At 41.0% G+C, this 144,179-nt stretch overlaps 1 protein-coding gene across 1 annotated transcript; it reads left to right on the top strand.

The window, feature by feature from the left end:
* The first annotated feature begins 46,272 nt into the window (after positions 1-46,272).
* On the top strand, positions 46,273-118,827 carry LOC128695434 (pseudouridylate synthase TRUB1). Its single transcript, XM_070088271.1, has 7 exons — positions 46,273-46,467; positions 51,417-51,533; positions 84,400-84,480; positions 87,321-87,383; positions 108,090-108,210; positions 114,492-114,637; positions 118,132-118,827. Exons 2-7 carry the CDS (start codon positions 51,422-51,424, stop codon positions 118,317-118,319), a joined length of 711 nt encoding a protein of 236 aa, XP_069944372.1. The 5' UTR covers positions 46,273-46,467; positions 51,417-51,421; the 3' UTR covers positions 118,320-118,827.
* Positions 118,828-144,179: the final 25,352 nt, after the last annotated feature.

Below are 144,179 nucleotides of genomic sequence, written 5' to 3'. Positions count from 1 at the left end.
GCGAGGTTGTTGTGGTGTGAGGTTGTTGTGGTGTGAGGTTGTTGTGGTGTGAGGTTGTTGTGGTGTGAGGCTGTTGTGGTGTGAGGTTGTTGTGGTGCGAGGTTGTTGTGGTGTGAGGTTGTTGTGGTGTGAGGTTGTTGTGGTGTGAGGTTGTTGTGGTATGAGGTTGTTGTGGTGTGAGGTTGTTGTGGTGTGAGGTTGTTGTGGTGTGAGGTTGTTTTGGTGCGAGATTGTTGTGGTGTGAGGTTGTTGTGGTGTGAGGTTGTTGTGGTATGAGGTTTTTGTGGTGTGAGGTTGTTGTGGTGTGAGGTTGTTTTGGTGCGAGATTGTTGTGGTGTGAGGTTGTTGTGGTATGAGGTTGTTGTGGTGTGAAGTTGTTGTGGTGTGAGGTTGTTGTGGTATGAGGCTGTTGTGGTGTGAGGTTGTTGTGGTGTGAGGTTGTTGTGGTGTGAGATTGTTGTGGTGTGAGGTTGTTGTGGTGTGAGGTTGTTGTGGTGTGAGGTTGTTGTGGTGTGAGGTTGTTGTGGTGTGAGGTTGTTGTGGTGTGAGGTTGTTGTGGTGTGAGGTTGTTGTGGTGTGAGATTGTTGTGGTGTGAGGTTGTTGTGGTGTGAGGTTGTTGTGGTGTGAGGTTGTGGTGTGAGGTTGTTGTGGTGTGAGGTTTTTGTGGTGTGAGGTTGTTGTGGTGTGAGGTTGTTGTGGTGTTGTTGTGGTGTGATGTTGTTGTGGTGTGAGGCAACTTGTGGTGTGAGGTTGTTGTGGTGTGAGGTTGTTGTGGTGTGAGGTTGTTGTGGTGTGAGGTTGTTGTGGTGTGAGGTTGTTGTGGTGTGAGGTTGTTGTGGTGTGAGGTTGTTGTGGTGTGAGGTTGTTGTGGTGTGAGGTTGTTGTGGTGTGAGAGGTGGTTGTTGTGGTGTGAGGTTGTTGTGGTGTGAGGCAACTTGTGATGTGAGGTTGTTGTGGTGTGAGGTTGTTGTGGTGTGAGGTGGTTGTGGTGTGAGATTGTTGATGTGTGAGGCAAGTTGTGGTGTGAGGTTGTTGTGGTGTGAGATTGTTGTGGTGTGAGGCAAGTTGTGGTGTGAGGTTGTGGTGTGATGCAAGTTGTGGTGTGAGGTTGAGTTTGTTTTGGTGTGAGGTTGTTGTGGTGTGAGGTTGTTGTGGTGTGAGGTTGTTGTGGTGTGAGGTTGTTGTGGTGTGAGGTTGTTGTGGTGTGAGGTTGTTGTGGTGTGAGGTGAGACTGTTGTGGTGTGAGGCAAGTTGTGGTGTGAGGTTGGTGTGGTGTGAGGTTGTTGTGGTGTGATGCAAGTTGTGGTGTGAGGCTGAGGTTGTTGTGGTGTGAGATTGCTGTGGTGTGAGGTTGTTGTGGTGTGAGATTGTTGTGGTGTGAGGTTGTTGTGGTGTGAGGTTGTTGTGGTGTGAGGTTGTTGTGGTGTGAGGTTGTTGTGGTGTGAGGTTGTTGTGGTGTGAGAGGTTGTTGTGGTGTGAGGTTGTTGTGGTGTGAGAGGTTGTTGTGGTGTGAGGTTGTTGAGGTTGTTGTGGTGATGTTGTTGTTGTGTGTGGTTGTTGTTGTGGTGTGAGGTTGTTGTGGTGTGAGGTTGTTGTGGTGTGAGGTTGTTGTGGTGTGAGGTTGTTGTGGTGTGAGGTTGTTGTGGTGTGAGGTTGTTGTGGTGTGAGATTGTTGTGGTGTGAGGTTGTTGTGGTGTGAGGTTGTTGTGGTTGTGCTGTGAGAGTGTTGTGGTGTGAGGTTGTTGTGGTGTGAGGTTGTTGTGGTGTGAGGTTGTTGTGGTGTGAGGTTGTTGTGGTGTGAGGTTGTTGTGGTGTGAGGTTGTTGTGGTGTGAGGTTGTTGTGGTGTGAGGTTGTTGTGGTGTGAGGTTGTTGTGGTGTGAGGTTGTTGTGGTGTGAGGTTGTTGTGGTGTGAGATTGTTGTGGTGTGAGGTTGTTGTGGTGTGAGGTTGTTGTGGTGTGAGGTTGTTGTGGTGTGAGGTTTTTGTGGTGTGAGGTTGTTGTGGTGTGAGGTTGTTGTGGTGTGAGGTTGTTGTGGTGTGAGGTTGTTGTGGTGTGAGGTTTTTGTGGTTGGTTGTTGTGGTGTGAGGTTGTTGTGGTGTGAGGTTGTTGTGGTGTGAGGTTGTTGTGGTGTGAGGTTTTTGTGGTGTGAGGTTGTTGTGGTGTGAGGTTGTTGTGGTGTGAGGTTGTTGTGGTGTGAGGTTGTTGTGGTGTGAGGTTGTTGTGGTGTGAGGTTGAGGTTGTTGTAGTGTGAGATTGTTGTGGTGTGAGGTTGTTGTGGTGTGAGGCAACTTGTGGTGTGAGGTTGTTGTGGTGTGAGGTTGTTGTGGTGTGAGGTTGTGGTGTGAGGTGGTTGCGGTGTGAAGCAAGTTGTGATGTGAGGTTGTTGTGGTGTGAGGCAAGTTGTGGTGTGAGGTTGTTGTGGTGTGAGGTTGTTGTGGTGTGAGGTGGTTGTGGTGTGAGATTGTTGTTGTGTGAGGCAAGTTGTGGTGTGAGGTTGTTGTGGTGTGAGATTGTTGTGGTGTGAGGCAAGTTGTGGTGTGAGGTTGTGGTGTGATGCAAGTTGTGGTGTGAGGTTGAGGTTGTTGTGGTGTGAGATTGTTGTGGTGTGAGGTTGTTGTGGTGTGAGGCAACTTGTGGTGTGAGGTTGTTGTGGTGTGAGGTTGTTGTGGTGTGAGGCAAGTTGTGGTGTGAGGCTGAGGTTGTTGTGGTGTGAAGTGGTTGTGGTGTGAGATTGTTGTTGTGTGAGGCAAGTTGTAGTGTGAGGTTGTTGTGGTGTGAGACTGTTGTGGTGTGAGGCAAGTTGTGGTGTGAGGTTGGTGTGGTGTGAGGTTGTTGTGGTGTGATGCAAGTTGTGGTGTGAGGTTGAGGCTGTTGTGGTGTGAGATTGTTGTGGTGTGAGGTTGTTGTGGTGTGAAGTTGTTGTGGTGTGAGGTTGTGGTGTGAGGTTGTTGTGGTGTGAGGTTGTTGTGGTGTGAGGTTGTTGTGGTGTGAGGTTGTGGTGTGAGGTTGTTGTGGTGTGAGGTTGTTGTGGTGTGAGGTTGTTGTGGTGTGAGGTTGTTGTGGTGTGAGGTTGTTGTGGTGTGAGGTTGTTGTGGTGTGAGGTTGTTGTGGTGTGAGGTTGTTGTGGTGTGAGGTTGTTGTGGTGTGAGGTTGTTGTGGTGTGAGGTTGTTGTGGTGTGAGGTTGTTGTGGTGTGAGGTTGTTGTGGTGTGAGGTTGTGGTGTGAGGTTGTTGTGGTGTGAGATTGTTGTGGTGTGAGGTTGTTGTGGTGTGAGGTTGTTGTGGTGTGAGGTTGTTGTGGTGTGAGGTTGTTGTGGTGTGAGGTTGTTGTGGTGTGAGGTTGTTGTGGTGTGAGGTTGTTGTGGTGTGAGGTTGTTGTGGAGTGAGATTGTTGTGGTGTGAGGTTGTTTTGGTATGAGAGGTTGTTGTGGTGTGAGTTTGTTGTGGTGTGAGGTTGTTGTGGTGTGAGTTTGTTGTGGTGTGAGGTTGTTATGGTGTGAGGTTGTTGTGGTGTGGTTGTTGTGGTGTGAGGTTGCAAGTTGTGGTGTGAGGTTGTTGTGGTGTGAGGTTGTTGTGGTGTGAGGTGGTTGTGGTGTTAGATTGTTGTTGTGTGAGGCAAGTTGTGGTGTGAGGTTGTTGTGGTGTGAGATTGTTGTGGTGTGAGGCAAGTTGTGGTGTGAGGTTGTGGTGTGATGCAAGTTGTGGTGTGAGGTTGAGGTTGTTGTGGTGTGAGATTGTTGTGGTGTTGTGGTGTGACTTGTGGTGTGAGGTTGTTGTGGTTGAGGTTGTTGTGGTGTGAGGCAAGGTTGTTGTGGTGTGAAGTGGTTGTGGTGTGAGATTGTTGTTGTGTGAGGCAAGTTGTAGTGTGAGGTTGTTGTGGTGTGAGACTGTTGTGGTGTGAGGCAAGTTGTGGTGTGAGGTTGGTGTGGTGTGAGGTTGTTGTGGTGTGATGCAAGTTGTGGTGTGAGGTTGAGGTTGTTGTGGTGTGAGATTGTTGTGGTGTGAGGTTGTTATGGTGTGAGGTTGTTGTGGTGTGAGGTTGTTGTGGTGTGAGGTTGTTGTGGTGTGTTGTGGTGTGAGGTTGTTGTGGTGTGAGGTTGTTGTGGTGTGAGGTTGTTGTGGTGTGAGGTTGTTGTGGTGTGAGGTTGTTGTGGTGTGAGGTTGTTGTGGTGTGAGGTTGTTGTGGTGTGAGGTTGTTGTGGTGTGAGGTTGTTGTGGTGTGAGGTTGTTGTGGTGTGAGGTTGTTGTGGTGTGAGGTTGTTGTGGTGTGAGGTTGTTGTGGTGTGAGGTTGTTGTGGTGTGAGGTTGTTGTGGTGTGAGGTTGTTGTGGTGTGAGGTTGTTGTGGTGTGAGGTTGTTGTGGTGTGAGGTTGTTGTGGTGTGAGGTTGTTGTGGTGTGAGGTTGTTGTGGTGTGAGGTTGTTGTGGTGTGAGGTTGTTGTGGTGTGAGGCAACTTGTGGTGTGAGGTTGTTGTGGTGTGAGGTTGTTGTGGTGTGAGGTTGTTGTGGTGTGAGGTTGTTGTGGTGTGAGGTTGTTGTGGTGTGAGGTTGTTGTGGTGTGAGGTTGTTGTGGTGTGAGGTTGTTGTGGTGTGAGGTTGTTGTGGTGTGAGGTTGTTGTGGTGTGAGGTTGTTGTGGTGTGAGGTTGTTGTGGTGTGAGGTTGTTGTGGTGTGAGGTTGTTGTGGTGTGAGGTTGTTGTGGTGTGAGGTTGTTGTGGTGTGAGATTGTTGTGGTGTGAGGTTGTTGTGGTGTGAGGTTGTTGTGGTGTGAGGTTGTTGTGATGTGAGATTGTTGTGGTGTGAGGTTGTTGTGGTGTGAGGTTGTTGTGGTGTGAGGTTGTTGTGGTGTGAGGTTGTTGTGGTGTGAGGTTGTTGTGGTGTGAGGTTGGGGTTGTTGTAGTGTGAGATTGTTGTGGTGTGAGGTTGTTGTGGTGTGAGATTGTTGTGGTGTGAGGTTGTTGTGGTGTGAGGTTGTTGTGGTGTGAGGGTGTTGTGGAGTGAGGTTGTTGTGGTGTGAGGTTGTGGTGTGAGGTGGTTGCGGTGTGAAGCAAGTTGTGATGTGGGGTTGTTGTGGTGTGAGGCAAGTTGTGGTGTGAGGTTGTTGTGGTGTGAGGTTGTTGTGGTGTGAGGTGGTTGTGGTGTGAGATTGTTGTTGTGTGAGGCAAGTTGTGGTGTGAGGTTGTGGTGTGAGGTTGTTGTGGTGTGAGGCAAGTTGTGGTGTGAGGTTGTGGTGTGATGCAAGTTGTGGTGTGAGGTTGAGGATGTTGTGGTGTGAGATTGTTGTGGTGTGAGGTTGTTGTGGTGTGAGGCAACTTGTGGTGTGAGGTTGTTGCGGTGTGAGGCAAGTTGTGGTGTGAGGCTGAGGTTGTTGTGGTGTGAGGTGGTTGTGGTGTGAGGCAAGTTGTGGTGTGAGGCTGAGGTTGTTGTGGTGTTAGGTGGTTGTGGTGTGAGATTGTTGTTGTGTGAGGCAAGTTGTATTGTGAGGTTGTTGTAGTGTGAGGTGGTTGTGGTGTGAGGCAAGTTGTGGTGTGAGGTTGTTGTGGTGTGAGGTTGTTGTGGTGTGAGGTTGTTGTGGTGTGAGGTTGTTGTGGTGTGAGATTGCTGTGGTGTGAGGTTGTTGTGGTGTGAGATTGTTGTGGTGTGAGGTTGTTGTGGTGTGAGATTGTTGTGGTGTGAGGTTGTTGTGGTGTGAGGTTGTTGTGGTGTGAGATTGTTGTGGTGTGAGGTTGTTGTGGTGTGAGGTTGTTGTGGTGTGAGGTTGTTGTGGTGTGAGATTGTTGTGGTGTGAGGTTGTTGTGGTGTGAGATTGTTGTGGTGTGAGGTGGTTGTATTTAGCTTACTTTTTCTGTATTATAATTAGGTGGGTTTGGATTATACGTTGTCGTTAACTAGACTCACATTTTGTGAGAAGTATAGTGATAACCTTCTCACTGAGGAAGGTGTATTGAATTACTTTTTTTATATATTAATGTGAAAGCGTTAAATTCGTGAAAGTCATACAACGCCTTGGGAATTAGGGAAGAAATTAGGTGTGATTAGAGTAAGAGAGGGATAGCTTCAATTCCTTTGATGAAGATCACTTCACTGAAGACCCAATCTATTAGTATATTATTCAATGTCAAATGATTGTACCACAGTACACTCCTGAAAACATGAAGATGGTTAATAAATATCTGATGTTTCGCTGAGTACCAGGTGGTGCAACAAGATGAGGAATACCCAGCTGGAGAACTTAATAAAGAATTCCAGTTCTGTGGAGGACGAGAGGAAGGAATCGTAACCTATGAGATAAACACAGAAGTTATTTACAGAGATGAAGATAACAAGATACAAGTGATGGTCATCGGACATAAGAATGAGAAACCCATCAGGTCAGTCATCCTTCAGGGGCAGACAGGTGCTGGAAAAACCAGTGTCATAAACGCTATGATTAACTATCTGTTCGGCGTCAGCCTTGAAGATAATTTTAGGATCCAACTGAAAGATCAAGTTATACGTGAAAACCTTCTTCAAGTAGAGAGTCAAACAGAATACATCCCTGCCTACATAGTGGCTCATCATCCTGCAGTACCTTATGACTATAATTATATGTTGATAGATACGCCTGGATTTGGCGACACTAGAAAAGACTGTGAGAGAGTTCCCATAGAGAGACTGAATGTTTTTCTGACTAACAACTACGGAATAGATGACCTTAGGTGGCCAAAGCAAATCAAAACAGGTTATCGAAATATCAGATACAAATGTTAGAAGAGTTTACCTCTGTACTAGGGAACAATATTGTTGATATAACACAACTTCTGGCTACATTTGCTTCTGATGACACTTCAGCAGTTGTAGATGTTGTGAAACATGCCCGAATTCAGTTTGTCAACTCATATCAACTAGATAACTGGCATTTGTATGCCATGCATAATGATAATGCCTCTCAGGAAGATAGGCTCACATTCCTTAAATATAGATGGAACAGAATGCAAGCAGAGTATGCAAACATTTTTGAAGATTTACAGAAATCTATTCCTGTAAACCCCCAAAAAACAAGGGATCTTCTAGAGGAAAAACAATCTTTTGAAGAAACTAAAGCTTCTCTTATCAACAATATAAAGAACACTGTTGAACTAAGAGACCCAATTCGTGATCAGCAAGAAGAATTAAGCAAAATTAAAAAACAGACAAATGAACTCGAAAAAAATTCAAGGGTAGAATGTGCAGTGATTATTGGGTACCATGTCCATAACTGTGATAGCTGTCAAAAAACTTGTAAGAAAATGTGTAAAGTTCCAAGCAATCTTACTGCTGCAGTGACTGGGACTGGGACTGGCACTGCCCTCATTGCAGGAATTGGAAGTGCTTTAGGTGCCGGAGCACTGATGGGGACGCAGGTAGGCAACTTTGGTGGCCCAGTGGGAGCGGCAATTGGATTAGGCATTGGATCTCGTCGGCTTAAGTACTGGACTAGTTACCGGACTTCTGACCAGAAAAGCTAATGAGGACTGTCTCGCTTATTTAAATGAACCATGCAATAGTGACGGATGTAACCATGAATCGAAGAATCATAGAACTGAGACACAATATGTCTGGAAGAAAGTTGTTGATCCTCTTGACAAGGCCAAATATGAAAAATATATGAGTACAATGAAAGAGCTCAGAATACAAATTAAAGATAATAATAAGACCCTTGGAGAGCTTCATGAAGGAATTATTGTTATTGCTAAAGCTTTTGTGATTCACATCAATAAAATAAATAAACTGAGCTTAAAACAAATAAATCTATATTCGATAATTGATGAAATGATCTTGAACGAAAAAGAAAATTATTTGCATGTTGACCTCCTAAACAAGTTTAGGAGTATAGTGATGCAGTTGTCAAGTGCCTGTACTTCTGAAGAACACAGCAAAAATAATAGTAGTCACAGGTGTTGAAGTTACTGATACAAACGAGCACTAATGTCTGCCTAAAAGTAGCTGGTCTTAGCGGTGACCACCGCCTCTGTAAGCATTTGCAAAATACATTATATTTTCTCAAACAAAAATATATAATTCTGTGATTTTTTTTTTTGCCACCGCCCATAGGATGTGTATGAGGTGTAAAAAACTGTCAAACTAACAATATTAACTTTTGTGAGGCTTGATGGTTACATGTTGATCACGTCAATGTATAGGCTTCATATTTTGTAGGCTTAAATCCTACAAAATAGTTACTGTGCAAATAAAGATTCTATTGACACTATTCCCCTTGAAAGTGATGAAAAATATAAGATAAAAATACCTTTTGTAAATAGGGATGTAAGGAGAGCAACGATGGGAATATGTACTTTTTGGCAACGGTATCCTGTCGTCGCCTGAGCTTGCTACCATCTGCAGCTCATAAGACTGCCATCCCCACGAGCCCCTTTGAGGCGGGGTAGATGGCAGACCAGAGGCCTAGCTTCTCCCTACGAGCCCCGTGAGGGCGGGGAATGTGGCTAGGCCTGGGGACACTTGGTCCCAAAGATGAGGGGGGACTTGTACCTCCTCCCATGGGAGACTTAAGTCTCGAGACACTCCCCAGATAGGGAGCCAAGGCCGGGTCACCACTACTTGGAAAAGACCCGGGCCGGGAGAATACCGGCGAATAAAAAAAAAAAAAAAAAAAAAAAAAACGGAATCCTTGTGGAGCACTAGGCTTTAAGCAATGAAAATGTAGGAGGCATGAGCAGTCTACTGGTTTCTGTGAATTGTTTGCAATACTAAGTCCCGCCCCTCCTCTTGAGAGCCTTTATTGTTTCTCTAGCTTTCTCAATTAAATGAAAATTTGATACATCAGTATTAGGCTGCTACCCTATTCTTTAATATCATAGCTGTACAATGGAAGCAAAGCCGTTTTCCTGTCGCATTACATCACGCAGGATGAGGCTCATACAAGGTGTTGAAATCTGTCAGCCCGAGCTTGAAGACTTAAGTAGGGCAGTGAGGATATCGTTAAGTATTCTAGCAAGGGATCATCAGCTACGAAACCTTAAAGGTCGTGCTAAGTAGTATACAAAACTCTACGCATATAGCCAAAATAGTTTCACCTGATAGTCCTCGTTCATTGAGTGTTGGACTGAGTTAAGTTTCAATTCCTGAGCCCTTTTGGTTGCTCATCTCGTCTCGAACATGTAACGCCCAAGACACATGTAGTTACATGATGATGTTTGATTATTTAAAATTTCGATTATTTGTAACTTCTCCAAACATTACAGCAATATACTAGATTTGCTGTTGTCAATATGCGATCCGAGAAAGAGTCATTACATAACCTCAGCTCCCTGCACACCAATGCAGGGAGAACCTCAAAACTATAAAGAAGCACTGCAGCTGCGACTGAACTCTGAAGAAATGTCGGAGCTATAACTCAGCCCTGCAAAGAAGTTCAGGAGCTGGAAATCAACACTTTTAAGAGTCCTAGAATTTTTAACTCATTCCAAGAAGAAATTGCTTCATTACCTTGGCTGACACATTACACAAATAACTCACACTTAGGACACAAACTGATGACGACTTTTAAGGTTCGTCTTGGACTATTAACAAGTCAAACTGAAGAGAGAAAGCTGAATGATTGATTGACTCGTCAGGAACTGCGTCCTGATGAGGGTCTTAATCCTAAGATGACTAGTCCGAGTTTCTCGAAGAATAGTTTTTTTTTTTTTGTGTGAATTTGCTGTTAACAGAAACAGCACCTCCACCTGTGGAATAAATCTTGGTCTAATTCAGAAGCTGTGCTGTGGTCGTAATCAATGTCTTTCTGTTCCTATGCGTTCCACTGAGGAAGTTTTATGGACTGCAGAGTTGAGGCTACCGGCCCCTCCATGATTGTCTCCGGGCTCTGCAGATGAGTAAGACACTTAACAGCTTAGATATGTAGTACTCTCCACCAACTCGATTGCCAAACACATCTCCAACACCGAATTCCAGGTAACTATCTCTGCATCCACCACAATCGTCAGTAAGGGACACTAGTCACAAGATCAACCCTTCGCAGGTGTATACACAATCTTTAGCAACGATTGCAACCAAATATACGAGGACGAAACAAAATGCAGTCACTTTTACCTAAAATGACAGACGTAAGGATTCTAGCATATAAAACTAAGGCTGCAGTAACTGCTGTTTTTGAATCCTTGTTAGAAGACACAGCGACTGAAGACGAAGTCAGAATGAAAGGCTGCAGCATAAAATGCCTGGATAGAAATAGACAAAGTGGTGTAATATGTGCTTATGTAAGAATTTTTTTAACTTACAACCCAAGACCCGACTTGTATGAAAATAATCTGGAGGCTCTGAGGTTTGAAGTGTTGCTACTCAAGACGAAACTCATACAGATAGGAACTGTTTAATAACCTCACACTGATGGTCAGTTTTTAGAATACTTTGCAAGAGTATTGCCCAGAAATGAACACAGTTGTGAACAGTCATACGAGGTATTTCAATATATGTTTTCATCAACAAAACAACTGGTTATATAATAGATGCAAGCACGTTTTAGGATTAAGTAATTACACTAAATTAATTAATGAACCAACCTGGATAACACAGTCTTCAGGCACCACACTTAATTAAATATTATGTAAATGATCTGGAAACATTAGTCAATCAGGCATCTTTCCCACTGGTCTAGTTACCATCATATCACTTACTGCATCAGAAAAAGAAATCAATAGAGAATGGATCAGCCTGCGCAGGACAATAAGAATGAGATCAACTAGAAAGTACAGTAAAGACACCCTGATAAATAATGTACAGAACTGTGGCTGAACTGTAATAATAAGTTGCACAGATATAAATTATGTCTGAGAAAAATTTGGAACCACATTCATCGTCATCGTTGATGGTGAGGACAACAGGAACTGAACTCTGAATAACCGGTAAAATTTTAACCAATATCAAATTCGAAAAACAGTTGTTGAAAATATTTATGGGAAATAAGTAGGACGTTGCAATGCTAAATTAATTTCTCAAGATAAAGAACAAAATGTAGAGGCTTATAAAAGAAGCAAAGGCAATGCACTGCTACTCAAAAATCTATGCATATTGGAGCAATCCTAGAAAGTAATGACAACAATAATCTGTAGCTGGACTAACATAGGGCTAAATATTGGTAATGAGAAATGCTATGAAGCATTCACAGTGACAAAGTGATTCAATTCATTCTACGTAATTGTCGCATCATCATTAATCGATAAATTTTCAGGTACATCAAGTAACTTTAACACAGAGTTCAATAATTTTAATACTACAGTGCTAAAGGCGCCGCACCAAACAGTTCCCAACAATTAGGAATTTGTGCGGAAAGAGGTAAATTTGCCGAGAACCAGCACTTAGAAGAAGACTTTAAGGTTAACATTTCGGTCCATCCTGGACCATTGTCAAATCACAGCTCAATAAGAGGAGGGCAGAGAAGGCCAGTGGACAGAACAGAGGGAGGCGACGGCGGCGGCGGCGGCGGCAGCAGCAGCGGCTGCAGCGGCAGCAGCGGCAGCAGCGGCAGCAGCGGCAGCAGCAGCGGCAGCAGCAGCAGCAGCAGCGGCAGCGGCAGCGGCAGCAGCAGCAGCAGCAGCAGCAGCAGCAGCAGCAGCAGCAGTAGTACAGCAGCAGCAGTAACAGTACAGCTGCAACAACGTTAGTATTAGTAGTAGTAGTAGTAGTAGTAGTAGTGGCAATAGAATAGAGTTCTTGTTTTTTCTCTCCTTCGCTCTCTTCGTATCTGTGGCCCACAGTTTCCTGGATCTGAAATTTCCACTTTTCGTTGCTCATTCTCTCGCCTTGGCAATCCTTCCGATTTCATAAACTCTACCTACTCTCAAGTTAAACGGACTTTCTTCTTCACCAAACACACTTCTGTGGAATCTCCCGTTCCTTGCCGTCCCTTCGTTTTCAGTCTTCAAAATCTTAACATCGTCCGTCCTCTAGATATCAAACTTCCTTTTCATCATATTAATGCTCTTTGCACTAACCTTCTTTATACTTCTCTTGTGAATACTTCTCAGTTGCATACTCCATTTCCTGCTCTTCCCGTTCACTCCAATACTTTGCTGGAACTGGCCGATCTCTTTCTGACAGACTTAAAGAACACAAAAGATATTTTCGCATTAGAAACACTGACAATGCTTTTTTGTCATGTCATCCTATTAACTGGTCCTCTGCTAAAACTATCAACCCTTTTCTTAGCCTTCAAAGCCGCCGTCGAGTTGAATCAGCTTTTATACACAACCTTATTAAATATAATAATGATCTATAGAACCGACAAGTTGATAATCAAGACACATGTACAACAGTTAGGAATCTATATACCAGAACGTTTCACCTACACAGTAAGGCTTCTTCAGTCGAATACAGAGAAGGCAGCAGATGCAGTGGATAAATTCAAAACTACGTCTTCGAGGGTGATGAACTAATTGAATCGTCTTTATCCACTGCTTCTGCTGCCTCTTCTGTATTCGATTAAAGAAGCCTACCGTGTGCGTGACACTATTAATTGGCAGACAAATACTGTACTCTACTCCCTCCTTGAAGGCATATCTCTGATTCCACTGTCTACAATCTTACCATACCTGTGTATGGCTTTGACACAAGAACTGCACAACTGATACTCATGGAGTTAAGAGAATTTATGGATGATATAGTGACAGAGAATCAGTTACAGTTGTCGACTTTAGATACATGGACACATTTGAGTACAAGAAGTATAGAACTGAGTTCAGTAAGAAGGGAAGAGGTCCAGTTGTTAATGCGTGCTCCATTTTTGATACAAGAGCCATTACTCTGTATGACAACACCAGCACTACTAGCTGTACCAGTGGATTGATGAACAGATCCATCAGCATACATAATTTGTGGCAGAGAGTGCTGTGTGACTGAGGCATAAATACAGTTTAAGGCATCCTGCTTGGCTTCAAGGTAAAGTTTTGGTTGTGGTTGAAGATTTTTTGGTAAAAAGTGAGAGTAATGGTTTGGAATGGGGTAATATTCCATGGATCAGGGAAGTGTCGCTGTTGCCTTACTTGACATAGATCATGTATCTGGTTCATGCGGAGGTCAGTTCCAGTTTTCATAATCCATCCCTCCGTTTTCTTAATTACAAGACATTGATAGAGAAACGACTTTTTAACTTAAAGAATACAGAGTTAGTGGATTTGAGGTTATATGTGGCAAATGAAGGCGATTTATTAGATCAGGATCTTTCCGGGGCTCTGCACTTTTGTAGGCACAACAATAATGGGTTCAGAGCTGCTTTATGGTATAGGTCAGGAAATCTTTTCCTAAGTAGTGCAATATTCCAGCTGAGGATAAAAAGTTTATACGAGATTTGTTCCATTATAGAAGTTCTGGAACAAAACTTAAGAATAAAACTTAGTTTCTCAGCATAATGAAAGAATCTGCCAAACAGAATGTAAACATTATTTACTTTATCTGAATTTCCCTTCTCCAAGAATCTTGTAAGTGCACATCCAGTACCGAGGCCGCGTGAGAACCTGAATTTATAGAGCATTGCGTTCTTCGTTTGTGAATGTATGGTAGGTGGTATCACCACTTGTATCCTCCCCACTATCATCATTACACTCATCATTATTAATGCCATCATCATCGACCACCACCACGCTCATCAATATGACAGCTATTATCGACATCACCATTACTCATCAACATTGTCATTACTATTGACACCATCACTATGTTCTTCAACTGTCACCATCCCCACTCTTAATACCGTCACTTTTACCGCCTCCGCCACTACATTCATCATTTCCATTATCGCTGACAACCTTACTATTGATGTGCCCACCGGCACACTCCTCACACTTCTGCTCATGCTGCTCAGGTTTTTGTTTCAGCCACAATTATTGCTCCTCAAGTACAGTACCTGCATGCGGAGCTGGATTAAAATTTTGTAAGCCCCTGGACTACAGGTAATGTGAGGCCTCCCAGTAATATTTTCAAAAGGAAAAAAGTTAATAAAATGATAAATTTATTGTTATAAGGCTAACCACAATTAAAATTCAAACATTTGTTTTGCGTAATTTCTTGGAAACAAATTTCTTCATAATATCAGTAAATTGGCAGAGACCCCTGGGCTGCAGCCCCTGAAGTCCTTGCTTTAACGGCACTGCTTGGATGTGCAACAACTGAGACAGTAATGCTGAGAGACTTCAATACCTGTTATCAATAACAAAATAACGGGCTATATAATAGATACAAGCAAAATTTGGGCTGAAATAGTCACACTCAAATATAATTAACGCACCAACCCGGATAACGCTGTACTCATTCACAATACTGTAACAGCAGTGAAAACATTAGTCAGTCAAGCGTCATTACCACAGGTCCTAGTGATCATTTCATCATTTATTGCACCCAGAAAGTTATTAGGGAGCGGATAGGCCTACACAAGACTCTGATCGCGGGTTCTATCCCCGTCCGTGGTATGGTTTGTTTGTAATCGTGTCATTACGATTTCGTGAGTCAAGTTGAGTCATAAAAATGAGGTCAACTATGTACTACAGCAAAGAAGTACTGGTAGGTAGACAACACAATTGTGAGTGGACAGTGATAACAAGTTGCACGGACGTAAATGATGCCTGGGAAAAATTCAAAACCATGTTCACTGTCATCGTTGATAATATTGCACAAGTTAAAGAGGCTAGAGTTAAGCGAGGAACTGAACTCTGGATGACTGCCGAGATATTGGATAATATCGAATTCAGGGATCAGTCGCTAAAAGGATTTAAGGTAAACAGACAGGATATTGCAGCGCTGAATGAATTCCAAAGGGTAAGGATCAGAGTACAGAGGCTTATAAAAGGAGCAAAGGCAAGACCTTGCCTTTGCTTCTTTTATAAGCCTCTGCACTCTGTTCCTCCATCATTAATCCCCTCGGATTCATGTATTTCTCCATTTACTCCCTTACTTCCATAATAATAATAATAATAATAATAATAATAATAATAATAATAATAATAATAATAATAATAATAATAATAATAATAATAATAATAATAATAAAAATAATAATATCTTTATTTACTACAAGTACATGTACATGGTATACAGTCCTAGCTGACATCAATGACATATACTATATAGGAAGTCACTTGTTATGCTCAGCATTTCGGGTAAATTAGGTCAGTGTAGTCAGTGTAGTCAGAAACTGTAAGGCTGGAGGTGATGTCCTAGTAGTCAGTAATTGCGAAGCTGGAGATTTTGTCCAGGTAGTCGGGAATTATACGCAGGAAGGAATGCATATAAATAAAGAAAAGAAAAGATTTTTAGCCCGGAGGGTTAGCCACCCAGGATAACCCAAGAAAGTCAGTGCGTCATCGAGGACTGTCTAACTTATTTCCATTGGGGTCCTTAATCTTGTCCCCCAGGATGCGACCCACACCAGTCGACTAACACCCAGGTACCTATTTGCTGCTAGGTGAACAGGACAACAGGTGTAAGGAAATGTGTCGAAATGTTTCCACCCGCCGGGAATCGAACCCGGGCCCTACGTGTGTGAAGCGGGAGCTTTAACCACCAGGCCACCGGGCCACATGACATCTTGGGAGACAGGAGCCGTAGTGGGAAAACAAGTGTAGTCAAAAATAAGATAAAACCAATATTGCAAACTAGAAATACCACAGGAAATAGCAAACAAGAGGACTCCACTAGCACTAGTGAGGATATATTACCAAAAACAACTGGTGGGAGCTCCATTGTTGGTGCTAGTGAGGATAGGAATAAGACAGGTAAACATGCACCAACAAGGAATACAGTCACAGAAACCCAAGGCAAACGGAAACCAAGCCTGTGCACATACTATGCACTTGGCATCTGCAGGCATGGGAAATCTGGAAAAACAGATGGGACGTGCAACTATGACCACCCTAGAAAATGCCGCGCCCATATGACAACAGGAAAATGCAAACTCCTTTCCTGTAAGCTTTTTCACCCTGAAATGTGTACCTCTTCAGTACAGGAAAGACTGTGCTATAACTTAAATTGCCAGGCACACCATCTAAAGGGGACAAAAAGATACAAAACATCCAGGCCATGGAAAAACCTGGGTAGCCACAGCCACCCAAGAGGGAGAGGTTTTTTAGTGCCAGGAAGGAAAAAAAAAACTGGCAGGAAATGGCAGAAATCGTACACCAAATCCAGTCATTCATGGAGTGGAACCACAGTCGATGGCCTCCACGCCAAACCAACAGATACAGATACTAATGCCGGAAAAAAATCCTCCCCCCCAGTACCAACAATACCACCAGTCCGATGACATTCTTCTTTGCAAATATACAGGGTCTAAAGCCAGCAACAAACAACAAAATACCTTTCATCCGTGGACTGCTTGCAGAGGCAAATGCAATGTTCGCGGCTTTCACTGAGACCCACATAAAGGATCACTTGGACAACGAAATATGGATCCCAGGTTACAACCTATACAGATGCGACAGAGTGAACAGGCAAAAGGGGGGGGGGTTGGCCTGTACATTGCAGAGTCACTTGTTTGCACAGAACTGCTTAATGCCTCAAATGATGTAGTGGAAGTTTTAGCAGTAAAGATCGAGAACCAAAACCTAGTCATCGTGGTAGTCTACAAGCCTCCGGATGCAACATCCCAGCAATTCCAGCTGTTAAAAATTGACCACTGTCTGGAAAATCTGCCAGCTCCTGCACTCAACATCTTGCTCCTGGGGGATTTCAACTTAAGGCACCTAAAATGGAGGAATATAGCAAATAATATTGTTCCAGCAATAACACCAGGAGGCAGCTCTGATGAAAACTCACACTCACACGAGCTTCTAAATCTCTGCACAAAATTCAATTTAAACCAGCAAATAATAGAGCCTACTAGACTGGGGAATGCACTAGACCTCATCTTCACTGACAATGATGATCTGATACGAAATGTCACCATATCAAAAACAATATACTCAGATCACAACATAATTGAGGTTCAGACATGTATGCGTGGAGCCCCAGACCGACATAATGAGATTAGTCACGAGGGAGCATTCACCAAATTCAACTTCAAAAACAAAAACATAAAGTGGGACCAAGTAAACCAAGTCCTAACCGATATAAGCTGGGAAGATATACTAAACAACACAGACCCCAACTTATGCCTAGAACAGATTAACTCGGTGGCGCTCGATGTATGCACAAGGCTTATTCCTCTAAGGAAAAGGAGGAGTAGATGTAAATTAGAAAGAGACAGGAGCTCCCTTTACAGGCAACGGAAAAGAATAACAGAGCGGCTAAAAGAGGTCAATATATCTGAAATGCGTAGGGAGACACTGGTCAGAGAAATAGCAAGCATCGAACTTAAGCTAAAGGAATCTTATAGGAGTCAGGAATCGCGGGAAGAACTAAAAGCCATAAATGAAATCGAAAGAAACCCAAAGTATTTCTTCTCCTATGCCAAATCAAAGTCGAGAACAACGTCCTGTATTGGGCCCCTACTTAAACAAGATGGGTCCTACACAGATGACAGCAAGGAAATGAGTGAGCTACTTAAGTCCCAATATGACTCAATTTTTAGCAAGCCGCTAACCAGACTGAGAGTCGAAGATCAAAATGAATTTTTTATGAGAGAGCCACAGAATTTGGTTAACACAAGCCTATCTGATGTTATCCTGACGCCAAATGACTTCGAACAGGCGATAAATGACATGCCCATGCACTCTGCCCCAGGGCCAGACTCATGGAACTCCGTGTTCATCAAGAACTGCAAGAAGCCCCTATCTCGAGCTTTTACCATCCTATGGAGAGGGAGCATGGACACGGGGGTCGTCCCACAGGTACTAAAAACAACAGACATAGCCCCACTCCACAAAGGGGGCAGTAAAGCAACAGCAAAGAACTACAGACCAATAGCACTAACATCCCATATCATAAAAATCTTTGAAAGGGTCCTAAGAAGCAAGATCACCACCCACCTAGAAACCCATCAATTACACAACCCAGGGCAACATGGGTTTAGAACAGGTCGCCCCTGTCTATCTCAGCTATTGGATCACTACGACAAGGTCCTAGATGCACTAGAAGACAAAAAGAATGCAGATGTAATATATACAGACTTTACAAAAGCCTTCGACAAGTGTGACCATGGCATAATAGCGCACAAAATGCGTGCTAAAGGAATAACAGGAAAAGTCGGTCGATGGATCTATAATTTCCTCACTAACAGAACACTGAGAGTAGTCGTCAACAGAGTAAAGTCCGAGGCAGCTACGGTGAAAAGCTCTGTTCCACAAGGCACAGTACTCGCTCCCATCTTGTTCCTCATCCTCATATCCGACATAGACAAGGATGTCAGCCACAGCACCGTGTCTTCCTTTGCAGATGACACCCGAATCTGCATGACAGTGTCCTCCATTGCAGACACTGCAAGGCTCCAGGCGGACATCAACCAAATCTTTCAGTGGGCTGCAGAAAACAATATGAAGTTCAACGATGAGAAATTTCAATTACTCAGATATGGTAAACACGAGGAAATTAAATCTTCATCAGAGTACAAAACAAATTCTGGCCACAAAATAGAGCGAAACACCAACGTCAAAGACCTGGGAGTGATCATGTCGGAGGATCTCACCTTCAAGGACCATAACATTGTATCAATCGCATCTGCTAGAAAAATGACAGGATGGATAATGAGAACCTTCAAAACTAGGGAGGCCAAGCCCATGATGACACTCTTCAGGTCACTTGTTTTATCTAGGCTGGAATATTGCTGCACACTAACAGCACCTTTCAAGGCAGGTGAAATTGCTGACCTAGAAAATGTACAGAGAACCTTCACGGCACGCATAACGGAGATAAAGCACCTAAATTACTGGGAGCACTTGAGGTTCCTGAACCTGTATTCCCTGGAATGCAGGCGGGAGAGATACATGATTATATACACCTGGAAAATCCTAGAGGGACTAGTACCGAACTTGCACACGAAAATCACTCACTACGAAAGCAAAAGACATGGCAGACGATGCAACATCCCCCCAATGAAAAGCAGGGGTGTCACTAGCACGTTAAGAGACCATACAATAAGTGTCAGGGGCCCGAGACTGTTCAACTGCCTCCCAGCATACATAAGGGGGATTACCAACAGACCCCTGGCAGTCTTCAAGCTGGCACTGGACAAGCACCTAAAGTCGGTTCCTGACCAGCCGGGCTATGACTCGTACGTTGGTTTGCGTGCAGCCAGCAGTAACAGCCTGGTTGATCAGGCTCTGATCCACCAGGAGGCCTGGTCACAGGCCGGGCCGCGGGGGCGTTGACCCTCGGAACTCTCTCCAGGTAAACTCCAGTGTCCCAGGATGCGACGCACACCAGTCGACTAACACCCAGGTACCCATTTTACTGATGGGGAACATAGACAACAGGTGTAAAGAAACACGCCTAATGTTTCTACTCTGGCTGGGAATCGAACCCAGGCCCTCGCCATGTGAAGCGAGAGCTTTAGCCATCAGCCCACCAGAGCCGTCATAAAGGGAGAGAAAAAAAGGTCAGAATTTTTTTATTAAATTATTATTCAGTTATCAGGTACATGAAATATTTACCCATTGCCATGTAATTTTTTTACCAACAAGGGATAAATTTACCCCTGGTTGAGAATCACTGTCGTAGATAGATCTAACAGAGTGCTAAATATCGATAACGAGGTTTGCCACGAAACAACTAAAGTGGTTAATTGTTTTAATTCGTACTACACAACTCTCGCCTCAACACTAGTAAGTAAACTGCCAGTTGCATCGAATACCTTTAGGACAGACTCCAATAAGTTTAAAACATACTACACCAATAAAGGCGTCACCCCAAATAGTTGCCAACTAGTAGGTTATCTTACGACTTCGCGCACAAGGAACTATGCAAGTTAAACCCAACTAAGAGCACCGGTTCAGATAACATCCCGGTTAAGTTCCTAAAAGAGAGTGACTCTGTATTGCCAGTCCCCATTGCACACATAATAAATTTCTCCATCTCCACTAATACCCTTCTGGAAGGGTTCGAGGAGGCCAGAGTTACTCCTATTTTTAAGAAAAATAGTAGGTCTGATGTCAACAACTATAGGCCTGTTTTTTTTTTTCAATTCAGTTCAAGTTTATTCTCTATAAGGGTTACAATGTGGGGTTTACAGGTTTTTGGGTATTGTGTGGTTTACATATTATAAAATACTAATTACAGAGGGGGCCACTAGGACACCTAGCATGGCTAGGCATTTCGGGCAGACTTAGATTAATTCTTAAAATTAAATTCTTACAGATTATGGTATTAAGGCTAAGTGACTACATCATAATTTGTGAGTTTAGCAATGTGAATGCTTTTGTTTTGGCACAATACAAAGTGTCTATATTGGAGTATCATAGGCAAACTTATGACTAGTTAGGATTTATTATTTTAAGATTAAGATTAGTATTTCTGGGTTTACAGTCAGTGGGTGAGTGAGTGTAATTTTGAGCCACCAGGTGGTTATCATGTAGTTAGTTGTCGGGGTATATCAGGGAGATAGATGTTTTCTAACTGTAGTTTTGAAAGTGATGAATGTGTCTGCAGTTCTAGAGTTTTCAGGTAGGGTGTTCCAGATTTTAGGTCCTTTGAAATACATTGAATTTTTGTAAAGGTTTAGTCGAACACGGGGAATGTCATAGAGATGTTTGTGTCTGGTGTTATGCCTGTGGATCCTGTCACAACTATCAAGAAAACGTTTTAGTTCAAGGTTAATATTGGAATTTATGGTCCTGTAGATATAGATTGCGCAGTAGTAAGTGTGGATGTTTTGAACAGGGAGTAAGTTTAGATCTATGAATAGTGAGGGGGGGGGGTGTTGCCAGGGATGGGATTTAGAGATTATTCTTACTGCGGCTTTTTGTTGGGTTATTATTGGCTTTAGGCGTGTTGCTGCAGTTGAACCCCAAGCACAGATAGCATAGATGAGGTATGGATATATAAGTGAATGGTATAGTGTGATAAGGGCAGTTTGCAGCACATAGTATCGTATCTTGGAGAGGATCCCCACCGTTTTGGATACTTTTTTTGTTATGTGTTGGATATAGGTGCTGAAATTTAGGTTGTTGTCGAGGTATAGGCCAAGGAATTTGCCCTCATTATGTCTGGCAATTAGAGTGTTGTCGATCTTAATGTTAAGTTGCGCAACACCTGCTCTGCTACCAAACATAATATAGTAGGTGTTAAGTGTTAAGTGTAAGTTTATTGGCTGTCATCCAAGTCGATATTTTGAGCAGCTCCTCGTTAACAATGGTGTTGAGGGTGGCAAGATGAGGGTGAGAGATGACATAAGTCGTGTCGTCAGCAAAGAGAATGGGTTTCAGGTATTGGGATACGTTTGGAAGATCATTGATGTATATGAGGAAGAGCAGGGGTCCAAGGACACTTCCCTGCGGAACTCCAGTATCAAGTGGCTGTATTGATGAGGCTGTGTCTTTAATGGTGACATACTGATACCTATTAGAAAGGTAGGATTTAAAATATGTAAGCGCATGGCCCCTTATACCAAAGTGGTCAAGTTTGTGGAGTAGAATGCCGTGGTCTACTGTGTCAAACGCTTTTCTTAGGTCAATAAAAATTCCTAGCAGATATTCCTTATTTTCCAATCCTGTGTAAAGCAGGTCTAGCATTTTTATAATTGCATCATTAGTGCTTTTATTTTTCCTGAATCCAAACTGGCAGGGGTTGAGTATGTTTTGTGACGTTATAAATGAATATAGTCTCCTGTGCATGAGTTTCTCGAAGATTTTGGATAGCAATAGTAAGTTTGATATTGGTCTATAGTTGTTTACGTCTGTAGGGTCACCACCTTTATGTATTGGTGTAACCCTTGCTGTCTTGAGTAGTATCGGGAAAGTGCTAGTTTCTAGTGACTTGTTAAAAAGTAATGTAATAGCATGCAAAAGGACATGGGCTGCTCGCATATACAACAATGGTGGGACGTGAGACAGATTCCCTGAGTTATTTTTAAGTGACTTTATGATCGTGGTGACTTCCGTGGGCTCAGTTGGTACAAGATAGAAGGAATTTAGGAAATTCCCATCTAGGTAGTCCCCGGCACGGGCATTGGTACGTGGGATTTTACTGGCGAGATTAGATCCTATGTTTGAGAAGAAGTCGTTTATCTTGTTAGCTGTATCAGTGGGATGCAGTGGTATTTCATGAGGTTTAGTTAGAACAATATTCTTGATTTTTTTTCAGTTTGTGGGTCCCTAGAATCTGGGAAAGAGTTTTCTAGGTCTTTTTTATATCTCCTCTTGTGTCAGTGAATCTGCTGGAGTAGTACAGTTGTTTGGCTCTCTTTATTAATTTGGTGAGAACTGTTGAATATTGTTTAAGAATATCTTTGTGTATTAAGCCCTGTCTATATTGCTTTTCATATTAGTGTTTCTTATCAATGGATTTCAGAATGCTGCTGGTTAGCCATGGGCAACCAAGCCGTTTATTCGTGATCTGTTTTGTTTTTATAGGACAATGTTTGTTGTATAGAGTAAGTATTTTGTTAAGAAAAATATCTGTCCAATCGTCAATACCATTGACATTGGAGAATTCTGTAGGCCAGTCAACAGTCTGTAGGTCTGCTGTGAAATTCCTTATTGAGGCCTCGTCATGGAGTCTAAATAAAACTTTGTTGTATTCGAGAGGTGGCTTACTAACGTTTGTTAAGAGGAAGGTTGGGTAGTGGTCAGTAGTGCTGTCTGTGATTATCCCTGATTTAAGGGGGGCTAGTATATTGGCCCATATGTGGTCTATTATGGTTGCACTTGTCTCAGTCAGCCTGGTTGGTTTAGTTATTGTTGGTATGAGAAGTGTGTTGTTCATATTGTTGATGAAATCAGTTACAGTCTGATCATCTGGTAGGCCAAGGTTGATATTGAAGTCTCCAGCTAAGAGAAGGTGGTGCTTGTTCATTTGTCTGTTTGTTATTAGTGACTTTAGATTCTCACTGAAGTTTTGGATGTTTGTGTGGGGGTATCCGGTATATGGCACCGATTGTTACAGGCGTCTTGAGGTTTTTACAGTAAAATTAGCAAAAATGTATTCCCCATATTCATCACTAAAGCAATTAGTGCTAATACAAGATAGCTGGTTAGAGTATTAGATTGCAGTACCACCCCCAACTTGGTATGGTCTGCAGTTGTGGATTGCTGTGTATCCTGGTAGTGGGTAGATATCAATTGTGTCCTGCTTAAGCCAGGTCTCAGTAAGAATAATACAGGAAAAGGGTGTCTTTAGTGACTCAAGGAGTGCCAGGAGGTCATCATAGTGTTTGCTTAAGGACCTGATGTTGTAGTTAAAAACTGATAGACTTTGAAGAGTGTTCAGGATAGTGATGCTGTGTAATAAAGGCAGTTACTTTCCAATAAGTTTTGATTGTGTGTTAGATTATGGAGGTTTAGATCAGGGTCAACGTGATCATTCATCTTTTAGGTTTAAATAGTGGTTGTTTATATCCTGTATTATGTGGTGAGTTCTAATACTGATTTCTGTAGTGGTGGGAGGTTTGTTAGTATAAATGTCCAAAATTCTAGAGAAGGCAGAGTACTGTCAAGTAGTTAAGTATCTTAATGACAACAACATTCTCCATAGTTACCAACGAGGTTTTAGGAGATATTGCTCGACTGACACCTCCCTAATTAATCTGATTGACTACCTTAGAACTGAAATGTTGCTAGGGAATCTCATAGGTATGGTAACCATGGAACTGCAAAAGGCCTTTGATACTGTCAACAACAATATATTATGTAAGAAACTACAAACTATCGGCATAGGTTCTGTAGACTGGTTTAAATCCTACCTGAGCAACAGGAAACAAGATGTCAAAATAAACAACACAGAATCAGAACCCCTGCCGATAGCATGTGGGGTTCCCCAAGGTAATATTCTGGGTGTCTTAAAAGATTCTTGGAGAAGGGAAATTCAGATAAAGTAAATAATGTTTACTTTCTGTTTGGCAGATTCTTTCATTATGCTGAGAAGCTAAGTTTTATTCTTAAGTTTTGTTCCAGAACTTCTATAATGGAACAAATCTCGTATAAACTTTTTTATCCTCAGTGGAAATATAAACACAAATGCAGTATAATGTGATCCTTTATTGACAACGTTTCACCCACATAGTGGGCTTTTTCAAGTCACACACGGATCTACCTGGGGTTGGAAGGTACGAGAGTATTTATAGTCATGTCCAGAATGTTGAGGTCAGGTGGAGAATGCTGCATCTGATGATCTACCGGGTGGGGTTATAGAGTCTTGGGTAGCTTGGCAGGGGTATTGGACAAGTTGTGAATATTGCACTACTTGGGAAAAGATTTCCTGACCTACACCATAAAGCAGCTCTGAACCCAATATTGTTGTGGCTACAAAAGTGCAGAGCCCCGGAAAGATCCTGATCTAATAAATCGCCTTCATTTGCCACATATAACCTCAAATTCACTAACTCTTGTATTCTTTAAGTTAAAAAGTCGTTTCTCCATACACAAATAACCGGCACATAAAAGAGAGAAGCTTACGACGACGTTTCGGTCCGACTTGGACCATTTACAAAGTCACTTTGTAAATGGTCCAAGTCAGACCGAAACGTCGTCGTAAGCTTCTCTCTTTTAAGAACATAAGAACATAAGAACTAAGGAACACTGCAGAAGGCCTACTGGCCCATGCGAGGCAGGTCCAAGTCTCCTACCGGCTTAAGCCAATGCACCCAACCCAGTCAGGTGAGGTCACATTGACTTAGGGAGGAACACGGCAACCGACCTGGTAGCAAAAGCTATCAGGTCCAACTCACACCCACCCACATCCACTCATGTATTTATTCAACCTATTTTTAAAACTACACAACGTTCTGGCCTCTATCACTGTACTTGGGAGTTTGTTCCACTCATCCACAACTCTATTACCAAACCAGTACTTTCATATATCCTTCCTGAATCTGAATTTTTCCAACGTAAAACCATTGCTGCGAGCCCTGTCTAGGCTAGATATTTTCAGCACACTATTTACATCCCCTTTATTTATTCCTGTCTTCCATTTATACACCTCAGTCATATCCCCCCTAATTCTACGTGCGGGTTATTTGTGTATCGTTCCAGTCACGGAATTGTGCCTTTTTTTGTTATCGTTTCTTCATCAACGTCTTGTAATTAAGAAAACGGAGGGATGGATTATGAAAACTGGAACTGACCTCCGCATGAACCAGATACATGATCTATGTCAAGTAAGGCAACAGCGACACTTCCCTGATCCATGGAATATTACCCCATTCCAAACCATTACTCTCACTTTTCACCAAAAAATCTTCAATCACAACCAAAACTTTACCTTGAAGCCAAGCAGGATGCCTTAAACTGTATTGATGCCTCAGTCACACAGCACTCTCTGCCACAAATTATGTATGTTGATGGATCTGTTCATCAATCCACTGGTACAGCTAGTAGTGCTGGTGTTGTCATACAGAGTAATGGCTCTTGTATCAAAAATGGAGCACGCATTAACAACTGGACCTCTTCCCTTCAAACTGAACTGCGTGCTATACTTCTTGTACTCAAATGTGTCCATGTATCTAAGGTCGACAACTGTAACTGATTCTCTGTCTCTATATCATCCTTAAATTCTCTTAACTCCCTGAGTATCAGTTGTGCAGTTCTTGTGTCAAAGCCATACACAGGTATGGTTATTATTATTATTATAATCAAGGGGGAAGCGCTAAACCCGGAGGATTATACAGCGCCTGGGGGGGGGGATGTGGAAGGCATTCAGGCTTAATTCGGGGAACTGGAGCTCAGATCCAATTCCCTAAATCAAGAGCCCCTCACCAACATCAAGGAACCTTCCTTGAGGGGTCAGGTATGGTAAGATTGTAGACAGTGGAATCAGAGCACACCTTCTGTGAATTCCATCTCACATTGGTCTGCAGATGCATGATAGAACTGATGAACTGGTAAAGGCATATGCCTTCAAGGAGGGAGTAGAGTACAGTATTTGTCTGCCAATTAATAGTGTCACCCACACGGTAGACTTCTTTAATCGAATACAGAAGAGACAGCAGAAGCAGTGGATAAAGACGATTCAATTAGTTCATCACCCTCGAAGACGTAGTTTTGAATTTATCCACTGCTTCTGCTGCCTTCTCTGTATTCGACTGAAGAAGCCTTACTGTGTAGGTGAAACGTTCTGGAATATAGATTCCTAACTGTTGTACATGTGTCTTGATTATCAACTTGTCGGTTCTATAGATCATTATTATATTTAATAAGGTTGTGTATAAAAGCTGATTCAACTCGACGGCGTCTTTGAAGGCTAAGAAAAGGGTTGATAGTTTTAGAAGAGGACCAGTTAATAGGATGACATGACAAAAAAGCATTGTCAGTGTTTCTAATGTGAAAATATCTTTTGTGTTCTTTAAGTCTGTCAGAAAGAGATCGGCCAGTTTCAGCAAAGTATTGGAGTGAACGGGAAGAGCAGGAAATGGAGTATGCACATGAGAAGTATTCACAAGAGAAGTATAAACAAGGTTAGTGCAAAGAGCATTAATATGATGAAAAGGAAGTTTGATATCTAGAGGACGGACGATGTTAAGATTTTGAAGACTGTAAACGTAGAGACGGCAAGGAACGGGAGATTCCACAGAAGTGTGTTTGGTGAAGAAGAAAGTCCGTTTAACTTGAGAATAGGTAGAGTTTATGAAATCAGAAGGATTGCCAAGGCGAGAGAATGAGCAACGAAAAGTGGAAATTTCAGATCCAGGAAACTGTGGGTCACAGATGCGAAGAGAGCGAAGGAGAGAGAAAACAAGAACTCTTTTCTATTGCCACTACTACTACTACTACTACTACTACTACTACTACTACTACTACTACTACTACTACTACTACTACTACTACTACTACTACTACTACTACTACTACTACTAAGACTAACGTTGTTGCAGCTGTACTGTTGCTGCTGGTGCTGTACTGCTGCTGCTGTACTGTTGCTGCTGCTGCTGTACTACTGCTGCTGTTGCTGCTGCCGCTGCCGCTGCCGCTGCTGCTGCTGCTGCTGCTGCTGCTGCTGCTGCTGCTGCTGCTGCTGCTGCTGCTGCTGCTGCTGCTGCTGCTGCTGCTGCTGCTGCCGCTGCTGCTGCTGCTGCTGCTGCCGCTGCTGCTGCCGCTGCTGTCGCTGCTGCCGCTGCTGCCGCCGCTGCCGCCATCGCCTCCCTCTGTTCTGTCCACTGGCCTTCTCTGCCCTCCTCTTATTGAGCTGTGATTTGACAATGGTCCAGGATGGACCGAAATGTTAACCTTAAAGTCTTCTTCTAAGTGCTGGTTCTCGGCAAATTTACCTCTTTCCGCACAAATTCCTAATTGTTGGGAACTGTTTGGTGTGGCGCCTTTAGCACTGTAGTATTAAAATTATTGAACTCTGTGTTAAAGTTACTTGATGCACCTGAAAATTTATCGATTAATGATGATGCGACAATTACGTAGAATGAATTGAATCACTTTGTCACTGTGAATGCTTCATAGCATTTCTCATTACCAATATTTAGCCCTATGTTATGTTCAGCTACAGATTTATTGTTGTCATTACTCCAATATGCTTAGATTTTTGAGTAGCAGTGCATTGCCTTTGCTTCTTTTATAAGCCTCTACATTTTGTTCTTTATCTTGGGAAATTAATTTAGCATTGCAACGTCCTACCTATTTCCCATAAGTATTTTCAACAACTGGGAGATAAGATAAGGTTTCGTTCGGATTTTTAACCCCGGAGGGTTAGCCACCCAGGATAACCCAAGAAAGTCAGTGCGTCATCGAGGACTGTCTAACTTATTTCCATTGGGGTCCTTAATCTTGTCCCCCAGGATGCGACCCACACCAGTCGACTAACACCCAGGTACCTATTTGCTGCTAGGTGAACAGGACAACAGGTGTAAGGAAACGTGTCGAAATGTTTCCACCCGCCGGGAATCGAACCCGGGCCCTCCGTGTGTGAAGCGGGAGCTTTAGGGTGCTGTAGGGGAAATGAGGGGGCCGTCGGGCAAAATTTATAACTCTTTTGTTTACCGTCCGATTTTCTCCAGTTTTGGTGCACAAGACAAAGTGTTTTCACTCTTTCTTGAAAATGTTTATCAAAAATATACCTCAAACAACAACTGAGAAAAGACTGATTTACTGAAAATGCCCTTGTGCCCGAAGTCATTCATATATGGGACTACGTAAGGTTGTTTGGACACTTGGTGCCGAGAGAACAATGCTAATACTTATTTTGATCGTGAGATTTCCTCTGAATAACTTATCCTTATTTCACAAAAAAATAAAGTTTGTTAGTTCCTGGAATATTGCAAAAAAATCTGCCCTTTACTCCCACATAACTCCCGAAGTATTTGGAATATTTCCAAAAATTTCTCGGTGAAAATTAGAAAAATCATTATTCTACAATTTCTGTGAATATTATTCCATTTAATTAAGTAACAAAGGAAGCATTTTGTACTTTAGGTGAATAAGTTACTTGCGAGATATAGGCCGGGAACGCCGGCCTATATCTCGCAAAAAAAAAAAAAAAAGAAATCGCGAAAATCGCGTTTGTTTGGGTTTATTTCTTAGTAAACTGATGTTCTAGTGTAATTATCCTCTTCAAAACCGTTTTCTTTTACTCAGAGACCAAAGAATACGACATGGAGAGGAGTAACTCATATTTATCGAAATATTCCCGATAATCTCTCGTCAAATTATGGCCTATTTTATTCAGTCTAGAGTATATAACATGTTTGTATGTTATTTATAGTGTTTATTATATCATATTAGATCAATTCTGATAGACAAATAAGCCGTAGAGTTGATATATAAGCATAATGAAGTGATTTCTCCTGTCACTCTCGGGAGCGGGAACACTGCCGAGCGTTCCCGTCTGGTTCCTGGTTGTCTCTAAGTCTGCGGATAAGCTCCGCCTACTGTTTTATGATGCCAAATAGTCAGTTATTATATTATTTATTTATTTATTTATTTATAATTTGAGCACACTTACAGTGGTACAAAAAAATACAGAAGAGCAGCATGCCAAAGCCACTTATACTATGCATAGCATTACGGGCTGGCTTAAAATTAACTTAAGATTAACTAAGCAATGTCAGTGAAAAACATTAATGTAAACTGATTACTATAAAGCTCAAGTGAGTATTACAAAGACAGGTCATATGGTTGCATGCATTGTTGTACATTCAGTCGTATGGAGTATTCTGTTAGGTAGTGTATTTAAAAAATATTAAAGTTAGATTGGGTTTTAAACATTTATGTGATATAATTGTGAGAAACATTTAAGATATACAAAAAAACTCCAAAAAATATACGGGCCGTGAGCAGACTCGCTACCAATATCACCGTCACCATACCTGATATAAATGACTATAATTTCTTGTAGAAACGTCGTAGAACATTCATTCTGATACCATTGTTTTGCCAGAGAGTTAAGCTATTTTTCGGTATATATAACTCAATTTCCATAATTTTTCGATTTTTGGGTGAGCGCGCGCGGCAATTTGCCCAATAGCCCCCTTTAGCCACCAGGCCACCGGGCCACAACGATGAATGTGATTCCAAATTTTTCTCAGACATAATTTATATCTGTGCAACTTATTATTACAGTTCAGCCACAGTTCTGTACATTATTTATCAGGGTGTCTTTACTGTACTTTCTAGTTGATCTCATTCTTATTGTCCTGCGCAGGCTGATCCATTCTCTATTGATTTCTTTTTCTGATGCACTAAGTGATATGATGGTAACGACCAGTGGGAAAGATGCCTGATTGACTAATGTTTCCAGATCATTTACATAATATTTAATTAAGTGTGGTACCTGAAGACTGTGTTATCCAGGTTGGTTCATTAATTAATTTAGTGTAATTACTTAATCCTAAAACGTGCTTGCATCTATTATATAACCCGTTGTTTTGTTGATGAAAACATATATTGAAATACCTCGTATCACTGTTCACAACTGTGTTCATTTCTGGACAATACTCTTGCAAAGTATTCTAAAAACTGACCATCAGTGTGAGGTTATTAAACAGTTCCTATCTGTATGAGTTTCGTCTTGAGTAGCAACACTTCAAACCTCAGAGTCTCCAGATTATTTTCATACAAGTCGGGTCTTGGGTTGTAAGTTAAAAAAATTCTTACATAAGCACATATTACACCACTTTGTCTATTTCTATCCAGGTATTTTATGCTGCAGCCTTTCATTCTGACTTCGTCTTCAGTCGCTGTGTCTTCTAACAAGGATTCAAAAATAGCAGTTACTGCAGCCTTAGTTTTATATGCTAGAATCCTTACGTCTGTCATTTTAGGTAAAAGTGACTGCATTTTGTTTCGTCCTCGTATATTTGGTTGCAATCGTTGCTAAAGATTGTGTATACACCTGCGAAGGGTTGATCTTGTGACTAGTGTCCCTTACTGACGATTGTGGTGGATGCAGAGATAGTTACCTGGAATTCGGTGTTGGAGATGTGTTTGGCAATCGAGTTGGTGGAGAGTACTACATATCTAAGCTGTTAAGTGTCTTACTCATCTGCAGAGCCCGGAGACAATCATGGAGGGGCCGGTAGCCTCAACTCTGCAGTCCATAAAACTTCCTCAGTGGAACGCATAGGAACAGAAAGACATTGATTACGACCACAGCACAGCTTCTGAATTAGACCAAGATTTATTCCACAGGTGAAGGTGCTGTTTCTGTTAACAGCAAATTCAAAATAAAAAATATTCTTCGAGAAACTCGGACTAGTCATCTTAGGATTAAGACCCGCATCAGGACGCAGTTCCTGACGAGTCAATCAATCATTCAGCTTTCTCTCTTCAGTTTGACTTGTTAATAGTCCAAGACGAACCTTAAAAGTCGTCATCAGTTTGTGTCCTAAGTGTGAGTTATTTGTGTAATGTGTCAGCCAAGGTAATGAAGCAATTTCTTCTTGGAATGAGCTAAAAATTCTAGGCCTCTTAAAGGTGTTGATTTCCAGCTCCTGAACTTCTTCGCAGGGCTGAGTTATAGCTCCGACATTTCTTCAGAGTTCAGTCGCAGCTGCAGTGCTTCTTTATAGTTTTAAGGTTCTCCCTGCATTGGTGTGCAGGGAGCTGAGGTTATGTAATGACTCTCTTTCTCCGATCGCATATTGACAACAGCAAATCTAGTATATTGCTGTAATGTATGGAGAAGTTATAAATAATCGAAATTTTACATAATCGAACATCATCATGTAACTACATGTGTCTTGGGCGTTACATGTTCGAGACGAGATGAGCAACCTAAAGGGCTCAGGAGTTGAAACTTAACTCAGTCCAACACTTAATGAACGAGGACTATCAGGTGAAACTATTTTGGCTATATGCGTAGAGTTTTGTATACTACTTAGCACGACCTTAAGGTTTCGTAGCTGATGATCCCTTGCTAGAATACTTAACGATATCCTCACTGCCCTACTTAAGTCTTCAAGCTCGGGCTGACAGATTTCAACACCTTGTATGAGCCTCATCCTGCGTGATGTAATGCGACAGGAAAACGGCTTTGCTTCCATTGTATTCCCATATGTTGCATAAGTGTCTCAATTCTTCAGCTATGATATTAAAGAATAGGGTAGCAGCCTAATACTGATGTATCAAATTTTCATTTAACTGAGAAAGCTAGAGAAACAATAAAGGCTCTCAAGAGGAGGGGCGGGACTTAGTCTTGCAAACACTTCACAGAAACCAGTAGACTGCTCATGCCTCCTACATTTTCATTGCTTAAAGCCTAGTGCTCTACAAGGATTCCGTTGCCAAAAAGTACATATTCCCATCGTTGCTCTCCTTACATCCCTATTTACAAAATGTATTTTTATCTTTTATTTTTCATCACTTCCAAGGGGAATAGTGCCAGTAGAATCTTTATTTGCACAGTAACTATTTTGTAGGATTTAAGCCTACAAAATATGAAGCCTATACATTGATGTGATCAACAAGTAACCATCAAGCCTCACAAAAGTTAATGTTTTCTTCTCCAACACAGGAAAAAATCTAGCAAAAAAAATACCAAGCACGAACACCCGTCCATCAGACTACCTCATAGGCACCTATCCAAATACGCAATTCTTAGCTCCAGCCAACCCCATTGAAGTTACGCTCACCATAAACACCCTTAAAAACAAGGCAGGAAACATAAACAACTTGCCTGCTTTTATGTACATAAAAGCTTCTCAAGTATTGTCACCAATTATTGCAACGCTCTTTAACAAATCCATTGAATCATCTACCTTACCAACAATCCTCAAAATAGCGAGGGTCACTCCGATCCATAAAGGAGGTGACCAAGCTGACTTGAATAACTATAGACCAATAGCTAACTTACCACTGCTCTCTAAACTTTTTGAAAAATTAATTCATAGACGGATCTATTCCTACCTCGTTTCACACAACATTAAACCCTTGTCAGTTTGGATTCAGGAATAATAAAAGCACAAATGATGCTATCATACACATACTAGCACTGATATATACCGCACTCAAAAAGAAAGAAGTCCCGCTGGGCATTTTCATTGATTTACGTAAAGCTTTCGATACAGTCGACCATGAACTGCTGTACTCCAAATTAATGCACTATGGTATCATAGGCCACTCCCTCAACTACCTAAAGTCATACCTTAGTAACAGAACTCAATATGTGTATGCAAATGATGCAAACTCTTCCACCCAACCAATCACAGTAGGAGTCCCACAAGGAAGCGTCCTTGGACCACTCCTCTTTCTCATCTACCGAATGCATCACAGCTACTCAAACCCATATTATTTGCAGATGACACTACATATATATATCTTTTCCCACCCAAACACAGTCATACTAGCAAACACAGTCAATGCTGAATTACAGAAAATATCTGCCTGGATGATGACTAACAAACTTACCCTGAACACTGATAAAACCTATTTCATACAGTTTGGAAACAAAGCTGCAAATGATCCAATTAACATAACGCTAAATGTATCATCAGTCACAAATTCCTAGGTATCCACAGAATCTCCAAGACTGTAGTCATACTATCAAAGATAAGGTACTACGTTCCACAATCGGCTCTCCTGGCACTGTACCATTCACTCATATACCCTTATCTTACATATGGAATTTGTGCATGGGGATCAACAACATCCAATCACCTAAAACACCTAATAACCCAGCAAAAGGCAGCAGTAAGAATGATAACAAATTCCCACTCCCGCCAGCATATTCCACCAATTTTCAAAAGTCTGAATCTGCTCACCATTAAGAACATCCATACTTATTCATGTGCCTACTACATACACAGAACAATACACGCAAATATAAACCCCCCACTCAAACTTCTCACCAACCTAAACAGGACACATTACCACAACACAAGACAGATCTCTTTTTGATATACCTCGTGTCCATATCACACTGTGTAAAAACTCAATGCACATAAAGGGCCCCAAAATATGGAATTCATTACCAGAAGATATTAAAGTAACCCAGTCTGAAAATCAATTTAAGACTCTTCTCAAAAGCCACTTAATCACCCTAGAATAAATGCTAAATACTCAGTACACATTTACTCACCTATGTACTCCCACATCAAAACTGAAACAATCACATTGAACCTTTTATCCATTGTTGACAGGAATATAATTGAATCATTGTTTTCACAAAAGCATTTTAGAATATAAATATATCTTTGTATTATACAAATTTTGATTCATTTATAATTAATATTCTATTGTACAACTATGAAATAATTACTATCCTACTGTACAACTATGATATACTCCTTAGTAAACCATACCCCCGGCCGGGATTGAACCCGCGGTCATAGAGTCTCAAAACTCCAGCCCGTCGCGCTAGCCACTAGACCAGCTAGCCACAATAAGATTCATCCAACTAGGTATATTTCTACACCATAGGAAAGTTAGCACAGGCACCTCTGTGACCACAAATGCAAGTTTTTACAGACGAATCTCCAGCTAGCGTGGCCGTGACGAACTCTAGCTCAAGTCCCTTCACTGCCGTCAACATGACTTAAGAAATCGTAATGACACGTGGCTAGCGCGACGGGCTGGAGTTTTGAGACTCTATGACCGCGGGTTCAATCCCGGCCGGGGGTATGGTTTATTTGCAATCGTGTCATTACGATTTCTTAAGTCATGTTGACGGCAGTGAAGGGACTTGAGCTAGAGTTCGTCACGGCCACGCTAGCTGGAGATTCGTCTGTAAAAACTTGCATTTGTGGTCACAGAGGTGCCTGTGCTAACTTTCCTATGGTGTAGAAATATACCTAGTTGGATGAATCTTATTGTGGCTAGCTGGTCTAGTGGCTAGCGCGACGGGCTGGAGTTTTGAGACTCTATGACCGCGGGTTCAATCCCGGCCGGGGGTATGGTTTATTTGCAATCGTGTCATTACGATTTCTTAAGTCATACTCCTTAGTGTTAAGTAGACTGTAAGCCAATAATGATAAGTTGGCTAATAATGCCTAGGCATAATAGAGGCTCTCTTTGCATTGCAACCCACTGTTGCAAATACAAAATCTCAATGTACTGTTTGCAAAGACATAAAATAAATAAATAAATAAATAAATAAATAAATAAATAGATTACTTGAGAACTGAAATGTCAATTGGAAACCTCGTAGGTATGGTAATCTTAGACCTGCAAAAGGCCTTCAATACTGTCAACCACAATATATTATGTAAGTACTTCAAGATATCGGTATAGGTTCTGTAGACTGGTTTAAGTCCTACCTTTGCAACAGGAGACAAATTGTCAAAATCAACAAAACGGAATCAGGACCCCTGCCGATATCATGTGGAGTTCCCCAAGGTAGTATTCTGGGTCTCTTAATGTTCCTATGCTATGTTAACGACATGCCTATCAGTGTCAAGTGCAAACTCCTGCTGTATGCAGATGACAGTGCTCTGTTAGTGTCAGGTAAAGACCCACAAGATATAGCTAATGTATTAACACTGGAACTGGAGTCCTGCAGCAAATGGTTAGTAGACAACAAACTTGTGGAAAATTGCATTTATCTGAATGCAACTAATTATGTACATAACAGTAAATGATAACAAAGATAATTATTATTTATCAATGTTACATAGACAAGTAGGAATTTCGGACACCTAGGTCGCAAAAAATGTCCCCCTTCGATACCTACCACTGTCATAACCACAAGTTGCTCTGGACCTATTAATTAAATGAAATATACATACACCAGGAATACTGATAAATATATAAATTTGTGGACTGTATATTAAAAATAATAAATGGTTATATATATACACAATTACATAACAGAAGGAAAATATATCTTAATATCACTCACCAATTTGACTGGAGATTAATGTGTATCATACTCAGAAAACCTCACTCTAACTAAATCTATGAAAATAATGCTGGCCAGAATTATACACAAATCTAGAGAGCTTATCTGAGGTTCCTGGAGCTGTCTTGTCCAGTCGTCTGATATCTCAAGTTATGCAGGAATGCATATCCACCAATTTCACCTCCTATTTGAGAGGTGTCAGCACAATTTTAACCTCTAGAGCACGAAAAATTCTTCCCATTACCTGGAGTTTACCTGGAGTTTACCTGGAGAGAGTTCCGGGGGTCAACGCCCTCGCGGCCCGGTCTGTGACCAGGCCTCCTGGTGGATCAGAGCCTGATCAACCAGGCTGTTACTGCTGGCTGCACGCAAACCAACGTACGAGCCACAGCCCGGCTGGCCAGGAACCGACTTTAGGTGCTTGTCCAGTGCCAGCTTGAAGACTGCCAGGGGTCTGTTGGTAATCCCCCTTATGTATGCTGGGAGGCAGTTGAACAGTTTCGGGCCCCTGACACTTATTGTATGGTCTCTTAACGTGCTAGTGACATCCCTGCTTTTCATTGGAGGGATGTTGCATCGTTTGCCAAGTCTTTTGCTTTCATAGTGAGTGATTTTCGTGTACAAGTTCGGTACTAGTCCCTCTAGGATTTTCCAGGTGTATATAATCATGTATCTCTCCCGCCTGCGTTCCAGCGAATACAGGTTTAGGAACCTCAAGCGCTCCCAGTAATTGAGGTGTTTTATCTCCGTTATGCGCGCCATGAAGGTTCTCTGTACATTTTCTAGGTCGGCAATTTCACCTGCCTTGAAAGGTGCTGTTAGTGTGCAGCAATATTCCAGCCTAGATAGAACAAGTGACCTGAAGAGTGTCATCATGGGCTTGGCCTCCCTAGTTTTGAAGGTTCTCATTATCCATCCTGTCATTTTTCTAGCAGATGCGATTGAAACAATGTTATGGTCCTTGAAGGTGAGATCCTCCGACATGATCACTCCCAGGTCTTTGACGTTGGTGTTTCGCTCTATTTTGTGGCCAGAATTTGTTTTGTACTCTGATGAAGATTTAATTTCCTCGTGTTTACCATATCTGAGTAATTGAAATTTCTCATCGTTGAACTTCATATTGTTTTCTGCAGCCCACTGAAAGATTTGGTTGATGTCCGCCTGGAGCCTTGCAGTGTCTGCAATGGAGGACACTGTCATGAAGATTCGGGTGTCATCTGCAAAGGAAGACACGGTGCTGTGGCTGACATCCTTGTCTATGTCGGATATGAGGATGAGGAGCAAGATGGGAGCGAGTACTGTGCCTTGTGGAACAGAGCTTTTCACCGTAGCTGCCTCGGACTTTACTCTGTTGACGACTACTCTCTGTGTTCTGTTAGTGAGGAAATTATAGATCCATCGACCGACTTTTCCTGTTATTCCTTTAGCACACATTTTGTGCGCTATTACACCATGGTCACACTTGTCGAAGGCTTTTGCAAAGTCTGTATATATTACATCTGCATTCTTTTTGTCTTCTAGTGCATCTAGGACCTTGTCATAGTGATCCAAAAGTTGAGACAGACAGGAGCGACCTGTTCGAAACCCATGTTGCCCTGGGTTGTGTAACTGATGGGTTTCTAGATGGGTGGTGATCTTGCTTCTTAGGACCTTTTCAAAGATTTTTATGATATGGGATGTTAGTGCTATCGGTCTGTAGTTCTTTGCTGTTGCTTTACTGCCCCCTTTGTGGAGTGGGGCTATGTCTGTTGTTTTTAGTACCTGTGGGACGACCCCCGTGTCCATGCTCCCTCTCCATAGGATGGAAAACACGGAGTCCCATGAGTCTGGCCCTGGGGCAGAGTGCATGGGCATGTCATTTATCGCCTGTTCGAAGTCATTTGGCGTCAGGATAACATCGGATAGGCTTGTGTTAACCAAATTCTGTGGCTCTCTCATAAAAAAATCATTTTGATCTTCGACTCTCAGTCTGGTTAGCGGCTTGCTAAAAACTGAGTCATATTGGGACTTGAGTAGCTCACTCATTTCCTTGCTGTCATCTGTGTAGGACCCATCTTGTTTAAGTAGGGGCCCAATACTGGACGTTGTTCTCGACTTTGATTTGGCATAGGAGAAGAAATACTTTGGGTTTCTTTCGATTTCATTTATGGCGTTTAGTTCTTCCCGCGATTCCTGACTCCTATAAGATTCCTTTAGCTTAAGTTCGATGCTTGCTATTTCTCTGACCAGTGTCTCCCTACGCATTTCAGATATATTGACCTCTTTTAGCCGCTCTGTTATTCTTTTCCGTCGCCTGTAAAGGGAGCGCCTGTCTCTTTCTATTTTACATCTACTCCTCCTTTTTCTTAGAGGAATAAGCCTTGTGCATACATCGAGTGCCATTGAGTTAATCTGTTCTAGGCATAAGTTGGGGTCTGTGTTGCTTAGTATATCTTCCCAGCTTATATCGGTTAGGACTTGGTTTACTTGGTCCCACTTTATGTTTTTGTTATTGAAGTTGAATTTGGTGAATGCTCCCTCGTGACTAATCTCATTATGTCGGTCTGGGGCTCCACGCATACATGTCTGAACCTCAATTATGTTGTGATCTGAGTATATTGTTTTTGATATGGTGACATTTCTTATCAGATCATCATTGTTAGTGAAGATGAGGTCTAGTGTATTCTCCAGTCTAGTAGGCTCTATTATTTGCTGGTTTAAATTGAATTTTGTGCAGAGATTAAAAGCTCGTGTGAGTGTGAGTTTTCATCAGAGCTACCTCCTGGTGTTATTACTGCAACAATATTATTTGCTATATTCCTTCATTTTAGATGCCTTAAGTTGAAATCCCCCAGGAGCAAGATGTTGGGTGCAGGAGCTGGAAGATTTTCCAGACAGTGGTCAATTTTTAACAGCTGTTCCTGGAATTGCTGGGATGTTGCATCTGGAGGCTTGTAGACTACCACAATGACTAGGTTTTGGTTCTCGACCTTTACTGCTAAAACTTCCACTACATCATTTGAGGCATTAAGCAGTTCTGTGCAAACAAGTGACTCTGCAATGTACAGGCCAACCCCCCCCCCCTTTTGCCTGTTCACTCTGTCACATCTGTATAGGTTGTAACCTGGGATCCATATTTCGTTGTCCAAGTGATCCTTTATGTGGGTCTCAGTGAAAGCCGCGAACATTGCCTTTACCTCTGCAAGCAGTCCACGGATGAAAGGTATTCTGTTGTTTGTTGCTGGCTTTAGACCCTGTATATTTGCAAAGAAGAATGTCAACGGACTGGTGGTATTGTTGGTACTGGGGGGGGATTTTTTTTCCGGCATTAGTATCTGTATCTGTTGGTTTGGAGTGGAGGCCATCGACTGTGGTTCCACTCCGGGAATGACTGGATTTGGTGTACGATTTCTGCCATTTCCTGCCAGTTTTTTTTCCTTCCTGGCACTAAAAAACCTCTCCCTCTTGAGTGGCTGTGGCTACCCAGGTTTTCCCATGGCCTGGATGTTTTGTATCTTTTTGTCCCCTTTAGATGGTGTGCCTGGCAATTTAAGTTATAGCACAGTCTTTCCTGTACTGAAGAGGTACACATTTCAGGGTGAAAAAGCTTACAGGAAGGGAGTTTGCATTTTCCTGTTGTCATATGGGCGCGGCATTTTCTAGGGTGGTCATAGTTGCACGTCCCATCTGTTTTTCCAGATTTCCCATGCCTGCAGATACCAAGTGCATAGTATGTGCACAGGCTTGGTTTCCGTTTGCCTTGGGTTTCTGTGACTGTATTCCCTGTTGGCGCATGTTTCCCTGTCTTATTCCTATCCTCCCTAGCACCGACAATGGAGCTCCCACCAGTTGTTTTTGGTAATATATCCACACTATTGCTAGTGGAGTCCTCTTGTTTGCTATTTCCTGTGGTATTTCTAGTTTGCAATATTGGTTTTATCTTATCTTTGACTACACTTGTTTCCCCACTATGGCTCCTGTCCCCTATGAGGTCATTTACATGTATTCCTTCCTGCGTAAAATTCCCGACTACCTGGACAAAATCTCCAGCTTCACCATTACTGTCTCCCAGGACAGCACCTCCTGCTTCACCATTACTGTCTCCCAGGACAGCACCTCCAGCTTCACCATTACTGTCTCCCAGGACAGCACCTCCAGCTTCACCATTACTGTCTCCCAGGACAGCACCTCCAGCTTCCCCATTACTGTCTCCCAGGACAGAACCTCCAGCTTCACCATTACTGTCTCCCAGGACAGCACCTCCAGCTTCACCATTACTGTCTCCCAGGACAGCACCTCCAGCTTCACCATTACTGTCTCCCAGGACAGCACCTCCAGCTTCCCCATTACTGTCTCCCAGGACAGCACCTCCAGCTTCACCATTACTGTCTCCCAGGACAGCACTATCAGCCCCACATTTACTGACTACCAGGACATCACCTCCAGCCTCACAGTTTCTGACTACATGACCAGTATCAAGGGCAGTACCATTCAGCCCAGACTTTTTATGTTCCCATCTGTTGTAGAAAGCTTCCAGGTTGTCTATGAAAGCAGCTTTGATGTCATCCTCTTTTAATACCCTTGTGATTTTAGCCCACAGATTTATCTCATTTGGGCATACCCAAAAACACTTCCCTGTTTTAATACTGCTTGTAGCTAGTTCTTGGATATCTGCACAAGGGGCGTGACACTAATTTCCACAAAAATGACAATTTATCCATGTGGAAGCCCGTTTGTTCGATTGACTGCAGACTACACAGAGCTTCATAATGATTTGAATGGTTGATTTACTGTAATTCTACTAGCAACTTCTTGAATACTCTATTAATAACCTCCTTAAATGAAGCTCTAGCTATTTGTATTTCTATTTCTAACTGTACTTGTATATTGGACAGCTTTCCGTGTACGTTCCTGATTTATATTTATTGTTTGTGTTTGATAAGGGTGCCTACAACCCCATCCGTTTACAGTCTGCTTTATTGTCCAACGAATCCGTTTGAAACCAGTCAAGGGTTCGGACCAGTCAAGGATTCAGACCAGTCTGATCTGATCAGTGGGTCACTTATTTAAAACATATTGGTCGGTGATTTGGGCTAACATATGAAGGATCTACTTGAAATTATCTACCCGAGTAATATGTGATTTGATTGATACAAAAGTATAACTTGCGTGTTGAAGAACCGGTGATTTCTGGCAGCTCCTACAATGACGAATGGTCGAGCCTCAACCCTTGTTTATCAATCACTGTATCTAGCTTTTCTAGGTTTTTTCCGTCTCCACCACAATAAATGCTATATTATCACTATAGTTGACTGGTGGAAATTTTGGAGGAAGGACGCTTTTTCTGTAGTAATAATTGCTTCTCGTTGTGTATATTGCAACCGCTGGTAACTACAGGTTATATGAAATTCACAGTATACGTCTGGTATTTCAAGAAAAAAGAAACTAATGAAAGTCACTCCACTCCACTAAGTACCATTATAATACTGGTTAGTTGCTACTACAACACTGTATTCTGCTATTCACTGGTATCACTAGATTATATGCGTGTACACTAGCAGGCCAGGAAGATTATTAGAACAGCTGACCTCTGTGGTAAGTTTCTGGCGACTTCTAGCACCTGCCTCTATAGGCTTATCATTACACCAACGTTTGTACAAAATTCAAAACCAAGATGGCGAGTCTCCTCTGCCCAGACGCAGGCTTTCTGTTTTCTATGACATAAATATTATTAAATACAGTAAGATAAGATAAGATAAGATTTCGTTCGGATTTTTAACCCCGGAGGGTTAGCCACCCAGGATAACCCAAAAAAGTCAGTGCGTCATCGAGGACTGTCTAACTTATTTCCATTGGGGTCCTTAATCTTGTCCCCCAGGATGCGACCCACACCAGTCGACTAACACCCAGGTACCTATTTGCTGCTAGGTGAACAGGACAACAGGTGTAAGGAAACGTGTCGAAATGTTTCCACCCGCCGGGAATCGAACCCGGGCCCTCCGTGTGTGAAGCGGGAGCTTTAGCCACCAGACCACCGGGCCATCTATGGCCATCTATTTACATATAAATACGGAATTTCTGGAAAATATATACAGTATTTTCCACAAAACTATCATTACACCTCGGGAAAACTGAAGCCATTCTCTATGGCAGGAAACATAAACTGAGAAGTGTAAATAATTTTAATGTCCAGTGTAATGGGGAGCTCATCACTTCAGTTTCCTCAGTAAAATATCTAGGAATCCCCTTTGACCCATGCATGTCAGGAGAATTGATAGGGAACAGAGTAGTAAAGAAAGCGAGTGCCAGACTGAAATTCCTCTATAGACAAACACAGTGTCTACTTGCTGAGGCTCGCAGGACCCTATGTCAAGCTCTTATACAGTGTCATATGGATTATGCTTGCTCTTCATGGTTTACCTGGAGTTTACCTGGAGAGAGTTCCGGGGGTCAACGCCCCCGCGGCCCGGTCTGTGACCGGGCCTCCTGGTGGATCAGAGCCTGGTACTTTGCCTTGACAAAAAAAAAAAACACTGAAAGATAGACTGCAAATCACCCAGAACAAAATTGTAAGATTCATCCTGGACCTGGGTCCAAGAGAGCATGTAGGCCAGGATGAATTACAGCAGTTGGATATGCTGAATGTTGAAGACAGAGTAAAACAACTGAAGCTAAATCATGTTTATAAAATTGCTCACAAACAGTGTCCAGAATATCTTGCTGTCAGTTTTGTCAAGGTTGGGAACCAAAGCAATCATAGTACTAAGGGGAGAGAGCACAACTTTGTAGTACCCACACTCAGTGGCCAGGCTTCAAACACCTTCTATTGTACCGCAATAAAGAAATGGAACAGACTGTCCGCACATGTGAAAGCCAGTCATAGCATGAACCAGTTCAAGAAGAGTGCCAAAAGGTGTCTGATGAATGTAGCAACAGAAAGGGAGGGGAATGATTTTTTATTTTTTTAGCTAACACACGTGTAATTTTCCCTTATTCCTAGTAATGACCATCGTATTGTAGATAGTCTTAATGACCCTCGTGCAGTATATAGTCTTTTTAGTATGATAATAAGGTGTTATCTTCATTATGGAATAATAGTAAGATATTATAATCTTCATATTATAATAATAAGGTAAAAGGACCCCAATGGAAATAAGTCACTCTGTCTGACTTTTTTGGGTTATCCCAGGTTCTCTACACATATGCTGCTATGTATGATAATCTATGTAACTGTATTTGTGTATACCTGAATAAACTTACTTACACATGTGTCTAATTTATCACTGTATGTATCTTTATTAAATTGTAAGTTGTTTTATCTGGGTATATTTTACTTCCCCGTTTGAGCTGTGTTTATAAGGTCCATTTGTCAGAGAGTAAATTGCAAACTGTATTGATTTACATATTTTTTTCTTCTGGAGAATCAAGTCCCTGATAAGGTGCCTACTGCTCAGTTTCTCAGGCCAAGCTCCCCTTATCAGGACCAATACCTTAAGATAAGATAAAATAAGATTTCGTTCGGATTTTTAAACCCGGAGGGTTAGTCACCAAGGGTACTCCTAGAAAGTCAGTGCATTTATTTATTTATTTATTTATTAACAATATGAGCATACATACAGAGGTACAAAAAAATACAGATAAGAGCAGCATGCCAAAGCCCCTTATACTATGCATAGCATTACGGGCTGGCTTAAAATTAACTAAGCAATGATGAAATCAGTGATAATACATTATTGTAAACAGATAACTATAAAGCACAAATGAGTATTACAAAGACAGGTCATATGGTTGCATGCATTGTTGTACATTCAGTCGTATGGAGTATTCTGTTAGGTAGTGTGTTTAAAAAATAATAAAGTTAGATTGGGTTTTAGGTTTAACATTTATGTGATATAATTGTGAGAAACATTTAAGATATACAATTTATAAGGTTCAGTTATTCAGTATTTATTTGGTTTTGGGTGAGTAAGTGATCTTTGAGAAGAGACTTGAATTTATAAACAGGTAGTGTTTCTTTTATATTTACAGGTAATGAATTCCAGATTTTAGGGCCTTTTATGTGCATTGAGTTTTTGCATAGTGTGAGATGGACACGAGGAACATCAAAGAGTGATCTGTGCCTTGTGTTATGGTCATGTGTTCTGTTGAGGTTGGCAAGGAGATGTTTGAGGGGAGGGTTAATATCAGAGTTAAGTGTTCTATGTATGTAATAGGTGCAGTAATAAGTATGGATGTTTTGTATTGTGAGTAGGTTTAGTGTATTGAATATTGGTGGAGTGTGCTGCCTGTAGTGAGAATTTGTTATCATTCTAACTGCAGCCTTTTGTTGGGTAATTAGTGGTCTGAGATGGTTAATTGTTGTTGAGCCCCATGCACAAATTCCATAGGTGAGATAGGGGTAAATAAGAGAGTGATATAGGGCCAGGAGGGCTGATTGTGGAACATAGTACCGTATCTTCGATAGTATGCCTACAGTCTTGGAAATTTTCTTAGAAATTTGAGTCTATTATCAAGGTGGATTCCTAAGAATTTTCCCTCTGTTAGCTTTGTGATAGGTGATCCGTTTATCATTATGTTAAGAGGGACATCTGTAGCTCTGTTACCAAACTGAATGAAGTAGGTTTTGTCAATGTTTAGTGTAAGTTTGTTAGTCCTCATCCAGGTAGATATTTTCTGTAATTCGGTATTTACAGTATTGGCTAGCGTGACTGGGCTCGGGTGAGAGAAGACGTATGTAGTGTCATCTGCAAATAGTGTGGGTTTGAGTAATTGCGAAGCATTTGGAAGGTCATTTATGTATAGGAGAAAGAGAAGAGGGCCAAGGACACTTCCCTGTGGGACACCAACTGTAATTGGTTGCGCAGAAGAGTTTGCCCCATTTGCGTACACATATTGGCTTCTGTTGCTGAGGTATGACTTGAGGTAGTTGAGGGAGTGCCCTCTTATACCATAGTGTGACAATTTTACGTGGAGCAAGTCATGGTCAACTGTATCAAAAGCTTTACGTAAGTCAATGAAGATCCCCAGTGGGACTTCTTTTTTCTTTATTGCAGTGTATATATGTTCTAGCATGTGTATAATAGCATCATTAGTATTTTTATTAGGCCTGAATCCAAATTGGCAGGGGTTGAGTATGTTTTGGGAGATAAGGTAGGAGTAGATTCGTTTATGAATTAATTTTTCGAAGATTTTTGAGAGAGGGTGTAAGTTGGATATTGGCCTATAGTTATTCAACTCTGTTTGGTCTCCTCCTTTGTGGATCGGGGTGACCCTTGCTATTTTGAGTACTGTAGGGAAGGTGGAGGATTCTATGGATTTGTTAAAGAGTGTTGCAATGATTGGTGATAGCACTTGTGACAGTTTTTTGTATATAAAGGGTGGTAAGGTATTTAAATCTCCTGCCTTGTTTTTTAGTGCGTTGATAATAAGGGAGACTTCGTATGGGTTAGTCGGAGCTAGGAACAGTGTGTTCGGGTAGTTGCCGGTGAAGTAGTCATTTGGTGGGGTATCTGAGCTTGGGATTTTATTGGCAAGGTTTTGTCCTATAGTGGAGAAGACCTGGACCTGGACCTGGAGAGAGTTTAGGTCCAGGTCTTCTCCACATTGAGTCTGTTTGCTGTTTCTGTTGGTGGGAGTTGGGGTTCATCTGATTTTGCTAATTTTATTTCGCTATTTCGTGATATCTTTTTTGTTCCCAGAATTTCTGATAGGGTTTTCCAGGTCTTTTTTATATCACCTCGTAAGTTGGATAATCTGTTCTCATAATACAATTTTTTTGCCCTTCTTATCAGGCTGGTTAGGATTGACGAGTAACGTTTTGTTTGGTCTCTGGTTATGTGACCCATTCTGTACTGTTTTTCATATTGGTGTTTTGTATTTATGGATTTGAGAATGCTGGGTGTTCAGTCTCTTAGCTGTCATCTGTTTAGTTTTTTTAGGGCAGTGCTTGTTATAGAGGTATTGGGTCTTTTTTAGAAAATTATTAATACATTCGTCAATATTTGTATAGATTTCTAGCTCAGTGTGCCAATCAATGTTTGCTACTGCTGTTGTGAAGTTATTAATGGCTGCCTCATTGTGAAGTCTGAAGGTGACTTTAGTAGTGTCTTGGGGTAGTTTACCAAGAGTTGTTATGAGGAAAGTAGGGTAGTGGTCTGTGGTATTATCTGTAATTATGCCTGATTTTAAAGGGGATATGGTGTTGGTCCAGATGTGGTCAAGTAGGGAAACACTAGTCTCTGTAACTCTTGTAGGTTTTGTTACTGTTGGTAGTAACATACAGTTACTCATTGTGTTTGTGAATTCAGTAACGTGTGGGTCCTGGTCTTGCATCATCGAGGATTGTTTGTTTTATTTCCACTGGGGTCCTCAACCTTGTTTTACCTATCCCATTTTATTTCTCATTGGTTTTTTCCTGCTCTAACCCAAATTCCGTGTCTCTCCTTACTCATATGACTTTAGCTACTTTCATCTCTTCCACTGTTAAAACAGCAAGTGGTGGCAGCGTATTTCTAACCGAGAGAACAGGGTATAATCACCTCTTCTCTCAAATTCTAGTAATTTCTCCCGTTTCTGATTGTTTCCTGTGTTCTTATACTTTTGTCCTCTCCGAGTCTGCTAGTGGCTTTCTTTGTAATTTATATTTTATAATATGTAAGCCACACATTGTAAGCTTTGCAAGGAAATAAACATTTTCATTTTAATCATCGAGTTCTCTGTCGACCTTAGGGTGGGACTGGGGAGGTAGCTGCGTTTGTCATTTTATTCTGGCCCATACTTGAGCCTTCTTGTGGGCCTCGGGGCTCATTTGGGACACAGTACATATCCCCCAAGTCATATTCCTTATTTATCTTCATTCCACAGTGGACAAGGTTTCTTCCCCGGACACCGGAAGTCATGGCTCGATACGGCGTAAGTTATCAATGGCCCTAAAATACCTATAACAACAAGGAATCAGAGTAAGCTGACGGTAGCCCTATAAAACCCAACAAAAAGATGGTAGGAACTTGCACTTGCGTTGGTTGTCACAATGGAAATTGTGCTAATCTGTATGGTGTATAAATATACCTAGTTGGATGGATCTTATTGTAACCAGCTGGCCCAGTGGCTGACGCGCTGGCCTGGAGTTTTATGACTCGCTCGCCACGAGTTTGTTAGCAGTAAGTAAATCGTGTCATTAAAATTTCATGAGTCAGATGGTAATGTGCTTAGGACAAGGTTTTTCAACTCCTGCACCCCTCAAGGGAGGTTCCTTGATGCTGGTGAGGGGCTCTTGATCTAGGGATTTGGATCTGCTTCGATTCCCTGAATCAAGTCTGAATATCTTCCATTTCCCCCCACATGCGCTGTATAATCCTATGGGTTTAGCGCTCCCCATGATTATAATAATAATAATCAACTCCTGCTCTTGCCTTCGTCGTGTGTGAACGTTTCGCTCTTGTAGGAGCATCACTGACATTTCTTCCATTCTTTTTCTTTTGTCCTTATCTTATTTTGTCGGCTGGGCATGTTTCAGGAAGTGTAAGTTTATTCAGGTATACACAAATACAGTTACATAGATTAACATACATAGCAGCATATGTGTAGAGAACCTAGGATAACCCAGAAAAAGTCAAAGTGACTTACATGTATTTCCAGTGGCTCTTCCCTTTCTGTAGCTATATTCGTTAAGTACCTTTTGGCTCTCTTCTTAAACTGGCTCATGCAGTGATAGGCTTTGACATGTGCAGGCAGTCTGTTCCACCCTTAGCTGGTTGCTAAACGCAGGTGAGGGTGTGGATGTTTCGGCTCTGCCGGGGGTTGGAAAGGGGGTCCATTGGGGTCCAAGAACTCCAAGGGCTTATTTCCATTGGGGTCCAAAGATCCTCGTGGAAATTAGTCACCGTGATTTTTTTGTGGTTATCCTAGGTAATTTACACACATATGTTACTATGTATGATAATTGTAATCACCAATTAGTATAACTGTACTTATAAGTACCTGCAACTAAATAAACTTAGCTCTATATGCAATAGGACTCCTGTTCCCTTTTCTTTCATCGCTCAGGTACCTGTTAGCTCTCAAAGCCTGTACTACCATGAGCCAGTTCAGGAAGTGCTAAAAGGTGCCTAATGAATGAAGCTTCAGAAAGGGAGGAGAGTAATTTCTTGTATAGTTAACATTCATGTATGTACTTATTATTGTAAGCTGACCCCTCTTTATTTAATGTTCATGTAAATAACTCTGTTCACTTTATTCCTATTGCATCTCCTTTTACTGTAAGTAATTTTCACACAATTGAGCTACTTACTTAGTTGTTTTAATTTTTAATAATAATAATTGTTTCCACAAGTACATGTACAATGTATACAGGCCTAGCCGACATCAGTGATATTCTACTGTATAGAAAGCCATCGTCATGATTCGCCAAATTGTAATGACATGATTGTAAACAAACCACGGTACGAGTAGGGATCGAGCTCATGGCAGGTGAGTCGCAAAACTCCAGGCCAGAGCGTAAGCCACTGGGCCAACTGGCTACAATAAGATTCATCCAACTAGGTATATTTATACTCTATAGGGAGGTCATTATGGATCCCACTGTGACCACAAATGCAAGCTTTTAAAGATGAATTTCCCACCAGTGTGGTCATGATGAACTCTAGTTCAAGTGCTCTCAATGCCAGCTTCATACCGCATGGCTACTCTTAATAACACCATTATTTATTTCCAGGCTTTCTTAACTGCATTTTCAGTATCTTCACATTGCAGCACCTATAGGAGCAACCCCAAAACACATCAATACTGGGCATCACAAATCTTGCCCAGCAAAACACAAGCAACTGCTTTCAGCCATGTTGATCTGAGAGAGAGAGAGAGAGAGGGAGAGGGAAAGGGATAGGGAGAGGGAGAGGGAGAGGGAGAGGGAGTGGGAGGGGATGGGATTGGATGGGGTAGAGGATGTAAATCCCACACTTGACAGACAGAAAACACAAGAGCTTTACTGTTAAAATAAACTAATTTATTATTATTTGCTTGTTGTCTTGCAATAAGCACCAATTAACATACCTTATGTTTATACAGATATTTTATATAACAAAATAATTTAATATCATATACATATTTAGTGTTTTTACATACATGACAGATAAGCATATTTAGTGTACTCACCTAATTGTGGCTGCAGGGGTTGATCCATAGTGCTCTATATAGCTATATATATGTAGTATCTAAGACTAAACATAGGAATGATCATGTCTTATGGTAAGTCAAGCCAGGCATACCTTAACAGCTCATCTTTCACAAAACTATATAAAAAAAAACTACCAAATTATACTAATTAGCCACAACTTTACTGCTATCTATATAACATGCAGGCACTGTACTTCCCACCTCCAGCACTCATGCCTGGCTAACTGGGTTTCCCTGAATCCCATCATAAATGTTACCTTGCTCACACTCCTAAAGCACATAAGATTATAAAAACTGTTTGCCTCTGCTCACTCCTATCTAACTCTTGCTCTTATCACATGATCCTATTGGATTATTAATTTTTTCATAATTTTTTATATTTTATTATACAGTGGAACCTCAAAAATCGAACTTAATCCGTTCCAGGAGCTAGTTCTAAATTCGAAAAGTCTGAAATTTGAAGCAATATTTCCCATAAGAAATAATGGAAATACAATTAATGTTCCAGAAACCCAATAATATTCACACAAAAAATACATTTTATAGAGATTAAATACAGTTTTACATACAACAAATACTATAGTTTTTAATTATGTATAGTAATACAAATAAAATAAAATTTTTACTTACCTTTATTGAAGATTGGTGATGGCATCTGGAAGATAGGGATGAGGAGAGAGGAAGTTGGGGTTAGTGTTTGGAAGGAGAATCCCCCTCCATGAGGACTTCAGGTAAAGCCCTCTCTGGGGTTACTTCCCTTCTCTGTCTTTTAATGCCACTAGGACCAGCTTGAGAGTCACTGGACCCCTGTCTCACAAAATAACTGTCCACAGTCCTCTGTTTCTGGTGCCTCTTTAACATTTCCCTAAAATGGGACGTGGTTCTGTCACTGAACTTGTTGCAAAGATGGTTTGTTTCAGCTTGCTCAGGGTGGTACTTCTGCACAAACATTTGAACATCATTCCACTTGGCACAAATCTCCTTAATCTTTGAAGAAGGCACCTCATCCACTCCCTCTTCCTCCTCTTCTGAAGCAAGTTCCTCAGCTGTGGTCTGATACTGCTCCAGATGAAGCTCTTGCAGCTCTTCAGTGGTTAGCTCTTCCCTGTGGTCCTCCACCAACTCTTCCACATCCTCACCACTCACCTCCATCCCCAGGGTGTTCCCCAATGCCACAATAGAGTCCACAACAGACAGAGGGTCAGCTGAGTCAGGGTCAACCTCAAACCCTTCAAAATCCCTCTTTTGGACACAATCTGGCCACAATTGTCTCCAAGCAGAGTTCAAAGTCCTGGAAGTCACTCCCTTCCAAGCCTTACCTATAAGGCTTATGGAGTTGTAGATGAAGTGATTCCTCCAGAACTCCCTTAGGGTCAACTTAGTGTCTGTGGTCACTTCAAAGCACTTTTCAAACACTTCTTTTGTGTAGAGTTTTTTGAAGTTAGAAATGACCTGCTGGTCCATGGGCTGGAGGAGAGGAGTGGTGTTAGGAGGCAAGAACTTCACTTTTATAAAACTGAATTCCTTAGACAAGAGGTCTAATAAGTTTGGAGGATGAGCAGGAGCATTGTCCATTAACAGGAGGCACTTGAGTGGCAATTTCTTTTCCTGGAGGTATTTTTTCACACTGGGGCCAAACACTTCACAGACCCACTCTTTGAAAATTTGCCTTGTGACCCATGCCTTATGATTTGCTTTCCTCAAGACACATAACTTGTTCTTAAAGACATTGTTTTTCTTAAACACTCTGGGATTTTCTGAATGATACACAAGTAAAGGCTTCACTTTAAAATCACCACTAGCATTAGCACAGAACAAAAGAGTAAGCCTGTCTTTCATAGGCTTGTGTCCTGGCAGTACCTTTTCCTCCTTTGTGATGAAAGTCTTTTTTGGCATTTTCTTCCAAAACAAGCCTGTTTCATCACAATTAAACACTTGTTCAGGTTTCAATTCTTCACTGTCTATGTACCCCTTAAACTCCTGTACAAACTTCTCAGCCGCCCGTTTGTCTGAACTGGCTGCCTCACCATGTCTTACAACATTGTGTATGCCACTACGCTTCTTAAACATGTCAAACCAGCCTCTGCTGGCCTTAAATTCACTATCAGCACTGGTTGCAGAAGTTTTCTGTACCAGATCGGCATGCAACTTCCTTACCTTTTCGCAAATAATCGTCTCTGAAACACTGTCACCTGCAATCTCTTTATCCTTGATCCACACCAGCAACAACTTCTCAACCTCTTCATCTATTTGTGGTCTTTTTTTGGTTAGCATATTAACACCTCTCGCAACATTAGCTTACTTGATTTGTTCTTTCTTTGCCAGGATAGAACCGATGGTCAACTTGTTTTTCCCATACATCCTGGCAAGCTCAACAAGTCTCACACCACTCTCATACTTCTGTATTATTTCCTTCTTCACATCTATGGTGTTTCTTACTTTCTTTACCACAGGGGTACCACTAGCAAGTTTCTTTGGGCCCATGGCAGCTTATTTCACAGTCCCACAAGCACTAAACACAAAGAAATAATCGTAAAATGTGTGAATGAGAGTGCAGGTTAGTGTTCACTCAAGCATAAACAAAGCTAGACTGTTCACGGCGCCTGCACGGGGACGCGGACAGAGCGGGCCAGCGGACAGGTCCCATACCTGGCGGTCTGAAATTAGGGGCGCGTTCGATAATTGGGACACAGTTTGTCCGAAAAAAATGGTCTTACTTTCGAAAAGTTCGATATTTATTACGTTCGATTTTTGAGGTTCCACTGTACATGTATACAGTTTTGTGATATGAAACTTCTTGCAACTCCATAAAATCAATCTATTGTGAGTAAGCCATATGTGGTTGTATGATATTGCTTAATCTACAGATTAATTAACAAAGGGTACATATTAAATTTAATTTGGTAGAGTTGAGTACAATATTTCATTGTTGCAACAGGTATAATGGATCCACGAAGAGTGAGAAAAGCTTTAAACGGGGTGTTGCCTGTGCTGAAACCTCATGGAATAACCTCTGCTCAGTTATTAAACCAGTTGAAGGAGAAACTTCAAGAAGGTAGGTTGTACAGTATAGTTTAGTTCATATAATAATCCATCACTTAATGTGGGTTTTGTGGAAATTCACTTTTATTCAGTGCCCCATTTCTACTAGTAATTCTCTGTGTAATATACAGTAAATTTTTTCTTGTGTGATCAGTGCAGTTTGCAAAATATAATTGAAATTACCTCAGCTAACTTGAGCGTGGAATGCATCTAGTGCATAAAGTGAGGGATGTACGTAGATTTTCTTATTTAATGTCACTAGTATTAATGAAACTGGACTTGATTTTATGAACAGTATTATTTATTTAACTTTTGCAATAAATAATTTTTTTTACTTTTATATCCAGTAAATCCACATACAGTCGTCGCTTGGTATTCATGAGACATTAGATCCAGGAATCCCCACAGATACCAAAATCTGCAGATGCTAAGTAAGTAAGTTTATTCAGGTATACACAAATACAGTTACATAGAATTATCATACATAGCAGCATATGTGTAGAGAACCTAGGATAACCCAAAAAAGTCAGACAGAGTGACTTATTTCCATTGGGGTCCTTTTACCTTATTATTATAATATAAAGGTTATAATATGTTCTTATTATTCTACAATGAAGATAACATCTTATTATCATACTAAAAAGACTATCTACTACACCAAGGTCATTAAGACTATCTACAAAACGAGGGTCATTACTAGGAATATGGTAAAATTTACACGTATGTTAGCTAAAAAATAGAAAATCATTACCCTCCCTTTCTGTAGCTACATCCATCAGACACCTTTTGGCACTCTTCTTGAACTGGTTCATGCTATGACTGGCTTTGACATGTGCAGGCAGTCTGTTCCATTCCTTTATTGCTGTACAATAAAAGGTGTTTGAAGCCTGGCCACTGACTGTGGGTACTACAAAGTTGTGCTCTCTCTCCCTAGTACTATGATTGCTTTGGTTCCCAACCTTGACAAAATTGACAGCAAGATATTCTGGACATTGTTTGTGAGCAATTTTATAAACATGATTTAGCTTCAGTTGTTTTACTCTGTCTTCAACATTCAGCATATCCAACTGCTGTAATTCATCCTGGCCTACATGTTCTCTTGGTCCCAGCCCCAGGATGAATCTTACGATTTTGTTCTGGGTGATTTGCAGTCTATCTTTCAGTTTTTTTGTCAAGGCAGAGTACCAAGAAGAGCAAGCGTAATCCATATGGCATTGTATAAGGGCTAGACATAGGGTCCTGCGAGCCTCAGTAGGTAGACACTGTGCTTGTCTATACAGGAACTTCAGTCTGGCATTCGCTTTCTTTACTACACTGTTCCCTATCAATTCTCCTGACATGCATGGGTCAAAGGGGATTCCCAAATATTTTACTGATGAAACCAAAGTGATGGGCTCCCCATTACATTGAACATTAAAATTATTTACCCTTCTCAGTTTATGTTTCGTGCCAAAGAGAATGGCTTCAGTTTTCCCTAGGTGTAATGATAGTTTGTTGTCTACTCCTATGGAGAGGGAGCATGGACACGGGGGTCGTCCCTCAGTTACTAAAAACAACAGACATAGCCCCACTCCACAAAGGGGGCAGTAAAGCAACAGCAAAGAACTACAGACCAATAGCACTAACATCCCATATCATAAAAATCTTTGAAAGGGTCCTAAGAAGCAAGATCACCACCCATCTAGAAACCCATCAGTTACACAACCCAGGGCAACATGGGTTTAGAACAGGTCGCTCCTGTCTGTCTCAACTACTGGATCACTACGACAAGGTCCTAAATGCACTAGAAGACAAAAAGAATGCAGATGTAATATATACAGACTTTGCAAAAGCCTTCGACAAGTGTGACCATGGCGTAATAGCGCACAAAATGCGCGCTAAAGGAATAACAGGAAAAGTCGGTCGATGGATCTATAATTTCCTCACTAACAGAACACAGAGAGTAGTCGTCAACAGAGTAAAGTCCGAGGCAGCTACGGTGAAAAGCTCTGTTCCACAAGGCACAGTACTAGCTCCCATTTTGTTCCTCATCCTCATATCCGACATAGACAAGGATGTCAGCCACAGCACCGTGTCTTCCTTTGCGGATGACACCCGAATCTGCATGACAGTGTCTTCCATTGCAGACACTGCAAGGCACCAGGCGGACATCAACCAAATCTTTCAGTGGGCTGCAGAAAACAATATGAAGTTCAACGATGAGAAATTTCAATTACTCAGATATGGTAAACATGAGGAAATTAAATCTTCATCAGAGTACAAAACAAATTCTGGCCACAAAATAGAGCGAAACACCAACGTCAAAGACCTGGGAGTGATTATGTCGGAGGATCTCACCTTCAAGGACCATAACATTGTATCAATCGCATCTGCTAGAAAAATGACAGGATGGATAATGAGAACCTTCAAAACTAGGGAGGCCAAGCCCATGATGACACTCTTCAGGTCACTTGTTCTATCTAGGCTGGAATATTGCTGCACTCTAACAGCACCTTTCAAGGCAGGTGAAATGTACAGAGAACTTTCACGGCGCGCATAACGGAGATAAAACACCTCAATTACTGGGAGCGCTTGAGGTTTCTAAACCTGTATTCCCTGAAACGCAGGAGGGAGAGATACATGATTATATACACCTGGAAAATCCTAGAGGGACTAGTACCGAACTTGCACACGAAAATCACTCACTACGAAAGCAAAAGACTTGGCAGACGATGCACCATCCCCCCAATGAAAAGCAGGGGTGTCACTAGCACGTTAAGAGACCATACAATAAGTGTCAGGGGCCCGAGACTGTTCAACTGCCTCCCAGCACACATAAGGGGGATTACCAACAGACCCCTGGCAGTCTTCAAGCTGGCACTGGACAAGCACCTAAAGTCAGTTCCTGATCAGCCGGGCTGTGGCTCGTACGTTGGTTTGCGTGCAGCCAGCAGCAACAGCCTGGTTGATCAGGCGCTGATCCACCAGGAGGCCTGGTCACAGACCGGGCCGCGGGGGCATTGACCCCCGAAACTCTCTCCAGGTAAACTCCAGGTAAACTAACCATTTGCTGCAGGACTCCAGTTCCAGTGTTAAAACATTAGCAATATCTTGTGGGTCTTTACCTGACACTAACAGAGCACTGTCATCTGCATACAGTAGGAGTTTGCACTTGACACTGATAGGCATATCATTGACATAACATAAGAATAATAAGGGACCCAGAATACTACCTTGGGGAACTCTACATGTTATCGGCAGGGGTTCTGATTCTGTTTTGTTGATTTTGACTATTTGTCTCCTGTTGTTAAGGTAGGACTTAAACCAGTCTACAGAACCTATACCGATAGCTTGAAGTTTATTACATAATACAGTGGACCCCCGCATAACGATCACCTCCGAATGCGACCAATTATGTAAGTGTATTTATGTAAGTGCGTTTGTACGTGTATGTTTGGGGGTCTGAAATGGACTAATCTACTTCACAATATTCCTTATGGGAACAAATTTGGTCAGTACTGGCACCTGAACATACTTCTGGAGTGAAAAAATATCGTTAACCGGGGGTCCACTGTATATTGTAGTTGACAGTATCGAAGGCCTTTTGCAGGTCTAAGGTTACCATACCTATGAGGTTCCCCTTTGACATTTCAGTTCTCAGGTAATCCATCAGATTAATAAGGGAGGTGTCGGTTGAGTAGGATCTTCCAAAGCCCGATTGATAGCTATGGAGAATGTTGTTGTCATTAAGGTACTTAACTACTTGAGAATACACTGCCCTCTCTAGAATTTTAGATATTATACTGAGTATACTAACAGGCCTATAGTTGCTTACATCAGACCTACTATTTTTCTTGAAGATAGGAGTAACTCTGGCCTCCTTGAACCCCTCCGGTACGGTATTAGTGGTGATTGATAGATTTATTATGTGAGCAATAGGGATTGACAGTTCAGAAGCACCATCTTTTAGGAACTTAGACGGGATGTTATCAGGGCCTGTGCTCTTAGTTGGGTTTAACCTGCTTAGTTCTTTGTGAATAAAGTCATGAGATACACTTACTAGTTGACAACTGTTTGGGGTTACCCCTTTATTGGAATAGTATGTTTGAAACTTATCAGAGTCTGTGTTAAAGGTATTTAATGCAGCTGGTAGTTTATTTACTAGTGTTGATGCAACAGATGTGTAGTAGGAATTAAAGCAATTTGCCACCTTAGATGTTTCGTGGCATACCTCATTATCGATAGTGAGTACTATGTTAGACCTATCTACTGGCTTATGGCTATACCCCAAATGTTTTAGTTGTTGCCAGAGCTTTCTGGGGTTATGCTTATACTCTTCAATTTTTGAGCAGTAGTGCTTTGCCTTTGCTCCTTTTATAAGTCTCTGTACTCTGTTCCTCACCCTTTGGAATTCATTTAGTGCTGCAATATCCTGTCTGTTTGCTTTAAATCTTTTTAGCATCTGGTCTCTGAATTTCATATTATCTAATATCTCAGTATTCATCCAGGGTTCAGTTTTTCGTTTAATCCTAACCTGTTTAACTGGTGCAATATTATCAAGGATGGTAGTGAACATTGTTTTGAATTTTTCCCAGGCATCGTTTATGTCCGTGCAACTTGTTATCTCTGTCCAGTCACAATTGTGTAGCCTATTTACCAGTGTTTCTTTACTGTAGTTTCTAGTTGACCTCATTTTTATTGTCCTGTGTAGGCCTATCCTATCCCTAGTGATTTTCCTGGTGCAGTAAATGATGAAATGATCACTAAGACCTGTGGTAATGATGCCTGACTGACTAATGTTCTCAGAGCGGTTACAAAGTATGTGGTCAATTAGGGTGGCTGAGAACTGTGTGATCCGGGTTGGAGTATTAATTAGTTGAGTGTAACTATTTATTCCTAGAATTTGCTTATACCTTTTGCATAGCCCGTTATTTTGCTGCTGAAAACAGATATTGAAGTCGCCCAGTATTATTGTCTCGCAATTGTTTTCAACTCCGGACAAGACTCTGGAAAAGTCTTCTAAGAAGTGGTCCTGGGTAGGAGGGCGGTAACTAGTTCCTACTAAGATGGGTTTGGTCTTAGGAAGCAGCACTTCAAACCATAGAATCTCCAGTTTATTGTTATTTAAATCAGGTCTTGGGTTGTAAGGTAAGTCATTTCTAATGTAGGCACATACTCCACCACCCTTTCTGTTCCTATCTAAGCGTTTTATATTGTAACCATCTATTTTGACCTCGTCGTCAGTCACCGTATCATCCAACCAAGATTCAGAGATGGTTATAACTGCCGCCCTAATTTTGTTAGCTAGAATCCTAATCTCTGCCAATTTAGGAAGAAGTGATCTTGCATTGACATGAATAAAGTGAAGGCCTGTTTTCATAAAACAATCATAATCATCAATATATGGCAATGGGTCATTTGTATTAAAATTAGGTAAATCAATGTCATCACTGCTAAAGGGTAACTGTGCCAAAGTGCATTTGTTACACACAAAATGAATTCTGGCACCGTTGCTATAATTGTACATACATCCATCATGCACCCACCCCTTACACATTTTACATAAGGTGCCTTTTCTGTTTTTCATGCGTACTTTAGTACAGTGTATGCACCTGTTTGGTAGTGTTTGAGATAATAATGGCTGTATTGTCTCACATTGACCTATGTATGCATTACATATGGAGTTAAGGTTATCATTCCTAGCTACTAGACCGTCATTATCGCTGTCATTTATCTGTCTGTTTTGCCTCTGCACAATAGTTTGAGGTCCTGGATTAATTTGGATATCACCACTTAAGAGCGCTACAATAAGAGCTGTGTGCCACTGTTTTTGTTTGGGTATGCGGTGTTGCCATACCTTGCAGCGATAGTGACATTTACTTTTCTGGTAGGATGGCAACTGTTGGACTTTTACTGTCCAGGGCGCTGTTACTCCATTCACCTAATTATGGCAGCCTGTACCCCCCTAATGCCTGCCATTTTCACTCTTTGCTCTTTTACTCATATACAATAATATTTATTTCTCTTTTCCAGTCCCTAGTACACTTAGTATCTGCTTTAGCAATCACCACTGAATTACTAGTAAAATTTCCTCTTCAAAACCCTCTTCACTGCTCACTTTTCCCTTAACTTCACAAAACCCTTACAGTTAACCCCTTATTACACACTCCCCTTCCCATCTCACTTCACAATCTGGCTTCCCCAATTAACTTCTAACTCCTTTCCATTCTGGTAGATCAGAAAGGTTTAATCCATGGTTTTATCCTTCCAAATCCCCCTCAATTCCATTTATCGGGGGTTGTGTGGTGTTGTTGACTGCCTGACCTATTCTGCTGACTCAGCCATTTTTAAAACACTGAGGGGAGTAACGCCACCTACAACCTGACTTTCCTTGAGTTTATAGATATATTTGGCGTTTTCTGCTATGATTCTCTCACTGTACACTGGTCAGCTGAATATAGGTCAGCTACTAAAACATTAACCTTGACTGTTTAACTATTCACTTCTTTCTCACGACTGGCACTGAGGGATATCCGACCTATAACCTTGGGGTTTTGTACTGTTGATTTGACGATGTCTCCTGTGTTTCCCTCTCGTTAGCACTGGTACAGGTGATGTGATGGTGGTACAGATATGATGCTACTGTCAACAGATGAACGTCAGTAAAGATGAGAATTTCACTTCGCTAGTTGTACGTCTGGCAGTAGCGGCTGTTTGGATGCCGGTCAGCCATGTTTAAATGCTCAATTCTTTCCCTCGTTTGGCACTGAAGAAAAAAGTCCTACAGACCTGTCATTTCCTTGGAGATTTAGTTGATCAGGTTTTCTGCCATGTTGTCTTCCCGTTAAACACTGGTGCAGTTGATATGGAGGTCAGTTATTTCATTGTAGTGGAAAACGTCTCATGTCTGGTTCACGTCTGGCAGCAGGTCTGGTACTTGAATGCTGGTCCCTCTTTTGTCATATTTAGTCCATTTCGTTGTCGTCATCGTCAGTTTTTATGTCACTATAGGTTCCTTGCATGTTGTTGCAGCAGTACTTGCAAATTTGGCCATCACTGGAGTTTGGATAGGCCCAGGGGACGGCAAGATATAGGAGCAGCCTTGTTGCTGCTTGCTGCGGCTGCGGCAAACCCTTAATAAAAGGGCATAGTACAGCCTCTCCTTACTTAGCGACGTACTCGTTTACCGATGACTCGGACTTACGATGGGCTCTCTGACCAGTATGCATACTAAATAATGTGTATTAGAGCTGAATTATTCTATTTTATATATAATATACAGTACACTAATGCATAAACATTTAAAAATATAGTAGAAATGTTATAAATGGTACAAAGGTGACATTAAAACAATATCTAAGATGGTTGACACAAACCCACTACCATTTTACTATGTTACTCACTTAGTGACGAATTCGTTTACTGATGTGGTCTTAGGAATGGAACTCCGTCGTTAAGTGAGGAGAGGCTGTATTTGCAAATCCTCCAGTATACTTTAAAGCATTTCTAGATTCCTTATAATACCTAATACAGTGTAAATGCTATGTAAATAGTTGTTTTGTATTGTTACAGAATAATGATGACACTCAGACACTTAATGCTTTCTCAGTCTTTGCAAGACTCTTGCCTAAAATGAGTTAAAATGTGCTACATTTACATACTGAATGCAACTCATTCATGTGAGTTGCATTCAGTACATGATTTGGACCTGACTGGCCGTGTTCTCTTTCTACTCACCGAGTCACTGCCTTGCTGCGTGCAAGTGGATGTGTCTGTGTCTAGGACTACATAATGATTTTTTTATGTTTTTTCATGTGTTTAAAAAATACTTAATGTTTATGTTTTTAAGTTTATTGATTTTACTTTTTATTAAGAGTACATTTGTACTGCAGCATAACCGAAACAAATGCACAGTATGTAAATGGGGGCTTTTGTGTATACTACTCTATACCTGTATGTATCCTTATTTGAACCCCTTTTAACATGGCACAATTTTGCTTTGCTTTACATAATTGAAAATGTTCCCTTAATATCAAAATTGTTTGAGGTGAGTAAAAATATTATTACCAGGTGGTTTGATGGTAAATAGGCGAATTAGCCTACTGATACTACCCATAGTCCATCCCACTCCATCACTTTGTTTACCTTAACCCTTTGACTGTTTCCGACGTATAAATACGTCTTACGAGCCAATGTTTCTGACGTATTTATACGCACAAATTCTAGCGGCTTCAAATCGCGCGCCAAAGGCCTGGTAGGCCTACACGGGAGAGAATGGGTCTCAGTGGTCGGTGTGCACCCTGTGAAAAAAATCTCGGACCTAGCGGTGCATTGTGGGAACGCCATGTTGTCAGTCCATTTTCACCATGCCTCTCGGTAAGAAGTTCCTCACTCCTCGGCGGATTGGAGGTCTTTTGTTCCCAAGTGATAGCTCTAACAGCGATGAAAATGTCAGTGACAGTGAATTCAAGGGTTTTCAAGTGAGTGTTACCGAAAAAAGTGCCCAGGATAACGTAAATAGTGACGAAAACCCAGATGACCCACAACCTTCGACCTCTGGTGCTGTGCCGGCTTGTTCACATTCACCTTCGCCTGTACCAGGACGAAAGAGGAAACTATTTGGTCGTGTACAACACCCTGATGATAGCAGTGATAGTGATAGTGATAGTGATTTCAAGGTCATTGAAAGCAGTTCTAGTGACAGTGAGAGTGAATATTCCCCAGTGAAGCGCCAGTATGTACGACGTAGCATGCGGTCTGGTAGTGTTTCATATGTTGTTCCAAGGGGAAGGAGAAACTCTGGGAGCACATCCCGTGGCCCAACACCACGACCTGATAGTGAAGATGATGATATTGTAACGATGGGTATGAATGGTGACAGTGAGGGAGGAGGCAGTGGTGGTGATAGTGAGGGTGGCACGGCCCATGTGGCACCATCACCGGGCCACGCTACTAGCCACGCGGCTGACTCAGCAGAACAACCAGCCTCACCCTACCCCACACTGCCACAACCTGCACCACCACAACCTGCACAGCCACAACCACAGCCACAACCACGGTACAATATCCAGACCCCACCAGCAGACCGCATCTGGGATTGGCAGGACGGTGACGAGTTTGTTCCCAGTCCCCATGACTTTGATGAAACACAAAGTGGAATAAAGCCATCTTGTCCACTTGGGAACAATGCCAGTGAACTGGACTGCTTTGAGTTATTCTTCGATGAACCCCTGATGGACATCATTGTCAGGGAAACCAACACATACTGTGAATACACCATGGCAAATACAATTCTCTCACCAAAATCACGGCTACACAAGTGGAAGGAGACAACTGTGGCAGAGATGTACCTGTTTTTTGCCACAATAATGCTTATGCCACATGTGTATAAGCACACTGTCACCACATACTGGACAACAGATCGCCTGATTTCAACTCCAGGTTTTAGTGACATTATAGGTGTCAATCGTTTCCTGATACTGTTGCATATGTTACACTTTTCAGACAAAACCAGGCCTGACAGAAGCGACAGGTTATATAAGATAAGAAATGTGTTTATGTACCTGAAACAAAAGTGCTGCATGTATTTTTATCCCTTCAGGAAGCTTGTTATTGATGAGTCCTTGATTTTATTCAAAGGAAGACTCTCATTCAAGCAATATATACCAAGCAAGAGGAAACGCTTTGGTATAAAGCTATTTGTACTGTGTGATTGCAGAAGTGGTCTTGTTTTAGATATTATTGTGTACACTGGCAGTAATACTTTGAGAGATACCATGAAGTTATTGGGTATCTCTGGTGATGTGGTTCGAACAATGATGGAACCATATCTTGGTAAGGGGCATATGTTATTTACTGATAACTGGTACACAAGCCCCTTACTCAGTGATTTCTTGCGAGTGAACTTGACAGACGTGTGTGGCACAGTGCGTGGTAATCGCAAACATATGCCAAGGTTCAACGCTGGCACTCGCAGAGGTGAGGTGCAAGCCTTTGCTGCCAATGACATCATGGCATTTCGGTGGCATGACAAACGTGATGTCACATTGTTGACATCAGTTCACACAAACGAAATGGTACCCAGTGGCAGGGACAACAGAGAGACCAATGAACCCATTCTAAAGCCTGCAGCTGTCATGGACTACAACCTCAATATGCGCTTAGTGGACAAATGTGACATGCAGATTGGGTTTGCAGACTGTGTACGCAAGAGTTATAAGTGGTATATCAAACTTTTTTTCCATCTTGTTGATATCTCTATGCTAAATGCTTATAACATATACAAGTTGAAGACCAACAAAACACCAAAATATGGTGAATTTTGCCTGTCAGTAATCAGACAAATAATTGCAAAGTACAAAGGAGCAACTCCTGCAATAGACCAGCGCCCACAGACGTCATCTCGTTTGAGGCCTGGTGATCACTACCCCATACAACTGCCTCCTACTACTGCCAAGAAAAATGCTCAGAAGAGGTGTTATGTATGTATGCATACCACAAAACGCCCACAAACACGCAGAGACACTCGTTTTATGTGTGAGGAGTGTGAAGTGCCCCTCTGCATATACCCATGTTTCAAAGAGTTCCACAAGCTGCAGCAGTTCTAGGAACGTGGTTAGTGACTGTACATATGTATATATATTATGGAACAATAGTAATAAACATTGTTTTGTATTGTTTGTTTGTGTAAACAAAGTGTATACACAAACTAATAGTGATAAAGTTTGTTCTGTTATTGTGTTGTAAATAATGAGTGTATATTTGAACAATGCACCTTACATTGGTCTCACAGGCCACATAAGTTACCTGGAAAAGAAAAATATTGAAAAATGCAAGAAACCTTTGAATTAGAGTAAATAAAAGAATACCGGGCGGGCGGCAGTCGCCGCTGTTGCCATACGCACGTCGATTTCTGCAAACTTTGCGGCTCTATATCTCGGTAAGTACTGATGGCAAAAATTTTTTTTTAGGCTTAAAACACTAGTAAAAATATTCCTAACATTTTCATAAGAAAAAATAATTTTTTTTTTTTTCGAATATTTGGCGACATAGAATGACAGTTTCAGACAGGGCCCTGAAACAGTCAAAGGGTTAAATAACAAAAAGGCACAATACCGTGACTGGAACAATACACAAATAACCCGCACATAAAAGAGAGAAGCTTACGGCGACGTTTCGGTCCGACTTGGACCATTGACAAAGTCACACCGTCGTAAGCTTCTCTCTTTTATGTGCGGGTTATTTGTGTTTTGTTTACCTTAGCCTACTGGTGCTAAGCACCAATGAACTTTTGCGACTATTTCTCTTATTTATTCATTATGCAAAATAGGTTACATGATTCATTATTGGGTCATAAACAGGAGCTTAGATTACTGTTTATTAACCCTTTCAGGGTTGGTGCCATACTAGTACGGCTTGCACACCAGGGTTGGTGCTGTACTAGTACTCATAAATTCTAGCGCCTTCAAATCTAGCAAGAGAAAGCTGGTAGGCCTACATATGAAAGAATGGGTCTATGTGGTCAGTGTGCACAGTATAAAAAATTCCTGCAGCACACAGTGCATAATGAGAAAAAAAAAAAAACTCCGACCCTGTTTTTGGTTTAAAACAGCAACTTTGCAGTTTATTTTCATATGCTGTTTATGGTTGTATTCTAATTTTCTGGTCTCATTTTATAGAAATGAAGACATATTATGGAAATTGCAATGATTTTGATTGGTTTCACAATGAAAAGTACCTTGAAATTGAGCTCAAAGTAGCAGAAATGTTTGATTTTTGCCAAAGTTCAAAAGTAAGCAAATCATGCCATGCGTCCAATACACGTCAACTGGTGGTCTAATATTCTTTCACAAGTGTGCTGATATTATTTATACCATTTCTACACCATTTCTACACTAATGCATAACAGTAAACCATCTATTTTTTGTGTGAATAAAAATTCAAAGTGGAAAGCAAAAGAAATATAACAGAGGCCTGGGGATGTGACTAATGAGCAGAGGAAATGTTATTTTAGTTCCAGGAATGTCTGTCTTGTTTATTCTGGACCCTATTTGGAAATTGGCATTGGCATTGACACTGCAAGGCTCCAGGCGGACATCAACCAAATCTTTCAGTGGGCTGCAGAAAACAATATGAAGTTCAACGATGAGAAATTTCAATTACTCAGATATGGTAAACTCGAGGAAATTAAATCTTCATCACAGTACAAAACAAATTCTGGATACAAAATAGAGCGAAACACCAACGTCAAAGACCTGGGAGTGATCATGTCGGAGGATCTCACCTTCAAGGACCATAACATTGTATCAATCACATCTGCTAGAAAAATGACAGGATGGATAATGAGAACCTTCAAAACTAGGGATGCCAAGCCCATGACGACACTCTTCAGGTCACTTGTTCTATCTAGGCTGGAATATTGCTGCACACTAACAGCACCTTTCAAGGCAGGTGAAATTGCTGACCTAGAAAATGTACAGAGAACCTTCACGGCGCACATAACGGAGATAAAACACCTCAATTACTGGGAGCGCTTGAGGTTCCTGAACCTGTATTCCCTGGAACGCAGGTGGGAGAGATACATGATTATATACACCTGTAAAATCCTAGAGGGACTAGTACCGAACTTGCACACGAAAATCACTCACTACGAAAGCAAAAGACTTGGCAGACGATGCAACATCCCCCCAATGAAAAGCAGGGGTGTCACTAGCACGTTAAGAGACCATACAATAAGTGTCAGGGGCCCGAGACTGTTCAACTGCCTCCCAGCATACATAAGGGGGATTACCAACAGACCCCTGGCAGTCTTCAAGCTGGCACTGGACAAGCACCTAAAGTCGGTTCCTGACCAGCCGGGCTGTGGCTTGTACGTTGGTTTGCATGCAGCCAGCAGTAACAGCCTGGTTGATCATGCTCTGTTCCACCAGGAAGCCTGGTCACAGACCGGGCCGCGGGGGCGTTGACCCCCGGAACTCTCTCCAGGTAAACTCCAGGTTTTGAAATTTGTGTGAAATTGGCAAAATTGCCAGTTTCTGACCACTTTTTTGGATAGTTGAAATCGGTAAATGGGTAGTTTCTTGTACTCATTCGATAGAAAAAATGGAGTTCTAGTGAAATATGTATGATTTTTATCGACTGGTACATGGGAATTGGCCGAAAATAGTGCTCAAAGTGGGCGAAATCGCCGATGCGTAAACATCGTCGAGACCGCTAACTTCGCGAGAGCATAATTCCGTAAGCTTTCCATCAAATTTCATACTTTTGGTGTCATTATGATCGGGAAAAGATTATCGTTTCATAAGAATTTTTTTTTTTTTTTTTTTTTTTTTTTTTTTTTTTTTTTTTTTTTTTTTTTTTTTTTTTTTTCAAAAAATTTCCAACCCTGAGAACAAGTTTAGGAGAGGTCCTACCGACCCTGAAAGGGTTAACAAAACACTTATCTAGGCTTAGGTTGAGGTACACAGCACATTAAAAATTTACTTTTTGGAACTTTATGGATTTTTTTTTTTTCAAAAATTTTTGATCTGTGGTTGGTTGAATCCGCAGATACCCAGGGCTGACTGTATTAAACACCTTTCAAAGCATATTTATGTAATAAGACAATTGAGAAATTGCTGCATAAATTGATATAGGATGCCATAAAATTTGTATAAAATTCTGAACAGTTAAGGGGAAAATATGGTACACTGCAGAATCTTTCCTCTCTGCCTCACAGCAAACCTTTGAGCATGGCCATTGTCTTTACTGGGAGGCCAAATCTCACCCTTAACTCCTTGACTGTCGCAACCTCCAATCCTGAGGTGTCTCCTGGTGTCACAAAATTTAAAAAAAAAATTATTTTTTCTTATGAAATGATAGAGAACCTTTTCCCGATTGTAATGACACCAAAAAAAAAACAAAATTTGATGGAAAACTGACGGAATTATGCTCTCGCAAAGTTAGCGACCTCGGCAATACAGTGGACCCCCGCATAACGATGGCATCACATAGCGATTTTTCCGCATAACGATTACTTTTATCGCAAAATTTTTGCCGCGCATACCGATTAAAAACCCGCTTACCGATTTTCGTCCGAGACGCGTCCAATGTGCCCTCAGCCAGCCTCACATGTGCCGCCCCGTCCCATTGTTTACCAGCCAGCCTCCGCGGTAACATCCAAGCATACACTCGGAATATTTCATATTATTACAGTATTTTCGGTGCTGTTTCTGGAAAATAAGTGACCATGGGCCCCAAGAAAGCTTCTAGTGCCAACCCTACACCTCAAAGGGTAAGAATTACTATAGAGATGAAGAAAGAGATAATTGATAAGTATGAAAGTGGAGTGCGTATAGCCGACCTAGTCAAGCTGTACAAGAAACCCCAATCAACCATCGCTACTATTGTGGGCACCAGAAAGACAATCAAGGAAGCTGTTCTTGCCAAAGGTTCAACTGTGTTTTCGAAACAAAGATCGCAAGTGATGGAAGATGTTGAGAGACTCTTATTGGTGTGGATAAATGAAAAACAGATAGCAGGAGATAGCGTCTCTCAAGCGATCATATGTGAAAAGGCTAGGAAGTTGCATGAGGATTTAATTAAAAAAATGCCTGCAACTAGTGATGATGTGAGTGAATTTAAGGCCAGCAAAGGTTGGTTTGAGAGATTTAAGAAGCGTAGTGGCATCCATAGTGTGATAAGGCATGGTGAGGCTGCCAGTTCGGACCACAAAGCGGCTGAAAAATATGTGCAGGAATTCAAGGAGTACATAGAAACTGAAGGACTGAAACCTGAACAAGTGTTTAATTGTGATGAAACAGGCCTGTTCTGGAAGAAAATGCCAAGCAGGACCTACATTACTCAGGAGGAAAAGGCACTCCCAGGACATAAGCCTATGAAAGACAGGCTTACTTTGTTGATGTGTGCCAATGCTACTGGTGATTGCAAAGTGAAGCCTTTATTAGTGTATCACTCTGAAACTCCCAGAGCGTTCAGGCAAAAGAATGTCCTCAAGGATAATTTGTGTGTGCTGTGGAGGGCAAACAGTAAGGCATGGGTCACTAGGGAATTTTTCTATAACTGGTTACACCATGCATTTGCCCCCAATGTGAAAAATTACCTAACTGAAAAGAAATTAGAACTTAAGTGCCTCCTGGTGTTAGACAATGCCCCTGGTCATCCTACAGACGTGGCAGAGCGACTTTATGGGGACATGAGCTTCATTAAGGTGAAGTTTTTGCCTCCTAATACCACTCCTCTCCTGCAGCCCATGGACCAGCAGGTTATTTCCAACTTCAAGAAACTGTACACAAAAGCTCTGTTTGAAAGGTGCTTTGTAATGACCTCAGAAACTCAACTGACTCTAAGAGAGTTTTGGAGAGATCACTTTAATATCCTCAATTGTGTAAACCTTATAGGTAAGGCTTGGGAGGAAGTGACAAAGAGGACCTTGAACTCTGCTTGGAAGAAACTGTGGCCAGAATGTGTAGACAAAAGGGATTTTGAAGGGTTTGAGGCTAACCCTGAGAATCCTGTGCCAGTTGAGGAATCCATTGTGGCATTGGGAAAGTCCTTGGGGTTGGAGGTTAGTGGGGAGGATGTGGAAGAGTTGGTGGAGGAGGACAATGAAGAACTAACCACTGATGAGCTAATAGATCAACTTCAAGAGCAAGAGGCCAGACCTGAGGAAACTGGTTCAGAGGAGGGGAGAGAGAAATTGAAGAAGTTGCCTACTACAAAGATAAAGGAAATCTGTGCTAAGTGGCTTGAAGTGCAAACCTTCATGGATGAAAATCACCCTCACACAGCTATTGCAAGCCGTGCTGGTGATTATTACACTGACAATGTTGTGAAACACTTTAGGCAAGTCATAAAGGAACGAGAGGTACAGGCCACTATGGACAGATATCTTGTGCGAAAGAAGTCCAGTGACTCTGAAGCTGGCCCTAGTGGCATTAAAAGAAGAAGGGAAGTAACCCCAGAAAAGGACTTACTACCTCAAGTCCTAATGGAAGGGGATTCCCCTTCTAAACACTAACACACTCTCTCCCCTCCTCCCATCCCATCAATCATCACCAGATCTTCAATAAAAGTAAGTGTCATTTAATTGTGCATGCCTTTTTCAGTTTGTGTGTATTAAAATTAACATTTCATGTGGTAAAAAAAAATTTTTTTCATACTTTTGGGCGTCTTGCACGGATTAATTTTATTTCCATTATTTCTTATGGGGAAAATTCATTCGCATAACGATTATTTCGCATAACGATGAGCCCTCTTGCACGGATTAAAATCGTTAACCGGGGGTCCACTGTATTTACAAATCGGCGATTTCGCCCACTTTGAGCCCTATTTTTGGCTAATTTCATTGTTCCAGTCGACCAAACTCATAACTGTTTCTTTAGAACTCCATTTTTTCTATCGATTGATCACAAGAAACTGCCCATTTACCGATTTCAACTACCCAATAACGTGGTCAGAAATTTGCAATTTGGCCAATTTCACGAAAATTAAAAAATATGATAATTTCAAAATAAGGTCCAGAATGAACAATGCAGACATTCCTGGCTCTAAAATAACATTTTCTTTGTTCATCAGTCACATCTCGAGGCCCCTCTGATGTTACTCTTGCTGTCTATTTTGAATTTTTATTCAAACAAAAAATAAAAGATTTACTGTTATGCAGACTACTGCAATACTGTAATAATTGTATAAATAACATCAACCCATTCATGACTGTGTATTAGAATGGCTAGTTGGACATTTATTGGACAATGACATTATTTGTTTACTTTTGAACATCGGCAAAAATCAAATATTTCCCCTACTTTGAGCTCCATTTCCAGGTTCTTTTTATAGCAAAATAAATTAAAATCACCTCTATTTCTATAATATGTTTTCCATTCTATCAAATGAGACCAAAAAAACGAGAATACAACCATAAATACTATACGGAAATAGACCACAAAGTCGGCATTTTAATTAAAAAAAAACGGAGTTTTTTTTTCTCATTATGCACTGCGTGATCCAGGATTTTTTTATATGGTGCACACTGACCACACAGACCCATTCTCTCACATGTGGGCCTACCAGCTTTCTCCTGCTTGATTTGAAGCCGCTAGAATTTATGAGTATATATACATCAAACACGATACCTCGTAAGACGTATATATACAACCAAAACAGTCAAAAGGTTAATATAAACTCATCAGCTCTGTGTGTATGCATCCCATGTGTACACAGAGCTGTCTTGTGCTAGTGAGTCAGTGCTTTTTATCTTTTCACTAGCCCATCTCATCTCTAGTATTCATGGCACCCAAGAGAAATGTGAGTGATGGCTGAAAATGCCATGAAGAAGTAAAAGCATGAAAAAGAAAATGTTTTGAAAAAAATAAAATAAAATTTTAGATAACCTTAAAAGTGGAGAGTGTGTGTGATGGAGATGGCATGAACCTTTGGTCTCAATGAAGCATTAGTCCATTCAGTGAAAGGAATGAAGTGAAGATATGAGATTGTACAGTGAGAAATTCTTTTTAGGCTGTGACCTGAAACGAATTATAGTTAGGTAACAGTAGTAAAATAAAACAGAATATATTTTGGGTGAGTGACTTGGACATAGTTCCAATAAAGGTGCACCACTTAATTTCATTGTCTTGGAGATAGAGAATGCCTGTTGTGTGTGATGATGAAGGAAAGCCTGAACAAGAGTGTGTGTTTAGTGCTGGTTAATTCCACTAATTTAAATTGACCACCCTGCTGCTGGGAAGATTTCCTATGATTTAAAAGATAAAAATAAAAGCACTTTGCTGATGGACTTCTGCGCCAGCCTTCATTGGGTGTGGACGTCTCTCTCTCGCCTGTGTATCAGTGACAAATTTCCACCGTTCTCTCTGGGACGCTTGTCCTCATCTATTTTGCCCGCCAGGCACTCTACAGGAGGGGCACCTGTTCATCGGCTTACTTTTAGCCAGCTCCTTTTTTCTTCCCGCTCTGTGGAAAATTCTTTATTGGTCTTTGGTGGGAAGCCGGTTACTGAACTCAGGTGGGAGTGTAGGCGTCCCTCTTTGCTGAGGTTTGGTAAAAGGGTCCACCAGATCTAATTGGAAATTTCAAGTTTCTATCTCTATTTACAAAGGAACTTTTGTTCCTTTACTCTCATCGCCCAGCCTTGGGCAACAACTTTTCCTCGTACCATCGAGAAACTGGGCTCAATACGGCTTATGCTGTCAGTGGCCCTGATAAACCCAACAAAGAAAGAAAGAAAGCACTTTGCTGATATTTGAAGGTCAAACCATTATTATAGATGGCTGAGATAGGATAAAATTCTTTCTTTTTTTCTGAAGATACTAGCCTTCTCCATTTTTCCTAGGTGGAGTGCCATGCCTACATTCTCTGGAAAAAATTGACTGTATGTTGCATCAAACACCATCCTCCCATGAGCCTTATTAACCCTTTTACTGTCCAGACTTCCAAAACTAAAAGTGTTCAGTGTCCACATTTATATAAAAATTCTTTAAAATGGTAGTGAATCTTTTTCTGAAGGTAATGACACTGAAAATATGAAATTTGATGTAAAACTTATGAAATTACGCAGGTGCAATTTACAAATCAGCAACTTTCCTTATTCTGAGTCCTGTTTTAAGCCAATTATATTTTAGCCAAATTCTTAGTTGTTTCACTAGTACAGGAGGCCTTTCACATTCACGAATGTTTGGTGTGCAAATATGATGTAAGAGAATATAATAATACTGTACTGTAGTGTTTGCGAATGTTTTGATGCACAAATATATTTTAGGGAAATATAATAATAGCATTTACTTAGCCTAACAATACTGCTTCCTTAACCTATTGAACCACGAACAATCCTGGCAGGCATCTTCTTCCAATACAGGGCCGTTTCATCTATATTCCACACCTGCTCAAGCCTGTATCCCTTCTCATCAAGGATTTTTTTCAAAGCGCCAGGGAATGCAGCTGCCAAAACATGATCTGCCGAACCTAATTCTCCGCTCATCTTCAGGTTGTGCAGGGAGAACCGTCTCTTAAATTTATCAAACCATCCTTTACTTGCTAGGAAGTCAGGATGGGTAATGGTAGGATGTCCTGGTTCTGCACTGGTGCTAAACACAACTGACGCAAACAGAACTGGACAATGACTGAGTGAGTAGTGGACTGGCAGGCTGCCGGTTGAGTGGGCAAGAGGGAGGGTAGTAGGGACGCAGCGGGAAGCATTTTCCTGTACTTTTTTCCCCGCATAGGCATTCGGCTGGGCATTCGCGAATGTTTGAAGCTCACAAAAGTGGAACTCACGAAAGTGGAGGGCTAGCTGTATGCCTTCCGTTCTGTCTGTTGATCACAGGAAACTGCCTGTTCATCTATCAAAACTGCCTTATAAAGTGCAAAGAAATCAGTAATTTTATCGTGATGGTTCTTGGATGAGAAATGGTGGTGAGGAAGAAAACTGTAGACTAGTGTACGGAGGCATTATTATTGATAATACAGTGGACCCCTGGTTTACGATATTATTTCATTCCAGAAGCATGTTCAGATGCCATTACTGAACGAATTTGTTCCCATAAGGAATATTGTGAATTAGATTAGTCCATTTCAGACCCCCAAACATCCACGTACAAATGCACTTACATAAATACACTTACATAATTGGCCGCATTGGGAGCTGATCGTAAACTGGGGTCCACTGTACTTGGAGAGAAACCCAGTCTACCATCTGTGTGTCAGGTCAGCCTAGCAGGAAGTGAGGCCGGGTGCTCTGGTCGGCGGCCTACGTGGAGAAGCACTTGACATCATGACTTGGCAAGGGACCATGACTATAAATGGTACTATTAGTGTAATACAATAGGGCCCCACTTTATGGTATTTCACCTTGCGGCATTCTGCTAATATGGACATTTCAAATTATGACTTAAACTCTCTATACACCTCCCCCACCTGACTTTCTAATACAGTCACCACGCCCCACCTGGTTTATTTGTATTCTCTGTGAGCTCTGCGTTTCTCCATTATATCTGGAAACTTCCCAAAATTTCAAGTATTTAAAGCTATTTCATATTTTATATACAGTGGACCCCCGCATAACGATGGCATCACATAGCGATTATTTCGCATACCGCTTACTTTAATCGCAAAATTTTTGCCGCGCATACCGATTAAAAACCCGCTCAACGATTTTCGTCCGAGACGCGTCCAATGTGCGCCCTCAGCCAGCCTCACATGTGCTGCCCGTCCCATTGTTTACCAGCCAGCCTCCGCGGTAACATCCAAGCATACACTCGGAATATTTCATATTATTACAGTGTTTTCGGTGCTGTTTCGGGAAAATAAGTGACCATGGGCCCCAAGAAAGCTTCTAGTGCCAACCCTACACCAATGAGGGTGAGAATTACAAAAGAAATGAAGAAAGAGATCATTGATAAGTATGAAAGTGGAGTGCGTATAGCCGACCTAGTCAAGCTGTACAAGAAACCCCAATCAACCATCGCTACTATTGTGGGCACCAGAAAGACAATCAAGGAAGCTGTTCTTGCCAAAGGTTTAACTGTGTTTTCGAAACAAAGATCGCAAGTGATGGAAGATGTTGAGAGACTCTTATTGGTGTGGATAAATGAAAAACAGATAGCAGGAGATAGCGTCTCTCAAGCGATCATATGTGAAAAGGCTAGGAAGTTGCATGACGATTTAATTAAAAAACTGCCTGCAACTAGTGATGATGTGAGTGAATTTAAGGCCAGCAAAGGTTGGTTTGAGAGATTTAAGAAGCGTAGTGGCATCCATAGTGTGATAAGGCATGGTGAGGCTGCCAGTTCGGACCACAAAGCGGCTGAAAAATATGTGCAGGAATTCAAGGAGTACATAGAAAGTGAAGGACTGAAACCTGAACAAGTGTTTAATTGTGATGAAACAGGCCTGTTCTGGAAGAAAATGCCAAGCAGGACCTACATTACTCAGGAGGAAAAGGCACTCCCAGGACATAAGCCTATGAAAGACAGGCTTACTCTTCTCATGTGTGCCAATGCTACTGGTGATTGCAAAGTGAAGCCTTTATTAGTGTATCACTCTGAAACTCCCAGAGCGTTCAGGCAAAAGAATGTCCTCAAGGATAATTTGTGTGTGCTGTGGAGGGCAAACAGTAAGGCATGGGTCACTAGGGAATTTTTCTATAACTGGTTACACCATGCATTTGCCCCCAATGTGAAAGATTACCTAACTGAAAAGAAATTAGAACTTAAGTGCCTCCTGGTGTTAGACAATGCCCCTGGTCATCCTACAGACGTGGCAGAGCGACTTTATGGGGACATGAGCTTCATTAAGGTAAGTTTTTGCCTCCTAATACCACTCCTCTCCTGCAGCCCATGGACCAGCAGGTTATTTCCAACTTCAAGAAACTGTACACAAAAGCTCTGTTTGAAAGGTGCTTTGTAATGACCTCAGAAACTGAACTGACTCTAAGAGAGTTTTGGAGAGATCACTTTAATATCCTCAATTGTGTAAACCTTATAGGTAAGGCTTGGGAGGAAGTGACTAAGAGGACCTTGAACTCTGCTTGGAAGAAACTGTGGCCAGAATGTGTAGAGAAAAGGGATTTTGAAGGGTTTGAGGCTAACCCTGAGAGGATTATGCCAGTTGAGGAATCCATTGTGGCATTGGGAAAGTCCTTGGGGTTGGAGGTTAGTGGGGAGGATGTGGAAGAGTTGGTGGAGGAGGACAATGAAGAACTAACCACTGATGAGCTGATAGATCAACTTCAAGAGCAAGAGGCCAGACCTGGGGAAATTGGTTCAGAGGAGGGGAGAGAGAAATTGAAGAAGTTGCCTACTACAAAGATTAAGGAAATCTGTGCAAAGTGGCTTGAAGTGCAAACCTTCATGGATGAAAATCACCCTCACACAGCTATTGCAAGCCGTGCTGGTGATTATTACACTGACAATGTTGTGAAACACTTTAGGCAAGTCATAAAGGAACGAGAGGTACAGGCCACTATGGACAGATATCTTGTGCGAAAGAAGTCCAGTGACTCTGAAGCTGGCCCTAGTGGCATTAAAAGAAGAAGGGAAGTAACCCCAGAAAAGGACTTACTACCTCAAGTCCTAATGGAAGGGGATTCCCCTTCTAAACAGTAAGAAGATAATGCTCTCCCCTCCTCCCATCTTATCAATCATCACCAGATCTTCAATAAAAGTAAGTGTCATGTAAGTGTGCATGCCTTTTTCAGTTTGTGTGTATTAAAATTAATATTTCATGTGGTAAAAAAAAATTTTTTTTCATACTTTTGGGTGTCTTGCACGGATTAATTTTATTTCCATTATTTCTTATGGGGAAAATTCATTCACATAACGATTATTTCGCATAACAATTACCCCTCTTGCACGGATTAAAATCGTTAACCGGGGGTCCACTGTATACTCTGATAACTATAGTTATGTGTACCTGTACCTAAGTAAACTTACACACTGTGCTAGCATGCAGGTACATATTAAAATGAATAAGAGTGTCTTATGTCTCAAGGACGCCATATTAACAATGATAATAATAATACATACATACTCAATAATCGCTCTGAGGCACATTAACCCTTTCAGGGTTTTTGACGTACTAGTACGTCTTACGCACCAGTGTTGGTGATGTACTAGTATGTATAAATTCTGGCGACCTCAAATCAAGTGGGAAAAATCTAGTAGGCCTAGATGTGAAAGAATAGGTCTGCATGGCCAGTGTGCACAGTATAAAAAAAATCCTACAGCACACAGTGCATAATGAGGAAAAAAAATAACTGTGTTTTTGGTTTAAAACAGCAACTTTGCAGTCTATTATCATATGGTATTTATGGGTGTATTCTCAATTTCTTGGTCTCATTTGATAGAATGGAAGAATATTACAGAAATAGATGTAATTTTGATTGGTTTCACGATGACAAGTACATACCTAGAAATTGAGCGCAAAGTAGCGAAAATGTTCGACTTTTACCGATGTTCAAGAGTAAATAAGTCACACCATGCATCCAATACATGTCAACTGGTGAGTGTGAGGGAAAAGTTCAATAGATAGGAATAGCGAGGAAGTATATAGTAACAATAGTTTCATTGCCGGCTACTTGTTAAGGTAGGGTAAGTCAAGCTCCCGCTATTCCCGCCTTTTTTCCCCCTCCCCGAAAGTGATAGTTTTATTGCCGGCTACTTGTTAAGGTAGGGTAAGTCAAGCTCCCACTATTCCCGCCTTTTTTCCCCCACCCCGAAAGTGATAGTTTGACTGCCGGCTGCTTGTTAAAGTAGGGTCTGTCTAGCTCCCGCTATCCCTTCCCCTCCTTCTTCCAACCCCCCCATTACCGAAAGGTGACGTGTGGGGCTCCGGTCCAAACAGTAATCACTAGACTCACAGCTCCCAGCACTACTCTTGGATGACAGAGAGGGTCACCTGCCAATCAACAAGTAGAACTGATGGAGATGGACTAACGTCCTGAGACTTCCCCTTTTTGGATTTAATTACCTGTGCACCTATATGAAATTGCAGGACGTAACCCCTCATCATTACAGCGGTAAAGAACCTGCTTTCCTGTCATTGGGATAGAATACTCAAGGCTATACTGTGAAGAACTAGCCAGTGGGTTGTAACCAACACCTACGACCCCCCCCCATCATTGGCAACGGCTACGATTTCAACAAGCAGTGTCACCAACACCAGACACCCAAGTTTTATATTAGCATTGAATTCAGTTATCATTTATATTTTTCATTTTTCATTTTCTTTAATGTAGGATTAATATTTCATATTTAAGTGTTTTATATTTTATATTTTCTATATAATGAAGTGTTTATGTTTGTCTGTTATTATTTCTTTTTCTGTTCATTAATTTTCCTGAGGAGGAGCCAGCCTTGGTAATACTGTCTGAAGTTATTACAGGGCTGAGTAAGCCTTCACAGTGAGTCTTATATTCTTGCACAAGTGCACTGATATTATTTATACTGTTTTTACAATGATGCAGTAGTATACATAATAGTAAATCTTCTATTTTTTGTGAGAATGAAAATTCAAAATGGAAAGCAAAAGTAATGTAAGAGGGGCCTGGAGATGTGAATAATAAACAAATAAAATGTTATTTTAGTGCCAGAAATGTCTGTCTTGTTTATTCTGGATCCTATTTTGAAACTGACATCTTTTGAAATTTGTGTGCAATTACCCAAATTGCCAATTTCTGACCACTTTATTGGGTAGTTGAAATCGGTAAGTGGGCGGTTTCTTGTACTCAATCTACAGAACAAATGGAATTCTAGCAAAATAGCTATGATTTTAGTAGATTGTAACATTGGAATTGGCCTAAAATAGGGCTCAAAATGGGTGAAATCGCTGTTGTGTCAATATCACCGAGACAGCTAACTTCGCAAGAGCATAATTCCGTAGGTTTTCCATTAAATTTCATACTTTTGGTGTCATTGTGATCGGAAAAAGATTTTCTATCTTTTCATAGGAAATTTTTTTTTTTTTTTTTTTTTTTAAATTTTTTGACCCTGAGAGTGAGTTAATGATTGGGGGTCTCGACCCTGAAAAGGTTAAATGTCATATATTTCGTTAATATACAGGTTTTCGTTAATCCATCTATGATATTTTTTCAAAATTTTATAATGCACATGCTACATAACATATAAACATGATAAATACACCCCACAGTAGAATAAATTAACATAAATATGAGATGTTTTTTCCAGCCATCTTTTCATAGTGTTGGAAAGAATAACATTCTCTATGGAAATAAGTCACTCCGTCTGACTTTTTTGGGTTATCCTAGGTTCTCTACACATATGCTGCTATATATGATAATTCTATGTAACTGTATTTGTGTATACCTGAATAAATTTACTTACTTACTTACTTACTAACACCAAAGAAAATGTATACAAAATAGTATTACTGGGGGTAACTGTAGAAAATTATTCCTTTCATATGCCTTCACTCAGAGCGTCATTTATTCTAAAAATGGTGTTAGATGAGAATGGGAGTACTGCTCTTGATTTTTTCTACTGTACCAATGTGGTACTGTACCAATGTGGTACAATACCAGTGTTTGTTGTGGAAATTATTTAATTTCCGAAGCTATAGTGCCTAATAAGTGTTTAATGTGTTGATTTGGGTCAAAATGTATTTGAAAATGGAATAGAACCAACAGGGTTCCCACTGCGCCTGCGCGGACGTGCGGGGGAACAGGTCGACACAGGGCATCAGGGAGTGGGAGTGTTTTGAATGTAGTTAAGTGGCTGTGAAAACATGGGACCAGGAGATTGGCGTTCACGGCGGCCTAAGGATTAATATAGGCCTCACTTCATAATAGGAAGTGTCGTAACTGTTCCTGGTGAAGAGTGAGGGAACGTGATTTACGGGACCACCGTAACAAAGTGGTAAAATTAGTGAATAATGGTGGGACCGGCGGTGACTGGTGCGCCGCCATGGAGTGTGTTCAGGGGAAAATACCCGTGATTTAATCCTCACTCATCGGTCTCAGATCTTAATGGAGTGACCTCTACTGTGTATAATAATTATGAGGCATTAAATCGTCTTGTGAATTGTAATGTAATCAATGATAATAACACTAAGTTAAGAGAATGCGTGAAGTGAAATAAGTCGCCTTGCTCCGAGTGAACACATTAGACCTCGTTGTTCCTGTCCTGAGGATAGTGAAGTTTTTATGGAGTCACGACTTCTAAACCGGGACAAACCAACAGATACCTCGTCCTGCTGGAATAAAACCCGTGTTGGTGTAACAGGACATCGAAATGAGATGGTGAATGGAGGAAATAAGGAGCATCAGTCACCCACAGTTAAGTAACCTTTCTAGTTATAGCAGACTGATACTGGCCAGTTAGGTATGTTGTAATTAGATAGGTTATGGGTGATCTAGTTACATTAAGTGACCACCAGAGAATATCTGGTAAGTGGTGGGATTATGTACAAGTGTTTTTCCTTGATGGATATATCCATGTGTAACCTACCCCCCCTCCTTCATTCAGTTAAACTAATATAATCTATACAGTCCACATATACAGTGGACCCTCAACCAGCGATGGCATCGATTAACGATAAATCTGACTAGCGATTCATTTAAACGCAAAAATTTTGCCTCGACTAGCGCTTAAAAACCCGACCAGCGCTATTCGTTCCGTACCATACGCGTCCACTTTGGCCTGAGCGCGCCTCACTTGTCCCTTTGGTGCCAGTGTTTACAAGCCAGCCAGCCACCGCGGTCGCTTCCAAACATACAACTGGAACATTTCATATTATCACAGCCTTTTTAGTGATTGCACCTGCAAAATAAGTCACCATGGGCCCCAAGAAAGCTTCTAGTGCCAACCCTACAGCAAAAAGGGTGAGAATTACTATGGAGATGAAGAAAGAGATCATTGATAAATATGAAAGTGGAGTGCGTATCTCTGAGCTGGTCAGGTTGTATAATAAACCCCAATCAACCATCGCTACTATTGTGGGCAAGAAAATGGCAATCAAGGAAGCTGTTCTTGCCAAAGGTGCAACTATGTTTTCGAAACTGAGATCGCAAGTACTCGAAGATGTTGAGAGACTGTTATTGGTGTGGATAAACGAGAAACAGATAGCAGGAGACAGCATCTCTCAAGCGATCATATGTGAAAAGGCTAGGAAGTTGCATGACGATTTAATTAAAAAAATGCCAGCAACTAGTGATGTGAGTGAATTTAAGGCCAGCAAAGGTTGGTTTGAGAGATTTAAGAAGCGTAGTGGCATTCATAGTGTGATAAGGCATGGTGAGGCTGCCAGTTCGGACCACAAATCGGCTGAAAAATATGTGCAGGACTTCAAGGAGTACATAGACAGTGAAGGACTGAAACCTGAACAAGTGTTTAATTGTGACGAAACAGGCCTGTTTTGGAAGAAAATGCCAAGCAGGACGTACATTACTCAGGAGGAAAAGGCACTCCCAGGACATAAGCCTATGAAAGACAGGCTTACTTTGTTGATGTGTGCCAATGCTAGTGGTGATTGCAAAGTGAAGCCTTTATTGGTGTATCACTCTGAAACCCCCAGAGTGTTCAGGAAAAACAATGTCCTCAAGGCTAATTTGTGTGTGCTGTGGAGGGCAAACAGTAAGGCATGGGTCACTAGGGACTTTTTCTATGACTGGTTACACCATGCATTTGCCCCCGATGTGAAAAATTACCTAATTGAAAAGAAATTAGACCTTAAGTGCCTCCTGGTATTAGACAATGCCCCTGGTCATCCTACAGATGTGGCAGAGCGACTTTCTAGGGACATGAGCTTCATTAAGGTGAAGTTTTTGCCTCCTAATACCACTCCTCTCCTGCAGCCCATGGACCAGCAGGTTATTTCCAACTTCAAGAAACTGTACACAAAAGCTATGTTTGAAAGGTGCTTTGTAGTGACCTCAGAAACTCAACTGACTCTAAGAGAGTTTTGGAAAGATCATTTTACCATCCTCAATTGTGTAAACATTATAGGTAAGGCTTGGGAGGAAGTGACTAAGAGGACATTGAACTCTGCTTGGAAAAAACTGTGGCCAGAATGTGTAGACAAAAGGGATTTTGAAGGGTTTGAGGCTAACCCTGAGAATCCTATGCCAGTTGAGGAATCCATTGTGGCATTGGGGAAGTCCTTGGGGTTGGAGGTTAGTGGGGAGGATGTGGAAGAGTTGGTGGTGGAGGACAGTGAAGAACTAACCACTGATGAGCTGCTAGATCATCTTGAACAGCAAGAGGGCAGACCTGAGGAAACTGCTTCGGAGGAGGGGAGAGAGAAATTGAAGAAGTTGCCTACTTCTAAGATTAAGGAAATCTGTGCAATGTGGCTTAAAGTGCAAAGCTTTATGGATGATAATCACCCTGACACAGCTACTGCAAGCCGTGTTGGCAACCTGTACACTGACAATGTTGTGAACCACTTTAGGAAAGTCATAAAGGAACGAGAGGTACAGGCCTCTATGGACAGATATGTTGTGCGACAGAAGTCCAGTGACTCTCAAGCTGGTCCTAGTGGCATTAAAAGAACAAGGGAAGTAACCCCAGAAAAAGACTTGCTGCCTCAAGTGCTAATGGAAGGGGATTCCCCTTCTAAACAGTAAGAAGATAACGCTCTCCCCTCCTCCCATCCCATCAATCATCACCAGATCTTCAATAAAGGTAAGTGTCATGTAACTGTGCATGTAATCTTCAGTTTGTGTGTATTAAAATTAATATTTCATGTGGTAAATTTTTTTTTTTTTTCAATACTTTTGGGTGTCTTGCACGGATTAATTTGATTTCCATTATTTCTTATGGGGAAAATTAACTTGACTAACGATTATTTTGACTAACGATGAGCTCTCAGGAACGGATTAATATCGCTGGTTGAGGGTCCACTGTATTTTTTCCATTTATAAAAGCATATAAATGCCAGATAACAAGTTTACACTAACATATATTAATTAGCAATAGAACTAGGCATTAATAAGTAAAATACACACACAGTACACTCAGTATATACCTCAAAATATTTGTAGTCTTAATGTAGGGCAAAAGGTGAGTAGTATTTACTCTAAGTCAGGTGTGGTAGCCCCCCTGGCCACCCCACCCACACATACTATACTACGATGCTTAAAGCTCCCTAGAGCGATAAAATGCATATATAGTACACTCATTAATTACCTTAAAATATTTGTAGTCTTAATGTAGGGTGAGAGGTGAGTTTCATTTGTATAGAGTCAGGTTGGGAAGTATGGGTAGCCAGGAAGGGCAGCCCTCCCAACCCCACTCACACATAATGTAAACAAACCAGATGAACACGTCTGATTTTCGTCACTTTACATTGTGTACAAGTTGTCTCCACGTTGATACAGTAGAATAAATAAAGAGAAACACGCTCATTTTCACGTAACATCATTTTTAGAAGAAATGACACCCTGAGCAAAGGTATACGAAAGGAATAATTTTCTAGTTACCCCCAGTAATATTATAGTGACATATTTTCTCTGATGTTGGACTACAAGTTGCCTGGCTACCACAAGTCCTACAAGTTGCCTGGCTACCACAAGTCTCCTACAAGTTGTCTGGCTACCACAAGTTGCCTGGCTTCCACAAGTTGCCTGGCTACCACAAGTCCTACAAGTTATTTATATTGTTTATTATGTCATATTAGATGAATTGTGACAAATAAATAAGCCATAGAGTTGATATTAGGGTTATTTTGTCATGCCTCCTGAGAGCAGGAATTCAGCTGGAATGAATTAATTGCATTTCATTTAATTTAAACGAGGAAAATTTACCCAGCATACGAACATATCAGGATACAAACAAGTCCACGGAATGGATTAAATTCGTAACCTGAGGTTCCACTGTATTACGTAATGTTTTCCCTCCACCTGGCAACCATACCTCCATAGCATATAAACAGCATGTTTATATGCTATGTAATGTGTTTCTTATATAATTTTGAAGAAAATATTGTAGATGGATTAATGAAAATGTCTGTATTGATGTAAAATTAGACATTTAATGTGCCAAGAGTGATTATTATTACATAATAGAGAGATGTGCTCATGGAGAATGTAAACAAACCGGGTGGCGCTCACTGTATTTGAAAGACCACTTGCCATATAGAAAGTTTTGGTCATAATTTGAGATCGCCATATTAGCGGAATGCCGTAAGGTGAAACACTGAAAAGCAGGGCCCTACTGTATATTAATGTATTTGAAAGGATTCCTTGTTTCTCAGTGAATTTATTATCAAAGAAACTTCAGAAGCATTAGCTGGGGACAGATACAGAGAGCTTGGAAATGAAATGCATTGCATAACTATGGGTTTTTCCATGTAAAATAAAAAAATATAGTGTAAAACCTATGCATTGCCATGGAAAACAAACTTTATTTTGTATTTCATTTAGTTTCTCGGCTGTTTCATCAGGTTGGATGGAAGGTTCATTTAGTAAAAAATTTCTCTTGTTTTGGTTAATTTTCAAGAGCCCAGAATTTGTGAGTGTTTTCCAGATCTTTTTCATATCCTCTTATATGTCATTACATCTTTTTGCATTGTACTGTTTCTTAGATTACATTTCCTTATTAGTTTCATGAGTAATGATATACTGTACATGTACAGGAAGGCCTTACTTATATGGCAGGTTAGGTTCCAGGCTACTGCCATAAAGCAAAAATCGCCATTGTCCCACCAGCTGGCAGTCTTCACCAGAGGGCATAACATAATGAAAAACATGGAAACTGAAACGAGGTGCTATATATGCAGGGCCCTCCGTATATAAAATACATAATAACTTCAAAATGCTTGAAACCCTGAAAAGTTTCCATACAGAATCCAGACAAGGTACTCATTGAAGGCATAAACAAACTAAGAGAAAGTGGCACACAGATGCCCAGCTGCATTAATAGTGAATCAGGTTCCCCACAGATGAATGCTTGTGTATAATTAAATTCTGCCGTATTAGTGAATCGCTGAGAAGTGAAGTACTAAAAACTGGGGCCCGCTTGTATAAGTTTTTGATTGCTCTTTGGGTATTAAACTTGGTGGATCTGAGGATGCTGTTTGTTAGCCACTGACTAGTTAGTCTCTCTTGTGACCTGCTTGGTTTTTAAAGGAAAATGCCTATTGTAGCGGGTTGGAATTTTCTGTAGGTAATCATTGACACTAGTAAATGTCCTGATTGTCAGTAAACTCTGTGTGGCTTTCAGAATCATTGGCTGCTGCATTAAAGTCTCATTGTAGCATTGGAATGAGATCTACTAGTTTTGAGTGGCAGTTTATATTTGTTGGTTGTGAGGAATGACCTCTTATAATTTTAATACTTGTGATGAATGTAATAATAATAATAATAATAATAATAATAGTAATCACAGCTGTTTATGTATACGTCCTGTTTGGATATGCGAAAATTTTTGCTTGGTATACAACCTTTGTTTGGAATGTGATTCACTTGCTAGAACTTGTATGTGTCAAAATGAGTCACGACACCGCATGCTACCCATGTTTACCTCTCTCTCTTGAGACAAAGCCAGGATATTGTTTCTAGGCAGGTCCATAGGTCTGGATGTGAGTGATGGTGATGTGGAGGAGTTAGTGGAGGGGCACAGGGAAGAGCTGACCACTGAGGAGCTGCAGGAACTTGAGAAGGAGGAGCACAAGACTAAGATGGATGCACTTTCTTCAGGCTCAGAAGAGGAGATAGAGGAAGCCCCTACTTCATTAATCAAGGAAATCTTTGCCAAATGGATGATCATCAAAAACTTTGCAGAGAAGTACCACCCATCAAAGCCCAAACAAGCCATAATAGCATGGTCTGGAATGACCAGACTGTCACATTTCTGAAACATCCTGAGGAGAAAGCAGAAAGTCAAACTTAGTGAGCTTCAACCAGGTCAAAATAGGGAAGAGAGAGAGAGAGAGAAAAGAGAAGGGGACTCTCTTTCCAAATAATAACATTTCCCCCTCCTTCTCAGCACTATCCTAGAAGGCACTTGACTCTTTTCAGCAAAGTAAAGTGAGGTTAAATTTGTATTTATTTCATCTAATTCTTTTGTATATATGTATGTATTTTAGTATTAAGCAGTGTTTAAATTACATATTTTAGTATTAAGCAGTGTTTAAATTATTTTATACAACCCCATCAATGTATAATATGCCAATAATAGGATTTTTTTTTATGGAAACTGATTAATCATTTTCCCTATATGTATTTCTTATGGGAAAATTCGTTTGGCATACGTCCTGTTTGGTATAAGTCCAAGGTCCTGGAATGGATTAACCCTTTCAGGGTCCAGAGAACAAATTTCAAAGTGTGCACCAGTGTCCAAGAATTTAAAAAAAATAATTTTGTTATTTTTTCTTATGAAATGGTAGAGAATCTTTTTCTAAAGATGATAAAACAAAAAGTACGAAATTTGATGGAAAATTGACGAAATTATGCTCTCGCAAATTTTGATGTGTCAGCGATATTTACGCATTTTCCTGACTTTGACTCCCATTTTAGGCCAATTACATTATTCCAGTCAACCAAATTGTTAGCTATTTCACTAGTATTACTTCTATCCTATCAATTGAACACAAGAAATCACCAAGTCAACTTTTTCAACTACAAAATAAAGTGATTGGAAATTGGTAATTTGGCCAGTTTAATGCAAAGTTCAGAATATTCCAATTTCAAAATAGGGTCCAGAATAAACAATGCAGGCATTCCTGGCACTAACATTTTCTCTGTTCATTAGTTACGTTTTCAAGCTTTACGCATTAATTCCATTTTAGATTTTTTATTCATATAATGAATTTTTATTCAAACCAAAAAATAGAAGATTTACTCTTATGCAATATTGTAATAATTGTATAAATAATATCACCACATTTGTGAGCGTATATTAGACCCACCAGCTGGCATGTATTAGATGTGTGAGGTCATTTTTTTACTCTTGAACATCGGCAAAAATTTAACATTTCTGCTACTTTGAGCTCAGTTTCAAGCCTTCTCCAGTACTAAAACCAATCAAAATCATATCTATTTCTGTAGTATATGTTCCATTCTATCAAATGAGACCAAGAAATCGCAAATATAACTATAAAAGACATTCGAGAAAACACTGCAAAGTTGCTGTTTTAATCGAAAATTATGGCCTCAGTTTTTTTCTCTCATTATGCACTGTGTGCTGCAGGCTTTGTTTTATGTGATGCACAGATACCACATAGATGTATTCTCTCATATCTAGGCCCAAATTTACCACTCACAGCTTATCAGAGTGAGCTGAGCTCATGGCGTAGATCTACGGTTTGGACCCTCAATGCAAAGCTGTAGATCTACGGCACGGACCCTGAAAGGGTTAAGGACGTATACTGAGGTACCACTGTATTTTGTTATGTAAATATAATGAAATCAAATTTATTGTATGCTCTTGTTTCAGAGCTCTCAAGTATCTTACCTGCTTATGATGTGAAGCTTGGGCATGGTGGAACTTTGGACTCTACAGCAACAGGAGTTATAAGTATGGGGAGAGTAGTCACTTAGAGAGGTTTTATTCATGTAGTTTTTATAGTCACTACAGTGTCATATAGAATCCATGAATTTTGTAGCATGATAGATTACTGATAACTCGCTGTGTCCATGAGGTTTTTAATGAGTCAAATTCCTTTTTTTTTTATTTGAGTTTTATGATTTTATTGTCACTGTAGATTATTACAATCATCCCTTACTTAATGACTGAGATAGGGATCATAAGACTGGTTCTTTAAACAAAATTGTGCCAAGTAAATCTTATATTCCCACAAGAGCCTATGTTATAAATCAAGATGTAGATCGGGACGGTAATTTCCTGTACGTAATACAAGTTTTTTACATTATATAAATCTAATTTCCCCATAAGAACCCATATTATTGCTCTTTTAGTAAAGCTCTAAACAGGTTAAAACATTGTCATAAGTAAATCTTACTCTGCACCCATATATTTTCTTCATTAAGGTCAACACTTTATTATTGTTGACACTTTATTAATGCCGACACTTCCTCTGTCATTCCACATTTGTGGAATGATAAAGAAAGTTACTGATACGAAGTTATACCAGACTGGTGAGCCAAGAAGAATACTCTTCAATAGTTAATTTTTTTTTTTAAACACGTTGGCTGTTTCCCAATGAGGCAGGGTGACCCAAAAAGAAAGAAAAACCCAAAAAGAGAGAAAAAACTTTCATTATCATTCAACACTTTCACCATCACTCAGATATAATCACTGTCTTTGCAGAGGCGCTCAAATACAACAGTTTAGATCTCACTCCAAACAGCTAATATCCGAAACCCTTCCTTTAAAGTGCAGGCATTGTACTTCTTACCTCCAGGACTCAAGTCCGGCCAACCGGTTTCCCTGAATCCCTTCACGAAATATTACCCTGCTCACACTCCAATAGCTCGTCAGGCTCCAAAAAACATTCATCTCCATTCATTCATATCTAAAATCCTCACACACGCTTGCTGGAAGTCCAAGCCCCTCACCCACATAACCTCCTTTACCCCCTCCCTCCAACTTTTCCTAGGGCGACCTCTACCCCGCCTTCCACTACAGATTTACATACTAAGTCATTCTGTTTCATTCTATCATCTCTAAATGACCAAACCTCCTCAATAACCCCTCTTCAGCCCTCTGACTAATACTTTTATTAACTTCACACCTCTTCCTAATTTTCACACTACAAATTCTCTGCATAATATTTACACCACACATTGCCCTTAGACAGGACTTCTCCACTGCCTCCACCCTTCCCCCTCATTGCAACATTAACAACCCATGCTTTACACCCATATAAGAATGTTGGTACCACTATAATCTTATACATTCCTTTCTTTGCCTCCCTGGATAAAGTTTTTTGCTTCCACAGATACCTCAGAGCAACACTTAGCTTTTTTCTTTCATCAGTTCACTGGTTAACCTCATCCTTCATAAACCCAGCTGCTGACAAGTCAGCTCTCAAATATCTGAACACATTCACTTCTTCCATACTTCCTCCCTCCAATGTGATATCCAGTTTTTCTTTATCTAAATCGTTTGATACCATTATCACCTTACTCTTATCTGTGTTCACTTTCACCTTTCTTCCTTTACACACCCTCCCAAACTTGTTCACTAACATTTGCAATTTAGAATCTCCCAAAAGAACAGTATCATCAGTAAAAAGTAACTCTGTCAATTCCCATTTTGTATTTGATTCCCCATAATTTAATCCCACCTCTCTCCCCAACACCCTAACATTTACTTCTTTTACAACCCCGTCTATAAATATGTTAAACACCCATGGTGACATTACACATCCCTGTCTAAGATCTACTTTTACCAGGAAATAATCTCCCTCTCTCCTACACACCCAAACCTGAGCCTCACTATCCTCATAAAAACTCTTTACAGCATTTAGTAACTTACTACCTATTCTATACACTTGCAACATCTGCCACATTGCTTCCCTATCCACCCTATGATATGCCTTGTCTAAATCCATAAAAGCAATGAAAACTTCCCTACCTTTATCTAAATACTGTTCACATATATGCTTCAATGTAAACACTTGATATACACATCCCCTACCCATTTTAGAGCCTTCTTGTTCATCTGCAATCCTGCTAATTCTTTCAATAATAACCCTACCATACACTTTACCTGGTATGCTCAGTAAACTTATTCCCCTATAATTTTGCCCCTCCCCCTTCCCTTTATATAAAGGAACTATACATGCTTTCTGCCAACCTCTAGGTACCTTCACCTCTTTTATACATTTATTGAACAAAAATACCAACCACTCCAACACTGTATCATCCTTTGCTTTTATCATTTCTTTCGTGATCCTGTCAGTTCAGCTGCTTTACCTCCTGTCATTCTGTGTAATGCCTCACACACCTTCTCCACACTCACATTCAGTTGTTCTTCACTCCTAAAAGATGTTTAACTTCCCTGGCCAGTGCATGAAATTACTGCCTCTCTTCATCAACATTTAAAAGTTCCTCAAAATATTCCTGCCATCTTCTCAATACCTCCAACTCCCCATCTACTACTCCCCTACTCTGTTTTTAACTGACAAATCCATTCATTCCATAGGCTTTCTTTACCTGTTTATCTCACTCCAATTTTTTTCTTATTCTCAGCAAAATTTGTTTACAGGAAATTTACAGAGTGCTAGATTTATAGGTAGACAAATAACATTAAGGGAAAGAACAGTGGATACTTACATCTGGGATTGGTTCTGTCTCATTATAGAGAAAATAAAGTAGGATTAAAGATTTTGATTTAGGCAAGCCTACTGTTGCATTAATCAAGTTAAAATTTTAATATTTTTTCCTTGACAGCGGTTGGTGTTGGGACAGGCTGCCAACAACTAAAATGTCTTATCACTATGATGAAGCAGTTTGGTTAGTTAACTTATATTTATGTGACTGTACTTACAGTACTCCTTTTCCAGCTATAATCATCCTGAAATCATTAGTTTTTGAGTGCCTTTAGAACACCTCTTTCATTATTTAGATTTTCTGAATTTATTTCAGTGGTATTGTTTTCCTTTTAATTCTGAATTAACATCCATTTTCTGATCATTTAACTCTGTGTTTAGCCCTTAAATTGTCCAAACGTAGATCTACATTTACGTGCGTAGCGCTCCGACCTTTATTTTCTCTATTTGAAAGCATGTAAAAAATGTAGATCTACGTTCGGATTATTATTATAATCAAAAAGAAGCGCTAAGCCACAAGGGCTATACAGCGCTGCAGGGTAGGGAAGGAAGCAAGGGAATTGGATGGCAGAAGGGAGGGGGGATGATCAGCAGGTTACAGAAAACAGCGGGGCAGGGGATAGTACGGGGGTAGAGGGTAGCAAGAGATACAAGTAGAAAGGGCTGAACGTATCAAAATTTGTGGAGTAAGTCAGTCGTTGTCAAAAAGTCAATGAGAGAGTCCGGATGAAAGGTGGGTCCATCAGCGAGAAGGGAAGGTAAAGAGAGAGCAGCGGGGCGAAGACGACGACAGAGGTAAATTCTGCGTGCTCGTTGATAAAGTGGGCAGTCCAACAGAATGTGGCTGACTGATAATGGAGCTTGGCAATTCTCACAGAGAGGAGCAAGACGCCTCTCCATGAGATATCCATGAGTAAGACGAGTATGGCCAATGCGAAGACGGGAGAGAGTAGTCTCCCAACCTCGACACTGGTGATAAGAAGACGGCCAGTAACCTATACTCGGTTTAATAGACTGAAGTTTGTTGCCGAGCATAGTAGACCAACGTTGTTGCCAACGGGTGTGAAGGTGGGAAGATATTACAGCAAAATAGTCCGTACATGGAATACCTCTATAAGAAACTGGTAGGTCATGTACTGCTGACCGCGCAGCAGTGTCTGCCTGTTCATTGCCCTGTACGTCAACATGACCAGGGACCCAACAAAAAACAATATCTTTATGCTTAGTAAAGATGCGGCGTAGCCAAAGTTGGATACGGAGGACTAAGGGGTGAGGTGTATCAAATTTTTGTATAGCCTGTAAAGCACTAAGGGAGTCTGAGACAACCACAAATGATGACACAGGCATAGATGCAATACGGATAAGTGCTGTAAGGATGGCATATAATTCAGCAGTAAAAATACTAGCTGAAGATAGTAAATGCCCTTGTACGACGCTGTCCGGAAACACTGCTGCGAATCCTACGCCGTCAGAAGACTTAGAGCCATCTGTGTACACAGCAATGGCATGAGAATGAGAGTGAAAGTGGTCAAGAAAAAGAGAGCGGGAAGCGACCGTAGACAGTTGGGCTTTCGAGCAAGGGAGGGAGAAAGAACAGACTCGAACAGCTGGAACTTCCCAGGGGGGTAGGGAAAAGTGTGATGCTACATGTACATAGAAAGGTGGTAGTTGAAGAGAAGACAAGAGCGAATGAAGGCGAAGAGAGAAGGGACGGAGTAAGCAGGGGCGGCGAACAAATAAAGAATGTCTACTAATATCAGTGACCATTCTATAAATGGAAGGATTGCGGAGATCATGAGAGCGTACATAGTAGCGCAGGCAATGGGCATCACGGCGATCGGATAAGGATGGAACGTTCGCTTCTGCATAGAGGCTTTCGACAGGGGAAGAGCGAAAAGCACCAAGGCATAAACGTAATCCTTGGTGATGAATGGGGTTAAGGCTAGAGAGAGTAGCAGGAGATGCCGCTGAATAGATCTGGTCACCATAATCAAGTTTCGATAAAATAAGGGTGGAATGTAGGTGAAGGAGGGTTCGACGATCAGCTCCCCACGAAAGATGAGCAAGGGTTTTAAGAAGGTTCAGCCGGCTGTGACAAGTTGCCTTCAGAGAGGTAATGTGAGGTTTCCAGGATAACCTACGATCAAAGAGGAGGCCCAGAAACTTGACTGTATCACGTTCAGGGATACGTGAGCCATAGAGGTACAAAGGATGATCAGAGATGACAGAGCGTCTAGTGAAAGTGATTTGGTGGGTTTTAGTGCTGGAAAATTTAAACCCATGTGTGGTGGCCCAATTGGAAACACGGTCGACTGCATGCTGGAGAGAAACTGTAAGGAGGTGACAGTCAGCGCCTGCACAGGCAATAGCGAAGTCATCAACATAGAGTGATGACCAAATATTTGATGGAAGACTAGAGGCCAAATCATTAATAGCAAGGAGAAAAAGTGTTGTGCTCAGAACACATCCCTGGGGGACACCTTCAGCTTGGATAAAGTCCGGGGAGAGCACATTATTAACCCGAACACGGAAATGCCTGTCAGTTAAAAAGTTCTTAAGGAAGGATGGTAGATTGCCTCGAAGGCCTAAGGAGTGGGCTTGGGCTAAAATATTATACCTCCAAGTTGTGTCATATGCCTTCTCAAGATCAAAAAATATGGCAATAACTGAGTGGTTATTCGCAAAGGCATTACGAACATACGTATCCAAGCGCAGTAAGGGGTCTATGGTAGAACGTCCCTTACGAAAGCCATATTGACGAGTGGAGAGACTGTTGTGTGTCTCTAAATACCACACTAAACGTCTATTTACTAGACGTTCCATTACTTTGCAAACTGCACTGGTAAGAGCAATGGGACGATAGTGGGAGGTTTCATGTCCCGTAGTGCCTGGTTTGCGGAAAGGGAGAACAATGGCGGATTTCCACAGCTGTGGAAGAACTCCTTGTGACCAAATAAGATTGTAAAGGCGTAATAGGACTGCAAGGGCTGACTGATGTAAATGTTGTAGCATACGAATATGAATGTCGTCGGGCCCAGCTGCCGATGATCGACAAGCTGAGAGTGTTGCCTCCAGTTCTTGAAGTGTAAAAGGCACATTATACTGTTCTTCTCTGAGAGAAGAAAAGTCCAAGGGTGCTAACTCTCTGGCAGACTTTGAGGAAAGAAATGAGGGGCATAGATGGAGTCCCTGAGAAATACGGACCAGATGATTGCCAATTTCATTGGCAACATCTAGTGGGTTTGCTATATCAACACCGGCAACCCGCAGAACAGGAGCCGGGTCAGGAGAATATTTACCACTCAGTTTTCGTACTTTTTTCCAGACTGCACTCATAGAGGAAGCAGAGGTGATGGTGGAGACATAATCTCGCCAGCAAGTGCGTTTAGCGTCACGGATGACACGGCGAGCGATCGCACGCTTCTGTTTAAAATCAAGGAGTCGCTCTGTGGTTCTATTGTACCGGTACCTGCCCCATGCAGCGCGTTTCAAACGTACTGCACGAGCACAAGCAGGAGACCACCAAGGCACGCATTTCTGAGAATGCCTGCTCGAAGTTTGGGGTATAGAATGAGAAGCTGCGGTGAAAACGGAGGATGAGAAGAGGTGTAAAAGCTCATCGATGGAGGACGAAGAAGGAACCTCTTTAAAAACAGTCAGGTGTGAGTAAAGGTTCCAATTTGCCCGATTAAATTGCCAGCGTGGGGTGCGAAGAGGTGGCGAATATGAAGGGGAAGTAAGAATGATTGGGAAATGATCACTGTCATGTAAGTCCGGGAGAACAGACCAAGTAAAGTCTAATGCGGCGGAGGAAGAGCAAACTGAGAGATCGATGCAAGAGAGAGTATGAGTCCGAGGATCAAAATGGGTGTGAGTACCTGTATTTAAAACATGGAGGGGGTGGGTGGCAAGAAAAGCCTCTAACTGAATTCCACGGGAATCACAGTGAGACCCTCCCCAGAGGAAATGGTGGGCATTAAAATCACCAAGTAACAGAATTGGTGGCGGTAATGACGAAACAAGGAAGGCAAAATCCGGAATAGATAATGCCCGAGAAGGAGAGAGATATAAAGAACAGAGCGTATACCACCTATGTAAGTGGATACGGGCTGCTGTGTAATGCAGCGAAGTATGAACAAATAGCTGATGGTACGGAATATCAGTGCGGAGAAGAAGGGCACTTTCATTAAAGGTCCCATCAGGAAAAGGATCTGAAGAATACAATAAATTATAGCCTGAGATGTGAGAAATAACAGCAGAGTGTAATTTTGGTTCCTGTAAGCAAACACCAACAGGGGCAAACTGGGAGAGTAACATCTGAAGCTCACCCCGATTACCCCTGAGGCCACGTATATTCCACTGTAAAAAGGCCATGAATGGCAATGATAAAGATACTTGAAATCCGCAGGTAAGGGTTCCTACGGACTAGGAGGGTTAGAAAAGTCCACATGCGGAGGCAGTGGAAAATGTTCAAGCAGCGAAGGAACGGTGCGCTGTGAAGAAAGGAGTTGCGCAGATGGAGCAGAGGAGAGAGAAAGAGCGGAAGGTGGATCAGTGTCCATTGATGGTTTGGTCTCTGCAATATATTCAGAGATTGCTTCAAGTGTTTCAGAATTCAGAGATGTTGTATGGGAGACAATATTGGGAATGGTAGGGGGAGGATGAGTAAAGATTGGAACTGTATTGGACTGTACCAAGGTAGGGGGGGGCGAAAGGGTGGAGGGAACTGGAGAAGCGTGGCAGGGGACAGAAGAGACAGGAACCTGGGAGGTAGCAGAAGAGGAAGAAACTTGGGAGGGAACAGGGGAGGAAGGTACATTACGAGGAGGAGGGTGAACCTCTGCACTTGTAACTGAGCCAGTGAGAGGGGAAGAACTAGGGACAGAGACAGGGAGGGTAAAATGAGGAGGTGGAAGATGGGTAGGAGGTGTTACCGGACCTTTTTTTGACTTTTGAGAAGTAGAGGGACGATTGGGAAGAGGTGTCGTACGAGGTCTCGTCGATACTGAGGCTTGTAAGAGAGAACTCGAAGAAGCGAGATTAGACTGAGGCGTTGAAGTAGGGACGTCTGAGCCGAGGACAGCAAAAGGATTAGATACAGGAGTGATTATGGGAGAGGTAACCACAGAGGTGGGTGTAGAAGATGGGATACCAGAAGTGGGGGGACGTTTTGAAACACGGGAATAAGAAACACGTGGGAGTCTCCCTTGGAGGCGGAGATGAGAAACTGCCATGGCATAAGGGAGACCTTCTGTCTCTTTGAGGTAACGGATTTCCCGCTCGTTTAAATAGACCTGACAACGGCGAGAGTACGAAGGGTGAGCCTCATGACAGTTAAGGCAAGAGGGAGATCGATTGCAAGACGTATTAGAATGGTCATCGGCACCACAGACTGGGCATTCGGCGATAGATCTGCAATATTTCGCTGGATGGCCAAATCGCCAGCAATTTCTACACTGTTGTGGTGTAGGGATCACCTTTCGAACTTGTAACCGATGTCCTGCTATATAAACTGAGGATGGGAGTTCTCGGCTGTCAAAAGTTAAACGAGCCACATTGCTAGGGTATCGTCTCCGCCCACGGGCAGGAAGAACGTAAGTGTCTACCTTGAGGATTGGGAGATCTTGGAGTTCCAGCTGTTCTAGAATGTCGGTGCCACATGTCTGGAAATTTTGTTGAACTATGGTATGGGGCAGAATAACGGTACCACTACAAGAATTGAGGGAATGATGTTTTTCAAGGGTGACAGGAACAGTATCTATATGGGAAAGACGAGAGAGCTCACGAGCCTGGGTAGCATTCTGTACGGTAATGATGCGCGTACCGCTCTTAAGAGCATGAAAAGAAATATCTTTACCAACATGGCGTAGGAGTGCCTTGCCAATACTATGGTCAGAAAGATAGGCAGTAGAGGAAGTTGGTCGTAAAGTGAAGAATTTAGTCCACTGTTCAGTCTGAAACTGAGCGTGGAAAGGTAGTGAAGGACGTGTCGATCTTTTCTGAGAAGAACGAGAAGGTGAAGGTGGAGAAGTATCATCAGCAGGTAATTGTCGTTGACGTTTAGGCGTGGGACCAGAGTTGGTCCGACGTGGAACGGGTCGGCGATTTGAAAATTGCCGCACCGTAGAGGGAGAGGCCGGAAGCATAGTCAGAGGAGAGCGAAGGTCTGGTAAATCGAAGGAGTCAGTCGAGGCCTCAGTACCTGAAGCAGGTGAGGAAACAGCACCGGCAATAGGTACAGAGGCATGAGGAATGTCTGAAGAGTGGTCCAAAGACGAGGCGGGGTCAGAACGGGGTGCGGTATCAAGAAGGGGCCCGGGGGTACCAGGTTCATGGACTAGGGCTGCCATGGTTAGGTTACTTCTTTCTTTTTGTTTTTAAGAAAAAAAAAGAAAGAAGAAAAGAAAATAAAAATAAAAAAAGAAAAAAAAAGGGGGGACCGGGGAGGGATAGTTCCTAGGAGGAATGAAAGGGCCAGAAATCTCCCTCCGCGCCCAAGAGGACTCGACACCGCTAGTAGCGCAGATGCAGCATGGAACCCGTGCCATACCCTACCCTTCATGCCAGTAAACCAGCAATCTGGGATAGCAACCTCACATCTGCCGAGCTACCTCGGTGGACAAAAGAGAGGGCGGCCGGATATCCGCCACAAAGCATACCTCCTTCAGCCACCACCCCCGGAATCCGAAAGGTGGCTTCCAGAGATACACCCGTCGCCCAAAAGACACCCAAAGCTACTCCGGGATACCGGAGAGGGATCGGGACATCCCTAGGCAATCCAGATTCCACGGCAAACTACGCCACCGCCAAGAAACCTCAACGGAATGGGATCGACCCCGGTGTCCTTTCCTCTACCTAGGAACTAGCGTGCCTGTGGGAGAAATCCCAAAGGACAAAAAGAGGAAGGGCAAAAGGGAGGAGTGGGGAGGAGGAGGAGGAAAGGAAAAAGGGGAGGATGGGGAGGATGGGATAGGGGAGGGGAGATTGGGGGGTAATTAGGTTCGGTCTGAGGAAGAAGACCGATAGGTCTAATTCCTCAGACCAAGAGCCTCTTCACCACGCCAAGGAGCCCCCCTTGAAGAGGTCTACGTTCGGAGCACTACACGAGTGAACATAGATCTACATTTGGAAAGTTAAGTCTTATACAGTATTCAGATTCAGGTTTATATTATAGATTAACTAAGTTTGATTAACACTTTCAGTGTCCATCACGTAGAACTACATCATTGAGTCTAGGGGGTCCCTCACATCATTTTACACCATAAGCTCATTTCACTCAGATAAGCTGTGAGTGGTAAATTTTGGCCTATGAGAGAACTGGTCTGTGCAGTGAGCAGTGAGTGTGCATAGTATATAAAAATCCTGTCCCATATAGTGCATGTTGAGGAAAAATAAAACTGACTATGTGGATGGTTTAAAAATATTGACTGAGGTGTTTTCTCAGAGGTTTTTATGGTTTTATTGGCTTTTTCTTGTTGATAGATTGGAAGATATACTACTGAAATGGAGATGATTTTGATGGGTTTCCGGACCAGAAGTAGCCTGAAATTATCCTTGAAGTAACGGAAACATTTGATTTATGCCGATATTCCTGAAGATGGGTAAGGCCCCCACCTACACCCCCAGTCCTTCTTATGGGTTTATAATAGGTCTGATTAAATTCTTGGGATACCATAAACCATGACAAATGATTCCTGGTTATATTTTATTAAGTAATAGAGGAATGCTTTTATTATTGTGTGATTAACAATTCAAAATAGAAGGCAAATATAATATAGGAGAGGCCTGGGGACATGACTAATGAACAGAGAAAATATTGTTTTAGTACCAGGAATGTCTACAATGTTTATTTTGGACTACGTATTTTTATATTGATATTTTTTTAATTTTGTGTAAAATTGGCCAAATAACTGAATTTTGTGCACTTCACAGGATAGTTGAAATATTTGAGTGGGTGGTGTTTTGTGATCAGTCGATAGAACAAAAGGCATACTAGTAAAATAGCTAAGAATTTAGTTGAATAGAGCAATGGAATTGGCTTAAAAAAGGAATTAAAATGAGCAACATTACTGATGCATAAATTGTACTGTGACCACTGATTTTGTGCCTGTGTAATACCAGAAGTTTTCCATCAAATATCATACTTTTGGTGTCATTACCTTCAAAAAAAGTTCTCTGCCATTTTAGAAGAATTTTTGCTTTTTAAAAGATGACAGAAAGTATTGTTAATTTAGGGGGTCAGGACAGTGAAAGGGTTAATGATGATTTGCTTTAGTAAATCCCCAGGCACAGACATCATAAGTGAGGTAAGGATAGATTAGAGAGTACAATGTAAATACAGTGGACCCCCGGTTAACGATATTTTTTCACTCCAGAAGTATGTTAAGGTGCCAGTACTGACCGAATTTGTTCCCATAAGGAATATTGTGAAGTAGATTAGTCCATTTCAGACCCCCAAACATACACGTGCAAACGCACTTACATAAATACACTTACATAATTGGTCGCATTCGGAGGTGATCGTTATGCGGGGTCCACTGTAGTGTAGTTTGAGGTGCACTGTAATGTATTAAATTTCAAGTTGCAGTTGAGGTGTAGACCTAAAAATTTACCCTCGGTATGTCTTACAATGGGAGAACCTAAATATAGAGGTACTTGACTTATTTATTATTTTATTATCACACTGGCCAATTCCCACCAAGGCAGGGTGGCCCGAAAAAGAAAAACTTTCACCATCACTGTCTTGCCAGAAGGGTGCTTTACACTACAGTTTTTAAACTGTAACATTAACACCCCTCCTTCAGAGTGCAGGCACTGTACTTCCCATCTCCAGGACTCAAGTCCGGCCTGCCGGTTTCCCTGAACCCCTTCATAAATGTTACTTTGCTGAAGGGGTTCAGGGAAACCGGCAGGCCGGACTTGAGTCCGGCCTGTAGGTTGGTAGACAGCAACCACCCAGGGAAGTACTACCGTCCTGCCAGATGACTGTGAAACAGAAACCTGTAACTGTTTTGCATGATGGTAGGATTGCTGGTTTCTTTTTCGGTCTCATAAACACGCTAGATAACAGGGATATCTTGCTACTCCTACTTACACTTTGGTCACACTTCACAGACACGCACATGCATATATATATACATACATCTAGGTTTTTCTCCTTTTCCTAAATAGCTCTTGTTCTTCTTTATTTCTTCTATTGTCCATGGGGAAGTTGAAAAGAATCTTTCCTCCGTAAGCCATTCGTGTCGTATGAGGCGACTAAAATTCCGGGAGCAATGGGCTAGTAACCCCTTCTCCTGTAGACATTTACTAAAAAAGAGAAGAAGTACTTGACTTACGAGTTTAATTCGTTCCGTGACCGAGCTCGTAACTCAATTTGCTTGTCTATCAAGTCACTTTTACTTTTTGGAATTAATTGAAATGCCATTAATCCGCTCCAGCCCCCAAAAAACCACCCCAATTTTTTTGTCATAAGCTCTATCCCTTAATCGCTTAACTTGCTACACTCTTCACTACTCCACCCACCACCCTCACTACTTCACCCACCACCCTCACTACTTCACCCACCACCCTCACTACTTTACCCACCACTATTGCTACTCCACCCACTACTATCACTACTCCACTTACCACCCTCACTACTCCACCCACCACCATCACTACTCCACTCACCATTATCACTACTCCACCCACCACCATCTCTACTCGACCCACCACCTTCACTACTCCACCCACCACCTTCACTACTACACCCACCACTATCACTACACCACCCACCACCATCACTACTCCACCCACCACCTTCACTACTCCACCCCACCACCTTCACTACTCCACCCACCACCATCTCTATGACACCCACCACCCTCACTACTCCACCCACCACCATATCAACTCCACCCACCATTATCACTACTCCATCCACCATCATCACTACTCCACCCACCACTATCGCTACTCCACCCACCACCATCACTATTCCATCCACCACCATAACCACTCCACCCACCACCATAACTGCTCCACCCACCACCATCACTACTCCACCCACCATCATCAGTACTCCACCCAATTAAGGAACCTCCGTGAGGCAGGTAAATATCAAGGAGGCCTTCCTTTATGTTTCTGGATGAACTCTTGAGTGTTGAAATGGAGGTTACCTCTTCCCCAGATTTTTACAAGAACCAAACAAGGGAAGAGGTGCCTCACTGCAATCTGGGATTAGTGTGGGAGTATTATCCTTCCAGTTATGTCTTGGAAGAGCATGTGGGATGGGACAAAGTACCTGACATTCTTCTGGGTACAGAGTTGGATTTGACTTCAGATACACTCGTAACTGTGATTTTGGCTCGCAACTCAAAGCAAAAAATTGACCGAGCAACGCTCATAACTCGGAAAACTCATAAGTTGGGGCACTCATTAGTCAAAGTACCACTGTATACAGAACAGTAAATTCTGATATTAATCCTGACTTGAAGCATTTCCTTGATAGTTGCAACAGAACCCATAGACATAATACTAGACACAGAAATCTCTTTGACATACCCTGTGTCTGGCTTAACCTTTGTAAAAACTCATTGTGCATAAAAGGACCCAAAATGTGGAACTCCCTGCCAATTATCTCAGAGCCACTCTTTCCCAGCATCTTCAAAATTATCATTAAAAAACACCTTTCACTGACATAGCCCATCAACAACTAAATATGATAAAAATATATTTTCATATTCTCACTGCCACAAGCATATGGAAAACAATATACAGTAGGGTCCCGCTTTACGGTGTTTTGCCTTACGGCGTTCCACTAATACGGCAGTTTCAAATTATGACCAAAACTCTCTCGACGGCTCCCTGTCTTTCAAATACAATGCGAGCCACCTGGTTTGTTTACATTATCCGTGAGCACCGCGTCTCTCCATTATGCTTGGAAACTTTCCAAAATTTCAAGTGTTTAAAGGTTTTTCATATTTTATATACAGTGGTACCCTGAGTTTCGGCCACCTCACAGCTTGAACAATTATGTAAGTGTATTATTGTAGGTGCTTTTGTAAGTGTATTTTTGGGGATCTGAAATGGGCTAATCTAATTTACATCATTCCTTATGGGAACAAATTTGTTCAGTAACGGCACTCAAACAGCCTTCTGGAATGAATTATGGCCGAAACTCAAGGTAACACTGTATACAGTGGACCCCTGACTTACGATGGCTTCAACCTACAATAAAACCGACTTATGATGTTTGTCAGTGTAAAAATTTGACCCCGATCTACATTGAAAAACTTGACTTACATCATTCGTCCCGAACGCAGCCGTCTGGTCCGTCTGGCCTGAGCTCCTCAGCTGAGCTAGTGTGACATTGTTTACAAGCCAGGGTGGACGTTTGCATGCATACATTCGATAAATTTTGTATCATTTCAAAGAAAGCTTCTAGTGCCAACCTTGTGGTAAAAAGAGTAAGAAATACTATCGAAATATTATCGTACCACGGTCAGCTGCTGCTTCACCACGGTCAGCTGTACTACTCGAAGATGTGGAGAGATTGTTGTTGGTGTGGCTTATCGAGAATACCGAGAAACAATTAACCCCAGAGGGTTAGCCACCTAGGATAACCCAAGAAAGTCAGTGTGTCATCGAGGACTGTCTGACTTATTTCCATTGGGGTCCTTAATCTTGTCCCCCAGGATGTGACCCACACCAGTCGACTAACACCCAGGTGAACAGGAAAAATTGCCAGGAACTAGTGCTCGTATTGGTGAATTTAAGGCCAGCAATGGTTGGTTTGAGAGATTTAAGAATCGTAGTGGCATACAGTGTGATAAGGCCTGTTCTGGAAGAAAATGCCTAACAGGACCTACATTACTCAGGAGGAAAAGGCACTCCCAGGACACAAACAGTGTCTCATCACTCATCACCACATCTTCAATAAAGGTAAGTGTCATTTATTCTTCAGTTAGTACATTAGTGCATGCACGATATATATTGTGCATGTATCCTTCTTTTTGTGTGTAGGAAAATATATATTTTATGTGGTAAAATTTTTTTTTTATACTTTTGGGTGTCTTGAATGGATTAATTTGATTTCCATTATTTCTTATGGGAAAAATTAATTCAACTTACAATAATTTCATCTTATGATGTGCTCTCTGGAATGGATTAATATTCAATTCAATTCAAAGTTTATTCTCTATAAGGATTACAATGCTGAGTTTACAGAAATTTGGTTATTGTTTGGTTTACATGTAGTAAAATTGTGATTACAGAGTGTACCACTAGAACGCTTAGCATGGCTAGGCATTTCGGGCATACTTAGTTTTATTCTTAATTGTAAAATATTACAAATTATGAGGTAAGTTGGTATTATGGCTAAGTGACTAAATACTAGTTTGTGAGTTTAGCAATGTGAATGCTTTTGTTTTGGCACAGTACATAGTTTCAGTATTGGAGTATCACAGGATTCATTATTTTAAGACTGAGATTAATATTTCCGTTTATGGTCAAATGAGTGAGTGAGTGTAAGTGTGAACCACCAGGTGGTATTCGTGTAGTTAGTTGATGGGGTGTATCAGGGAGATAAGATGTTTTCTAATGGTAGTTTTGAAGGTGATGAATGTGTCTGCAGTTCTAGAGTATTGTAAGTTGGGGGTCCACTGTATTCTGATAATTATACTTATGTGTACCTGTACCTAAGTAAACTTACACACTATGCTGACGTGCAGGTACACATTAAAATCACTAAGTGTCTTATTAGTCTTGAAGATGCCATATTAATAATGATAATAATAATAACACAATAATAATCACTCTAAGGGGCATTAAATGTTGTAAAACATTAATATAGGCATATTGTTTAATCTATCTATAATATTTTTTTCAAAGTTATATAATAAACTTACTACATAACATTTTTATTATTATTATTTATTTTTTTTTATTATCACACTGGCCGATTCCCACCAAGGCAGGGTGGCCCGAAAAAGAAAAACTTTCACCATCATTCACTCCATCACTGTCTTGCCAGAAGGGTGCTTTACACTACAGTTTTTAAACTGCAACATTAACACCCCTCCTTCAGAGTGCAGGCACTGTACTTCCCATCTCCAGGACTCAAGTCCGGCCTGCCGGTTTCCCTGAATCCCTTCATAAATGTTACTTTGCTCACACTCCAACAGCACGTCAAGTATTAAAAACCATTTGTCTCCATTCACTCCTATCAAACACGCTCACGCATGCCTGCTGGAAGTCCAAGCCCCTCGCACGCAAAACCTCCTTTACCCCCTCCCTCCAACCCTTCCTAGGCCGACCCCTACCCCGCCTTCCTTCCACTACAGACTGATACACTCTTGAAGTCATTCTGTTTCGCTCCATTCTCTCTACATGTCCGAACCACCTCAACAACCCTTCCTCAGCCCTCTGGACAACAGTTTTGGTAATCCCGCACCTCCTCCTAACATAACATATACACATGATAAATATACCCACAGCAGAATAAATTAACATGAATATGAGATGTTTTTCTAGTCGGCTTGCCGGAGTGAACTAAAACCATACGTGTTCGGCTGATTTGTTTACATAACTTGCATCTGTCCTCTATCGTGTACTCATTTTCTCTCTATCTCTCTCTCTCTCTCTCTCTCATTTATTCGTTTAATCTCGTTTACTCACCTCTCACCTTACATTAAGACTACAAATATTTTAAGGTAAGTAATGAGTGTACTGTACAGTGGACCCCCGCATAACGATCACCTCCAAATGCGACCAATTATGTAAGTGTATTTATGTAAGTGCGTTTGTACGTGTATGTTTGGGGTTCTGAAATGGACTAATCTACTTCACAATATTCCTTATGGGAACAAATTCGGTCACTACTGGCACCTGAACATACTTCTGGAGTGAAAAAATATCGTTAACCGGGGGTCCACTGTATATGCATTTTATTGCTCTAGAGTGCTTTAAATGCCTAGTATATAATGTGTGAGTGGGATGGCCAGATGGGGTTATGATACCTACCACACTATTCAATACCTACCTACCCTACTATTAACTTTGCACCCTATATTAAGACCATTAAGAACATAAGAAAGAAGGATCACTGCAACAGGAACACTGGCCCATGTGAGGCAGGTCCAATTCTTCCACCGGCTTAAGCCAATGCTTTAACCTAGTCAGGTCAGTCACATTCACTCAAGGGAGGAGCACGGCATCTGACCTAGTAGCACAAGCTAGTCAGGTCCAACTCACACCCACCCACACCCACTCATGTATTTATCCATTCTATTTTTAAAACTTCACAACGTCTTAGCTTCTATGACGGTACTCGGGAGTTTGTTCCACTCATCCACAACTCTATTACAAAACCAGTGCTTTCCTATATCCTTCCTGAATCTGCGAGTCCTGTCTATGCTAGATATTTTTAGCATGCTATTTACATCCCCTTTATTAATTCCTGTTTTCCGTTTATACACCTCGATCATATCCCCCCTAATTCTACGCCTTTCTAGAGAATGCAGATTCAGGGTCCTCAGTCTGTCCTCATAAGGAAGATTTCTGATACACGGGATCAACTTTGTCATCCTCCTTTGTTTATTTTCCAGTGCATTTATATCCATTCTGTAATACGGTGTACAAAACTGTGCAGCATAATCTAAATGAGGCCTAACCAAAGATATATAGAGTTGAAGAACAACCTGAGGAGTTCTATTATTATGTTGCAGTGATTCCAAGATGCAACTTAACTGCAACATTTATAACTTTGCATTTATCTATATAAACTGCATCTGCCACTTCAATGACCACTGCATCAGTCTATTCACATCATCCTGGAGTGCTCTAATGTCCTCATTAGAATGAATTGGGCGGCCTGTTTTGGTGTCATCAGCAAATTTGCTTATGTCGCTATTTATTCCCTCATCTATGTTGTTTATTTAAATTGTGAACAACAAGGGGCCCACACTGATTTCTCCCCATTTATGCAAGCTCTCTGCTGCCTATTTGTCAGCCATGCCTCTACCCAGGAAAAAATTTCTCTTCCTATTCTATGTGCCTTAAGTTTCCTTAATAGCCTCTGATGGGGAACTATCAAAAGCCTTACTTAAGTCCATATACACAATATCATATTCTATACCATGATCTACCTTTTCAAATGTACCTTAGTGAAGAAAGTTAGTAAATTCGTAAGACTACAAATATTTTAAGGTAAGTAATGAGTGTACACTATATGCATTTTATCGCTCTAGGGCTCCTTGAATGTCGAAGTATATTACATGTGGGTGGGGTGGGGTGGGAGTGGCCTGGCTGGCTACCATTCCTACCACACCTAACTTCTTACAATAAATGCTACTCACTTCTCACCCTATATTAAGACTACAAATATTTTGAGGTAAGTAATGAGTGTACTGTGTGTGTATTTTACTTTTTTTTGTTTTTGTTTTTAATGCCTTGTTCTATTGCTAACTTAAATTTTTTTTTTTTTCAACAAGTCGGCTGTCTCCCACTGAGGCAGGGTGACCCAAAAAAAAAAGAAAATCCCCAAAAAGAAAATACTTTTATCATCATCCTTTCCGGCGATGTCTGCTTTCCGGCAGTAGCCTGGAACCTAACCTGCCATATAAGTGGGGCCCTACTGTATTCTTATTCTCATAATCTGTGATCCTCACAACCATTAAATAGATTGAATGTTCTCAAAACATATTATGTTAAAAACCTCATTACATGTAATCACAAGCCAAACTGTAATCCCTGAAACATTTAAAACATCCTAAATTATTCATTGTAATTCCTAAATCTAGTGCTGATATGCAAGAATCCTCATTAACTGTAATCATAAGCCAACCTGTGATCTCTTAAACAATTAAACTCAATAAAAGTGTTTAGGGTTAAAACCACTTGAGACCATATACAAATCAACTAATTATTGCCTTTTTAGTCTTAAGATTGGCTTAAGTTTGCCCGAAATGCTCTGCATACTAAGAGCTTTTTTGCACGTACACCTAAGTATCACCCATCTGTGGATAAACATTGTATCATGCTGAAATGAGAATTTGAATTTGAATTTACCTTTGTTTCCAAATACATATCATATAGATTTTGTCAATGTTATGATTGAGTTTGATGGTAGTCATTCATGTAGATATTTTTAGGAGCTCATCATTGATATTGTCTCTGAGAGAAGTTGGATTTGAGTAGGAGATGACAAAACTTGTCATCTGAAAACAGAACAGGTTCAAGGAGATGAGATGCATTGGGGCGATCATTAATGTATACAGCAAACGGCAAAGAACACTACCCTGAGACACTCCTATGTTGACAAGGTGGAGACATACTGGTGTCCGTTGGTAAGCTAAGATTAGGTATGCAAGTGGTGTGGTCCTCATCGAAAGCTTCCCTCAGCTCTATGAAAGGCCCAGAGGATATTCGTTATTTTCAAGTGCTGCATAAAACAAGTTGTGCATTTTTATAATTGCATCACGTACTTTTTTTGGTTTAAAACCAAACTGGCAGGGGTTGAGTATATTGTGAGATATTGGGAAGGGATAAATTAGCTTATGAATTATTTTTTCAAAAATTTTAGATAATAAAGGCAAGTTGGACATTAGCCTGTAGTTATTTGCCTCTTTTGGATCACCTCCTTTGAGAATCAGAGTAACTCCTTGCTACCTTAAGCATTGTTGGGAAAGCTGCAGATTCTACTGATTTCTTGAACATAGTTGCAATAGTGGGTAACAACACATGAGCTTCTTTTTATTTGTTAGTAATTAATTAGGCTTCCTGTCTTGTATTACGTTGAATTTATTATAAATGTGACCGTGGTAGGTTTAGTTTGAGCCAGATATAGTAAATTTGAAGCATTTGAAGTTGAGATTTTGCTAGCTAGTCTTGATCCTATAGCAGAGAAGAAATTATTTAGTATGTTTTGCAGTTTTTGCAGACTGGATATGAGGTTTATTTGGTTTAGTTAAGTCTATATCTCTGGTTTTGGCAGGTTTTTGAGAGCAGAGGATTTTGGAGAGAGTTTTCCAGGTCTGTTTCACATCCCCTTTTATTTCATTAAACCTGCTCGCATAATAAAGTTGTTTAGACTTCCTTATTAGACTGGCAAGTGCTGACATATATTGCTTGGTCTGTTCCTTAGTTATTAAACATAATCTGAACTGTTTTCCATATTGATGTTTTTTATCAATGGACATAAGAATGCTATTTGATAACCATGGACTGTTTAGTCTCTTTGCTGTTATGTTTTTTTTAATAGGACAATGTCTATTGTAGAAGTTTTATGACCCACGAAATTATAATGACACGATTGCAAGCAAACCATACCACAGATGGTTCTTGAACCCACGGTTAGAGAGTCATCTGAAGTTTTACGACTTTATAACCTCGGGTTCAAGCCCGACCTGTGGTATGGTTTGGTTAGAAGTTTTATGTTTTTTGTAGAAAATCTTATGGCCATTCATGAATTTCCCATATGTCAGCAAACTCTGTGCTATTGTCACTTAATGCTGAAATGAAGTTATTTATAATGTCTCATCATAGAGACAAAATGAGATCTTACTAGTGTCATGTGGTAAATTACATAAGTTGGTAATGAGAAAGGTAGGGTGGTGGTCATTAGTGTTATCTGTGATTATCCCTGCTTTGAGAGGAGCTATTACTATATTGGTCCAGATATGGTCAATTAAGGAAGCACTTGTCTCGGAAATTCTTGTAGGCTTAGATATAGATGGTAAAAGCAAACAATTGTTCATGTTGTTAGTGAAATCTGCTACTTGAGGGTCTTCTACTTGGTTGAGGTTTATGTTGAAGTCACCAGCAAGTATTAGGTGATGTCTATGCAACTGCTTATTAATTATTAGGTTTTAAGGTTGTATGAGGTAACCTGTAGACTGTTCCAACTGTAATTGGGGTTCTTAAGGGTTTAGCTGTAAATTTAGCAAATATATATTAAACACTATATAGATTCCAGCAATAAAGCATTCTATCCTCTGTTAATTACTCATGACCTCAGGCCTCTCCTATATTTTAAAGCCATCATCACACAAAAAACTGAAGTTTTACACTAAGTCTTTGATAATAAAATATAACCAGGAATGATTAAAGCAGGTCTAGTAAAATCTAATAAAACAGACTTGGGGGCCTTACCCTTCCTCAGGAAAATTGTCAAAAAATCAAATATTTCCATTACTTTGAGCTTTATTTCTAAGCTAATTCTGGCCCTAAAACCAACCAAGATCTTCTTCTTGACAGTGGTACCTCAAGTTACAAACTTAATTCGTTCCAGAAGGCTGTTCGAGTGCTGATACTGAACGAATTTGTTCCCATAAGGAATAATGTGAATTAGATTAGTCCGTTTCAGACCCCAAAAATGCACTTACATAAGCACTTACAAAAATAATTTACATAACTGTTCAAGTTGGGAGGTGTTTGAAACTCGAGGTACCACTTTATTTCAGTATTTTGTCTTCCATTCTGTCAATTGATGCCAAGAAACAGATAATAAAATCATAAAATTCATCCTAGAAAAGAACTCAAATTCACTATTTTAAACCAAATATAAAGTCAGAGGCTTGTTTCTTTCTCATGCACTACATGAGGCGGGATTTGTTTAATACTGTGCGCACACTCCACACAGACCCCTCAAGGGAGGTTCCTTGATGCTGGTGAGAGGCTTTTGATCTAGGGAATTGGATCTGTGCTCCAGTTCCCTGAATTGAGCCTGAATACCTTCCAACCCCCCTCCCCCACAGGCACTGTATAATCCCTATGGGTTTAGTGCTCACCCATAATAATAATATAGATCCAAGTCGTTCAGAGAAAGTCATCAGAATGGTGTCACTATAACCAGTTAACTTAAGTCAGTACCTCTACTTGTTTCCTTATATCTAGTAGGTCACTATGCCATATACAGTGGACCCCCGCATAGCGAACGCCTTGCATAGCGAACATTCCGCATAGCGAACGCTTTGATCGCTAAAATTTTGCCCCGCATAGTAGACAAAAACCCGCTCAGCGAACTTCGTCCGAGACGCGTCCAATGTGCGGCCTCAGCCAGCCTCACATGTGCCGCTTGTCCCATTGTTTACCAGCTAGCCTCCGCGGTAACATTCAAGCATACACTCGGAATATTTCGTATTATTACAGTGTTTTCGGTTCTGTTTGTTGAAAATAAGTGACCATGGGCCCCAAGAAAGCTTCTAGTGCCAACCCTGTGGTAAAAAGGGTGAGAATTAGTATGGAAATTAAGAAAGATTTTGAAGGGTTTGGGGCTAACCCTGAGAAGCCTATGCCAGTTGTGGAATCCATTGTGCCTACTTCAAAAATTAAGGAAATGTGTGCACAGTGGGTTGAACTGCAAACCTTTATGGATGAAAATCACCCTGACACAGCTGTTGCAAGGCGTGCTGGTGACTATTTCAATGACAATGTTATGGCCCATTTTAGACAAATCGTAAAGGAACGGGAGGTACAGAGCTCTATGGACAGAAAGAAGTCCAGTGACTCTGAAGCTGGTCCTAGTGGCATTAAAAGAAGAAGGGAAGTAACCCCGGAAAAGGACTTGCCTCCTCAAGTGTTAATGGAAGGGGATTCCCCTTCTAAACACTAACACTCTCTCTCCCCTCCTCCCATCCCATCAATCATCACCAGATCTTCAATAAAAGTAAGTGTCATGTAATTGTGCATGCCTTTTTCAGTTTGTGTGTACTAAAATTAACATTTTTTTGTGGTAAAAAAATTTTTTTTTCATACTTTTGGGTGTCTTGCACGGATTAATTTTATTTCCATTATTTCTTATGGGGAAAATTAATTCGCATAGCGAACATTTCGCATAACGACCAGCCCTCTTGCACGGATTAAGTTCGCTATGCGGGGGTCCACTGTATTATATTCTCTTATTACCTAGGCAAAATTCCTCATGGCTCTGGACCTGTGTTGTTTATATTGAAATTTAAAGCTGAGTGAAGGTAGAAGCAACACAGTGCACCTTCAGTTTAACCCTTAAACTGTCCAAACGTAGATCTGTGTTTGCACGTGTAGTGCTCCGACCTTGATTTTTCTCCCTTAGAAAGAATGTAAAAAAGACATTGATCTACGTTCGGAGCACTACACGAGCGAACGTAGATCTACGTTTGGACAGTTAGACGGTTAATAGAATAATATAAGGGAGCAGGTGGCCAAATGACCATTGTGGTGGCTAGAGAGGCAATTCTTTTGTTGGCATAGCAATAACACAGTTCTGTAACCATTGTACTTTGTCTGTTGTTTATTAATCAATTGACTCTGCAGATTTTGTCTCATATTTCCAAAGACTGTTAAATCGAGGTGTTATATTGAGCATTTACCTTACATGTTTAAGTGATTTGTAATGGTTATATATGGACATTAATAAATATTTAAATGTCTTATAAGAGAGAGAATACATTTTTGACCTTGTTGCTAATGACTGGTATTCCATGTACTTTGCTTATGTGTATTTTATGAAGTACCAGTATTCAGAAAAATTTCAGGCTTGGATACAGGGTTCTTATAAATGGATGCACTTCATATCTTATATAATGTGGTTAGGGACTATTCTATCATAGAGGAGGAGTGAACTGGCACAGGGAGCCACCAGAGAAAAGAAATAGATCCTTGAATATAATTTTCTTAGTCTTTGAGTTAGCATGTGTATACAGTAGTGAATAACCAAAACAACAGTTCATTCTGTTAGGACACCAACATCTTGTTTTTCAGAAAGTTTCAAAATATAAAACCCTAATAAGCTATATTACTGTCACCTTTCTGAGTTATTTATTATCAAATCTATACAGTATATGGGAAATGTATCAAAATTTAAAATCATACTAACCCACATTGCTGATACCTTTTTATGTATAGTATTACTTAATTTTCACTTTACCAGAGCATGTTACTGAAGATGCTCTGCAGGAAAGATTACGTCAGTTCCAAGGGAGAATAAAGCAGATTCCACCTCCATACTCTGCCTTAAAGTGTAAAGGAAGAAGATATTCAGATTTAGCAATGTGAGTACACCTACCATCCGACTTACGACCTGCTCGACATACGACCATTCGACTTACAACCATGTTTTCTATGCCAAATTTCTGGGAAATAAACAACTGTTTGTGTTGTATACAGTAGAAGTAGCAAGACGTACCTGAAATCTTGCATGTTTATGAGACAGAAAAAAGGACACCAGCAATCCTACCATCATGTAAAACAATTACCGACTTTCATTTTACACTCACTGGGCAGGATGGTAGTATCTCCCTGGGAGGTTGCTGTCTACCAACCTACTACCTAGGACTCGGTAAACTTTTTTTTTTTTTTTTAACAAGTCGGCTGTCTCCCACCGAGGCAGGGTGACCCAAAAAAGAAAGAAAATCCCCAAAAAGAAAATGCTTTCATTATCATTCAACACTTTCACCTCACTCACACATAATCACTGTTTTTGCAGGGGTGCTCAGAACACAACAGCTTAGAAGCATATATGTATAAAGATACACAACATATCCCTCCAAACTGCTAATATCCCAAATCCCCCCTTTAGAGTGCAGGCATTGTACTTCCCATTTCCAGGACTCAAATCCGGCTATTTAAAAATAACCGATTTCCCTGAATCCCTTCACTAAATATTACCCTGCTCACACTTCAACAGATCGTCAGGTCCCAAATACCATTCATCTCCATTCACTCCTATCTAACACGCTCACGCACACTTGCTGGAAGTCCAAACCCCTCGCCCACAAAACCTCCTTTACCTCCTCCCTCCAACCTTTTCGAGGACGACCCCTACCCCGCCTTCCTTCCCCTACAGATTTATACGCTCTCCATGTCATTCTACTTTGATCCATTCTCTCTAAATGACCAAACCACCTCAACAACCCCTCTTCAGCCCTCTGACTAATACTTTTATTAACTCCACACCTTCTCCTAATTTCCACACTCCGAATTTTCTGCATAATATTTACACCACACATTGCCCTTAGACAGGACATCTCCACTGCCTCCAACCACCTCCTCGCTGCTGCATTCACAACCCAAGCTTCACACCCATACAAGAGTGTTGGTACTACTATACTTTCATACATTCCTTTCTTTGCCTCCATAGATAACGTTTTTTTGTCTCCACATATACCTCAACGCACCACTCACCTTTTTTCCCTCATCAATTCTATGATTAACCTCATCCTTCATAAATCCATCCCCCGACACGTCAACTCCCAAGTATCTGAAAAATTTACTTCTTCCATACTCCTCTTCCCCAATTTGATATCCAATTTTTCTTTATCTAAATCATTTGATACCCTCACCACCTTACTCTTTTCTATGTTCACTTTCAACTTTCTACCTTTACACACACACTCCCAAACTCATCCACTAACCTTTGCAATTTTTCTTTAGAATCTCCCATGAGCACAGTATCATCAGCAAAAAGCAACCGTGTCAATTCCCATTTTGTATTTGATTTCCCATAATTTAATCCCACCCCTCTCCTGAATACCCTAGCATTTACTTCTTTTACAATCCCATCTATAAATATATTAAACAACCATGGTGACATTACACATCCCTGTCTAAGACCTACTTTTACTGGGAAGTAGTCTCCCTCTCTTCTACACACCCTAACCTGAGCCTCACTATCCTCATAAAAACTCTTTACAGCATTTAGTAACTTACCACCTATTCCATATGCTTGCAACATCTGCCACATTGTTCCCCTATCCACTCTATCATATGCCTTTTCTAAATCCATAAATGCAATAAAAACTTCCCTACCTTTATCTAAATACTGTTCACATATATGCATCAATGTAAACACTTGATCTCCACATCCCCTACCCACTCTGAAACCTCCTTGCTCATCCGCAATCCTACATTCTGTCTTACCTCTAATTCTTTCAATTATAACCCTACTGTACACTTTTCCTGGTATACTCAGTAAACTTATTCCTCTATAATTTTTACAATCTCTTTTGTCCCCCTTCCCTTTATATAAAGGGACTATACATGCTCTCTGCCAATCCCTAGTTACCTTCCCCTCTTTAATACATTTATTAAACAAAAATACCAACCACTCCAACACTGCTTTTAATATTTCTGTCATGATCCCATCAGTTCCAGCTGCTTTACCCCATTTCATTCTATGTAATGCCTCATGCACCTCCCCCACACTCACATCCTGTTCTTCTTCACTCCTAAAAGATGGTATACCTCCCTGGCCAGTGCATGAAATTACCGCTTCCCTTTCTTCGTCGACATTTAAAAGTTCCTCAAAATATTCTCACCATCTACCCAAAACCTCCATCTCCCCATCTACTAACTCCCCTACTCTGTTTTTAACTGACAAATTCATTCGTTCTCTAGGCTTTCTTATTTTCATTAAAATTTCTTGACAGTGCCTCTCCCACTCTATCATCTGCTCTCCTTTTGCATTCTCTCACCACTCTCTTCACCTTTCTTTTACTCTCCATGTACTCTACTCTTCTTATAACACTTCTGGTTTGTAAAAACCTCTCATAAGCTAACTTTTTCTCTTTTATCACACCCTTTACTTCATCATTCCACCAATCACTCCTCATTCCTCCTGCCCCCACCCTCCTATAACCACAAACTTCTGCCCCACATTCTAATACTGCATTTTTAAAACTATGCCAACCCTCTTCAACCCCCCACTACTCATACTTGCACCAGCCCACCTTTCTGCCAATAGTTGCTTATATCTCACCCGAACTTCCTCCTCCCTTAGTTTTTACACTTTCACCTCCCTCTTGCTTGTTGTTGCCATTTTCCTCTTTTCCCATCTACCTCTTACTCTAACCGTAGCTACAACTAAATAATGATCCGATATATCAGTTGCCCCTCTATAAACGTGTACATCCTGAAGCCTACCCATCAGCCTTTTATCCACCAATGCATAATCTAACAAACTACTTTCATTACATGCTATATCATACCTTGTATATTTATTTATCCTCTTCTTCATAAAATATGTACATGTATTACTTATTACCAAACCTCTTTCTACACATAGTTCAATTAAAGGCTCCCCATTTTCATTTACCCCTGGCACCCCAAATTTACCTACTACTCCCTCCACAACATTTTTGCCCACTTTAGCATTGAAATCTCCAACCACCATTACTCTCATACTTGGTTCAAAACTCCCCATGCATTCACTCAACATTTCCCAAAATCTCTCTCTCTCCTCTACGCTTCTCTCTTCTCCAGGTGCATATATGCTTACTATAACCCATTTTTCACATCCAACCTTTATTTTACTCTACATAATCCTTGAATTAATACATTTGTAGTCCCTCTTTTCCTGCCATAACATATCTTTCAACATTTTTGCTACTTCTTTAGCTCTATTTGAAACCCTTGGCCTGATCCCATTTATTCCTCTCCACTGAAACTCTCCCACCCCCTTCAGCCTTGTTTCACTTAAAGCCAGGACATCCAGCTTCTTCTCATTCATAACATCCACAATCATCTCTTTCTTATCATTTGCACAACATCCACGCACATTCAGACTTCCCACTTTGACAATTTTCTTCTTCTTATTCTTTTTAGTAATTATTACAGGAAAAGGGGGTTACCAGCCCATTGTTCCCAGCATTTTAGTTGACTTTTACAACACGCATGGCTTACGGAGGAAAGATTCTTATTCCACTTCCCCATGGATAAACTTATTCCCCTATAATTTTTACAATCTTGTTTGTCTCCCTTCCCTTTATATAAAGGAACTATACATGCTCTCTGCCAATCTTTTGGTACCTTCCCCTCTTCCATACATTTATTAAACAAAAATAACAATCACTCCAACACTACCCCCCCGCTTTTAACACGAGATCATTTATTTATTTATTTATTTATTATTAATTTGGACCTGATACATAGATGTGCAAAGAAATACAGTGGTTAAGTGTAACATGCCAAAAGCTCCTTGTATGCAGAGCATTATGGGCAGGCTTAAAATTAACTTAAGATTAACTAAGCAATGATATATTGAGTGGTAAAAATTATAGTAAACAAATAACAATTAAGCACAAATGAGTATTTCATTTGCTGAGGTGCTGTGCATTCAATAGAATGGAGTATTCTGTTAGGTAATGTAATAAAAAAAAAAAAAGTTTGATAGGGTCACAGGCTAAACATTTATGAGATACAATTATTCAGTATTTATTTAGTTGTGGGTGAGTAAGTGATTTTTAAGAAGAGACTTGAATTTATAAACAGACTGTTTCTTTTATATTCACAGGTAATGAATTCCAGATTTTTGGGCCTTTTATGTGCATGGAGTTTTTGCATAGTGTGAGACAGACATGAGGAAAATCAAAGAATGATCTGTGCCTTGTGTTTTGGTCATGTGTTCTGTTGAGGTTGGTAAGGAGACGTTTGAGGGGAGGGTTTATATCCGAGTTAAGTGTTCTATGTATGTAGTGGGTACAATAATAAGTACGGATGTTTTGTACAGTGAGTAGGTTTAGAGTTTTGAATATTGGTGGAGTGTGCTGCTTGTAGTGGGAATTTGTTATCATTCTGACAGAAATGTTAAAAGCAGGGGGGATATAGTGTTGGAGTGGTTGGTATTTTTGTTTAATAAATGTATGGAAGAGAGGAAGGTACCTAGGGATTGGCAGAGAGCATGTATAGTTCCTTTATATAAAGTGAAGGGGGACAAAAGAGACTGTAAAAATTATAGGGGAAAAATTGTAAAAGTTATAGCCATCGTTTGTTTGCTTTGCTCCTGCACGTAAAACTGTGCCTCTTTTCAAACTCAAATGTTGAGAATTATGAAATTGTTATATGATTAGCTTGTCTTTCTGAAGTTAAATGATATGTACATTAACCCTTTTAAAAAACTCTATTTACTGCATACTTTTGTTATTTTACCATCACTGTTGTTAGCCTTTTGATATCAGACTTCCATAAGATTGTAGCCTACGTTCACACACTGAAGAGTAACTCCTGGGCTCAAAGCACCAACAGTTAAAGTGAACCTTATGCTGTAATCAGTTAGGTATAAATCTGTATCTAGGATTTCATGTACAGTATGTACTCTTAATTTTTTTCTTTAAACTATAGGTATGGTGGCCCATGGCTTAGTGGCAAAAGCTCTCACTTCACATGGTGAGGGTCTGGACTTGATTCCCGGCAAGGGTAGAAACATTGGGCATATTTCCTTATACTGGTTGTCCATGTTCACCCATGAGTAATAATGGGTACCTGGGTGTTAATTGACTGGTGTGGGTTACATCCTTGGACAAAACTAACCTAATTTGCCCGAAATGCTCTGCATAACAAGGGGCTTTCTGTGTAGTAGTACGTGTATGTCATTGATGTCAGCTAGGCCAGTTTACCTTGTACATGTACTTGTAGAAATAGCTATTATATTATTATTATTATTATTTTAACACCAATTTTCTGGTAATCTTGGTTTCTAGATTTAGCTGGAATATCAGTTTTGCCAGATCAACAGAGGTTGCAAAATAATAATTCAACAGTACACCTCTGACCCACCATGGTCTGATAGAAACTTAAACATTAGTGTAACTGGAACAGGTTTATTAATTACTGTACTTACAAAGAATTTTGCAGTATTACTACTTCCAGTGTGGTGAATTTTGGAATTTTACTGGGACTATAAAGCTAATCATAAAGGTCTGAAAATTGAGGGTTGTCCAAATTACTGTCAATTTCATAGTTGACTTTCATTATGTATTTGTGATGTTACAGGGAGAACATCTGGAGTACTTGAAGTTGAAGCCTCAGGATTTTCAGATAAAGGCCTACTTTTATGACACACATTCTTCTTGGTTAACTTTTTAAATATTTCATCAAAGCTCAAACAACTTTGCTTGAATGATATGATATGTACATTAACCAATGTACCATATGTACATTGCCGTTCATTGGCTATTCTTTTGCAAAGGAACGCTGCTCTAGCCCTTTGATTATTTCACTGACAACTTGGTTAACTTGTCAATCTCCGTAGCTATTGACAGGTTACTAGTATAGCTATTAATTCTAACCATGGGTTTAGTTATCAAAATATGTTAAGACTCGGACAAAAGCAAGCAATCACTACCATCAACTGCAGTGTAAACAGTATGAGTGAATGCAGACTACACATGCCATCTGTGACTGCCCAGTAAACTAGTCTGGTAAAAAATATCTAGTCTTGTAATTTTGTCTAGACTAAAAGAAGTGCCAGACCATCTGTTGCTGGAAAATTAGTGTTGTACCTGTACTGCATAAAGTTATATCTTGAATTTCTTATATTCTTTTAACTTTTTTTCAGGAAAGGAGTAAACTTCACTATTGAACCTCGACTGGTGCACTGTTATGAGCTGAAGTTAAAAAGTTTTGAACCTCCTTATTTTACTGTATCCGTCGACACAGGTCCAGGTTTCTATGTTCGAAGCCTGATTAATGATCTTGGCTTAGGTATGTAATTGTATAAGGTCCTTAATAAAAGTGCTTGATATGCAGGAGTGGCATTAGTATTACTTTATAACAATATAGCTTTGCCATGTGTGTATAACACACTGCTAAATATTTATCATATATAGTACAGTATTCATGATAAGACTGTCTGGTTTATAGCATTTTATTAAGAAAACATTTCAGCTTTCAAGGGCTTTATCAACCCTTACAGAGACATAGAAACAGGGCATGTGTAAAGCAGAGACGGTGTGAGGTGAAATGTAGAGCTGGGCAGGTTATGTCACCTGTTGTAATCTGACTCAGTAGAAGTGGAATCATCAAATGCTTTAAAATTAGGATTGAATTGTAAGGTGACTGCTTTGCTCCTATATATAGTTTTATGTAGTAGCAGTATCATGTCTGGTGAGAAATAAATTTTTGCCCTCTGTTTATGAAATTAAGAATTATACTGATGAATGAGTGATGGTTTCAGTTGGGGCTCTTGGAGCAGATTACAGTCACAGCCTATGTTGCCTGTCTTGTCTCCCTATGTGTTTTTTTTTTTTTTTCAAGAAGAAAAAAAAAGTACGAGCATTTGTATTATCTCTAGCAGGCATTTCTGTACTCATTAGGTCCCGTAGAGGTTTCACAAATGTAAAACTTATCACAACTTCCAAATGGTATATTATGTAACCATAACTAAGGACACCTAGGTAGTAGGTTGGTAGACAGCAACCACCCAGGGATGTATTGCTGTCCTGCCAAGTGAGTGTGAAACAGAAACCTGTAATTGTTTTTCATGATGTTGGGATTGCTGGTGTCTTTTTTCTGTCTCATAAACATGCAGCATAACAAGTATATCTTGCTACTTCTACTTAGGTCACACTACACATGCTTGTACACACATATATATTTACACACCCATCTGGGTTTTCTTCTATTTTTTTAATAGTTCTTCTTGTTCTTTATTTCATCTTTTCTCCATGGGGAAGTGAAAAAGAATTCTTCCTCCTTAAGCCATGCATGTTGTAAGAGGCAACTAAAATGCAAAGAAGCAAAGAGCTAGTAATCCCTTCTCCTGTATAAATTACTAATTTAAAAAGAAAGACTTTCTTTTTTCTTTTAAATTTAAACATTGGTTTTTCTTTTTAGGTCACCCTGCCTCATTGGGATTCGGCCGGTTCGTTGAAAAAAAAAATATTGACACCGTTGTTGTCGTCTTCATAATACTGTGTGATAAATTTAATGTCAGTGAAACCTCTAGGGACCTAAAAATGAGGATTAATGAACACAGAAATATCTACTAGAGGGATATAAACAACACTTGTACTATTCACTGCTACACAGAAAATCATCTAATTAACTTCTTCAGTGTCACACTAGTTCTCAGAAGCAAACAGGCATAATAGGCTGTGCTTGGGCTCTTCTTTGATTGCTGCAACTAACACCAGGATCATTTTTACATAAAACTATGTGGAGGAATACTGCAGTTGACCTGCTGGCCCATCCTAATTGTAAAGCATTTGATGATAACACTTAACTGGGCACATTACAACAGGTGGCATTACTTGCCTAGCTTTACGTCTTGTCTCACACGTTCTTTGCTATATAAATGCTTTGTTTGCTTGTTTATGTGAGAAATGATAACATCCCTGGTGGATGAAACATTTTCTCAGTAAGAGATTTTACTGAGAAAGACTATTAAAATCAAGAAAGAACTCGTAGTAGAGCACCAAAGTGGAGGAGGAAGAGAGAGGGGAGAATGTGCCTTCTTCAGTGATTCAGTGATTCTACGATATGTACAATACTAAAGCAGCACGAGGCGATAAAGGCTATAGCGCCAGCCAGCGATAAAGTGTAGCATTAACAGTGTAGCAAGTAAGTTAAGCGATTAGTCGATAGAAAAAGGACAGCACGAACCTAACTCCTCCATTGATGTTGGAGGTATTGCTTATGCTCTCAGTGGCCCGTATACACCCAACAACAGCAACAAAACACCACTGGTGACATATGTAATGACATATTTTATTCATTTTGGAGTATATGTCATGTTTCTATGTTATTAATATTGCTTATTATGTCATATTAGATCAATTGTGATAGATAAATAAGCCATAGAGTTGATATTAGTGTCATATTGAAGGACTATCTTGTCCTGTCTCCAAACAAACTCTGCCGCTGCCACAGTTCCTAACATACGTAATGACATATTTTAACCCTTTGACTGTTTTGGTCGTATATATACGTCTTACGAGCCACCGTGTTTGACGTATACATGTATATACTAAAAAATTCTAGCGGCTTCAAATCAAGCAGGAAAAACCTGGTAGGCCCACATGCGAGAGAATGGGTCTCTGTGGTCAGTGTGTACCATATAAAAACAAATCCTGCAGCACGCAGTGCATAATGAGAAAAAAAAATGACCGTGTTTTTGGATTAAGGCGCCGAATTTGTGGTGTATTTTTGTATAGTATTTATGGTTGTATTCTCATTTTCTTGGTCTTATTTGAAAGAATGGAAAACACATTATAGAAATAGAGGTAATTTTGATTGGTTTTACTATGAAAAGAACCTTGAAATAGAGCTCAAAGTAGGGGAAGTGTTGGATTTTTGCCGATGTTCAAAAGTAAACAATTGATGTCATTGTCCAATAAATGTCCAACTAGCCATTCTAATATGCAGTCATGAATAGGTTGACATTATTTATACATTTATCCAATAAATGTCCAACTAGCCATTCTAATATATAGGTACATATATCAATATATCATGTTACATAAGATTTATGACACACTATCCAAGACAATGACAGGTCAAAAAATGGTTGGAAGAAAACAATATCAGTGTTATTCAGTAACTACAAAATTTTCCTGATCTGAAGCCCATCAAAAAATCATTGTCTTGAAAAGAAAGCAAAGCCCCATTCCAAAAATGCATCATCAGTACCATGCTTGACCAAGGAAATAAAAAAATCCAAAATTCTAAAAATGGACATGACTTACGTTAAGAACTCTGGTTCTGTGTCGAACCACCTGAAATTGGCAGTCAAATCACATGAAAACATGATCAGACATTGTGATTTTTTTTTACCCTTCGTCCTGTGTTACTAGAAATTCTTTTGAAGTTTGAGAGTGCAGTCTGTATATCAGTATGATAATTCTGTATTAATATCTGACTCCATTGCAGTAACAATGTAGCAGAACATAAATTTCAAATATTAATATAATTTTCCAAAAGATTTTAAAAAAGATAATGCTGTGCTTTATAATAGTACAAAGGAAAACAATGTAACAACTTTACTGTTAAAAAAAACTGATTATGTGATTGGATATTTTATTACCTTGCATGTCTGGATATGTGACAAAGCATTTCTTATAATAGGTGCAGAGTTAGTAGTGTACATACAACATTGTTGTAAACCAAATTACTGTATTTATGATTGTATTTAATCACTGAACATTAAGAAATTAAGTAATGAAAAGTTGTCTGTCAAATGTTTATTTTCTTCCATACAGCTGTTGGAAGCTGTGCTCACGTGTGTGAACTGCAGCGTACCAAGCAAGGGCCCTTCACTCTTTATCACTCATTACATAAAGATCAATGGACACTGAAAAATGTTATTCAGAATATTATTAAATTCAGAAAAACTATTAATATCTATTATAGAAATTTTGAACTTGATAAAAAAGGATCTGGATGGTAGCCTAAGCCTCATTGCTGCCTTATTGCTTACTCCAAGAAAGTATTTACAGGAGGGCCCAACTTATTACAGCAAGTTATATTCTGGGCTACTGCTATGTAGTGAAAATCGCTGTAAAGTGAAACATAGACTTTTTTCCACTTTCAAATCCATATAAAAGCCTGATAACATGTTTACACTATCAGTAAAGCTAGGCCTAAAAAATGCCTATATAGTACATACACTACTTACCTTAAAATATTTTCACCTTTAGCTTATAGTGGGTGGTGAATATATTTATGGTGGGATGTCTGAATAAATGAAGAATGAGTATAATTGAAAACTGTTGCATTAGCAAAATCCCATAAAGCGAAGTGCTGTAAAGCAGCGGCTTTCTCTATATATACTATTTATATTTTTAATGAATAAATATGGTATATTTCAAGTTTGTAAATTTCTATTTTTATTTGATTTTGAAATGACAGTTTGAATACACTGAACAAATATTAATAAAATGTTCTTCATTTCACAATGTGCACTTTACTATCCTTCTTTCAACACAAAATTTTTACAATGTTTTGATATCCAATAAAAACCCAACACTGAGGTCCCATGAGTTACGATATTAATCCATTTCAGATGTATCATACTTCAAAAGTATTGTAACTCAAACCCCAAAATACATGGTTTTGTGGTAATTTGTTCCAAAATGCCAGAACTCCCAACCTGTCCTTGCATACTTTTTGTTGTTTAAATACTCTGGGGCTTTCTGAGTGGTAAATAAGCACATGCACTAACTTGAAATCTCCAGAGGCATTGGCAGGGCAGACTGGCACTTGCACAGCAAGGTAGAGGGAAGGCAGAATAGGCCAGAGCAGGCAAGACAGAACAGGCTAGAGAAGCCAGGGAAAGACAGGCCAAAACAGCTAGAGCAGGGCAGGCTAGAGCAACTAGGCACTGCAGACAGGACAGGACAAGCCAGAGCAGGCAGGGCAGGCCATGCAAGAAATCCCATTTGTATGCCTTAACTATTCTATGGAGAGGGAGCATAGACACGGGTCACCCCACAGTCCCCAAAAACAATAGATATAGCTCCATTCCATACAGGTGACAGTAAAGCAATTGGAAAGAATTACAGATCGATAGCATTAACGTTCCACATCATAAAAATCTTTGAAAGGTTCTAAGAAGCAAGATTGCCAATCACTTGGATACCCATCAATTGCACGACCCAGGACAACGTGTGTTTCAAGCAGGTTGCTCCTGCGTCTCACAACTACTGGACCACTATGACATAAGAACATAAGAAAGAATGAACACTGCAGCATGCCTACATGGTCTTGGATGGTCGCTCCTGCCTCTCTCAACTACTGGACCATTATGACACGGTCATGGATGGTTGCTCCTGCCTTTCTCAACTACTGGACCATTATGACAGTCATGGATGGTCACTCCTGCCTCTCACAACTACTCGACCACTTTGGTATGGTTTTGGATGCATGGAAGGCCAAACAAAATGAAGATGTAGTATACACAGACTTTGCGAAGCCTTTGACAAGTGCAATTATGGTGTAACAGCACACAAAATGTATGATAAAGGAATAACTGGAAAAATAAGTAGATGGCTCTATAACTTCCTAGCAAATAGAACACAAAGAGTAATGGTAAAAGGCAGCTATATGGAAAAGCTCTGTTCCACAAAGAACAGACTCGCTCCCATCCTTTTCCTGAACCTCATTTCAGACAGACAGAGATGTAAGCGGCAGTACTATGTCCTCTGCTGATGATACCAGAATTTGCATGACAGTGTCATCATTGAGGACAATGCAAATCTCCAAGCAGACATTAACCAATTCTTCAAAGGGGCCTCAGAAAACAATACATATGAAGTTCAATGAGACTTGTCGGTTTAGTGCTTTCTTTGATTATAATAATAATAAGTAATAAGTTTAATGAGGACAAATTTCAATACTCTGATATAGAAAACTCGAGGAAATAAAACCACACAATAGAGTGAATAACTAATGTGAAGGACCTGGTAGTGATAATGCCAGAGGATCTCACTTTAAAAAAAATCACACCCCTCAAGGGAGGTTCTTTGATGTTGGGGAGGGGCTCTTGATCTAGGGAATTGGATCTGTGCTCCAGTTCTCTGAATTGAACCTGAATATCTTCCATCCCCCCTTCCCCGCATGCGCTGTATAATCCTATGGGTTTAGCGCTCCCCCATGATAATAATATAAAAAAAAATACAAAAATGTCTCAACCATATATGCTAGGAAAATGATAGGATGGATAATAAGAACCTTCAACACTAGGGATGCCAAGCCAATGATGATTCTTTTCGAATTGTTTTTTCTATCTAGGATGGAGTATTGCTGTACATTTACGTCTACTTTCAAGGCAGGCAAAATTTCAGACCTGGAGAATGTACAGAGAACTTTCACTGTACATATCAGAATAAAGCACCTAAATTACTGGGTATGGTTGAAGTCCCTTGACCTACACTCCTTATAATGCAGGCGAAAAAAGATACATGTTAATATACACTTGGAAAATTCTAGAGGAGCTAGTCCCAAATCTATACACGGAATTCACTCCCTACGAAGGCAAAAAGATTCGGCAAGTGGTGCAACATATTTCCCCCACTGAAAAGCAGGGGTATCATAAGTACACTGAGACAACACAATAAGTGTCAGGGGCCCCAAGACCGTTCAACTGCCTCCCAGCATACATAAGGGGAATTACCAATTGACGCCTTGCTGTTTTCAATAGGGAACTGGACAGGCAACTAAATGCAGTACCTGACCAGCTGGGCTGTTATTCGTACGTTAGTTTACAGCCGGCCAGCAGTAACAGTCTGGTTGATCAGTCCCTGATCCACCACGAGGCCTGGTCATGGATCGGGCCACGGGGCGTTGACCCCCGGAACACCCAGGTAGGCAGAGCAGGGCAGGGCAGGCAAGGCAAGAACGGGCAGGGCAAAGCAAGCAGGGCAGGACAGGGCTTAGCAGGCAGGTAGGCAGGCGGAGAGTGGTGAAGAATTATTGACTTAATATTTACAATCTTGTCTCAGTCTTCCACTGCTTGCATGTCAAAGTATTTTATCCACAGTGATATATTACAAACTATTCTGGAAAAATACCATGACTTTGCTTACTGTAAATAATGGATTACCATTTTGTGTGTGTGTGTGTGTGTTTGGGATCTAATGCATGTCTCCATAAATAACACATGACTATTATGACCAGATACAAACATGTAAATAGTTCATTACGGCCCACTTGCTGGACTTATTCTGTGCCTCTATTATATTTTGACTACCGCCCACAGGTTGGGTATGGGGTGCATAATAAAGATATTAAACTGCATGGCAATAATGGCATGTTCATGTCTGGTACATGCACTGTACCTCTCCCTCCAGTCCACCCTCCCTTGTGCATATTACCCTTTCCCCCCCTCCCCACCCCACTCACTTCGAACACACCCTCCATTACATCATTGAAGGTAGGCAAGACACGACAGGCCAGATTAGGTAGGACAGGACAGGCCAGATCAAGCAGGACAGGACAGACCAGAGAAGGCAGGGCAGGACAGTCTAGACCAGACCAGGCTGGGCAGGACAGCACAGGCCTGAATAGGCAGGTCAGGACTGGATAGGCCAGAGTAGACAGGGCCAGAGCTGGCTGAGCGGAACAGACACCAGAGCAGACAGGACAGGCCAGAGCAGGCAGGGCAGAACAACAGACTAGAACAGGCAGGACAAGACAGGACAGACCAGAGCAAGCAGGGCAGGACAAGACAGGCTAGAGCAGGTAGGGTAGGACAAACCAGAGTAGGCAGGCAGAGATTGATAAAGAATTGTAGGTTTCATATTTGTATTCGTAAAATTGGTAGAGTGTATCTACACACTTGATTTTTCTCCTCCACCATCGTTGAACTAGGAGACACTTTTGAAACATTTCAAGTTACTTCGCAGAGGATTTTGGAAGTTATCTGAGCCATTCCAGGATACTGATAATGGCTCAGATAACCAGGTACCCTACAACCAGGATACTGGTTATAGGGTACCTACACATGCCAGTTTTCTTCCTAGAATTTTGGTTTAGTTACCGTATACCAGCACTGAGAATTTGACCCTAATATTTTAAGCTCTCGTAATGAGTAAAACAAATCAAAAGTAGGAGGAAGAAAAAGCAAAGGAACTAAATTTTGGCAACCATTTTAACGGTCCCCTTCATGGATACTTAATTATTTACCAAATCAGCAATGAAACACAATAGGTAACGCTAACAGGACACTGCACTTCCCAGGCTCCTAAGCAATGCTCTCTGTCACCGAATAAGTTACACCACTGAAAAACTGTCCGCAGTACATATTGTATGATTACTGCCATAAGAGAGGACACCAAGATGGTCGATGTAAAAATAAAAAGAAACTGCGCAGACAATGTCACCGGCTTTTTAGAAATGTAATTTCTGAACAGATCAATAAAATCTTAGATATGCTGATCACTCTCACATATTAGCTCAGCAGGTGGATGCTCCAGTAAGACGCCTGTCTCAAAAGCAACCTTACATTCTTATTTAGTCACTGTACACAAATACGAGCCAATATATCAGCATCCTGCCCATCAACATTATAGGCTTCATTACCAAAGGTTAATGGACACAGCGTTCTGACATGATCACCGTTGGTTAATTTTTTTGGACAACAGATTTCCGGAGAATTTTGCTAAAATTGCTGGCTGCATCTCATGAGCGCGACAAGACAAGCAGTCATGGTAGTAGTATTACTCTATGCTTCAGTAAAAGTATACATTCCCATCCCACTGATGATGGGATTTCTAATCACTTGGAAATGTTCTTCTGGCCAAGCATAAACTCTGCCTCCGTACTGGTGTGTGCTGTATTCGTACCTCAGTGGCAGCGAGAGGACCCAGTTTCTTGATACTAGAGGTAGACTTCTTTCTACTGCATAATGTCAACGTATTATAATTGTTGGTAACTTCAGCCACATCTTATGCTGAGGCGTTTTGATGAAAATCTTGCAGCTTGATATGAAGGAACTTTTTAGAAGTCCCTACTCATATCTCTGGCGCCTCATTCAGCTCATTAGTAAGTAATCTAACGAAAAGGTAATCTGATCACAAGGCTGTCTTTACGAGTGGAATATTCTTTTCCAAGTTGATATTAATATGCAAGCTATCGCCTTCCCTAAATATATCCTTATCTCCAGCCAAAGAACAATCCCTCACCGGCAGTTTTTTAGTTAGTTTAATATGTTTATTATGCACCCCATACCCATCCTGTGGGCGGTAGTCAAAAGATTACAGAGGTACATAATTGGTCCAGGGACTGGACTCCAAAGTTTTGATAGCTGAGCAAGTTACAGAGGTAATGAATTCACAATTTACAAAGGTAATGAACTCACAAATTACAAAGGTAATGAACTCCGGGTAGGTCTAGTCACAATCATGACAAGTTACAAAGGTATTTACAGATTACAGAGGTACGTAATGGATCCAGGGACTGGGCCCCAAAGTTTGGATGGCTGAACTAGGTACAAGATAATGAACTCACAAGTTACAAAGGTAATGAATACTGTAAGAATGGTTACTTACGTTTATACATGGCTACAATCATGAACAAATTATAGTGTAATGAGCAATTCACACTTCCACACCCGGTCACAACTGTAGTGAGTTATTGGTGCAAATATTGATTGTTGAGTCACACACACACACACACACACACACACACACACACACACACACACACACACACACACACCCACACCCACACCCACACCCACACACACACACACACACACACACACATATACAAATTCATACACACACACATAAAAACACACACACACACACACACACACACACACACACACACACACACACACACACACACACACACACACACACACACACACACACCAGAAACACCTGCAGAAGGACTCCAGCCACGACACCCCCAAGGCAACTGAACAATCCAAACCAACCATCACACACCGATCCCTCTGTTTCCACCCCCCGCACCACAGTTACAGTATTAGAACAGAAGTTGAAGGTTTGGTACACAAATGCAGATGGATTAACGAATAAACATGAGGAATGGCAAGAAAGAATCAATGAGAAGTCCCCAGACATCATAGCAGTTACAGAAACAAAACTCATGGAGACAATAACAGATGCAATCTTCCCACCAGGATACCAGATCATGAGGAAAGATAGAAGGGGCAGGGGGGGGGGAGGTGGGGTTGCTCTGCTCGTAAAAAACAGATGGAAATTCGAGAAAATGGAAGGAATAGATGAGACGGGAGAAAGAGACTACATAGCAGGTACACTTCAGTCAGGGGAACACAAAGTGGTCATTGCAGTGATGTATAATCCACCACAGAACTGCAGGAGGCCAAGAGAGGAATATGAAGAGAGCAACAGAGCAATGGTGGACACACTTGCTGAGGTGGCAAGAAGAGCTCACTCCAGCAGAGCAAAGTTGCTGGTTATGGGGGATTTCAACCACAGAGAGATTGACTGGGAAAACCTGGAGCCACATGGGGGTCCCGAAACATGGAGAGCCAGGATGTTGGACGTGGTGCTGGAAAACCTCATGCACCAACATGTTAAGGACACTACCAGAGTGAGAGGGGAGGATGAACCAGCAAGATTGGACCTTGTGTTCACCCTGGGCAGCTCAGACATTGAGGACATCAAGTATGAGAGTCCCCTAGGAGCTAGCGACCACGTGGTTCTGTGCTTTGAATACATAGTAGAGCTGCAAGTGGAGAGAATAACAGGAGTAGAATGGGAAAAACCTGACTATAAAAGAGGGGACTACATAGGGTTGAAGAACTTCCTGCGGGAGGTCCAGTGGGACAGAGAACTGGCAGGAAAGCCAGTAAATGAAATGATGGAATATGTAGCAACAAAATGCAAGGAGGCAGTGGAAAGGTTCATTCCCAAGGGCATCAGTAACAACGGGAAGACCAGAACAAGCCCCTGGTTCACCCGACGGTGTAAGGAGGAAAAAACAAAGTGCAATAGAGAATGGAAAAAGTACAGAAGGCAGAGAACACACGAAAATAGGGAGATCAGTAGCAGAGCCAGGAATGAGTATGCACAGGTAAGGAGGGAGGCCCAGAGACAGTATGAAAATGACATAGCATCGAGAATCAAGACTGACCCGAAACTGTTGTATAGCCACATCAGGAGGAAGACAACAGTCAAAGACCAGGTGATCAGATTAAGGACAGAAGGTGGAGAACTCACAAGAAATGATCAGGAGGTATGTGAGGAGCTGAACAGGAGATTTAAGGAAGTTTTTACAGTAGAGACAGGAAGGGCTGTGGGAAGACAGAACAGAAGGGAACATCAAGAGGGAATATACCAACAAGTGTTGGATGACATACGAACAACTGAGGAGGAGGTGAAGAAGCTCTTAAGTGACCTTGACACCTCAAAGGCGATGGGACCGGACAACATCTCCCCATGGGTCCTTAGAGAAGGAGCAGAGATGCTGTGTGTGCCTCTAACCACAATCTTCAACACATCCCTTGAAACTGGGCAACTACCTGAGAAATGGAAGACAGCTAATGTAGTCCCCATATTTAAGAAAGGAAACAGAAACAAGGCACTAAACTACAGACCTGTGTCTCTAACATGTATCGTGTGCAAAGTCATGGAGAAGATTATCAGGAGGAGAGTGGTCGAACACCTGGAAAGGAACAAGATTATAAATGAAAACCAGCATGGGTTCATGGAAGGCAAATCTTGTATCACAAACCTCCTGGAGTTTTATGAAAAGGTAACAGAAGTAAGACACGAGAGAGAGGGTTGGGTAGATTGCGTTTTCCTAGACTGCAGGAAGGCCTTTGACACAGTTCCCCACAAGAGATTAGTGCAGAAGCTGGAGGATCAGGCACACGTAAAAGGAAGGGCACTGCAATGGATAAGGGAATACCTGACAGGGAGGCAGCAACGAGTCATGGTACGTGAAGAGGTATCACAGTGGGCGCCTGTTACGAGCGGGGTCCCACAGGGGTCAGTTCTAGGACCAGTGCTATTTTTGATATATGTGAACTACATGATGGAAGGAATAGACTCTGAAGTGTCCCTGTTCGCAGATGACGTGAAGTTGATGAGAAGAATTAAATCGGACGAGGATGAGGCAGGACTGCAAAGAGACCTGGAGAGGCTGGACATGTGGTCCAGTAACTGGCTTCTCGAATTCAATCCAGCCAAATGCAAAGTCATGAAGATTGGGGAGGGGCAAAGAAGACCGCAGACAGAGTATAGGCTAGGTGGACAAAGACTACAGACCTCACTCAGGGAGAAAGACCTTGGGGTGACCATAACACCGAGCACATCACCGGAGGCACACATCAACCAAATAACTGCTGCAGCATACGGGCGCCTGGCAAACCTGAGAACAGCGTTCCGATACCTTAATAAGGAATCGTTCAAGACACTGTACACTGTGTATGTTAGGCCCATACTGGAGTATGCAGCACCAGTCTGGAACCCACACCTGGTCAAGCACGTCAAGAAGTTAGAGAAAGTACAAAGGTTTGCAACAAGGCTAGTCCCAGAGCTCAAGGGAATGTCGTACGAGGAAAGGTTAAGGGAAATCGGACTGACGACACTGGAGGACAGAAGGGTCAGGGGAGACATGATAACGACATACAAGATACTGCGGGGAATAGACAAGGTGGACAGAGATAGGATGTTCCAGAGAGGGGACACAGGGACAAGGGGTCACAACTGGAAGCTGAAGACTCAGACGAGTCACAGGGACGTTAGGAAGTATTTCTTCAGTCATAGAGTTGTCAGGAAGTGGAATAGCCTAGCAAGTGAAGTAGTGGAGGCAGGAACCATACATAGTTTTAAGAAGAGGTATGACAAAGCTCAGGAAGCAGAGAGAGAGAGGATCCAGTAGCGATCAGTGAAGAGGCGGGGCCAGGAGCTGAGTCTCGACCCCTGCAACCACAATTAGGTGAGTACACACACACACGCACACACACACATAAACACACACACACACACACACACACACACACACACATACACAAACTCATACACACACACGCACACACACTCATACCGGTGAAGAGCAACCGGTGAAGAGGCGGGGCCAGGAGCTAAGACTCGACCCCTGCAACCACAAATAGGTGAGTACAAATAGGTGAGTACACACACACGCCCACTCATACACACACACACACACAAACACACACAAACACAGACACAAACACACACACACACACACACACACACACACACACACACACACACACACACACACACACACACACACACACACACACAAGCACTGGACAAGCACCCAAAGTCAGTTCCTGATCAGCCGGGCTGTGGCTCGTACGCCGGTCCACGTGCAGCCAGCAGCAACAGCCTGGTCGATCAGGCTCCGATCCACCAGGAGGTCCGGTCACAGACCGGGCCGCGGGGGCGCTGACCCCCGGAACTCTCTCCAGGTAAACACACAGGAGCTTAGACTCGACCCCTGCAATCTCAACTAGGTGAATGCACACACACACACACACACACACACACACATGTGGTAATGCTTTATTTACAGCTAGCAAAGTCAGGGTATTTCTCCAGAATGGTCTGCAATATACCACTGTGGATAAAATACTTTGCCATTTCTTGAACATTTCTGAGTGAGTTGTTTCTAAATTCATTAATTTTATCACACTCCAGTACATAATGACGCAGGGTGTGACAATAATCCATCTGGCAAAGTTTACATTTCGTTTGGTCTACATCTGGTGGTGGTGATTTAACCTGCCAAAGATACTTGTAACCCAGCCGGAGCCGGGCAGTAGTGACATCCAAGAGTCTGCTTATTTTGTTGGATGCACCATAGACATGTGGCTCCTCCTGCATGATAGAGTGATGATAGATGGACTCACTGGTGTCAATCTCCCTGAGCCTTAAGTCCATAAAATTCAGTTGAAGTTCTTTTCGTATTATTGTTCTCAAACTACTACCTGACAAGCCAAGATTGTAATCTACTCCCTCTTTGAAAGCATACAGCTTAGCCAATTTATCAGTTCTATCATGCATCTGAAGACCAATGTGAGATGGAATCCACAGCATGTGCACTCTGACTCCACTGTCCACAATCCTACCATACCTGTGTCTGGCTTCTGACACAAGCATGCCACAATTTATGCTTAATGAGTTGAGAGCATTTATGGATGACAGAGAATCAGTTACAATTAAACTGTCAATCTTTGATACATAGATGCATTTCAGTGCAAGGAGTATGGCAAACAGTTCTGTCTGAAGGGTAGAGGCCCAATTATTGATGCGTGCTCCAATTTCTTTAAGAGAGCCATCACTCTGTACGACAACAGCAGCACTACCAGCTGCACCAGTGGATTGGTGAACAGAACCATCAGCGTAAATAATTTGCGAGAGTGTGTGCTGTGTGACTAAGTTATCAATACAGCTTAAGGCCTCATGTTTGGCTTCAAGGCGAAGTTTTGGTTGTGATTTAAGAAGTAGTTTGGGGGGAAATGGAGGAATGGTAGTTTGGAATGGGGTAATATTCCATGGAGCGGAGAAGTGCCGCTGTTGCCTTACTTGACATAGATCATGTATCTGATTCATGCGGAGGTCGGTTCCAGTTTTTTCGATCCATCTGGAGGAGTGTTCACCAGTGCTGAGGAAAGTTTGGAGGGCTTCTGTGCAGGGGTTTGAATGAGCTTGCCTGAGCATATTAACCCCAATTAGGATATTTCTTTCAGTAACACGATCTCTGATGCTTGGAATATCAAGTTCTTTTTGCATATTTAAAATTTTGGCAGTACGAGGGCATCCTAAAATGATCCTCATTGCTTCGTTCTGCAGTTTTTCCAGCCCTCCAAGCTTCCAGTCAGACACAAGAGCAAGTAGTGGCGCAGCATAATCAACCAATGATCTAATATAAGCAAGATACATCATTTTCACAATTTTAACATTAGCACCATACCTGGGGTGAAACCCAGCCACAACTCTAAGTGCTCTTAGTCTTTCTTTGTATTGGCGACAAAGTCTTGTTACAACAGGTCCAAGTAGTGGAACCTCAAAGCCTAGATACCTGTATCTGCTTACATATTCTAGAAGAGACCCATCATGCAACTGGATCTGACGAACTGTGCCTCTCTGTCGAGGAGGACGCCTATTGAGTATCTTTGTTTTATCAGTAGAGATTATCAACCCCAGGTCCTGACACGAGGCTAGTACATGATTAAGAATGTTTTGGGTATTGGAGAATCCGGTGGTGTGAATCATTATATCATCAGCAAAACTAATCACATAATGATGGGGCTGACTAGGCATAGCATTAAGTAATGCATTAATTAGAATATTGAACAGTGTGGGACTGAGCACACCTCCCTGTGGGGTTCCTAATTCAAAGTCTTTAGTTACACTTCTATGTCCCTGGAACAACACAGACGATTTTCTGTTGGACAGGTAGCCTTTAATCCAGCGGAGAAGCCATCCTCCAACATCCATTCTGGCAAGTTCACTAATGATTACATGTCGGTTGGCTACATCGAAAGCGGATTTAAGGTCAAGGAAGGTAGTGTATGAGCTGTCAGTGTGCAGAGTGAGAAATGTGGCTATGCAATGATGCACGCTCCTTCCATGCATGAAACCATGTAACCGGGGAGACAAAAATTGTTTGATTCTGTACAAGAGACGATTAAGAATCATTCTCTCAAATGTTTTACACAAGCAGCTAGTAAGAGATATTGGGCGAAATGCATTTTGTTGATTGGGCTTAGGAATTGGAATGATGAGGCTGTTGGTCCAAGATTGAGGGAGCTCCCCAGTTACATAGCTCATGTTATATAATTCAAGTAATGGATTACCTGGTACTCGACACAGCAATCTGAGTATGTTGTAAGTAATACCATCCTCACCAGGCGACGTGGAGTTGCCCTTAGTTAGTGCTGCATCAAGTTCATAATTAGTGAAAGGAATGTTGCAATCATCTGCCTTGCTGAGCATAAAGCAAACAAGTCTCTCCCTTGCATCATATTTGTTATTTAATTTTGCCTGTGTGGTACTGGGAAGATTATCATAGCTAGATGTAGCAGCCCAAGCACTGACTAACTCATTCGCCCTATGTAAGGGATGAGGGTGCGCGATCTGCCCAGTTCTGTTACCCTTAATTCTATTTATGTCCCTCCATGCTCGGCTAAGTGGGGTGTGAGCATTAAGACCGTTGACAAATTTTTCCCAGTCTGTTTGCCTCAGCTCTGTCATACGCTCTCTGGCAGCAGCAAGGGCAGTTTGGAAGAGCCTCAGCATTCCAGGGGTACGATGTTTTCTATAGGCTAGGCCTAGTCTGCGAGCAGTACGTTTCAGTGTACGAAGTTTAGAATCGTTGTAATAAGTATGGTTTTTGAAGGAGGTACGATTATTATGGAAGTTTGTTGGATTTAGAGTACCAAGAAGTTTCAGTGGCGGCTCTAAGTAGTTCTGAATACTGCTCACAAGATCATTGTTAAAGGTCTCTACAGAGGAACACTCATAGGAATTATACCAGTCAGTCACATGTGCAACAAAGTCATCATGCTGATCAGTGGGAACATTAAAACGTTTCCGTTTGAATATCCCACCAGGAAGGATAGTATTACCAATATCTAGTGAGGTTAGCCTAGGGAAATGATCAGACGCTATATCTGTTACAATGGAAGACTCACAGCTGGCAGAAGTAATGTTGAAGCCCAGGCACAGATCAAGGACGCCTCCATAGATATGTGTGGGTTCAAGGTCACCTACAATTTGGACATTATCATGACTGTTTAAGAGTGACAACAGTTGATTGCCATTATGATTACCAAACTGTGAGTTTCCAATGCTTTTGTGTCTCGCATTGTAATCGCCAATAATAAGAGTAGGCTCAGAATAAGCACAAGTTGGGAGCTCCAAATAATTAAATTTATCAGCAGGAGCATACAAGTTAAATATGTTGAGAGCAGAGTTCCCTATATAAATCCTAACACCGTGATATTGTAGCCCCTCTGTTTTCTTGTGTGCAAGAAGTTGATGGGGAATCGATTTTTTAATATATAGAACACAAGAGTTAGTAGATTTGAGGTTATATGCAACAAATGATGGTAATTTAGGGGGTTGGGATTTTTCAGGGACTCTGCACTCTTGTAGACACACAACATCAATGGGTTCGGTGGTTACTTTATGATGAAGGTCAGGAAGTCTTTTTCTAAGTGATGCAATATTCCAGCTTAATATAGAAAGTTTATACGAGTTTTGATCCATTATAGTAGTCCTGGGATCATCTTGAGTTTCTCAGCATAATGAAAAAATTGTTCATATAAATAGCAGACCTTATCAATGTCAACAGTGCTACCCTTGTCCATGAGTTTGTTAAGTGCACCTCCAGTTGTAAGGCCTCGTGGGAGTCTTCGTAAACCCAGAGCATGACGCTGTTTATGTGTGAATGTATGATAGGTGACACCACCACTCACATTCCCTCCTCCACTAACATTACACGCAACACTACAACTGTCATCACCAGCGCCACTACCAACATTGTGTTCATTACATTTATCAACAGTATTGTATTCAACATTAATGTCTATGTGGTTAACCTCATCACACTCTGCACCACCACTTATATTACGCTCATCACTATTACTATTATAGACACCACCGCTCTCATCACACTCTTCACCACCACTTATATTACGCTCATCACTATTACTAACATTTAATAGCGGCAGCGGCAGCGGCAGCAACGGTATCCTGCCAGCTCTTCTTTCTCAAAAAACATCGCTCAACAAAACTTGTGATGGCCTAAAGTGAAAGTTCAACTACATGAACCCACGTAGACCACAACATGACCCAAGAATACTAAGAATGTAACCCAAATCTTGACAAAATTAGAAGATCTAAGGAAGACAGCCCTGCTAACCCAAACACTGCCTCCGCTGCCAGACAATCACTTAACCCAAGCTCCGAGAAAACAAGCCTTCTCCTCCATTGCTACACAGTATCTACTTCAGTGATACTATGAAAGGATATCGCAGAAGAATCAACACCAGTAATAAAAGAATAACAGCAAGGACCCTAGAACTCAACTTGTCTACCCAGCAGGACGCCAGTGTATCATCAACCCCTCTCTCCGCCGCCACCCAAGGAACAACAACAACAGCAACAACAAACATGGCTGACTCCCCCTCCAACTCCACTCCCTTCAAAGGATTCACCCATGATAACTCAGGTATGATTATTCCTGACAATATCAAGGACTACATCGTTGCTCTAGAAAATGAAATCAAAGATATCAAAGCAACACTCGAGCGACGAGAATCCAAGATAACCAACCTCGAGAATAAGATCCAAAACCTTGAAGAGAAGATTACATCGGGAAGTGTTGACACAGAAAATACTCTAAAAGCAGCTATAGCCAGTCACACTGAGCAAATAACAACAATAAATATGAAGGTTGAAGAAGCAATCAAGGACTGGAATCAGAACATGCACACTCGACTAAATGAATACCTTGATTTCCAAGACGACAAAACTGAACAAGATAAGTTGTCTGATGCAGTTATAATAAACAGTCCACACATTCCTAGTGACATAACACAAGCACAGTGCAAAGAAACTGCTATCAGGATAATACAGAACCACGTACAAGTCATCGTGCAAAACAATGAAATCAAAGAAACACGTTTGTTAGGAAAACCAGGAAGTAAACACAGTATAATGATCCGACTTCATTCATACGATAAAAGAAAGGACTTAATTAAATCAGCAATTACAATGAAAAATGGAGTGTACATAAATGAGTGTCTAACAAAAAAACGTCAAAACCTTCTGTTCAGGCTGAGAAAACTTAAACAGGAAAACAAAATACATCAGTGTTTCACGCGAGATGGGAAAATACTAGTAAGGAAAACATCAACAGGACAACAATATACTATCTCAAATGAACACGATTTCTCTACCTTCCTTAGAAAAGCTGACATTTTTGTAACAGATTAGATAAGTGCCCTTAATACATATATACGTGTGGTGCATATAGTGTACGTTACTATTATATTGTACATTATTATTTTTATTATTTTTCATCACTAGCTAATGAAATACCTCCAATACTCTATACTTCTTTCTTACTACTATAAATTGCTCATAATTTTAAATTACAAGTCAAATCTTACTCCAAATTAATAATATTCATTATTCTTACCTGTCCATTTAATTTTGTTTATCACTACTTGTTTTTTAGTCACTTTTTATTGTGTATGCAATTAGTGTATATTCCAATTACTTTTTTGCAAGTACCAAAACTATCTTTTGCTAGCTAGTACCAACTACCTCATTTTTTTTACTTTTATAGTGCAATAAACTGCTCAATTTATTTAATATTACAAATCAGATCTTACTCCTAAACCAATATTATTTCATAGTGACCACCTGTCCATTTAACTTTGTTTACCATTACTTAATTTTAGTCCCTCATATATTTTCTCCTTTATTTTAGCTTTATATAACTACCCTAGTTTATACATTCACAATTGTTAAAATAATCAAGGTGCTATTCTCAGGTGCTAAAGTAGAATAAGTTCACAACTTTGCCATTATATTCCAAAACTACCTTAGCTCATTATTTTACATTTGTTAAATAATTCAGGTGCTATTTTTTAGCTTAAGACTATTTACTTTGTTTTATACTTAATTCTAACTATAGATTCACTACAAATCTTATGATTACAAGCATTGATCCTGATACCAACCTCTTATTTAATGACTTAAATGATTCAAACAGTTACTGTAATTACTACACTGCAGAACAATCAAAGGCACTTCTCAGTGCCAACAACAACATAACTATCTTTAACTACAATATCAGATCTTTAAGCAAGCATTACGATGACCTCATAGCATTACTAAATTCCTTACATGCCAATATGTCCATCATTACACTAACTGAAACCTGGCTAAAGCCTGATAGTACAGATGTCTATGCCATTCCTGGTTACACAGCCATACACAACTGTAGGCCAGACCAACAAGGGGGTGGCACAGCCATATACTACTCAGACCAACTAGAATGTATCACTAATACTTGCACAAGGGATGAACATGGGGAATATATAATAGCCAAATTCAAATCCAAATACCTACAAAAACCTCTCACATTGATAAACATTTACAGAGTTCCACAGTCAAACATTAGCCAATTTAGTCAAAACCTAGGAAGTATGATAACTGATGCACGCATGAACAAAGATCACTTACTACTCTCAGGTGACTTCAATATAAATCTCCTGCAAGACCAGGACCCACACGTTACTGAATTCACAAACACAATGAGTAACTGTATGTTGCTACCAACAGTAACAAAACCTACAAGAGTTACAGAGACTAGTGTTTCCCTACTTGACCACATCTGGACCAACACCATATCCCCTTTAAAATCAGGCATAATTACAGATAATACCACAGACCACTACCCTACTTTTCTCATAACAACTCTTGGTAAATTACCCCAAGACACTACTAAAGTCACCTTCAGACTTCACAATGAGGCAGCCATTAATAACTTCACAACAGCAGTAGCAAACATTGACTGGCACACTGAGCTAGAAATCTATACAGATATTGACGAATGTATTAATAATTTTCTAAAAAAGACCCAATACCTCTATAACAAGCACTGCCCTAAAAAAACTAAACAGATGACAGCTAAGAGACTGAACAGTCCCTGGTTAACACCCAGCATTCTCAAATCCATAAATACAAAACACCAATATGAAAAACAGTACAGAATGGGTCACATAACCAGAGACCAAACAAAACGTTACTCGTCAATCCTAACCAGCCTGATAAGAAGGGCAAAAAAATTGTATTATGAGAACAGATTATCCAACTTACGAGGTGATATAAAAAAGACCTGGAAAACCCTATCAGAAATTCTAGGAACAAAAAAGATATCACGAAATAGCGAAATAAAATTAGCAAAATCAGATGAACCCCAACTCCCACCAACAGAAACAGCAAACAGACTCAATGACTTCTTCTCCACTATAGGACAAAACCTTGCCAATAAAATCCCAAGCTCAGATACCCCACCAAATGACTACCTCACTGGCAACTACCCGAACACACTGTTCCTAGCTCCGACTAACCCATACGAAGTCTCCCTTATTATCAACACGCTAAAAAACAAGGCAGGAGATTTAAATACCTTACCACCCTTTATATACAAAAAAGTGTCACAAGTGCTATCACCAATCATTGCAACACTCTTTAACAAATCCATTGAATCCTCCACCTTCCCCACAGTACTCAAAATAGCAAGGGTCACCCCGATCCACAAAGGAGGAGACCAAACAGAGTTGAATAACTATAGGCCAATATCCAACTTACACCCTCTCTCAAAAATCTTCGAAAAATTAATTCATAAACGAATCTACTCCTACCTTATCTCCCAAAACATACTCAACCCCTGCCAATTTGGATTCAGGCCAAATAAAAATACTAATGATGCTATTATACACATGCTAGAACATATATACACTGCAATAGAGAAAAAAGAAGTCCCACTGGGGATCTTCATTGACTTACGTAAAGCTTTTGATACAGTTAACCATGACTTGCTCCACGTAAAATTGTCACACTATGGTATAAGAGGGCACTCCCTCAACTACCTCAAGTCATACCTCAGCAACAGAAGCCAATATGTGTATGCAAATGGGGCAAACTCTTCTGCACAACCAATTACAGTTGGTGTCCCACAGGGAAGTGTCCTTGGCCCTCTTCTCTTTCTCCTATACATAAATGACCTACCAAATGCTTCGCAATTACTCAAACCCACACTATTTGCAGATGACACTACATACGTCTTCTCCCACCCGAGCCCAGTCACGCTAGCCAATACTGTAAATACAGAATTACAGAAAATATCTACCTGGATGAGGACTAACAAACTTACACTAAACATTGACAAAACCTACTTCATTCAGTTTGGTAACAGAGCTACAGATGTCCCTCTTAACATAATGATAAACGGATCACCTATCACAAAGCTAACAGAGGGAAAATTCTTAGGAATCCACCTTGATAATAGACTCAAATTTCATACACATATACAACAAATTTCTAAGAAAATTTCCAAGACTGTAGGCATACTATCGAAGATACGGTACTATGCTCCACAGTCAGCCCTCCTGGCCCTATATCACTCTCTTATTTACCCCTATCTCACCTATGGAATTTGTGCATGGGGCTCAACAACAAGTAACCATCTCAGACCACTAATTACCCAACAAAAGGCTGCAGTTAGAATGATAACAAATTCTCACTATAGGCAGCACACTCCACCAATATTCAATACACTAAACCTATTCACCATACAAAACATTCATACTTATTACTGCACCTATTACATACATAGAACACTTAACTCTGATATTAACCCTCCCCTCAAACATCTCCTTGCCAACCTCAACAGAACACATGACCATAACACAAGGCACAGATCACTCTTTGATGTTCCTCGTGTCCATCTCACACTATGCAAAAACTCAATGCACATAAAAGGCCCTAAAATCTGGAACTCATTACCTGTAAATATAAAAGAAACACTACCTGTTTATAAATTCAAGTCTCTTCTCAAAGATCACTTACTCACCCAAAACCAAATAAATACTGAATAACTGAACCTTATAAATTGTATATCTTAAATGTTTCTCACAATTATATCACATAAATGTTAAACCTAAAACCCAATCTAACTTTATTATTTTTTAAATACACTACCTAACAGAATACTCCATTCTACTGAATGTACAACAATGCATACAACCATATGACCTGTCTTTGTAATACTCACTTGTGCTTTATAGTAATCTGTTTACATTAAAGTTTTATCACCGATGTCATCATTGCTTAGTTCATCTTAAGTTAATTTTAAGCCAGCCCGTAATGCTATGCATAGTATAAGTGGCTTTGGCATACTGCTCTTTTCTGTATTTTTTGTACCTCTGTATGTGTGCACAAATTTTTAAATAAATAAATAAATAAATAAATAACCACAGGAGCAAGACTTGGAACATCTGGAGACGTGAAGTCCCTGTCAGCTGAGCTCCTTGGCTGACTGTCAGCTGACTCAGCTAGGCTGGTATTGACAGCCGACGTGATGGGGGTCTGTTGACGTGCTCCCCAGGTGAGGTGCTCAACCCCATTGTCTGAGGGCAGGCATGAGCCAGTATTCAGACTCGAGGTACCTGGTAGTCCTGGGGGGTCATAATGAGGGATACAGGGTGAAGTGCGGTTGGCTGCAATGTGATCAGCCCTCACACTACAGTCAGTATGAGCTGCTGTGACTCCTGAGGTCTTATAATTGATACATTGTTTAGCAACAGTCTGTTGCTGTTTGATCATATCATAACACCGTTCAGAAGGATGAGCATTGGCTCACACTGCACACCAGTGTGACTTAGATGGGCATTTCCTGGCAATGTGGCCCCAGCGTTGACACTTATAACATCGACGTTGAGGAGGTCTGTACAATGCAATGTAATAGCGTCTGTTGAGGGCTGCGCGGGAGTGAATATAGCGTGGCAGAGTCCCCTGGCCAGTCCACTCAGCTAATATCAGACCGTTGGAAAGTCGACGAGGGCTTGCAACTTGCTCTGACACCAGATACTGAGGATTCAAGTGCTTGTTGACGTTATAGATGACAATAAGCACTTTATGTGCCCTTGGTGGGGCTGCTCGGAGTTTGATGTTGGCATATTCGCGAGTGAGAAGTTTGTCTATAAATGCTGATTCATTAGGCACAAAGACGTAGTTATTCTCATCGTGGACAAACTTGATCGTTTTCTCTAGGTTGTCTGTACTAGCTTCGAAAAACCAGTTACACTTGGTCTCTTGATCAGTGTTGTTAGGGAAATCTAACCTGACAGCTTTGGGAGGGTGTGCGCCCACTGTATTGCTTTCAGCAAGCTTTCTCTGGAAGCCTCGTTCTTTTTTCCGAGCCTATTTACTAAAATATGTTTCAAATCTGCCTTCACCATCATCTACGTCAACACCATCAGCTATACTCATAGCTGACAGGAGTTTCACACTGGCGATGGGCTAAAGGATACCGGTGAATAGAAGGGACAAGGAAGGGATATTCACCTCGCTCTATAGACACAGGCAATATGGGTGTAGTGGCCTGCGGGTCGCAGTGCGATTTTCAAGGTCATTCACGGGGCCACAGTCGTCTCGAGAGTTACCAATATTGCACTACTCGTTAATTACTCCAAACCCACAGCACTTAACACAGCTAGCACACGTGTCTAGGAATGACAGACAAATTTTCACTGTGGACAAACAAATCAGCACAAACTTAATATGTTTATAGATGAACCTCTGGCTTGTTACAGTTAAAAAGCCGTCTCCAAAGGAGTTACCAGGTACTAGCCTTTCAAAACGGAAAACTAATTCCAGTGTTTCACTAGGTATATCCCCAGTCACAACTCACACACAAGAGTTCTCACAACATCGAAGGTACGGCCGGAACACTGTAGAACGTTCACAAAGGCATTCTGGGATTCAGAACAGATGTAACTGCATGTAACTTGGCCTTCACTGGCTGGCTTGGAGTGCTGTTTATCCTGGATCGGCTAAACTCGCCCTTATCCCATATGTAGATAATGGCGACGAGCTAAGGGATACCGGTGAATAGGAAAGTCGAGGAAGGGACATTCACCTCACTAGACACACGCAGTATGGGTGTAAGTGGCATGCGGGTCTTATAGTGCCATTTTCAAGGTCACCCAGCAGGCCAGACATTCCTCACTCATTTTAAGCCTACGTAGGTACTGATGGTAGCACAATGTCCTAAGTCAGTGAAATCCACTCGTGCAAATAGTTACAACAAACCTGCAGCACTTAACACTTCTAGCACACGTATGACAGAAGAATGCTCACTCTGTGGTGAATGCACTTAGCACAAACTTACTATGTTTATAGGTGAACCTCTGGTATGTCCCACTTAAAAAGTTAGTACTGCAATGCTCGTTAAATTGTTCTTAACTAAGCCACTACAGGAAACACTGGTACGCCAGCAGCACTGTAGAACGTATACATAGACATGCTGGGGGTCAGGAGCTGTAACTGCAGGCTGCCTTAGCTTGTCCTGGCTAGCTTGGAGTGCTGCTTTCAAGCTTGCTTGAATGTGCTTGCTAAGCCCGTGTCAACCACTTGGATATTTGATTGTAGCAGGCAGGTAGGCACACAGGAGACATATTCGTAAGATGAATGGAGTGCGGCACAGAGGACTGACACGGGCACTTAAGCATTTACGTGGTCTGGCAAAAACCGCCTCTAGACCATAAGTAAATAGAGGCGAATGGCTGAGTTCCAAATCGAGGAAGGAGGGGAGACAGGCGAGGTGGAGTGAAGGAAGGCCTCCTACAGCCACTTCAAATCAACGTTTGTGTTTCACTAGGTATATCACTGGTCACAGTTCACACATAAGAGTTCCAGCAGCAATTCAGCTGCGCTCCAACGATATTTGTTGCATGATGAGTTATCAGTCGGGTGAGATAAGCAGTTCTGATATAGAAGGCCTAGGACCTCACTCAACACACACGTCCTCTCCCCTCAACCACTCAGGCCTAACTGCCTCGCCGGCAGCATGTTAGGATACACAAATAACCCGCACATAAAAGAGAGAAGCTTACGACGACGTTTCGGTCCGACTTGGACCATTGACAAAGTCACACTAACAGAGGTGGAGCAGGACGGCTATATATAGGCAGGAAGAGGTGGAACTGAAAAAGTATAAGAGGCATCCCACTCTCTATAAGAAGAGCACCCACAGGCAACCCTCGGTGAATGGAGAAAGTAAAAAACTGGGCTGTTTCTATCTTGGAAGGCAGTGCAAAAGAAAAACTGGCATTAGAAAGATGGGCTCTAAATCCTGGCGGTCCTTCCTCAAAAACCGACAAGACTATTCACCAGGCGATGAAATCATTCCACCTCTTAATCAACAGAATAACTGCTGGTAACAACATTCATCTTAAAGATGATCTATTTACTGAACATTTTGTGCAAAGATGCAAGTCTTTGATCTATTGCTAGCCACAATAACCACGTCAAAGTTCTCGGAGATGACAATAGGACAAAACGCAGCAATGATTGCTAGCGCACTCAGGTCACTCATTGATGTCCGGGGTCGATTCCCGGTAAGGGTGAAAACATTAGGACGTGTTTCCTTCAGGCACCTGCTGTCCTTGTTCGCCTAACAGTAAAATAGGTACCTGGGTGTTAGTCGACTGATGTGGGTCACTTCCTGGGGACAAAATTGACCAAATTTGCCCGAAATGCTCTTCATAACAAGGGGCTTTCTGTATAGTAGTAAGTCATTGATGTCAGCTAGGCCTGTACACCTTGTATATGTACTTGTAGAAATAAAGATTATTATTTTTTTTAAATCCTTGGACTAAGGAATGGCCGTGGGCCTGAACAAAGTGACCCAAGATTGCCGAGTAGATGTGTGAATGAGCTAGCATCACCACAAATCTGTCAACTCTGTGTGACACACTGTCATTGAGCTTCCTTGTGGAAAAAGGCAAACGTAGTCATTGTTATAATAATAATAACAATAGTTTACTTCTTTATGACGTACAAGGAATGTAATTTCAATGAATTAATACAACAGTAGGCACAAAAGAAAACCATTAGTTATGCAGTGCATAGTATAATTATGTGGCTTCTTTTGCAATTAACTACCTACGATCATAAGTACAAAAAGAAAAGTACTTTATGACAAAATGTCAATTCCAAAACAGTTGCATATTATTTAAACTGATTCAGTGATTTTCAGTTTTGTGAGATGATTAAATAGACATGAAGATACAGCAAGTTACTTTACAACTCAAGTAAAATGAAGCAAATTATGGGAGTTGAAGGTAGGATGGAAGAACAGGGACGGAACTGGATGAAGACTAGTTTTGTTTGACATACATGGAGAGGGGTTCCGGGGATCGACCCTCCGCGGCCGGGTCCGTGACCAGGCCTCGTGGAGGATCAGGACCTGATCCACCAGGCTGTTACTGCTAGCCACGCGTAAACCGACGTATGAGCCACAGCTCGGCTGAACAGGTACTGACTTTAGGTGCCTGTCCAGCGCCTTGAAGACAGTTTAGTTTAATATATTTATTATGCACCCCATACCCATCCTGTGGGCGGTAGTCAAAAGATTACAGAGGTACATAATGAGTCCAGGGACTGGGCCTCAAAGTTTTAATAGCTGAGCAAGTTACAAAGGTAATGAACTCACGATTTACAAAGGTAATGAAATCACAATTTACAAAGGTATTGAACTCCAGGTAGGTCTGGTCACAATCATGACAAGTTACAAAGGTATTTACAGATTACAGAGGTAAGTAATGGATCCAGGGACTTGGCCCCCAAAGTTTTGATAGCTGAACTAGGTACAAAGGTAATGAACTCACAAGTTACAAAGGTAATGAATCCTGTAAGTATGGTTACTTACGTTTATACATGGCTACAATCATGAACAAATTATAGAGTAATGAGCAATTCACACTTCCACACACGATCACAACTGTAATGAGTTATTGGTGCAAATATTGATTGTTGAGTCACACACACACACACACACACACACACACACACATGGTAATGCATTATTTACAGCTAGCAAAGTCAGGGCATTTCTCCAGAATGGTCTGTAATATACCACTGTGTTACAAAAAACGCGATTCTAAAAGCTTAGAGATCTCCAGTGAATACTAGAAAGGACTGCCCTTCTAGCATCCAGCCTGTTACTGGGTTTTCGTAACAAGTAGTCAGTATCCTTGTCCAATTATCCATTAGAATTCAGTATGGTTCAATAGTGCTTTAGGATTACAACTGGTAGGCTACTAACTAGAGAAATTAAAATTTAATAAATTTATTAAGTCTAGAGGTATATTATCAAAGTAAATTAAATCACAGCAATCAAAATAAAATCAATCTCTTGAGTTCAATATTATTGTGCTGAAAGCACATATCACATTTATAATTCTTAAGTACCGTCAGGTACATTAACATTTAATAAGATATTACAAATATGTACAAGTAAGTGTGTGTATGCGTGTAAGTGCTCTTAAGTAGTTAGCTATGTCTCAAGACTCGAATAAGACTTAAACAAGTGACTGACAAAGTCCTCAAATAAACTAACTTCTTGACCGACTGGCAACCCGAACAGTCTGCTTGAACAACAAAGAATGCTAAGCCCAATAGCAATGCAATATCAAGCGACTGCGACACAGAATCAGGAACTGGGAAATAATATAACGACACTAAGTAGGGACCATCAGCAGATCCTCCACAAAAGTTACAAAACTCCCATACTACTGAATCTATGTTCAGCATAGGAAAAACGCGACTGTGACAATACACAGAAACCAGTACAAAATTAGGTCAGAAGCTATAGCTAAGGACCTGAGATGTTCAGAGTGTCTAAGCGACACACAACCTCAGTACAACGTCGAAAATCACAAAGTCTATACAATGTTCTGTGAACAAAGTTCTACAGAACTAACAAGAATAATGAGACAGACAATCTGTCAAACCACCAAGCGAGTCTCGAGCAGACTGAAGACTTCACGAGAGGTGAGGACACCCCCCCCTCGATCACGTGATAGCGCCATGGACAGCACAGCTCAGAAGCCGGCAGTATAACGAGCGACAAGCGATAATTACAGTAGCTTGACAATCAAGACTTGAACTGAGCACATTTTATATACATCCTAACAATATGTAATATTTAACATCCTAACAACATAAGCTACGTCAAATAACAATATAAGGCAATACATTTGCGATTTAGCTATTATCGCAAATGTAAGCAATATAAAATTAAATGAAAAGGTAATATACATTACATATATACATAATAATCATTGTAACCCATTCAGGGGTTGCAACACACTGTGGATAAAATACTTTGCCATTTCTTGAACATTTCTGAGTGAGTTGTCGACAACAACCTAAATTTCAGCACCCATATCCAACACAACAAAAAAAGTATCCAAAACGGTGGGGATCCTTTCCAAGATACGATACTACGTACCGCAAACTGCCCTTCTCACACTATACCATTCACTTATATATCCATACCTCACCTATGCTATCTGTGCTTGGGGTTCAACTGCAGCAACACACCTAAAGCCAATAATAACCCAACAAAAAGCAGCAGTAGGAATAATCACTAAATCCCATCCCTGGCAACTCCCCCCCCCCCACTCTTCATAGATCTAAACTTACTCCTTGTTCAGAACATCCACACTTACTACTGTGCAATCTATACCTACAGGACCTTAAATTCCAATATTAACCTTGACCTAAAACGCTTTCTTGATAGTTGTGACAGGATCCACAGGCATAACACCAGACACAAACATCTCCATGACATTCCCCGTGTTCGACTAAACCTTTACAAAAATTCAATGTATTTCAAAGGGCCTAAAATCTGGAACACTCTACCTGAAAACTCTAGAACTGCAGACACATTCATCACTTTCAAAACTACCGTTAGAAAACATCTTATCTCCCTGATCCCCCCCGACAACTAACTACATGACAACTGTGGAAATTTATTTGGTCCCTAAAGTTCTACAGGACAGATCCAGCATGGCCGTAATGGAACGGCTGAGCTGGGTGGCCCTTATACCCTACCCAAAACAAAGCATTCTCTCGAGTTGGGGTGGATTGTTGGTAAGCTTATTTATTTATAGATTTACCCTTCAGGGAAGGAGTAGGTAGTTTTACTGTTAGTATATTAATATTAGGTTTACTAAGGCAACTGTAGATAATAA

The sequence above is a fragment of the Cherax quadricarinatus genome, chromosome 2 (genome assembly GCF_038502225.1).
Source record: "Cherax quadricarinatus isolate ZL_2023a chromosome 2, ASM3850222v1, whole genome shotgun sequence".
NCBI classification, from domain to species: Eukaryota; Metazoa; Arthropoda; class Malacostraca; order Decapoda; family Parastacidae; genus Cherax; species Cherax quadricarinatus.
The sequence above is the reverse complement of the archived record's forward strand: the minus strand, read 5'-3'. Positions and strand labels throughout refer to the sequence as shown.

What these genes read in the sequence shown, in the direction of transcription:
- LOC128695434 (XM_070088271.1), top strand. Translation starts at nt 51,422, where the DNA reads ATGGATCCACGAAGAGTGAGAAAAGCTTTAAACGGGGTGTTGCCTGTG. An exon ending in GAAGGAGAAACTTCAAGAAG is followed by an intron (nt 51,534 to 84,399) that starts GTAGGTTGTACA and finishes CTCTTGTTTCAG; the next exon opens with AGCTCTCAAGTATCTTACCT. An exon ending in CACTATGATGAAGCAGTTTG is followed by an intron (nt 87,384 to 108,089) that starts GTTAGTTAACTT and finishes TCACTTTACCAG; the next exon opens with AGCATGTTACTGAAGATGCT.